Consider the following 112297-nt stretch of genomic DNA (forward strand, 5'->3'; position numbering starts at 1 on the left):
GCGTTATCCTGCTGGAAGTAGCCATCAGAAGATGGGTACACTGTGGTCATAAAGGGATGGACAAGGTCAGCTACAATACTCAGGTAGGCTGTGGTGTTTAAACCATGCTCAGTTGGTACTAAGGGGCCCAAAATGTGCCAAGAAAATATTCCCCACACCATTACACCACCAGCAGCCTGAACCGTTGATACAAGGCAGGATGGATCCATGCTTTCATGTTGTTTACGCCAAATTCTGACCCTACCATCTGAATGTGGCAGCAGAAATCCAGACTCATCAGACCAGGCAACGTTTTTCCAATCTTCTATTGTCCAGTTTTGGTGAGCCTGTGTGAACTGTAGCCTCAGTTTCCTGTTGTTAGCTGACAGGAGTGGCACCTGGTGTGGTCTTCTGCTGCTGTAGAACCATCTGCTTCAAGGTTGGACGTGTTGTTGGTTCAGAGATGGTCTTCTGCAGACCTTGGTTGTAACCAGTGGTTATTTGAGTTACTGTTGCCTTTCTATCATCTTGAACCAGTCTGGCCATTCTCCTCTGACCTCTGGCATCAACAAGGCATTTTCACCCAGAGAACTGCTGCTCACTGGATATTTTCTCTTTTTGGGACCATCCTCTGTAAACCCTAGAGATGGTTGTGTGTGAAAATCCCAGTAGATCAGCAGTTTCTGAAATACTCAGACCAGCGCGTCTGGCACCAACAACCATGCCACGTTCAAAGTCACTTAAATCACCTTTCTTCCCCATTCTGATGCTCAGTTTGAACTTCAGCAGGTCGTCTTGACCATGTCTACATGCCTAAATGCATTGAGTTGCTGCCATGTGATTGGCTGATTAGTTATTTGCATTTTCAAGCAGTTGAACAGGTGTTCCTAATAAAGTGAATGTAAATCCAATATTCACTTTCTTTTAGCTCTGTTTTTGATCTCTACCAACTCTGTCTCTTTAGCAGCTAATTGCACCACTGTGTTCATCTGCTAGTTTCTAACTGTGTCTGCCTTCTGTTTGGTGCTGAGAAGGTAGCGTACAGCGAGTGCTTAGAGCTTTCTAACTAAACACGGTCGTCTGCTGCTGCCATCATTTTTATATTGTCACTTGGTACCTAAAACAAATTCAAACAACTTCAAAGGTCCAGTGTGAATGATTTAGGGGTATCTATTGCAGAACCTGTACATAACACTCATAGCTGTTTTCATCAGTGTATAATCAGCTGAAAATAAGAACTGTGTGTTTCTGTTACCTTAGAATCAACCATTTATACCTTCATACAGAGCTGTTCCTCTTTCACAGAATCTGCCATGGTGTACTAGAGTTACCCCAGAACAGATCGGTGACACTGACTCCAAATAGGGGTAATTCGCATTTTCACTATTTGCCATTTTTGTAAAAGCCATCATAATTATCCTACACATTTGGCATAAGGAACGTTTCAGTTCTGTAACCTCACTGCTGGATTCCACTAAATCCTACATAATGGACCATTAAGATTGCAGACCTGGTTGATTTGGTAACACCCATGATTAATGTTTAAGTGCACAGGAATGGCGGACTCCGCCACCAACAATGAGAACTGCTATGAATAGTAAAAAGGCAATAAAAGGATGTAGATATGGATACATTTTAAGCTTTCTTAAAATAATAAATTATCGAGCTAGCTTCCCTGATATCTATAAGTAGTGTGCTTCACAGCTTTGGAACCTCCAATAAACCAGCGGCAGATGATCGCAGTGTTCTTGAAGGTGAAGAATTAACAAGGAAGATATCAACGTAGCTTGTTTCCAGCCCATGTAGGGCTTTGTATTTAAGGAGGAGGAGCTTAAAATCAATTCTAAATCTAACAGGAAGCCAGTGCAGAGCAGCTAAAGGCCCATTTATGCTCAACGTTAAATACGGATCCGGATACAGACGGAGTCTTCTGTCCGTGCTCTGCGTTCATTTCTTCCGTATTTCTGCACATTTCCATAAAGCTTACGGATACGGGCCAAACGGAGCAGTACCACCGGAAACCGTGGGGGCAGCGTTGCTGTCACTACCCCTTATGTAGCTCTAGTGAGACATGAAGAAGAAATAACAATGGCGGAACTTTTTCGCCTGGAATGCTGAAAATAAAATAAAAGAGGGAGACAGGTTTTCCCTATTTTATCTTATGTTGTTATATTTTTCCCTCTCCCCTCTCTGGGAGCGTCCGACCTCGTGCCGCCCGCTCCCATCTCAAACACGGAGGCCTCCCTCTCCGCAGAGCCCACCCCCCCAGCCCCGCACATACTCCCGAGGCTTGGGTCTCCCTCCCCGTGGAGCAGCCCGCCCTCCCGGCTCCGCTCCGCTCACAGTGCCAACCCTCACGCCCTCCAACTGGGGTCCCTCTGTTTTTGTCTTTTACGCAAGAGGTACATTATCAATGTCTCCTCCACAGTCACCATGTTTGTTGTCATAAACTTTTGGCTCTGGGCTACCCCCTGGTGGATATATTGGTTAACATCCATGCCAATGTAAAGGACGCATGGAAGTATGTGGGCAGTGACAGTAACATCGTTTGAAACGGACATATACATTTTCGTACGTAAAGGGAGCATAAATGGGCCTTTAGACTGGCCTGACGTACTCTCTCCTCTTGGTTCTGGTTAATAGCCGAGCTGCAGAGTTGTGAATAGGCAGAAGTTTCTCAGTGGTGTTTTTGGGAGGCCTGTAAAAAGTAAGTTACAGTAGTCGAGTCGGCTTGAAATAAAGGCATGAATCAGTTTCTCAGCATCTTTTTCATTTGGAAATGGTTGCACCTCAGCTATGTTTCTGAGGTGGAAAAACATTGTCACCTTGTTAATGTGGGACTTGACATTTAGGTTATTTAAGTGAAACATGTACAGCTATTTAACTTCTTAAAAATTAGCTGAAATTGTTTTTCTTGTTTGAACGTGGGTGGATTGATCCTTCGTCCTCCCTGCTTCTCTACACTTCCTGACTGAGGGCAAATTGTTGCTTAACTTCAAGCCAGTCGATGCCTTACTTAATGCCAGACAGAAGACAGGATTGCCTTTATCATCCTTTAATGTGATACTCTGTTGATTTTACCCTCGTGCACACAGTTTTTCAGACTGCATTAAATTTTGAATTTCAGTTTTTCTTGAATATCTGTGTTTGACCTTTTGTGGTACTTATTTCATAATTGGCCAAGTTTCGAGAATGGGTTCAACTGCAAATGCATCAATGTGAATATAGACAGTATCTAAATTTCACTTCTGTTTAATCGATTGTGATTTTTTAAAATTGTTTTAAGTCTAATTTTCTGATGACATGCCATCAGACTCCAGCCATCCTTGCTTGACTACAGCATGCGAACCAGGTCTGTTTATTTTTTCTTGAATGACGACGGCACCTGAACTTTTGTGATCCAGACATCAAAGCAGAGCTACAAGAGCTCCAGACATGAACTGCAGGTAGAATTACATGCTGTTCGACTTTCAAGCTTCCCGATTTATTTTCATTTTGATAAGACCTGTTTATTTATTTATCGGCCGAGCCTTCACTGTGAACTCACAAGCGCCTCTAGCACCAAGGTTGAACCCTTTGCACGCCTGATGTTCTATAATTATCTTTGCACGTCACAACCACTCAGGTTCATCATCACATCTTCTCCTCTCACGTGCCGTGCTTTTGTTTTGTAGTTGGTAACTAAATTAAAAATAGCCCCACTGAGACAGGGTTTTTGACAGTGAGAGAGCTTGTACTCCAGCTGATTCTCTCTTCATTTGGCTTTTTTTCTCCCAGCTCCCTCAGATGTCTCCTCTCTGCTGATGAGAGCAGTCTCCGCTTTCATCTCCACTTTACTTGTCCTTCCATCTTTTATTTTAAGAACGTGTGCAATGGATTAGTTCTCCCCCCTGAAAAGCCTATCGGATTAGGATGTGTGGAGGGCAACAGAATGGATGATGAAAAAAAAGAAGAAGAAGAAAGAGGAAGAGGAGAACATGATAAGGAAGAGAAGAAAGTAAGAGGAAGTGGTGTGAGAGGCAAAAGGGGGGCAGACACTGAAGGAGTCAAAAGAGGATAAGAGCATCATATTTGTGTGTGTGTGTGTGTGTGTGTGTTGGACTGCACATTGGTGAAATTTGACTCCTGTTGGTGTTTGGTATTCAACATCTGTGCAGCTTCATGTGCAACAGTTTGTGTTGTACGCCTTATCTGTAAGCTGTTACTGGTTGTTTATTATCCATCTGTCGGCTCCTTGGAAAAATACAAAATCCAACTCGCTGTTGCTATGCGACTGTTTACAACAGTTTCAAACCAGTTTGAAGCCCTGCAAATTTTTACTGGAACGCATGCTGAGCCTGAATGCTAAATGCATGAATACCACGCAGAGCTGTCAGGAGACTTTTACTTTCTGTTAGAAACAAAGGCTAAAAGAAGTTGCAAGTACAACGGGAACTCTGTGACCTGTCTGTAGGTCCGCTGATCTGTCACTCACACTCTGTTGGTGGGTACAGCACACTGTGACCCCATTTACACCTGGCTTTGAAATGCAAGTTTAATCTGGATACACTCGAAGATGGAGCTAAGAGCCTGCCGTTAGAGAGCGGAGAGATGCAATGGATCAAACGAATGTGTATGGCGGAGCACATGTTCAGACAGTCTCTCCAGGAAGGCATTCATGATGTTACACTTGGCTGCACGCACAAAAAGTGACCAACAGGGTTCCCACAGACTTTACAAATGAATTTCCATAACATTTCCATATTATTTTACCCCAATTCCATTACTTTATTTAAGTAATTCAAAATGGAGAGGCCTATGTGACGATAGCCGTACATTATTCCAGGACTGGTTAGCCATCTTTGACCTTTCGTAGGCTCAGTCACTGGTATTTGTTCATTTATAATACCATACTGGGTAAACTTCCTTCATACATTTGTACTTTGTTCTGTACATTTGTACATTTGTTTTATCTCGTAACAGCATTGTTTACATACGCCATGTACTTTGTCTGTTGTCCTGTGTTTTGTCCGAAATACAAAATATTATTATTATTATTATAGAGTCGTCTTCTCTTGGCTGCTTGCCATCTGCCTGCTGCTGTTTCACAATGACACAGACTTTCAAAATAAAAGCCTATGCTAAAGATGACGATATGGATCGATGTTTTCACGTTGCATCGATGATATTGTATCGTTGATCGATGGATCATTACACCCCAAACTGTCATCAGCATCATTTAGAGATCTACCACACTGACTCAGTTAAAGGGATAGTGCACCCAAAAATTAAAATTCAGCCATTATCTACTCACCCATATGCCAAGGGAGGCTCAGGTGAAGTTTTAGAGTCCTCACATCACTTGCGGAGATCCAAGGGGAGAGTGGGTAGCAACACAACTCCACCTAATGGAGGCTTACGGCGCCCCAGATTCAAACGTCCAAAAACGCATAATTGAAACCACAAAATATTTCCATACTGCTCGTCCATGATCCAAGTGTCCTGAAGCCCGGACATAAAAAGTTGTTTGGAAAAACGTCACTTAAACTCTGTTTTTAGCCTCATTGTAGCCTGTAGCTCTAACTGCCTCTCTGTGCGCCGTAAGCCTCCATTAGGTGGAGTTGTGTTGCTACCCCCTCTCCCCTGGAATCTCCGGAAGTGTTGTGAGGACTCTAAAACTTCACCTGAGCCTCCATCAGCATATGGGTGAGTAGATAATGGCTGAATTTTAATTTTTGGGTGCACTATCCCTTTAACCCTTTACAAAACAGCTGTTTAGCATTTACTTGTTTCTTTCCTGATGTGACAGTACATTTCTTTGCCCCAGTTGTGATGTGGCCTTGGTGATGATTCAGTGGTGATCTGTCTGTGTATTACGTGATGCCAGTGATGTCTTAACAGTCACAGAGCACAGCACTAGATTTTAAATTTGTAATACAGGAATGTATTTCTCATAACATCAGACGTGTTTTGGGATTTTTATGCCTCTGCACTGGTGATGGCCGTGAACAAAGCATGTTTTGGGGTTGTCCGTCCATCCGTCCCATTCTTGTGAAAGCAATATGTCAAGAATGCCTTGAGGGAATTTATCCATGATGGACTCTGTGATGACCTGATTCGATTTTGGTGGTCTAGAGTAAGTAAGTAAGTAAGTAAGTAAGTAAGTAAAATTTATTTGTATAGCACTTCTCACAGAGAGGACTCACAAAGTGCTTCACAGGATTAAAATACAAACAAGAATACATACATACAAACATACAGGTCACATACAGAGACACAAAAATGAAACAGTTGTTGCAAAACTAAATCACTTAAGACAAGTTAAAGAATGCCTGCCTATACAGATAGGTTTTAAGATGCTTCTTAAAGATATCAACCGATGCTGCGGCTCTCAAATTCTGTGGGAGGGCGTTCCACAATCTGGGCGCAATGGACTCAAAGGCCCAGTCACCTCTAGTTCTAAGCCTAGTGCGAGGAACTGCCAACAGGCCGTGATCAGCCGACCTAAGTGTCCTACTAGGAACATATACATGCAGCAGGTCAGACGGATACTCAGGTGCCTGATCATGAAGGGCTCTGAATGTTAAAACAAGGATTTTGAACTGGATCCTAAAGCTGACAGGTAGCCAGTGTAGGGAGGCCAGGACAGGAGTAATGTGGCAGTTTTTGGGTGATTTGGTGAACAGCCTGGCAGCGGCATTCTGCACCAGTTGGAGGCAATCTACATGAGTTTTACTGAGACACATGAAAAGAGAGTTGCAGTAATCCAGACGTGATGACACAAAGGCGTGAATGATCATTTCCAGTTCAGCATGTGATACAACAGATCTCAGTTTTGCAATGTTTTTAAGGTGGAAAAAGCATGTACAGGTCAACATGTGAATGTGTTTATCAAAGTGCATGGCCTGGTCAAAAATAAGAGTCAAAGGTCAACCATGTCCATGTCAAACTAATACATTCTTTACCTTGTCACCATGCAGCTAATATAAATTCAGTGTCTTTCTTGTTGTTTATGGCCATTAAAAGTGCTCAATCTTGTACTGTAGGATGCAAAAAATACAAATCTGTTTAACAGCACATCATCTCATAAAAATCTCTGGCTTTGTGTAGATGCTTGTATACTTCATGCTCTTAACTCTGATCCTACATCTATATTTAGACGGTGCAGGTGATGAAGGGGATTGTGTTGATATTCTATTTGGGTCACCTTTTAAGGTCACTCATGCACAACATAAAACAGCGAAAATCTGAGAGCTGATGTGGGAGTTTCTTTGCTGCCAAATCCAAAATACTTCTCAGCTCCATACTTAATATTTCTTAAGGTTTCATACACATTATTCTACTGAAGTTAGTGGTGATTTGACCGAGATTTCAACCTATAACATGATAAATTGACTTAAGTAACAACCTAATTAATTTGATGTACCGGAAATGATTAGGATGTTTTATAAATATTACGTCTTTGCCAAATGCTGCAAATATATATAAATATGTGCAGATACAGTAAGCAAAACAAACAAAAGCCATGTCATACAAATACAGTTTACTTTTAGTTTACTTTTACTTTTAGTTTACTTGAAAGGAACATCCCGTCAGTGTTCCAACATCTAACGCGGTTTAAAGAAAGGTATTGGCACCATGTTTCTGAGGTTGAGCTTACAAGAATTGTTGTTACTGTCCTTAAGAGTAATCAGCACTTGTCTGGTGTCTTGAGTGGGAGAGGGGTAATGGCTTCATCTGGGTCATCAGGTGGGCACCTTCCTTCATTGGTGGTTCATTGATAGGCACACAACACCTTTAATAATCTTTGGCTCTGATCACTTAGCAAGGAAATTACATCCCTTTATTGGTCCTCTGGCAACTAATATAAAATATACAGCAAGAACTTCCACCTAAGAAATGTTATCAAAATCAAATCAGCCGTGTCTTTTCCTGACCTAGAAAAGCTTATCCATGCTTTTGTATTCTCGCGCCTCGACTACTGCAATGCACTGTTTACATGCCTCATTAAATCTTGTTATGACCCAGGTATTGGTCTGCAGTGATCTGTCAGGTGTCCTCTCTCCTCCTCTCAGTGTAGGTGCAAGTTGTGACCTGAGATCATTAAACCTACCCTCACTAGTCATCCCTAGATCAAGGCTGGTAACTAGAGGTGACCGGGCTTTTGCCATCAAGGCCTCTGGAATCCTCTGCCTGAGGGGATTAGGCTGGCTAGCACATTTCCTGTTTTTAAATCATTGCTTGAAACAGGAAAGTTTCCCTTTTAATGCCTGATTTGCACTTTTGTGTTTTAGTTCCTTTGTATCGTTTTGTTGTCTTATTTCTCTGCACTTTGTGAAGCACTTTGTAGCCTTGTTTACATAAGTGCTATACAAATAAATAATTATTATTATATATTATTATTACCTCCAGAGGGCTCAACGGCGACACCTGGTGTCGTAGGTGTGCCACCCTCTGCTTTTACCCTTAATGTTGGACATCTTGCAGACCAGTTGGGATCCTTCCTCTTCTTCCAAAGCCGATTGCTCCTTCGCTCAACAGCCTCTGATAGTGACTTGGTGGCTTGTCGGAAGGTCTGTCCTCGAACCCTCATACTCTTCAGAGGCCTGGTTAATGATGTGGCTACAAATCCTCTACACAAAACCTCTACAGGGAGCACCTGAATACGCTAGTCGCGTTGTTCTGCGTCAGCTGCTAGGTCTGTCTACGTAAGGCTGTTGTGTTCATAACCTTCCCCAACTGGACGTGTGTGAGGTCTGGCCTGAGATTAGTTGTAACAATCCCTGGTGGAAAGCTGAGTTTCTAATTCAGGTCAACCTGCATTTTCCAGTAGTCGGCAGTGCTGGTTATTCTCCTTCCTTCCAGGATGATCGCCAGTTGATGTAGGACCTGATTGTGCCTCCATGTGTAGCGGCTGTGAGGCAGATTGGTTTTGCAGCCTTTAAGGATTTGCCTCTAAGTTGCTGGAGATTCTGAGACATACATATTTATATACCATATATAGTTGTTTACACATTAATGCATATGCGATAAGTGTGGCTGTGGTGAGTCTGAAGCTTTTTCCCTGCTGATAGTTTCGGCAACATAACGTGTAGCTGTTTATGTGTTGCATTTTTATGATATTGGAATATAAAAACAGGTGTTTGCTTTATCATTGGGCCCATGTTAAAGGAAACATTTTGCTTCCTTAGCACCTCATTTAAATCATTTTTTAAAATAAAATATTCAGCAGGAGAAACAGTTCTCCTCAGCTGAGAAGCATGAAATTAGATGGTACAGTACATAACCACGGAGGGCATTAACAGTTGGTGAAAAGAGCTGGCTAACGCAGGACTTCTGCTATTTATATCACAATCTGTAGTGAGAGTTTTGGGAGAAACTGGCTGAGCTAGTTATGCTCACACACTCAATGAGGACTTTGTGAGTGTGTTATTTATTCCAAAATGCTCAAATATACTGAAACAACGAAGGTGTTTCATTTTAAATGTTTCATAGTTTAATAGTTTAGACGTAGCAAGCGTTTTGTAAACATACAGTATGTGTTCCCTTTGGGTTGCATAACTACACTGAAAAATCACAGAAATTGGGTTTTGATATTGTGAGGAGTTGAATGAAAGCAAATGGCATCCGGAGGGAGAGAAATAACACGGTAGCTGATAACAGCATGTAAAAATCTATCTTCTTTGAGGTGGAGGGCATGCTGGAAATAAGCATTCCCTTTGGCAGAAATGATCCTTTCAGCAGAGTGAAGACGTACACTTTGGCCACCAGGCGAATCCACAAAAGCAACATTTCTCTTCCTTTCTCTCACTCACTCACTCACATACAGATCTCAGCATTTTCTGTACTCTCTTTTCCTGATTTTCTCCCATTTCTTTATTCTCTGCCCACTGCTGTTATCCCCCAACAGCAGTCTCAGTCAGATGACAGAGAACTGAAGGTCACGACTCCTTTTACCCCCCCTCCTAATTATATATTAGTACGTTATAGAACGTATATATTACTCTGAAGGCTCTCTTATTGCTGCTAAGGTGATGGAGATGACAGCTGTCTCAAGTGGCAATTGGAAATCTGGTGTGTGCGTATGTGTGTGTGTGTGTTCTAGGCATTTTGCATTCCTTTTAGTTTTTCGCTCAGAGGGATGCCGGCACAATGATGTATGCTGTCTCGTATTGGTGTGTCTGTCAGCTGGTGTGCAATAACGCAATAACAAATTGCAGCAATATAGAAACTGCGATGCTATTACACAGTTTGTCCTTGAAAATACCTAAATGACCAAATTTCCAAATTTAAGGTATTGTAATCTAAACTTTTTGGTGGTGTTAAGTGTTTATGTTGAATAAAAAAGAAGATATTGGCTGATACATTGTTATCTATGTCAGTGTTCTTATACTAACATCAGTATGGGCCTCAAGACTCCAGTTTCAGCCAGGCTCTGTAAACAACATGATTCATGCTCCAACGTGTCTATCACTGTCACTCTACAGACAGTTACCACGGGACAATGTGACTGAACATTCAAATCCACTCACTGTAATTATACCAAAGAAGATACACTGAAGACGTGGATATTTCCATGGAGACTGCTCAGGGAAAGTGTCTAAGTTTATCCCTGCCTGTTCAAAACGTGCCTGTTTGGAACAGGCTGATTGCTTGGCCTGCGGTCTTGCTGCTTACAGCTTTCGTGAGAACTTCAACAACTCAACACTACTTCCCTTGATCCTAAGGAGTACACCTCCATCGATCCACCCAATTTCATCCGCTTATCTGAGGCCAGGAGCAGGCTGAGCAAAGTACTCTAGGCATCCTTCTCCCCAGCAACGCTTTCCACCCTCTCCTGGGTATCTCATAGCGTTCCCAAGCCAGATGAGATATGTAATCCCTCCAGTGTGTTCTGGGTCTGCCCCAGGGCCTCCTACCAGTTGAACTAACCTGGAAAGTGTCTAACAGCAGGCATCCTGATCAGATGCCTGGACCACCTCAACTGGCCCCCAGTGACGCAAAGATGTGTGAGGTCCCCACAGTGTCTTTGAGGCTGAACCCAGCTATCCTCATGAGAAAACTCACTTTGGCCCTTTGTATTTGCGATCTTATTTTCTCGGTCATTACTGAAAGCTCATGACCGTAATTGAGAAACAGAACTTCAAACTACTAGTAAATCAAGAGCTTTGCCTTCCTGCTCAGCTCCTTCTTATCCACAATAGTCCTACGCAACTCCTGCATCACTGCTGATACCGCACCACATCGTCTATCCATCTCACGCTCCATTTTACCCTCACTCATGAACAAGAACTTGAGATATTTGCAGCAGTAACTCTCTTCCAACCCAGCTGCCATTACATAGTTGTGTCCCCAAGCAATGCTGGAGTATATGCGTCATTCATCAAAAGCTAACATTAACTTTTTAAGACCTCAGTGAAGACAAATCTTTGCTATTACTGGAAACAGAAGCATTTATTTCGAAAGTTACAGTGCTGATGCTTGAAATGTCTCCAGTCTGTCCGTTCTCTCTTTCTTCATCTGTTGTTAAATGTGCTGTAATGAGATAGGGAGAGCGAGCTGTACTCAGCATGCTGCATGGTGGTGAAACAGTTAATACATTCTCAATACACTTCACAGTATGTCCATAAAGCACTACTAATAAATTGGGACTTATGTCTCATACATCTCAAGAGCTCGCACTCAACTCCGCACTTCCTTGGGTCCTCAGCGACACACCCACCAAGAGTTGATTGGATGAATGGTTGTTGAGAAAATTAAAGGACATACAGACAGACATGTGATGTGAGCTCAACATTCTGTTTCACTCTCTGCATCAGCCTTGACTGGATGCCGCCAAATTACTTTTCAGAAATTGAAATCCAATCTGGGCCAATCAGGGATCTGTACTGGAGTTGACAACGTAAGAAGCCAATCAGGGACTATGTTGGAGTTTATGCCGTAAAATGCAGGCCGCAGCTTGCAGAACAGTAACGGCAGCTCCCAAAGCAACTAGCCTAACTCTAACGTTAATAAACACAGCAATAAGTGAAGTTATAGCAGAAATAGAGTCAAAGACAACAATTAAAGTATGCACTCGCTGAGTTTCTCTGAGGAAAAGACGTTTTCACTGTTCTCCTGAGTGGATTTGTCAAAAGCTTGATTTATGAACTGGCTCCACTGGTGATTCGGAAGATGTTCCTGGTGTTTTGTTACAGTGATTGGCTGAAGGAGTTTGTCAAAGCGAGTACTCCCGTCCACTGAAGATGTGTGGGGCAACATCAAGTCCAGACTGACAAAGAGAGTGAAACAAAATGTTGAGCTCACATTATCACGATGGCCTTTCCAGGCTAGGTCACACATACCAGGGCTCGAAATACTACGCAGTGCACGTAACTTGGTAAAGATTATATGTTGTGAAGGGCTGGCAACTCTCATGCACTGACCATCTCTCGCACCACGTCTATTTTCTCATGCAATGAAAAACAAATTTCTTACCAATAATGTTGCAATGCTTCGAAAGGACACTGGCAGCGCACAATAGAGCCATGACAGAGCAGCACAGCATAACAGCAGCACCACCGTGTCGTACACTGCGATCAAGCCAGCTGCTGCTTAGAGTTTGAAGTTTGTCTGTTCCTGCTGTTATGTACTTTGGAGCGGCTAAAAAGGACAAAGAGAGATTCATTAAAAAACATTGCCATATTAGGTTTGATGAATAGCTCAATGGATTTCTGCTCAAAGTGTTCTTATGACCACATACATTTTGAAGTACTGTACATAACTGTACAGTGAAAGTCAGCCCAAATGATTCTGTGAGATAGTGAAAATGTCCACTTTTAAACCTTCATAAGGAGGTTTGTTCAAATTTCCAATGCAGATCTGTTCAGGATGACCCTGACTATGACCATGTACATTCTGAAGTTCATTTCTTTAGAGTTTTTGAGGAAAAATATAGGGAAAGTTAGCTTAGAATACATTATAGCACATTGACAATTTTCTCATGTTTGAACTGTAATAAAAAGAAACCATTACAGTGGGTGATGTTGGATTTCTTTTGGTCGGATCCGGCCGTGGCCTTGGGGAAAGAAGAACAAATACACCAAATGGTGCAGTAAACAAAATAAAAAAATGGTGCATGTACACAGAAAATGAGCCCTGCATACGCGAACAGCAGGCACGTCTGCTTTGGCTGGTGCTGGAAAATAAGCACTTGAAATGGGTTGAGGAGCACCATATTGGTTTCTGTGTGCTTGTTGAGGGCAGAAAGCAGGTCAGCCATAAAATCTGTTGCACAGACCTGGTGTTGTAACGAGAGGTAGAGCAACCTGCCTCAACAACAGGGGAAACAATGGAGGTGAACGTTACATGCAGCTGAAAGTTAGAGTGATGGTGTCCTATCAAAGCCAGATGTGATGGAGATATTCTTTTTACTATTTATTTAGCTTCTATTAATTCCCCATGTCACTACTGCTGAGTTACTTTTCAGTGTGTACATCAGTCTTAAGTGATCAATAGATAGATTCGCCCTCAGTAAACACACACTGTAAGTGGCACATTGGGTTCGTAATTGGTGTATTGGTTGAAAACACGCAGCTCCACGTACGTCTGCGCGTGCGTCTGTTTGTACACATGCGTCGACATGCGCGCACACTGTCCATATCCATGCCCTTGCCTGCGTCGTGCAGCTCATTACGTTTTGATCCACGCGGGGCTCCTGCGCCTGCACTCGGCACTTGGCGGAGAGACGCGCAGGGCAGGCAGTGGTGTACTGCTGCTGCTGCTGCTGCTGATACCGCGGAGCTCACTTCATCACAGTCCTCCTCCAGTCACGCTGAAGCAGTCTGGGATTCCTTTAGTGCTCGGTCGGGGATGCGCATCTGGACCTGAGAGTGTCCCGGGGACAATTACGCGTCGAGGCGCTCCGCTGTACCTCTCCCTGCCCCCACAGAGGAAATAATCACACCGGGTTGAGGACAGTTTGGCTATTTTTCACAGAATGGCAGGCGCAGAGTGCCTTCTGAAAACGCCGAGGTGAGAAACTCTTATTATCCCGGGAATTGATATGAAAATATCGATGGGTATTTAGGCGCATATTCCCAAATGAAATCAACAAAATGTCTCCAGGCACTTCAATTGCGCGTCTGATTTTCAGTAGTAAACATCTACTTTATAGTTTTTTTTGTTGCATCTATATTGCCACGCGAGTATTCTCCTATATTTCACATATGATTTGCTGTGGCACCCTTTGGAAATATTTTAGATTTTTTTTATTTTTATTTTTTTTATTTTTTTATTTTTATTTTATTTTTTTACAAAAGCACTGGAATGAAATGTGTGTGATGTTTGATGTTGCACTGAATCAAAGCATTGGGATGTTCTGGCTGTTCAAAGTGTGTCAGTTTGTGTTTACTGTTGGAAAAAGCGCACCAAAATCCACGCAGAGTGTTGCAGTAAAGCCGCTTTCAGTCGACTGTCAGTGTTTGTGCAGTAAACAAGATGTTTCAGCATGCCTGCCCTGACTGATAGAAACGTGTGACAATGAAGTAAAGTGCACAGTAGCCGCCTTCAGAATATACATCTTTAATTCTCACACTTAGTCTTCTGTGTGATTTTCCTTTGAGCGAAAATGAAAGGTTTCTGCAACCCCTCCAGACCTAAATCTGCCCCATTTATTATTATGTGCGTCTAAAGTCTCTCCAAAGCGCTGAAATCCGAAGGTTGCCACCAAAAGTTGCACCATTAAATTGACCCGCTGGCCTCTAAAGTCTGGCGAAATCCTCAACCAACGCGAGCTTTCACAGTAAATTACAGCAGCGCACCGGGAGCAGTCCTTGAAAGCCAGACATTTCAGGGGTTAATTACGTCCCCCGCACCCGGCAGATGTCTGCTGGGTACCTGAAGGCCCCGGGAGTACGAGAGCGCACCATCCTGTCAATCATCAACGTGTCGTGATGGAGAGGTCGTTAAGCGCAAAGATTAGAAAGGAGGTCGTGCATGACGAATCAGTCCCGCTGGTCATCCTCAAATTTCTGCAGAGATCTTTCACCATTTACATGAACACAGACAGACCAGAATATGCTGATTTTCTACAGTGTTTTTCACCTCCATTTTTTTTTACAGTGTCCTTCGCTTCCAATTTTCTGCATACATCCAAGATATTCACTGCAGGATCACTGCCTGTGTGTGTGTGTGTGTGTGTGTGTGTGTGTGTGTGTGTGTTGCATGGAGTGTTTTGATGTGTGCCTCACAGATACAGCAGCCTATTTCAACCACATCATATCCACTTATCTCCAGTACATCATCTGTTTGTCTGGCCATTCACAGTAAACTCACTTTTCCTGTGACACAATTATTTACATCATTAACTGCAAATAGATACAGTTGTGCGATCCCTCGGGGGCTTTCAAAGTGAAATGCTTTTTAATTTGCTTTGAAATATGTGGATTACAGGAAAAAAAAACAGCTGCTCCTATTTAAATATGCATCCCCATCCTCTTTATTTTCCAAATTGATCCTCATTAATGCCATTCCAGATAAGCTTCGATTTGGCTTATCTCAGTGAAAGCATGCACGGAGGATAATGACGCCTTCCTGGGATTTTTGAGTTTGCTATGTTGTGTTTCAGCTCGCCGTACTCTGACAGACATTCATATCACTACAGATTGTTGAATAATTTTGTCTCATGCGCCAAATGAAGGTCACATGATGTTTTTCCCCCCCATTTGTTCCGCTATAATCCTCCGTCGCCAAACAGAATTTCATGATTTGGCCATTGACACTTTGATGCTTAGCTGCAGCCTGATAGCTTTCTGCAAGAAGCCATGATTCGCCCAAGGGGGCCCAACATGCAGAGGGCTTTGCATTTATGCTAGGGTCATGAGTGTGTTTATGCAGAGAGAGAAGACATCACAGAAATCCCCTAAGAAAGTTTTCAGCAGGTGAGGCTACAATGGCCTCATAAATAATAATGTGATACAAAGGTCTTGACATCCACAGAGCAACACCTAAACTCTTGGCACTCTTCACTAAATGATAGGAGGTGTCCTGTGGTTGAGCGTAGACTTGTACATTTTCCTAGAAAAGAGGCTGCCCTGCTGCTGTCTTGCTAGCATGGGAATAATAAAGCATTTGGCTCAGAGTATTGACATCATTCTCCTGTGGTGACAATAGCTGTCTGGTTGATTCATTGCAAAGGTGCCACTGCTGTACTGTATGAACAAATGTGACAGGCAACGGGCCGTTTCCTCTGATCCCAGGCTTTTTTTTTTAAAACCGAGAGGTGTTGAGCGCTTGACAAGAACTCGCTCTGACAAACTCCGTGCCCTTTTTGCCTTGCAGTAACTTCCAGTCGACTGCCATGTTTGAGGGCTCAGAGGCGGTCGAGGTGGAGGGAGGCAGCATGGAGAGCACCATGGGCTCGTCCATCAGCGCTTGCAAGAAGGTAAGAAAGGATGGAATCTGTCTACCTGTGTGTCCCTCTGTGTGTGTGTGTGTGTGTGTGTGTGTGTGTGTGTGTGTGTGTGCAGTGAGCACTTGTCACACCACTTCTGCTTTTTCTCTGTTCATGTGCCCGTGCACCTGTCCATCATATCTGCCTCCCACGTCAGTTTATCTGCAGTGCAAGAGATTTTCATTTCCTCCTCCAGGGGTGCCTGTGAAACCCAGGGGTGGTGCAATAAGAGGAACAGCTAGGCCCTCGGGTCAGCCCGGTAGATTTATCATCCCCCGGTGCCAGATAGACGAGGGGGAAGGGTAGCACAGATCAGTGGGCTGAGGTGGAGGCAAGATTGAATTTCCTTTCAAAGTGTGTGTAGGTCTATTTGTGTCCGTCCCATACTGTGTTTGTGTGTGTGTGTGCAGGTGGGCTCACTGGTGTGTCCCTAATTAGCCTACCGCTCATGATCTTAACTGACTTCCACTCAGGTGTCCTGTAGAGACACAAGGTGATGTCATTCATTTAACTGGGCCCTGGGCTCCGCTGACCCGTGCCAGCAGCCTTTGATACAATCGCTCTCGGCGAAATCAGCTGAGGCTACGTCACCTTTACCTGGCCGAGGGCCTGCACAGATGGTCTCTTCCTGAGGGTGTAGGCATGAGGGGGCATGATTTGTTACTAAAAATACACACAGGAAGAACACACACACATTATCTGTCATATGTCTAAGTAATTGCATAAGAATGATTTTATTTATAGCATGCCATTTTTTTATCTGCTGTACATCAGTGGTGCAGACTGTTTGAAATGTAGCCTCCTTCTTTTACAAATAAATAACTATAAATATACCAGATGGTCACTATATAGGCTCAAGGGAAACTTCAATTACACTCAAATCAATAGTTAATGACAAGTGAGTATGTCAGTCAGTAGGACAAAAACTCTCTTCTGTCATTGACAAAGCTCAGTGACTGTAGGTTTCATCCTGAAGGCTTCATTAAAATGGCCCCCAAGGGAGGAGACAGTAACTGTCATATACATACTGTGCAGTGTCTGGTCCGCTGACAGATTGTTGATCCTATGCCGCTGACACTTACCCTGAAATAAAGGTCCTAGAGAAAGGTCAATTGATCCCAACAACCAGAGGGGGAAACGCAGATGAAAGTGAATGTGTGACTCACACAGTGTGTGTGTGTGTGGAGTCATACGCTCCACTTGTGCTCCTGCGTGCTGTGATTTTTGGTGCTGCTGCACCTGAGCAAGTGGTTTATCTGTGTGCTGCAGGTGCTGTGCAGTAACAGTGTGCTGGACTCGTCGGAGTACTGGCTGAGGAATGAGAAGGCTCTGTGCAGACTGGGCCTGCTGGAGGACGACACCGAGGGCAGCTGCACCATGGTGAGTAACATACTGTGGCTGATGAAACACGCGCACCCTTTTGGCAACAAAATATGGACCAAGTCATCTGCAGTGTAGTGTCCCAGAGCTGCGGGAGGCGTGTTTGTGGCTTCAGATGACAGTGAGGTAATGGTTGGAATTTCAAGACAGAATTGATGTGACATCTGAAAACAGCACTTGCTTCGATCGGCTTCCTCTGAGTGGCTTCTGGCCATGAGGATGGTGAAAATGTTTTGCAGCAGGATGTCCCCTCGCTGCTGTTTAGTAAACAGTTCTTGTTTTTAAGGTTTGATGTGTCACTTCCTATCAATTGAGCTGAAAAGATGGATGCAATTTAGGCTAATACAATGGCTGTACTCAGATAACTAAGTCGTGCAGTTTTAAGATATTCTTCTTTATCTTTTCACAAAAACCTAACACTGTAGTGAGAATTTCACTCTATTAACACACAGTTTTTCCTGTTAAGAGATTTTTTATCCAAGTGATAATACTCCAGTGGCAATAGATAACCTAACCAACACTGCAGAAGTGAGAAAACAACAATTTGAGACAATAGTCTGTTAGACAATTTGTTGAAATGTGTGGTTTACCAATAGTTTCTCTTAAAGAAGTACACCCTTTTATCACTGGATAGCTAGTTACTGTTTGTAGACATACTCACCCATGAAATAGATAAATATATGAATATATATGATATGAAATAAATTAAAAGCCAACCCCAGATTCACTCTTGTTTGGAGTTTCATTTCGCTACATTGCGTTTTTAGCATTCTGTCTCTTGGATGTGTGCTGCTTACAGTCTGGTAGCTACCTTTTTATAAAGCTCCAAAGCACTGTGGGGGTACACGCCATAAACGTATCTAGGCAGTCTCAGCAGAAAAATACACCACCACACACTTCTAGTGGGTCATAAGTCATGACTGAGAGAGATTACCTCTGTATGCGTCTGTACATTTAGGAAAATCTTGCATTGTATATCTTTGATAAAACAATGTCAGCTTTTGTGAGGAGTTGCTGAGAGAGGTGGCGTTAATGATACGCGCAAATATTTCAATCAGGAGAGACAGAAGAATGAAGAAAGATGATATTTATTATGTAATATGAGTGTACAGATTGATGTGTACTGCTTGCAAAATGTGAGTGTACAGTGATGGAGGGACATCTGAGCGGCAGCAGGATAAATCCCTCCCATGGAGTCCAGACACTGGTGGTGGTGGTGGTGGTGGCTGCTGACTCAGAGGCTGATGAGTGCTGAGGCAGAGGAGGCTGATGAATCTGTAAGAAGTAGAAGCAGAAGTACAGCAGGGAGAGAACCATATTTACAATGAGGAGCAGTAACATGATAGGCTGACAGAGAAGGTGTGTCGCTGTGCTACTGGGTTATTGTGAATCAGCTGATGACTCAACTGACCTACCCAGACGATGACACCTAGAGAGAGTGAGTGAGCATATGTGCAAGGAGTGAAAGAAACTTACAGCCTGAGCATGAAAGGTGTTGTCTTCTGACTGAACTTTCGCTAGTGCTTCATACCTGACCAGCTGTGATAGACTTGAAACTTCAGAACCAATGGGAGCAGTGAACCACTGCTTTCTCAGCCTGGTTAGACTGAGTCTTTAAGTGCCTTGCTCACGGGTTTGATGGAAGGGGAATGCAGCCTCAATTAGCTATTAATTCACAAATGAAAAGTTCATAGATACTTCACATGTTATCCGCTGGTGCTGCATTTTATATAATTGTTCTTTTTGCTGAGAGACAGGTCGGTATTGTTGCCAGTTCTGTGAATGAATGGAGGATTTGCTTTGTGTTTTGTGTTCTTGAAAATGAGTTGGAAGATTACATTTACATAATATAATTTGTCCCAATCATTTTGCTGCTTGAAATAAACCAGAGGATTTTCTTGGAGTAGATGCTATAAAGTAGCAATTTCACTCTGCTGAAAGATTGTTAAAAGCTCAATTTGGTCTCAGCAGGCGACTTATTAAAAAATGTTTTTCCGCATTCCTGTAGTGTTGATTTTATCACAAATTTAAAAACTATCACTTCTGCTGTAGCACAAACTCTTGAAGATTTCCGTACTTTGACTCCCTCTTTTGATTGTGAGAACGACACACTTGCTGGACTTCAGTCCTCCGTCTGCTCCACTTACTGCTTTCTGGCCTCAGCATGACAGATGTGTCGACTCATCTTCACATGACCACAAAAAGTTAATGCTCCTGATTTGGGTTTGGCTGTTGACAGGAAAACTACACAGCTGTGCACATTTGCTGTTGTGGTTGTTAATGAGCCATTTTTAGGCTCTCCTTCTCTTCTGTTCAGTGCACGCTGGGATAGATTTAGCAGAGATAGAAATCTTGAAACACCGTGTCAAAATTATAATTGTTATTTGAGCTGACATGGAGGGGCCGACTCTTTCACATCCTGTGATCAGATTTTATCACTCTAACTACAGAGCTTATTTCTGTCACCATCACGTTGCTATTTATAATTTTTAATCATGGTGCTTTCAGTCGTTATCAACACTGATCTACAGAATTTGCCAAAAATCTATAAGCTTGCAGCATCAATTTGCATTTCAGTTCTTTACATGTTGTCATGTGTCACAGCAGTTAGTGAAGGACATGCAACATTTTGAGTCAAGAAGCAGCAAACGTCAATTAAAAGCCTAGTCCCAGTTTTATGCTCAATTAGATGCCTGGTCTGGTTGCCAAGCAGTTCATTTTCAAGTTCTTTGGATGTATAAAACCAAATTGTTGACTGCCCACTTGAGCTAACATTAGTTAGCTGTTTAGATCGCACGTACAAATATAAATGTTTAAACTTTTGTCAATATGGTGATGCTACACATTGTTAGCTTGGTTGATTTTATTTTACTGAAACCATGAGCACTAGAGAAGACCGCAAGTCAGTCAGATTTACCAGCATGATGAAAAAACAACTCCCTTCATCTGAAGCGGTGATAAAGTCAGAATATATGTCCATTCCTTGATCACCTGGTAAGTTATGTACATACCATAGGTCCATAAAGGTCAGCCAACCAAAAGAATCAAAAGTGTTTTTCATGAAAATTAATCAAAGTTACGAATATCGTTTTAACAAGATAAAGTGGTGTTGTGTCGGTATACTGGTTGTCATCCTGGGTGCCGTAAAACAAGTGTCTTAACATTAGGTATAATTGATATGTTATTCGCAGCCTAATTTTTAAACAGGTAATATTCATACTTCAAATAAACAATTTGATCGTGTTTCCCATCTTTGATGAGCAACAGTTTTGCGTGAAAGGAATTAAAGGTCTGTACCATATAAACGCCTGCCCCAAATATAAGCCTGTTTAACTCAGTGGTTTAAGCAAATAATATATAATAAGCCTGGGCTATCAGTCGAAGTTTTACGGTAACTGGCTTTTAAAGGTCCAGTGTGTAGGATATAGGGCAGAACTATTGGCAGAATAGACCCTTTTCATTAGTTTATAATCACCTGAAAATAAGAATCATTGTGTTTTTATCATGTTAGAATAAGCTGTATATATCTAGATAGGGAGTCTGCCATGTTTTTATAGAGTAGCCCTGAATGGACAAGATAGGGCCATTTGTGGTTTTGAATTTTTACGTTTTTGCATTGGCTACCATAGCTTACTTAGACGCTTGGCACACAGGAGAAGTTTCTCGAGGTAGCAATCTGTAACCTCACCAGTAGATGCCACTAAATCCCACACACTAGACCTTTAAAATTATACGAGATGCATTAGAAATAAAAAGAATGACAGTAATTGTCAACACGAAGCACTCATCTATATTTCTCCTGAACATTTTTGGTAGAATTTGATGTTTAGTGAGAATATTCTGGACCCAGTACGTGTTTGGATAACCAAGGACATTGTTGGTTGTTTAGGCAAGGACTTGGGACTTAAGAAAATACATCAAAAGAGAAAGCAAAAAAAAGAAAGGCTTTTAGTTGTAAAGTACACACATGCTTAGTCACCCAATTCTGACATGTCACCTTTGATCGCTCACTCATTGTTAATGGCAAGTTAAGCATGAATTGCATTCAGGATTTACATCTGTCAGTGGCTCAAAGGCAGGTTTTTGTTGGGAGGGACAGCAGCCGTTTGATTCTTAAAGTGTAGTAATTCAGTTTTAGAACAGGAATGGATTGATATAAACTGCATCATGCTAAATAACATATCGTGACACTGCATGAGGACCCAGGATTTTGTTTTATAGAAGATAAGATTTGGTTCAAGATCCAAAATGTAGGTGGGCCTCATTAAAGAAAGTGCCTGAAATACATAATCTGTTCTCTCTAATAACATCGTCTGAAATGTGGTTTCTCAAAATGAATGACATATTCACCCACGCTTCAGAGATGGCCTAATAATAAGTCTGTTTTTTTAATTCCCTCAGGGGTGTAATCAGTTTTCTCACCTTTAGCTGCAAAATATCTCCTTTGCTTCGCTCTTTGCCATTTCTTGGCTTTTTCTGAAATTACACCTCTAGACTGCGCGCTGTGCTATCTTTGACCTACACCTTACTGATCAGTGCCTCAGCTTAGCAATCCGGGTTTAATTGCAAGAGCAGTGGGGTCAGTCTCACAGATCTGGATGAATGTTGGCCTTAATGAAATCGTCCTACAGAGAGATGCTGAAACCAGTGGTCATAGTCTCTTTCTCTGCAGACTAAAAGGTGACTTTTAGCTTTAGGGGAGATAATTTCCCAACTACTACTGGATGGATAGTCATGAAATTTGTTACAAGCATTCATGGTCCACCCCCGAGATGAAATGTACTAACTCTGATGAGCCCTTAAACAAACAAGGGTGGGAGTTAGTGGCATCTAGTGGTGAGGATTGCAGATTGCAGCCAACTAAAACTTCTCCCGCTTCCTTCAGTGTTCATTGTTCTGGAGGTTTTTACAGGGAGCTGAATTATCCACAGAGGTCTCTATTTCTCCAAAACAAACAGGTGATTAAAACCAATAAAAACCCTGAATTCAAGCAGTTTCACGTTACAAATCAGTGTTTCTCGGACACTGTGCAGCTCATTGCACAATCAGCTAGCCCAGCACCTGCTAATGTGTGCTCACCTTTGTTCTTTGAAAACTTAAGATCCAGATGTTCAGGAGGTCTTCACTGGGGGCCAAATTATCTGTAGAGGTCTCCAAAACCCACAGACCAGGTGATTAAAACCAATAAAAACCCTGAACAAAGCAGTGTCATGTTAAAATCTGTGTTTTTCAGAGCCCCAGATAATGCGGTGACGTCACCAAACATGGAGACGACACATTGTAAAGGCAGGGATATTCATTATTATCCTGGGTCCAAACACAACACGCTCCCCGTGATCCTGTGGACGCCGCCATTGTTGTTGTTGCTTGCCGGCCGGCTTGTTAGTGTTGCCAGGTCTTGCGAGAGAAACAAGCATCCAGGGCTATGGGAACAAGCCCAAAAGAAGCAACTGCAGTCCGACATACCATCGTGCGTTTAAATAACTTATTAGACGGATATATATAAAGAAAGGTGACGTTTAGAGAGCAAGCCCAAATAAACAACTTCACTTTGGAAACAAGCCGCAGCTAATAAGCGGACCTGGCAAGTGGCAACCCTGCGGCTTGTCCTCCTCACATTTCTTCCTTCCTCCTGCGTACTGACATGGAACGTATCCCGCCTCTCATTGGCTGATGCTCTTTGTCAGTCGTGTCCAGTTTTCTAGAATGCCAGATATCCAGCCCCAGTCACAGACGAAGGGGTGACTTGCTCGTAGGCTTGCTCACACATGAGGACTCATCGTGGCAGACTATCTGCCGACTCACCTCCGACCCAAGGTGGCTCTCAAGATCCTCTGCGACGTCAAAGTCTCGGTGAAAATTGTGAAATGTGAACTAGGCTTTAGGCACAGCCGAAACTTAAACATGTAAATGGTTTGTGAGGCGAGGATAACTGAACCTGCTTCCCTTAATAACTTAAGGTGATGCCAGCATTACTGCAAGAGAGCCAGTGTTTGTCCATTCTGGGCTACTGTAGAAACATGGCAGTGCAACATGGCATACTCTGTGAACAAAGACTCGATCCCCATGTTGATATAAACGACTTATTCTAAGGTAATGAAAACACTAATTATGGTTCTTGTTTTCATGTGATTATTCACTAAAGAAAACATACTTATAATATCATACTCCATTTCTTCCAATAATCCCCCTAAATTCTACACGCTGGACCTTTAACTTTGAGAACAGAACTTTGTATTTAGTGCGAATTTGCAAATGCTAGTATGCTAACATGCTAAACATAGATGGTGAACATGATACAAAGAATACCTGCTACAAGTCAGCATGTGAGGATGTTAGCATTTAGCTCAAAGCATTGCTACGTCCACGTGCAGCTTCACAGAGCCGTCAGCATGGCTGTAGATGATAAGTCTTGTTTTACTGCAGCGTTTATTGGTCTCTCAGTGCATAACACAGTTAACATTTTAATAGGAGGTCAACATCAATAATTATAAATAACAGAAGGGTAATTAAACACAACCATAATGGAGTTCTGGAGTTATTTTCAGCCGTATCTAAATGATGCCATTAAAACTTCCCGCAGTTTGTCCTCAGCCACACTTTAGCAAGAGTTACTTTTATTTTTGGTTCCTCCGTCATGGACTGCAGCCGGTCTATATTATGCAGGATAAATGCCAGTAACACGCAAAGTGTTTTACATTTTTTTGCAAACTCCTCCCTAAAACATGTTTGATGATCATTACCAAGGTAACAGGAATAGCAGTAATTTAGCAGAGAGCACTGTTCTCACACACTCATGTCGCACTTTGTAAGTGTCAGCATTGAATGTTCCTGAAACCCCCGGACACCAGCTGTATTATCTAGGACAAGACGCACACAGGACTCAAACAACTGTGAGTTGTATCACAGATTTTATTTCTGAATTGTTTTACATCTGATCAGCTCCCAGGATATACTCATACAAGTTTTGGTATTACAGCACTCATTCATTAAAGCTTAGCAGAGTTTTAGAAGGCACATGGTCTGTGCATCAGCCCAACATGCCCCACTGATAATCAGGTACAGTCCTGTAAAGTAGATTTATGCATGTGCACCATGACTCTTTTCCTCCTTATCATTTTTTACTAGAAACGCAGCCTGTGACAGCTCCCCACTTGAACAACAAAGAGACTTGAAAACATTACTCCTTGTCTCCTTGCTGCCTCCCAACTCCTACCTGAGTTTTGGATTATGTAAGCGTTTTATCTTCATTGTTCTTTTGTGAAATGCAGAAGCAAAGGAGCCTCATCCTCACAGTTTGTATTTCGACGAGACAATGGTCGTTTGCTTTTTGACTTTGTGCATATTTTTTTATGACTCAGATAGAAGTTTAATGCGAGCGCGAACAGATGTGGCCCGTCCTCCTACAGCATCGCTCTCGGACTCTGACGTGACAGATCACTCCGCTGACTCTCAATTTTCTGTTAGGCTTTTTTGCGGCCAATCAATCAAACGGGACCATGCGATGGATGACACTGTGTGAGAAATAAATTTCTCTGTCCCGGCCTGAATTGTACAGGGAGGCAGGAAGGAGGCAGAGGAGGGGAAAAAGTGATAGAGGGTGAGGTAATGAACGAGAGGAGTAGCCACAGAAGTGCACACAAACATTGTAAAGTCTGTCAGTGGAGAGTAACACAGAAAGACACAGACCATAGCGTTAGTTTTCCATTTGCTGACTTTGCCTTTTTCAGCTTTAATGGACCAAAGCAATTATAGTATTGAATAGAGTTTGGTAGGTTTGGTTAAAGGTTAAAAACAGCACACTCAGGTTTCATTGGACGCTCACTATAAAACTGAATATTCAAATTAACCCAGGTAAGTCCATTAGGGTACGCTGTGTGTATGAGGGTGAAACAAAATAAGTGTTTATGTATTCAGGGACAGAAATAGTCCAAAATAGTGAAAAAACTGTGAGCTAAATAAAAGATAAAAGCTTTGGATTTCCTGCGTTTCGCTCCATCACCCACCTCTGGCTGCATCATGTTGTCACCTTTGATCACTCACTCATGTTTTAATGCATGAAGTCACAGAGAAATGTCATGCTGCTGTGATAGTCACACTGAATTTCATCACACCCCTGAGAGATTTAACAGGGTGAGCATTTTGAGGAGGAGGACGGCACTTTATATTTTTTCATCGCGAGGCAAATACTTATATAATTGCTCTGCATCTGATTTACATTCATCATTTCCTGTTGTTGATCGGTGTTTTTAACTTATGTGACACAACAGCAGCAGGTGTTTTGTAAAAATATGCTCCAGATTTTTCAAATGGAGAAAATCTGGTCCAGTGAGCCCGCATTATCCCTCCTTGACACTGTCCATTCCTCTGGTTATCTGTCTTCCTGCTTTGAACCTGGAGTCCCTGGAAGAGAGTGATCCATTCATCACCTGCATTCAAACACTTCACACTCGGGTAGTGTGTAGTGTCCTGACCTGTCCTCTCCTGACCCGGAGAGAGGGAGAGCAGAATAAATATGCCATGAGCCGCGGCAGGAGCGCTGACTTACAGCAGGATCAGAGCAGGAAGACGAACCTCTTTTCTTCTTCCTTTTACTTTAGACTGTCTATCTGACACGGTGAGAAACTGCAGCCTTTGGTGCAGGGTTGTGCTCTAAAAATGAGATCTACTCGCTTAAAAGTAGTGGCCCTCATCTAAAGACCTGCGCAACATTAATTATTCTGTGTTATTAAAGGTGAGTATCTGTTACTAGGAGCAAAATATGCAAAAATGGGAAGTCTGTAGATGAGTAACTGGTCCTGGTGTAAAAATATGCAAGCATGAGCTGTGGGCCAAGTGCACTGGAACATACAGGTGCATCTCAAAAAATTTCATATCATAAAAAAGTTCAATATTTCTTGTCAGTTATTTCAGACAGTGAAAAATGTATATATTCTGGACTCACACAGTCCTGAGAAGAGCTCTAATCAGCTAATTAACTCAAAACATCCACAAATGTTTCCTGAGCCTTTAATCTCCCAGTCTGGTTCAGTTCACACAACCACGTCATGGGGAAGACTTCTGACCTAAAAGTTGTCCAGAAGACACTCATTAACACGCTCCACAAGGAGGGTAACCCACAGAAGGTCATTACTGAAAGGGCTGGCTGTTCACAGTGGTCTCAGTGGTCCAAAGTTCTCTTTTTCACTCGAAAGTACATTTTGCATTTCATTTGGAAATCAAGGTCCCAGAGTCTGGAGGAACAGCGTTGAGGCACAGAATACAAGTTACTTGAAGTCCAGTGATGATTTAGGGTGCCATGTTATCTGCTGGTGTTGGTCCACTGTGATTTAGCAAGTCCAAAGTCAACACAACAATCTACCAGGAGATTTTTAGAGCACTTCATGCTGATTTCCTTTTCCAGCAGGACTTGGCACCTGCCCACAGTGCCAGAACTACTAGTAACTGGTTTGCTGACCATGGTGTTACTGTGCTTGAACTCGCCTGACCTGACCTGAACCCCATTGTGAATCTATGGGGTATTGTCAAGAGGAAGATGAGAGACACCAGACCCAACAATACAGATGAGCTGAAGGCTGCTATCAAAGCAACCTGGGCTTCCATAACACCTCAGCTGTGCCACAGGCTGATCGCCACCATGCCACGCTGCATTGCGGCAGTAATTCATGCAAAAGGATCCCTTACCAAGTATTGAGTGCATAAATAAACCTACTTTTTAGAAGGTCTGCATAAATTCGTTTTTTAATTGGTCTTATGTACTATTCTAATATTTGGAGATAGTGGATTTTTGATTTTCATGAGCTGTAAATCGTAATCATCAAAATTAAAATAAGAAAGGCTTGAAATATTTCACTTTTTGAATTCAATTAAGGGAAAAAAATGAACTTTTTCATGATATTCAAATGTTTTAGATGTACCTTTATTTTTGATGAGGGGTCCTTCATGTGTAAATGTGCACGCATGGCTATGTATGTGTATGTGCTAACAAGGTCTACACGAAAACTGCTCAGATGTACTTACATCTAGGGCTGCACCGATTAGTCGACTAATCGATGACTAATCGACTATAAAAATAATCGGTGACTATTTTAGTAGTGGACTAATCGGTTTGAGTCATTTTACATAGAAAAGTACTGTAAAAGTACCCCAAAATACTCTTACTGCAGCTTCTTACGTTCAAATATTGGCAGCTTTACACACTCCCTTGACGGTGAACTAAAACCCTTTGGCGTGAGTATGAAACAAGACATTAGATGATATAATTTTGGAGTTTGGGAGAGACAGACACTTCCTGGGCAATTTTCTGGTCTGTCTCAGCCTTATTGATCAGCTCCCACTACTGCAAATCTCCCCCCAAGTTAAGCTGACCCATGATGGCCCCTGACCCTTGTACTTTGACCTGACGTGATGACACTGTTATGTCACATTGTCACTTGTCATGCAGCGACGGAATGGATCAGAGAACAGTTGGAAGGTTTTAATGTCAAATCCAGTCGCTCTATCTGTATGAAAGAGCAACTTAGCACCCTGTTGTAGCTTAAACACACCTTTCATAGATAAAAATGATGCGGTCTGAACCCTGACACACACATACACACAAAACAGTGCTCAGAGCTGTTTGACCTACTAGTTTAAAGGGTAACTTTGGTAGTTTTCAATCTGGACCTGTTTTCCCACGTTTGTGTCTCAGTGACTGATGGGAGCAACGATATTTGAAGCTGGTCCAGTATTGAACAAGATGGTTGCAGCCGGCAGCAGTGAAACAGACCGCAATGTAATCACGTGGGGCAATTGTGCCCTCGATATATGTCCACTAGAAAGTGTTTGTTTTTGCCACTGACAGGTTCAGATTATTATTATTATAAGTGTCTAACATCATTACAGAAAGGATCCTTACAGAGACAGACCTTTGTGTTAAAGAGTAAGACCCTTTTGTTTGACAGGAAACAGCCCTGAAATGACCATCACCAAACCCACCAGACTCCCTTTAAATAAGCAGTAATTGCAGTGTGTATAGAGCCGGCATATTTTCACATCTAACTGGGGGAATTAAGGGTTTATTTCAACCAAACCAGAGTTGGTGATTGCTGGAATGGTTGAAAGATGAACCAAGACAGCTAATATGATTTTCTTCATTTTTGTGGAGTTTGAATGAAATGTGTTTTACTGTAATAAAATTACTTTTTATTTAAATGGAATCTGGTGGCTTTGGTGATGGTGATTTTGTGGCTTTTTTTTGGGTTGAAAAAAGATCTTACTCTCTAACAAAAAGGTTTATCTTTGTAGGAATCCTTTCCATAATGTTGACACTTTGAATAACAATCTGAGCCGGTCAGTGGCAAAAACAAGCATTTTAAGTGGACGTAATTAATGATAATGATGCACAAATGCCCCTAGTGGTTTCATTGCAGCCCGTTTCACTGCTGCCAGCTGTAGTGGTCTCACTCAATACTGGATCAGTTTCAAAAACTGTTGTTGCCATTTGTCATTTGGATACACAAACATGAGCAAATGGTGTCCAGGTTGAAAAATACTGAAGTTACCCTTTAACATTAACCTCCTCAATACAGTAGATTAGGTAGTATTACAACTACTGCAGAAGTATGTTGACTACTGCTGTTATCAGTTGAATGCATAAAATCTTAAAATGTGACATTTGGGGGTGTCCCGGGGTACATCACTGATTTTTCACAGGATTTTTGGTGGTACTAGTGAACAGATTTACAGAATCTTGGCTGGAAAGGGGCAAAATAACATCTGTTACAATGAACAATATAAAAGGGGACCAGGGTCAATGGATAGCGTGATTAAGTGCTGGTGCCTGCACCTTACTATCACAAAAATATCAATTTAGTGTTAGATGTTTTTGTTCATATGCACTTTCCTCTGAAGATTAAACAAAACAATGTTGCCATGATAATGACCAGCATTAATAAGGCTGTGATGAAAACACATCTTAGCACTTCTCCAAATGTGAAAACACATGAAAATTCATGCATTTCAACCACACAGAAGCTGCTCGGCATTGACTGCTGCTGCTAGCCAATTTCATCATGGCCCCGTAGTGTTTTTTGTTCTCTCAGATGAACCTATTAACATATTTCTGTCCGTATTTACTGATAACTTGATGTTCCCTTTGTGAATGTATGTATCCGTTGATCCACTTGGGAATGCATGCATTCCCATATCCCCTGTTTTAACATTTTCCATAACATATCCATATTATTCATGTCATGAGGAGAAGCAGAACAGCATCCAGTTCTTGATGTTCTCTTTAGCCGGGGGCTCCAAGCTGAGCAACTCACAGCCATTCACTAATTGTGTGTGTGCACACACATTTGATATTCACTACTAGTAACGCTGCATATATCCTGTTTCTGTCAGCAGTAGAAAGGCACAGTCATTGGATCAAGTACACACTGTATAGCCTGGACAACCTCAATGTGTAGCATGTGATTTCATCATATGGAACTTCCCGTTCTGCTCCGTGAACAGCTGATGTTGTGCATTTTATCAGCACGCATTTAAATGTCTGAACACAAACAAGGCTGTTCACAGTCACCAGTACGTGAGATCAGCATGCCTGTCTGCTTTCTACACCAGCACTGTGTAGCGTGTGGGTCGCCTCCCAAAATTAATATGGCAGAGTCACTGAGCCTTAATGTCGTCACCCCCCCACCAAACTTCATTTGAATTAGATTAAACTTAAAATGGATTATAATTAAAGTTGCCAGCCACAGAGATAAGTCACAACACTTTACAGTGGAGGGTGCTATGTTTAGTTTTGTGACCTCAGAGTGAGAATCAATGAACCCATATTTTTGTTGCAGCATCAGGGTTATTTTCCATAGAGCTTCACAGGGGCGGCAAGGACTGCCAGTTTAACCAAAATTTGTTTAAGTAGCCGTATTTTATTGTTGCTTTTTGGAATAAAGGCCACACACACAAAACAATCCTGCCGTGTATAAAGGACTAAATGTGCAGTATAACAAAAAAAGACCGTGTTTCAAGTCATGAAAAGGAGCAAAAAGGAGCCACAGTTTAAGAAAAAAAAAGGGAGACAGAAGGACCAAGAGCAGCAGCTGTGTGTGGGAGGATCAGAGTAGTGAGCAGAGAGGGAGGGCTGCTGAGGAGGAGGGAAGCTTTGATGGACAAAGGAGACTAACATGTTTGTAATGGTTTGCTGTATTGACCATCACAGTATTGTGTTGAAACTGTGTGTGTGTGTGTGTGTGTGTGTGTGTCAGCCTCCGACAATAAAAAAGTGACGTCTTTTTTGCTGCAGTGAAATAGCTGAATACTTTCATTTAATTTTTTTTTTTTAAGTTAATACAAAGTCTACAGTGTTCGGATTTATCTGCACTCCGTCTCTGCATCAATATTGGATGATTTTACAAAGGACAGTGAACAATCAAATACTCATTCCAAATTCTGAGCGTCAAACACTTCATTTCCTGCACTCTGTTCAAGTTTTATGCAGCAATTTATTGTAGAAATGTTTTTATTTATATAAAGAAAAACACAAAATTCAGGTGATGACTCAGAGTAACCCACTCAGTAAGTCTCCAAGGCATTCTGTATACCTTCCAAATATTTATGCTCCTATAGAGCAGTAGTTCCCAACTGGTGCAGCCACGGGGTCCAGATTTATCCTTAGTCATTAGTTCAAGGTCCACACAGTTTAATATATTCAGCATCATACTTGAGTTTGGCCATGTCATCGAGCTAGTTTGCTGTCTCTGTCAAGTAGCTGTCCGTCAGTCACTCACTCTACAGCAGGAAAGAGCACTTCAAAATAAAACCTCTGTGCCAGAAATTCACTGCACTTCAAAATAAAGTGTTTTTTGCAAACTTGACACATTTGCGAGTCACTTGTCGTCCATCCAGAATGGACCAGTGACCCACTTGATCCACCAGTTGGGAACCACTGCTCTAAATCTTCTCCTTTAATGTTGTCCCTGTTGAGTTAACACAACTGAGGGCAGGATTTAGTCTTCAGTCCTCCTTTGTGTCTTTTGTTTGGGGAAGTAACCCCTTTAAATGTGCACGTAGCATTTATTCACATCAATGATTCATTCATTTTGTTCAGTTCATAAACACCTGGATTTTCAAGAATGAAGTTATATTGTGATTAAAAAGTTGGGTAACACTTTACCTGAAGGTATCTACGTAAGGGTGACATGACACTATCATAACTATGACATGACACTGTCATGAACTTGTCATAAACATTATGAACATGTCATAAACATTTATGACAAGTTGACATGAATCAAAGTGACAATACCAGAAGTTGTCTTTGTCATGACAAGTTTACATTAAATTTGTTTGGGATGTCCTTATTATGACAACTTGACATTAACCAGGATGACATTACCAGTTTGTCATAACAGTAATAATCATTATGTCAACTTGTCATAAACACAAAAAGAGGTGCATTTCCTGTTAATGTCAAGTTTTTATGACAAAGATATCTTCTGGTAATGTCACTTTGGTTAATGTCAAGTTGTCATAATAAGGACATCCCAAACAATAATCAGGACAACCCAAACAATGTCAACTTGTCATTACACAAAACTAAATGACACTTTTACGTTTATGACATGTACATAATGTTCATGACAGGTTCATGACCGTGTCATGTCATAGTTATGACAGGGCCATGTCACTTTTATGTCGATACCTTCAAGTAAAGTGTTAGGGAAAAGTTGCAGTATTATAAAAATAAACTTGTAATTTAATAAGAACAAAGTCATAATGTTTCAAGAGAAAAAATCTACTTGGCCTATAGTGTGCCTGACGTTATTGCCAGACGTTATGGTAGTTCCCCCTTCAGACCCCTATGTGGGACTCTCTCTGGAGGAGACTATGTTCGAGCAGCTGTGCGCTGCTCTTCATTAGAGGTGGAATACTAACACTACCTGAAAACACTTTTGATCAGACATAATACTAGTTGTCCTATATTAAAAGATAAAATGCAATTTCCCTTACTGAATCAGTAGCCCTTTTTAAATAGGAATTGTGCAAATTTGCAGGAAAGCCCAATCAGTCTTCTTTCAGCATTGCAGTATAAAAACAAAATCGGGGAGTGCAGCGAAATGCCGCCTGCCTACTTACATACAGAATGTGCCTTTTTCGGGGCAGTGGTGGGTGTGAGCAAGTAACAAAACATGGGAGGGAAGCTGCAGTTGGTCAGTCCTTTGGCGACTCTCTCGTAAGTTGGCCCGTCCTTCACCGTCCCCGTCATTTGGTGGTTAATGGCCTCTTCGTTTGCGAGGGCAAGGAGGGCGCGTAATTCCTTGTCTCCCCAGTTGCTCATCTTTACAGTGTCTGTCAGGTTTGCGTTTCCCTCTTGCTACTAGCTGCTTATTCCTGCTATCAGCTGTTTCCTGTTAGTCCACTGCCATTGGGTCGCACATGCAGCATCATCAACAGCTTCTCTCACAAGTCATCAACAGCCCCTCCCGTGGCAGAAGGGCACCTCGTTCTTTTTAAACCAAAAAGGTTCCGCCAATATGTCTACCCTACGAGGCGGAAAATTGGGCACCTCGAATCAACTTGCCAATCTGGCTCAGTGTCTTAACTTTTGCAGCTTGCCAAAAAAAAAGGCCCAACATTCACCGAAAATCTGGCAGTGTAAAAGGGGCTTATATGAGAAGCATTTTGTCCGTGTATTTGTGCACACTACTGTCAGAATGAGGCAAATGCAAATTAGTTCACTCACACATTGGTAGGGACCATTCTGTCCTCCCAAAATATTGGAAGGTGTGGCAGTTATACAGGAATCTATATTGGGGGCATGTTTCAGTATCTTGGAGGCATGTCCTTCTGTCTGTTGGGGGGAAGTTTCCTGTATTGGTGAATCTGTTTTATGGAGGGCAATCTCCTTTATGAATGCAGCTGTTGGTTGTAAATTGGGGTCAGAGTTTTAGTATGTTATAAAAGTCTGTACATTATGAGGGCTGACAGAGAACACTTGGGTCTTCTGGTCATGCTGCAAGTATTAAAGACACTAGATTCCTCACATGGAGGATTTCTGGTCGCTGGGTATTCTTAAATTAATGTGAATTTTGTCTGTCAGTAACACCTACAACCCTCCATCTTTTAATAAAACAAACAAAAACTACAAACTACAAAAATACATTTAAGGGTCCAGAAAAGTTCGTAAGAAGACCTTTGTGTTTGATTGTTCAAGGCCAAGTATGAAGTCTCCAAGTTTAATCATAGTCAGCAATAACATTGAAAGGACACAACTGCAGTAATTATCCTCCTTGTTATATTGTTTAGGGAACAAAAACACTAAGGCAACTAACCATAGTAGTTTTAATTCCCTTTAAGGACAAGTCAAGATGCCCTCTGTGTTACCTTGCAGACATGTTTAAACTAAAACATGCTCTATTCCTCTACTGCCAGTTGCCCCTGAGGCTGCTTCCAGATTTCCCTCCTGTAACGGTTATTACTGTCCAGTTTGGTCTTAGCGGTCCGTCAGCACAGGTGGTCGGAGTCACCCTGAGTTTCTCTTTGGTTGGATGGGTGATGTTGAGCACAGCTGTAGAGCTGCATGGGTTGGGAAACTAGTGAAGTGAGGAGATATGGAGAGACACCCAGATTTCTACTTCAGCCAGTGGTGACACATGTAAAGCTGTGTGTATTGCGCTGGTTGTTTGAATTTCTTAAAATAATACATACTAGTCCATACCCATTGGTAGCTTTGTCACCTTCTACCTATGCCAATCCTCAATGCCTATGTGCAGTTTCACATAGATTGACCACGTCAGTGAGTAGAAAAACGTGGGACAGACAGAATGACTGACTGACAGAATGACACACTGACAGTTTCCGTGATTATGTACAGCATACCATACCATGACTTAGTCATACCAAAAATTAGAAAAAAAAGAAAACATTGGGCCACAGGGGGAGCCACAGCAATCGGTCGCATTTTAGCCATTTTTAAGCATTTTTCTGTTGTTATAGCGCCACCCAGTTGCCAATTAGAGTTAAATTTCTCCAGTCACCTTGAGGCGTCCTGTTCTACATATCTACCAAGTTTAGTAAAAATCGATAGGGCGGTTAGGCCTAGATAAGAAATTAGCTCTCTAGCGCCCCCATTTTGTTTGATGGGGTCAATAATGGAGGGGTCCCCTCAGATTATGTGTGGTCATATGCCTACAAAGTTGCGTGGTGATCGGTGAAACCCTTGAGATGTTATACAACTTTATGTGATGAGCCACGCCCTCCGCAATATTCAATGCCTTATAGAAGCTCAGTTTTAGTAAGTTTTCCAACTTTTGCCAAGAGGGAACTTTAGATATTGGTCCTTAGATTATGTTCACCGTGTTTCATGCAGATCGGTCAAACGTCCTAGGAAGAAATCGATTTTAAGTGTTTTTCAAAAAATTCAAAATGGCGGAAAATCTATATAACCGGAAGTTATGGGTTCTTGAGGCAAATTTGTTCCTCATGAGGAGAGGCATGTCTGTGCAAAGTTTCATGTCTCTACGACATACAGGGCATGAGATATGCCCATTCAAAGTTTGCAATTTCAGTCGGTTGCTATAGTGCTCCCCTTTTGGCCAATTGATGTAATATTGCTTCATTCGCATCCTCCCATGACCCTCTACCACTGTGCTAAATTTCACATGGACTGACCAAGTCAGTGAGGAGAAAAACGTGGAACAGAGACACAGATAGAGTTTTCGTCATTATATAGTAAGATGATATATATTATTAGCGTCATTATTAGCGAAGCATCATGATCTTGTACTGCTGTAATAAAATTATAATGAGGATATTTGGCTTTGACCCCGACTACAGTCCTTAATCTTAAAGGGGACCTGTTATGCTTTTCTTTAATGTGATCTGAGTTTTAAATAATGAGGTAAATGTATGTAAAAGTAATCTCTGTGAGCAAAATGAAACAACATTGTCATTCCTTAAGTTGCAGGAGAATCTGAAAAACTCTGAAACTTCGACAAACACCACATCCCTGTGCATTCAACAATAGTAGCACACTGAGACAGAAGCTTGGTCCACCCTAAGGACAAAACACCCAAGCATAAGCAGTGTTTGCAGGTCAGTGCAGTCAGGAATGCACAGATTTGTACTTTGGGGAAGCAAAACAACCAGCACAGGAGAGCCAGCTCCTCAGGTCAAGATTCTGTTTCCAATGTTTTTTCTACTTTGGATGCAAGCGGACGTCAGCTTGGGACGAATTTCTTTATAAAGCCATATGCTGCAGGCATTACTACAGATTTACACTGATGTATGTAGCTACATGCTAACATCAAGGAAACGTTCTCCCTGATTTTGTGTAATATTCCTGCTGGGATATGTCAGGCTGTGAAGATTTTGGTTTGAGAACCGCAAATGCTGACCAATTAGAGCAGGCGCTAAAACAGAGCATCTCAGGCAGAGGCTGAATACAGGTGTGCCAGCACAAACAATATGAAGAAAATACTGTAATGTGTTTTTTGAACATTAAAGCATGTAAACATGTTCTAGTAGTAACCCAAAATACAACTATGAACCTGAAAATTAGCATACTGGGTCCCCTTAAATGATAGTATAATCAGTACTTTACAGTGGATCACATGATTACTTTTATGTGAAAGGTGTAGTTCGTAACGATGTATCCAGGACTCTGCAAGCTTTACAATATCTTGAAGTTCATCGTTTTGGTTTTTGAGCCTGCAACTTAGCTGTTATGGTTCAGTCTTATCACTCCCATAGCGAGCGTTGTTTCCAGTTGCAGCTGTTTTGGCAATTAAGCTCTAAAGAACAACGATGTGCTACCTGCTGAGCACCACACAGCAAACAGACAAAGTTAGTGACTATAGCTGGTGAACACAGTGGAACATTTAGCAGCTAACAAGCCAGATATTTCTCTCGAGTGTGGTGGAGACCAAACCAGGAGTTAAAGAAGTTCGAATATTTATCATACATTTATCAAGTGGACAGAGACATGACTCCAATTACGCCCTGTATCTGCTGCAACTGTTGGCTAACAGTTCACAGCTTGTTTCTGCTGCCCCCAAGTGGTCAAACAATCAGTTATTGCAGGTGTAACTGTGTTGCTTTAGTTGTCTAAACTTTAAACGAAAAAGATCAGTGATGAGTCAACCCTACTCCTCCTGACAGTGTTAAGACCAGCTGTCTCTCTCCTCTGGAGCACTATTCACGCCCTTCAGTGTATCACCACACTTCCATGGTATCAATTTATCCACACACACATCGAACTATTATTTTCACCCTCTCTGTCTCTGTATTTGTTTTTCTCTCGCCCTCTTTGTATTTCTCAACTATTGTTTACATGGTCAGTCCTTCGAAGACAGGCTGATGCACAAGCGCTCGTCGTTCTTGTATGTCTGATAGAATCAGAGCGTGTCCCTGGGCTCGTCTCACATATGGCCCCATAGATGACTAGACGGTCCTCTGCCGTCCCAAATTTAGAACAACTGCCTCTCGGCTCTTACCGTCTGATGGGGTTAAATTACTTCAACCCTTCTCAAGGTCAAAATCGTGGATCATTCGCCTCGCTTTTCCTCAAACTGTGTGTTATCTGCAGGCGATGTGTTGGCAGGCGGGGGAAGGTGTCTTTGCAGTTTTTTCTGGGATGATTTCCAATATTGGTGCGAGCGAATACTGCCGAGGTGCTCCTGAGCAAGGGCGCCAAACCTCTTATTTATATTTTGTGGTGTTTATAGAAAAGTAAAATTTTGTTAAATACCAAATTAGAACTCTGTAGGCTGGTGCTTGTTCATGCTTTCTAGTGTAGAAGAGAAGCCATGAGGGGATTCTTTGCTTTAGCACATTAGCATTTAGATAAAGGGCAGATATCTGCATCCAGATACAGAACAAAATAAAATTCAAAATTATTATTCCGTGCTGTCAAAAACACAAACAATAGCATGTACGAACTCTTGAATTATTAAAAAACAGAATTTAAAGGCCATATTTTTATCAACTGAGGTCAGCAAGTGGCAAAATCAGGCTATTGTCTTTGGCTTCAATAAATGATGTAGAATAATCTCATGTCCTGTGTGTATGCAGTTGACATTTAACAGCTATTCTGGCAAAAAGGTCCTCATCACACTCGGTAAAGTGATCTGAACAACAGACAAGCAAATGAACAAACTGTTTTGGTGTGTTGGAGCTTCTGGTATTCAGGTAAATGTTATAGGTGACACATGCCATCCATGAAGGGCAAAGGAGATGAAAAAAATGTATGGTTTGATCAGGGTGAGACAGGGAAACCTTTTCAAATATTCTGTCGTTGTCAGCTGTGATTGACATCCCATTTTTTATACTCGACTGACTGGTTGGAGGTGAGGGGGACATTGGCTTGTTTTGAATGTGCCGCATTACCACTTTAGCTGAAGGACATTTTGTTGCTCCCTTGTATCGTACCCTCCTAATCTGAGCTCTTACTTTCATAGAGGACGCCCAGATTATCTTCTAAAGGAAGGGAAATATGCAAAGTGCAGAATTATGGTTTAATTTTGAAATATAAATTCTTTAGTATTTTCAAGGGTGCAGGTTTCATTTCAACTTAGGGGGACACATTGGAATTGGGGGCTTTAGGGTCCTCTGCCAAAAAATTTTGAGTGTCAAACCCTTCATTCACCTGCATTCTGGTGAATTTTTGTGCAAAAATGTATGGTTTAAATGTTCAGTTAAGTCAAAACAAAAGTCCACTGCTGTTTATGTTTTTATTGGGGAGAACAAATGCATATGTTCTAAATACCAAGGTGGATGTGTCCCCTGCATTTCTCCTAAAATCTACACCAGTGAGTATATTGACCTATTTGTTCACTTTCAAATCTGCAGCAAGAGAGCAGACAGACATGACATGGTTTTAAAAGAAGAAGTAGTAAAGAGCACACAATGCACAGATACTGACACTAGATCTATTGTGGCGTCTATACCTTGACATGACTTTCTGGATATGAATCTTGTTGAGTAGAACACAGATGAAAGAAGAAAAAGATGAAAATCATGGAAAATATATGCTATCTCACAAGCGCTGAGGCTGTTTAGAAGCCTAGCTCGATGAAAGAAGCACGCCTCAGGTAGATCAAGGGAAATTATTTCAAACAACGATGTGTGTCAAGATGTGATTATTTGAAACTATATATATTTTTCGCAGGTCTAGAGAGGGAAAAAAGGGGGAAGATAGCAGCAGGCAGAGCAGATATGGAGGTGGTAGAGGTAAAAGAGAGACAGCGGGATTCCACCTGTGCGTGTTTCGCATTGAAAAGATTGAGACTGCTTCACTGACTCACATCAGGTTTGATTAGCAACGACAAGCATGGTAGCATTCAGTTAGACATATAGCAAAATTTATGTGATCGTGACTGAGACTCAAATATGCCACTTCTCCCAAAGCACACAGACGTGCTGCTGGTGACGTGCTTTATCCATTTAGCCACACAAGGCTAACTTGGCTCTGCCAACTCAGATGAGAGGCTGTTCGCTGCAGAGTCAAACAGCAGCCAGCGGACAGTCCCAGACTCCCAGCACTGACAAGAGGACTCCATCACACACCATAAAACCTGCAGCCAGAGGCAAAGGTGGGTGAGATGGGAGGAGAAGGAGGCAGAGGGTGTGACAGCAGCACAGTGAAGGAGTGGAGACAAAGGAAGAGGAAAGCGGAAAGAGAGAGACAGAGACGGAAAGCAAATCATTGCTGATGTACACCCGCTGTTAGCAGCCCATGAGAGACAAGACACTACAAAGGGCTCTGCCAATAAGGGACAGTGTCTTACAGTGGTTATTCAGGCGCAACAGACGGCTGCTGTAGTTGAGTCATGAGGAAAGCTATCATTCTGTCTGGTTTGTAGGGTTTGTGCATTGGGAAAGACAAAGCAGTAACTTCTTCTTTGCAGCACTCTCACATCAGACATCTGGGACACTTTGTACCCTACTCCTGCTCAGCTTCTGTGGCATAATCACCCCTATTCACACTGTCACTTTAATGTCTTGTCCTCCTTTTGTCCCTCTCAGATCTGTTTTGTAAATCTGGACGCTCAGAAAACGGACTATCGAGATGACAAAAGCATCAAGGTGAGAATGATTCTTTCCCTCCTCCAGCCCTTTATATTTCCCAGCCACTTTTCATCTCCCAGTAACCCTACTCTCTGTATTTGACATATAATCATATAATCATTGGCTCAGTTGCCATGGATTCAAAATCATTACCCAGAATTAGAGGGTTGATTTGTTTAAATAATATGGAGCCTTTTGCAGCTGGTGGTGGCAGTGGTGAGCGATCAATAAGCATCCCACATCGCTCAAGACTTCTCACAGGAAGAGTTTCATGTGTCTCTGAGTTGGAACCACAGGGAACACATTAGGCCCACTTTTGAAATCCGTAGAAGAAAAGCTTTTTGTTTTTTGAATTTGACCATCTAGCATTGTCTCTGTGCTCGGCATGTCTCCACAGAAATTGGCATCGGTGTCTCCAGACCTGCCAAAGCTCGTCGAATTGCTGAATGTCCACCAGCCGAAAGAAAATGAGATCCTACTGCTCGGTGGCCTAGAAGCCCCAGATACTTGCCAAACCCACCCACTCTCCCCCTCTCAGGTAAGTTTGCGGTGATGCCTTCAAATCCTTGCAAGTATTTTCAGCCTTTGAATTTGATGTCCAGGAGTGCGAGGCAGAGAGTGCAAGCTGTTCCTCTGTACAGCAATTTTGTGTGATTAGATTTGAACCTTTTGTGCTGGGAAAAATCCACCGGTGGAACCTCATTCATTTTATCTAGTAATTTTCTTCCCGTTCACTCCAATGAAAACATTTCATCCTCTGCAGCATAGAACCACATTTCGAGCCAACAACAATGGATGACTTGCATGAAAACCATTTTACATTTTTTATTCAACTTTTTGAAGCTCAACAAATACATCATTATATAAAACCACTTTGGCCACTTTCATGCACTCTGGTTATGTTCACCCGTCCAGCACTTCTGGTCTACAGTCACCCAAAAACTCTCCTCCATTTTGGACTGCAGGATACCATTATCTCCCAACCTGTGCTTAATTGGTGACCTGATGACAATTGACCTCCCAAACAGCCACTGCAACTCTCTTCTTGTAGCTCTCGCCATCGCCAAGAAAACAATCCTAGTCAACTGGAAAGATAAACAGACCCTCAACATCAACCATTGGCTGAATCTCCTTGTAGAACATATTTCGCTGGAGAAAATATCTGCTGGCCACAGAAACCAATTAACATACTTTACAGAAAAATGGTCACCATTTATTCACTCACTAAACGTGTCTGTATAGTGCCACTCAGCCTGTGAGCATATGCCACCTGTACATATAAATATTACAACTTAAGAAAGACTGTTGTGTAATATGTAACGTGTCTCTGTTAATGATGTAACCCCTAATCCCTCTATCTCTCTCACCACAATACACCACAGCGGTTCATCAGAACTCAAGGTCTTAAGCATGTGTTAGGTGCACCTTCTTCCCCTTGAATCCGGGCCTGCTCCCTGGCTCTGTGGGGGATTGCGGGGCCGGGCGGTTTCCCCTGGGGGCGGGTGCGTCTGGACTGCTCGCCCTGTGTGCCTGGGCGGGGCGGGGTCTCCTCGTGCTCCCTGGGCCTGGGGCGGTGTGGCCGGTCCCCCCTGGGGGGCTGTTTCCACCCCTGGTGGTGCGGGGTGGGTGGGCTCCTCCCCCGGGGGGGGCCTGGCGTGGGGGCTGGGTGCTGCCCGCGGGGGGTGTTCTGGTGCTGCACAGTGTGGGCCTGCCTGTTGGTGTGCGGCCACCGGTAGGGGGCGGGTCGGATGGGCTGGGGATCCGGCTTTGGGTCTGTGGCGGTCTGGGGGGGTACTGGCGGGGTTGCGGGTTGGTCTGTGCTCCTGCGCGTCGGGGTTCGGGGGGGCTGGGTGGGGCCCGTCGTCCGTGCACCCTGGTGGCGCGCCTTGTCCTTCTTCTGGGGGCTGATTTGCTGCGGGCGGTGTGGCCCAGGTCGGGACCACTGCGGGGGCCTGACGCTGCAGTTGCCAGGGGGGCGGGGTTAGGTAGGGGCCTGTTGGGTTTCCTTGGGGCCCGCCTGGCCCGCTGTCCATGTGCGCTGGGGGCCTCGCGGCGCCGGGGTCTGGTTGGCGCCACCTCCTAACCCCTCCCATCCATCCCTCCAGCCCTCGAGCCGGGCCTACACTGGCCTGGCCTCCTAAACCACATTTAGTTCACTCACCACACATTGCACAGTTTTAATGCACCACATACACTCACTCTTCGAGGTGCAGACCACGGATGGATTGGGGGGCTTCATAATGGGGCAGGCTATGGGACAGTGGTGTCCGGTAGCCCTCCATGCTGCCCCCCGGCCCATCCTTATCTGTTCTCCAATTTTAAAGCACCACATACACCTACATCTTGGGGGACAGATGGGAACAGGTTCCAGGTGCCTTATGGCTGCACGGGCTGCAGGACAGCAGTGTGCTGTAGCCATCAGCCTTGCCCCCACCTGTCTCCTATGTCCCTCAATTTTAATGCACCACATCACACTTATGGGCACTCACATTCACATTCATGGTGTAGGGTTAATGTTTCTCCATCAGGGATCGGAGAATCATAGTAAGAGGGGGGGTGGTGGGTTTACACACACTGTAGATACGCATGGCGTGGCTAGTGGGGCCCGGCCCTCCTGGGCTGAGGGTTGGAGCCAGGGAGCCCATTTACATCATGGTGGTGTGGCTGGGTTCCCGGTGTCTGGGGGGTCCCGTGGCCCTGTGGCGGGTGGGCCGGGTGGCGCCCTGGGGACTCTGTGGGTTCCTGCCGGGGTTCTGCCTCCTGACTGGCTGTGGTTTATGGGCCCTCTGCTATGGGGTCCCGATGGGCGATTGACTGCTCGTGGCGGTCCGCTCTCTCCTGTGTGTTGGTGGGGGCCCGTCCTGGGGGGTTCGGGCGGGTGGCCCTTCGCGGTCCCCTGGTTCCCGATGCGCCGGGGACATATGCCTTGCAGTATCACCGCCTCCTTGCCTCCCTCGTCCGCCCGGGCCAGGGTGGGCTCTCATTACTGTCCGGTCCGGCGTCTGCTGGTGGCCGGCGCCTGGTGCGGGCCCGTCCGGTGCGGTGCTGGTTCTCTCCCCGGGGGCGGTGCCGGGCCTCCGCGCCTGGCTCCTTGGGTTGGGGGCGGTCCCTGGGTGCGTCCGTGGGTGGGGGCGGGCGGGTGGTCAGGGGCGGGTGGTGGTTGGGGGGGGGTGGGGGCGGTCCACGTTGGGCAGTGGGTGGGCGGGCCCTCCTGCCCCGCCTGTCTGGGGTGTGTCTCTGGCTCTCTGGGGGTGCCGGCCTTCGCTGCCCTGGGTCCTTGGGCCTGGGTGGTGTCCTGCGGCCTCTGCGGCTCCCTGGTCTTGGGATCTGGGCGCTCCTGCGGTCTTGGGGTGCCATACCGCCCCCCTTCCCCCGCAGGGCTGGCCCTGGACCCTGGTGATGGTTTTCATAAACACATTGGGAGGGTTCAAATACACACATGCATGTTCGATACTTCAGCTCCGTGACGCATCGCAAAGAACCGATGGGATCACTCCAAAGGGGCCCACTTGCTTCTCAAACCTACCACACCGCGCTGGCAACTCTTCTCTGCAATTGGGCTTTCCCCCTCCACCAAGACTCTCACATTTTTGGTGTTCAGTATAGACTTCTCTTTTGTTTTTGTTTTTCAGTACAGTATAGTAGACATGTATATGTTTATTTTCGATAATCTGCATGGAGCACAACCACCTCAAGGTCACAATACATCAGCTACACTGCCTGTTTCTCCCCTGTTTTTTTTTTTCGTTTGTTTGTTTATTTGTTTGTTTTTCCTCCTTCTTCTCCGCATGCACTGTCACTATATAACTCAGGACTTAAGCACCTGCCCCCTCCCCCTTGCTTGTTTCCTTACTTTCCCCCTGACACACTTTGGTGTATCACGGCCCTCTCTGACTCATATTAGGAAGTTTTTCCAATAAAGGCTGATAGGCTAGTCTCCAGGTAGGGTGGGTGACGGTCACAACCACGCATTATGGGTATTAAATACTTGACTGCAAGATTAACAGTGCATCAATCTTCACAAGAAGCTTACACCCTTTAGTGGCGCTAAGCTATGAAGACCAATGCAGACAAGTATTAAAAACAAAACAAAACAAAAAAAAAAAAACACTGTTTGAATCAATAAATGGCCCGAGGAGCCTGCACAGACAATTAAACTTGCATGAGCAGATTCAATGAGTTATTGAAGAAAAGGAAAGGAAAAGAAAACAGGCATGAGAGCAACATAAATTCACTGAGTCCAAAGGTTTAAGATTTTTATAATATATCTTATATTTTGTGACTGTATCTACAGTCAAGTGGTGTATGCATGTAGAACTTTATGATGTGTATGTATGTATGTATGTGTCTCTGTGTGCACATGCATAAAAGGTATCTGTACATGTTCCATTCAGGGCGGGCAGCAGCAGCAGAGAAGTACAGGTGTGTGCCTGGTTCAGTGTTCAGGGCAGAGACGCTCCACCCAACCTGGCAACATCATCTTTGAGATCAACAAGTTCCTGATTGGTCTCCAGTGGGGGAAGGAACGACAGCTTCAGCAGGGCCGAGCAGCCAGGCAGCGGCTTGATGACGACACCAATCGCTCCATCTCGTCCATAGAAGAAGACTTCCTGACTGCCTCAGAACACCTTGGGGATGACAGCGAGGACGACGGTTTCAGAAATGGTGAGCTTTATTACCTCCACCATAGAGGTTTTTCTTTTCAGCCACGTTTGTTGGTCGGGTATTTCAACTCCTGTGTAGCAAAAAAACCTCACAGTGTTCCTGTGATACATTTGCATTCACTTGCAGCTTGAGTCAGCATGCTGTCCATTCAAAACCTGACAGAAAATTTTAACCACATACTGTGCAACATGAAGTGGCTGTTCCAAAACATGTTTTGATCTTTCTTGAGCAACTAAGAAAAATGAGAACCTAAAAGTTTGATCCTGATTTTAAAGTCACCACCATCATCCCCATTCATAACAATAGAGCTTTATTCTAATAACAGCTGTGTTTACAATGTTTGTAGTGTTGAGGCATGATTGGCTCATTGTTTGTTAGGTCTTAGCCTATCAGATGATATAAAAGTGGAAGTGATAGTCCTATTAAATCACTCCTCACACATAGACACTGTAGAATTTAAAGGCCAGCAATATACTTTTAGTGCAAAGTAAGATGAAAGGTGAAAAGTAACATTGACAAAGTTAAAAAATATGTTGAGTACTCTGACATTATTGCTGACATTGAACTAAAACTCAGTATGTTATATTGCATTTGTCTTTATTGATCAGACATCAAGTTTAAAAAAGAAATATTAAATTGAATTAATCCTTCATTTCCTCCTGGATTTGCAGCAACATTACAGAGGCAGTTGTGCAGCAAGCACTGGAAGATTTCTATACCCATTGAAAATGTATAACACAAGAAAGAATGTATTTATTGCTTTTGTGTTTCCCCAGTGATGAATGAAATGTTAGATGGAAATAATTCTCTTGACTTTTGTCCAAGGGGAAATTGAATGGAACAAACAAGACATAACTCGGCTCCACTATTCAGTGAGGGGTAAAACAGGGTAATGTCCTACTCTTGCTGCGACACTTAGGAAACTGATGGAGCTGCTTTCTAATCAGTGCGAACATGTTTCACTCCCTGTCTCTCTCTGTTTTTCTCTGTCTCTTCACAGAACCAGAGAGTGGTGACCTGGCAGAGAGCTTGGCGGAGGTTGCACAGAAACACTGTGTCAGACTTGCCTGTCAGAGGGGACAGCTGGCCCATCATCAGAGCAGGGAGGATGGTGAGGTGAAAAGGGAAGGGCATCGGCAGGCAAGCCTCCATACTAAGGAATCAGCTGGTCACTATGCCACAAATCTGGCCGAGTCTGTACTGCAAGATGCCTTCATACGCCTCTCTCAAGACGAAACCTCTTTTGTCTCTGAGGCTGCTGTCAGTGTGTCCCTGTCTAGTCGTCCTTCCAGCGCTACTGGTCCTTCAAAGACCAAACAGCCTTCCCAGCAGCGCACCTGCTCTTTTGAACTCCCCAAGATTGTCATTGTTCAAAGCCCAGACAGTTCTGATGGGGCTGCAGAATGGCCAGAGACCCACGTGTCTCATGTGCCTGACCAGGATATCACTGCCAAAGCCAGAGAGATGCCAGAGAATGGGACACAGGCTCACGTCCCCCACCACAATGGTGGATACCCGTCTAAACACGTAGAGGTGGCTTTGGCCTGTGCAGCCAGTGTCATTGGCACCATTACCAACCCACAGCTGACAGAGCAGCTTGCCATGGATTCAGCCTCAGAGGAAGACACGGAGGAGGACCTGCAGGAACCAGAGGAGAGAAGTGACTACTCCTTCTCTTCAGCTATATGTGGCATGGCTCAGGTAGCTGGTGCTGTAGCCGCTGTGGAGCTAACAGAGGAGTCAGGGGAGTGTGCCGATTCTGATGCCGATTCTGCTGAAGCCTACACAGCGTCCTGTGGTCTGATGTCTGCTGCCGAAGCCTCTGCAGCCATCACGCTGCACTGCAGTGTGGCAGAAGGTACCAGTGTTGAAGCATTTCGTGCCAACATTGCAGAGGTGCTACACAGGGAAGCAGCTGAGGTGCTGACTCAGCCGCAAGGCTACAGGAGTGTAGCCCACCTGCTGGAGGCAACGCATAACAAGATAGTAGATGGCATTACTTGTCCAAAAAAGTCCTACATGGATGAAAGAGAGGTGGATGACCTAATAAATGAGGTGGCAGACAGCCTATTCAAGCATGCTTTAGAGAAAGCAAAAAAGAAAAAAGAACTGGAGGGTACTGGAAAAGATACTCCAGGACTTCAAGTGTTTCTGCAGGACAGTGTTAACACTTTGCTGTTTGATATCCTTTGTCTGACACAAAAGAAAATCAGTCACATCTCTCAGTGTGACCAAGGGTCATTTGAGACTCAAGAGGGTGATACTTGTGCTAGGGAGCCTGCTACCACCAAGGAGAGCAAGGATCCATTAAGTCAGTTACAGTGCTTAGTCGGCCATGGTCAGTCCACTAATAGTGAGAGCCACAGCGGCATACTACACTGCACTAATAAGCTTACCATGGCTCCTGGGCTGAAGGAGAAATATGCGCTTGAGGAAAGTGATCTCATTGCATCTTCCTCCACAGCACACAGCAGAGAGCAAAGACAAAGTCAGTCTAAATCCACCTCCTTGCCTGCCAAAGACTACTCTGACCACCAGCAGATCCAGCAGGGCAGTGGTGCCATCAGAGAACCCTTGAGTGAAATCCAAGTTCATAGCACAGACAGGAGGGGGCGATTAGTGACCGGCAGTGACAGCAGACAGGCCTCCCTCACACCCCAGTCCTCCCTAAACTCATGCAGTTCTCTGCTTTCTTGGAGAATGGATTCAGAGTCCAGGACACCGATTACTTGCTATGCTGACGATTTGGCTGCTACAGTGGTATCTATGGCCACAGAATTGGCAGCTATCTGCCTGGAAAACAACACTGGGAAACAACCCTGGTTCTGTTCCCTAAAAGGGACGTCTGCTGAAGGGCCAGAAGCCTACTTGCTCCCTGCTTGCCGCACAGTCCTCAGGAGGAAAGAGGCTCAGGCCAGCAGTGCTGCCTCTAAGAAACACCGTGCCCCACGCCTCAGTGAGATTAAGAGGAAAACTGAGGAGCAACCAGAATTGATGGAGCGGCTGGTGAACCGGGTGGTGGACGAATCTGTAAACCTAGATGAGCCGCAGGACCCATTTGCCCTTTTTGCCTCTGAAGTCACGGCCAGGATCATGAACTGCCCTGAGCTTAATGTGGTGGATACCTCCAAAACAGGCCAACCACGAAGCAGGTTGCAGTGTGAGAGGTGGAGCCGTGGGAAAGCATCTAGTTATGAGAGCATTCCAGAAGAAGATCCAGACCCCTCAGGCACACCCAACACACTGGGCCTCGGCAGTCGGTTAGGTCAGAACTTGAGCCGTGGTAGCTCAATCTCTAAGCAGTCCAGCTGTGAGAGCATCACAGACGAGTTCTCACGGTTCATGGTAAACCAGATGGAGACAGAGGGCAGGGGCTTTGACCTTCTGCTAGACTACTACGCAGGAAAAAATGCCAGCAGCATTCTGACTGCAGCTGTACAACAGGCTGCATCAAAGAAGAATGGTCACCTTAATGTCAGGGCCTCATCCTGCTTGTCCAAACAGTCTAGTACGGAGAGCATCACAGAGGAGTTCTACAGGTTTATGCTTCAGGACATGGACAAGGAAAACAGAGAGTATGGCATCGCCAAGACTAAAGAGTGGAGCAACAGCCTGTTCCCCCCTTCTCCAAGAACACCCTTCTGTATACGACAGTCCTCTGTCCCAGACCGGCGCTCCTCAGACTCTCGACTGACTGTCAACTCACCCATTAAAGCCAACTCTTTTGACGGATTTGCCCGCAATGTGCATGGAGACACGCTGAATATCTTCCCCACCAACTCAGTGTCAGCCACAGGACTGTGTAAGTCAGACTCCTGTCTCTATCAAAGAGGCAAGACTGACCAAATTACTGATATGCTGATTCATGAGACCTGGTCAAGCTCCATTGAGTCTTTGATGAGAAAGAACAAGATCATTGCCGATCCAGAGGACAGTATTGAGCTGGAGGCTGCAGGAGACTCCCAGCCCCATGTGCAGCAGTTTGCCAATCGTCTGGCAGCTGACATTGTAGATATTGGCAAGTCTGCTTTGGGGGGCCAGCAAGATGTAACTGGGGGTGCATCTGGGTCGCTCCCACAGCCGCACATGCCTGTTGGTGAAAGAAGGAGGGGGTTCAAGCAATCACATCTAAGCTGTAGTCGGAGTAGGTCGAGCCAGGAGCAAACTGGTATTGGAATAGGGTCTGGTGACAGCAGTGCACCCTGCATGAGGGGCCCCAGAGATGTGCCACTGATCCACATCGAGGGAGATCAGAGAGAAGAAGAGACTCATTTAAGGACAGGAGGAGGACCTCAGGAAACAACCCCAGAAATGTCAGCTACCAAGCGTACAGAGAGAACTACAGCCAACTGCAGCAGGTAGTACAATCTTCTCAGTTGTTCTGTGTGAGAGTCAGACCTCTCCTTTAGGCAGAAACTTTTTTATAGCCCAGCACTAGAAAAATACTGTAGATGAAAAGTAGAGATTAATCTGTCTGACAAGAGTAAGAGTGAGGAATGAGAAATCACATGGTTATTCTTGAGGTAAACATTAAAGGCTGTCTAAGAAAATTATAAACAAATGAAGTCCAGGCCCTCCAACTGTCCAAGCTGTTTTTAGAGATTTTCTGATCAAAGAGTGGCAGGTACACAGACGATCTATTCACTGTGAAAAGTGATCTATTTTAGCGGTGTGTGAGGTTTGACAAACCTTTGGCTAGACTGTGACTCACGCTGTCTGGGTGATGAACTGTGTGTGCAGAAAGCTTTTAGTGGCTTCATCTTTTATCTACTGCGGGGCTGTTTGACTCACCTTGATCAGTACAAGCTGCACTCACACTTGGCTTACCCACTAAAACCACAAGACACTCAATGGGTGTTTAGATTACATCGACACAACTTAAATACCAAAGAATTTGTGTGTCACTTCAGATTAAAGCTTGCTTGAGGGAAGTAGTTTGGCAGCAGGTTAGCTGAAGAACAGTGTTTATATGGAGTCAGTTCATTTGGAATACCATACCATATTACACATGTTTGGTCTTACGTATCTAATTTAAAGTGGACTGACATTTTAGCAAGACAGGCAAGGTGGCAAAAATCACTCTAATTCCAAAGACTCAAAGTGGCCTTTTGGAGAGAGCAGGAGAGCGTAGACTCTCCCAGAAGACATTTTAGTGGATATTCTGGGGGTAATGAAGACTGGAGCGGTTCATAGTGTGTCTCAGGCTGGAACCAAATGAACCAGCTGAAAATGTATAAGTGGAAAGAGCTGCTAATGTTCAAGATAGGTACACAGAGGGAAGTGAAAATATAATATCCATATACAGGAAATCAGCTGGTCCTTTACGGAGTGTTTGAAAGACATTCAGACCCTCAAAATAAGACTTGTTTAATAGTGAATGAGAGGAAAACAGCTGAAAGGCTCCCGGGCCTCAGGAGAGTCACAAGACACGCTCCTCTACACTTTACAATACATGTAATCCAGGAACAAGTGGAGTGCATCTGTTTGTCCCTTGTGTGAGAGTGGAACTCAATCACTCGCCTAGTCAATAAAACCTGATTTCCCTCTGGAATTGTCGAGGATGGCAGCCCTCAATCATCTGATTATGACTTAATTTAATCAGTTTCCTGAGAAACACTGAAAATCCAACCGTGTCGCTAGGGAGTGCAGTTTGCGGATGCATTAAAGATATTGAAATGAATTAGCTGTCTTCTATGTGGTGCGTAGTTATTTTAAAGTCCAAAGGCTTGTCATTTGTTTGAAGTTACTGTACTGTATTGTATGTATGTATCATTTTTTAGAGCCGCAACTGTCCCGATAGTGCCTTCACTTCTTAAAATGCATTTTAGAAAACTCAAGTGTTGACATGAATGGTGAACAGAGGAATGACACTGGGAAAACAGCCAAAGCAACCACACATTGCAGCAGACATTGTGCACAACTATTCGATGGGCATTCCCACCATCTTGCGATTTGCTCTCCCCAGCAGTGAGAGGGACAGGCCAGCTGTGGCGGTGGCTGCAGTAGTGAAGAGCGACAAGCGTTCTATGAGTGCTAGCAGTGAAGAGAGCATGGGGAGCTGGTCCCATATAACCCCCGAGGATGACCCCCACGAGGAGACCAGTAGTTTTATCCAGCTGAGCGAGGGGTCAGTAACCGTTGCTCCTTGATACTGCTCCAAACGCTGCTGCTCCCACCCTCACCCCACTCTCATTGGCCCATTGCTACTGACACTTGTGCTCTCTTGTGCCAATGCCAATGTACTCCCTGCTGCTGCAATATCCACGCCTGCTGAGGCGGTGTATGGCAGAGAGCTCACTCCACAAAGCCCTCTCCATAGCTCGCACACAGGGCTAGACCCTGCCTGCACCCCCACACACAACTACCTGCAGTAGTAGGCTGCAGTGGTATGAGACTGTGACCTCTTACATCAAAAGCCTCTAGTTCAAAACATTTGCTACACCATTTTCTGCTTCATCAAATTCTCATTCGTTTGAGCCAACCACACCAACTTTTTCAACTTTGAGTCACTGCTCTGTGCTTACAATAAGCTAACAGTAGAAATGGCCCTGCTTTAATTTGCCTTAAAACAATGTAAATGCTATGATTATGGATCCATGATATTTTAAACACCAATGTAAGCATTATTAACCTGCATATTAAAATGCATTTATGTCTAAAGACACTGATATGTGTGGATAAGAGAGGAAAGGGGAAGCTCTTCACTGTGGCAGTGATGTAGGATACTTGCCCTCTGCTTAATTAACTGCAGTAGTAGTTGTCTGCACCACCATAACACTCGCTGCTCCTCGCAACCTTTCCATCTACCTGCTTACTTTAACTTCACCTCATTCCCCGATCCATGTTGTGACACGAGGGCACGGCTGCCTGCCCTGCCTGTCCACCCCTACCCGCCTAAACTGCCTCCAGATCTCCTCATCTTCATATCCAGACAGGCTTGCTGCTGGACAAAAAATCACCAGCTCTCCCGCCTTGAGCGTCCGACTCCGCTGCAGCTGCTATTTATATGTTAATCACCAGCTAATGAACAACATGACCTGCATCGCTGCGCCTGGTTATTGTTCTCTTCACAAGTCAACGATCATGTTGGATGTCTCGAGACAACATGTGAATGACGCTATCTGTTGTGTTTTTTATTGGTTAACAGGAACGGAACCAGCAGCGCATCCAGCGTAGGCCTGGCAGACCTGGATGCTTTTTCTGACATGCCCACTCAGAGCACAGTAATCAGGTAACTGTCACTGTCATAGGTGCTGAAATATTTCTCATTAATATGTCTCTCTGATACCCATAATGACATTTTTTTCTAATAAGACAGAAAATCAGTGGATGGGAAATTGCTTTTTCTTATTTTCTCACCTACACAGCAATCCGGTGTCGTGTGACCATGACAGGCTGCTGGACTAATTCTCATGCAAATAACTTGTGATTGATGGTATAGCTAATTACATACTTGTCATTCTAGCACACATAATAATGTGCAGTTTAATAGACATAAAATCTGCTCCAGTCTGCTGCATTTCATCTCTTCTATCTAGATATCCATCTCAACTGTAACATATAAAACACCACAGGTTAGCAGTGTATTATATATGCTTACATTAAAGGAACAGTGCGGCATTTTTGGGAACATGCTCATTACGCTTGCGTATTATCTTTTTTTTTTGTATATCTTCATGTCTTCCTGAGATTTCACAGGGGTATACCCTATATGACAGTATTTGTGTGCGATGCCTCATACCTGCACACCCTTCAACCATCCAACCACCCACCCCTGACCGGCAATTTTGCTGTGTTCCAAAAGCTCTCAGTAGCCCTTTTTAAATAGGAATTGTGCAAATTTGCAGGAAAGCCCAATCAGTCTTCGTTGAGCATTGGCAGTATAAAAACAAAATCGGGGAGTGCAGCAAAATGCGCCTTTTTCAGGGCAATGGGGGGCGTGAGCAAGTAACAAAACGTGTAGCTCAGTGTGTGACGTAAACAGTTTCGTACTCCGAGGGAAGCCGCGGCTGGTCAGTCCTTCGGCGATTCTCATAAGTTGGCCCGTCCTTCACCGTTCTTGTCATCTGACAGTTAATGGCCTCTTCCTTTGCAAGGGCAAGGAGGGTGCGCAATTCCTTGTCTCCCCAGTTGCTCATCTTTACAGTGTCTGTCAGGTTTGTGTTTCCCTCTTGCTACTAGCTGCTCATTCCTGCTATCAGCTGTTTCCTGTTAGTCCACCGCCAGTGGGTCGCACATGCGGCGTCATCAGCAGCTCCTCCCACAAGTCATCAACAGCCCCTCCCGTGGCGGAAGGGCACCTCGTTATGTCTACCCTACGAGGCGGAAAATTGGGTACCTCGGATCAACTCGGCAATCTCTGTGCGTCTGAATGCCCGCAGCTTGCCTGCAAAACAGCCCAACATTCGCCAAAAATCTGTTAGTGTAAAAGGGGCTGTAGCTTTTTCAGTCTAATAAATAAAAAGAAATGCCATAAAAGGAAAGATTCTTACACCTATTTATCTGAATAAACAGAGAAATACAACACCTTTTGAACTTTCTGTCATCAAACTGAAGCCCTGTTTCCACCAAACACTGTCAGTATTGTACCTTTGGAACCAGAAGTAACTCTTCAGACATTGCACCTAGACTCTAGCGTTTCCACCACAAAGAGTACCCTTAAATGTGGGTGGTGGTGTTGTCACTCACTGCTCCATCCAGCACTCACTGTATTTCCTCATCACTGTAGAACGTCTGTACTTTGTTTATCGTCCGCAGAACGAGGCTGCACGCCAACATTTTCAGAACAAAACAGAACAGTCTGCAGTGAGAGACACTCTCCATGGGATATTTCTACATTTAGTACTTCTCATGCAAGCGCAGCCGGCTGCACCCCCTGAAGTAGTACACTGCTCTAACAATCACCAGCTATGATTTGTTCGCAATAAACCCTTAATTCACCAGGTTAGATGTAAAAAATATGTTGTTTGCCCGGTGCTTTCTCTGCCATTGTGGGTTCTTTACAGTCCTGTAACGTTATCCCCACCACTCATATTAGCCACGTTTTTCAGCTCAGCTGGTTGGTCCACCTGTAGAGATAACCTCTGGTCGTATGTTGTGTGCACTACATACAATACATTCTCAATACAGCCTTTCCATATGAGTTTAATAGAAAGATGAGCATCTATATTTTTGTCGGTATTGAAAATTGTTCATGGCGGCATGGTGGTGTGGTGGTTAGCACTGTCGCCTCACAGCAAGAAGATTTCTGGTTCGATCCCTGGTGCGGGAGCCCTTCTGTGTGGAGTTTGCATGTTCTCCCCCTGTCAGCGAGGGTTTTCTCCGGGTACTCCGGCTTCCTCCCACAGTCCAAAGACATGCAGGTTAATTGGTGACTCTAAATTGTCCGTAGGTGTGAATGTGAGTGTGAATGGTTGTCTGTCTCTATGCGTCAGCCCTGTGATAATCTGGTGACCTGTCCAGGGTGTACCCTGCCTCTCACCCAATGTCAGCTGGGATAGACTCCAGCCCCTCCACGACCCTCAAGAGGATACGCGGTTAGAAAATGGATGGATGAAAATTATTCTGTCCGGGACTTCTGTTTCCAGTTTATGCTAAGCTAAGCTAAGCTAACTAACTGTTGGTTTCTTATTCACAATGCAGACATAAAAGTGGCGCTGATTTTTTCATCTAGCTGTTGGCAAAAAAGTGAATAAGCTCCCAAGATGTTGAATGACTCCTTGAAGTGACATTATGTATTACTGTAACCTACAATTGGTACTGTTTTCTCTCACAGTGAGGAGACAGAAAAAGAGCATCAAGCAGGAACAAAGGAAAATGTCTTCGGTAAGTGTCGTGATGGATTCTCATGTCATCTCAGTGTTATCAACTCCTAAATTATTCACCTTATTCGTCAGCTTTAACATCTCTACTAACCAAAAGCTGTTGAGTGACTCAACCTACAGTATGTGCTGGGTCTGTGATTAATCCCTCAAATGGATGTGCTTGAATGGAGGCGATTCTCCTCTCTGAATTAAAGATGTTCATCAATAATTGAAAAGGGCCCATCGTTCCAGAAGTGTCTCAACACAAAGTTCATATTTGTTTAATGACTTGCACTTCAACAAAGATTATCTTAAGCAAAACTGAGCCCAGGATGTTTCTGTTTTATGAAACTGCAAAGGTTTGGCACGTTGCATTAATACAGTGCTTTAATGGTGCAGACAGCATGGTTAACATTTAAGGTGTGTTATGTGGGAACAAAGAATTCAGTTGTAGTCACACTTGATGCTTCACAAGAAAAACAAAGCAAAAGCAGTAGTGCATTCCTGTCACCTTTGATTTTTCAGAGAGCAGTTCGGCAAGGACGGCAGGTGGCAGTAGCAACCTCAGGGTGCTGTTGGTGGTCAACTGTGACCTTGAGCCTGAGTGTGTGGACTCAGAGCTGAGAGTGGCCCTGCAGTGGATCGCTGCCTCCGAGCTGGGGCTTCCTGCGCTCTACTTCAGGAAGTCCAAAGAGAAGAGGATTGCAAAGGTAGGCACAGCTGTCCAATCAAAAAAATGAAAATGGGGACTCATTTTTCTCTCAGATTGTTGCTGATTGTATGGTTTTCTGTGCTAATTATATCTCAGTTGCAGGGCTGATTTTAGAGATACTGAGGTTATGAGTCCCCCCAAATGCACACACAAAAAGATGATACGCTTTATGTAAAGTGTATGATTTGACCTTTTAGATAATATTTTAGCAATTGTTACAGGGTCTTCAAAATATTAAAGTTGATAAACATTTTAGCAGCAATTAAGGCCCTTGAAAAGTATTTAAGGGCCTTAAAGCTTTTTTCAGTATTTGCTTGAGTTTGCATACATTTCACCGTTGTGTTGGTGTGTGATGGAATTCATTTTAGTTTATTTATGAAGTCTTGCTAGATTTGAACCAAGAATAGAGCCAATCTCTGGAAATAACCATGAGGCGTAATGTTACTGCTCTGTGTTGGAAGGAAATAAGTGTAGCCTCGATGAGGAGGCTCCACCTCTCATTAGACCTGTCAATAAGAAGAACAGCAAAGAAAAATTTAATTTCAATGACTGTGTTGCATCATTAAGGGTTCCTCAACAACACTAATACCGCTGTGATTGTGAAACTGCTACACTCAGCTGTGGCTATTCATAGCATCCATACCACTAATTCATCACATGTACCTGTAAAGTTTATTTTAATGTTCATTTTTATGACATACTATACAATGACTTTTTCATGACATTGTAATGACATACTATATTATGACTCTTTTTCAGATAATATATTATGACATTTTTTTATAACATACTATATTCTGACTTTTTTTTAACATACTGTACTGTGACCATTTTTCTGATTTTTGTGACATACTATACTGACTTTTTTATTTTCATGACATACTATACCATCACTTACTGTACTATAACTTTTTTTTTTAACAAACTATACTGTGACCATTTTTCTTATTTTTTTGACATACTCTACTATGACTTTTTGTTAGCACACTATACGCATACTATACATAGTATGTAGAATAGTATATTACATGTATATATACATGTAATATACTATTCTACATACTATGTAGAATAGTATATTACATGTATATATATATATATATATATATGCAGTACAGGCCAAAAGTTTGGACGCACCTTCTGATTCAATGCGTTTTCTTTATTTTCATGACTATTTACATTGTAGATTCTCACTGAAGGCATCAAAACTATGAATGAACACATGTGGAGTTATGTACTTAACAAAAAAAGGTGAAATAACTGAAAACATGTTTTATATTCTAGTTTCTTCAAAATAGCCACCCTTTGCTCTGATTACTGCTTTGCACACTCTTGGCATTCTCTCGATGAGCTTCAAGAGGTAGTCACCTGAAATGGTTTTCCAACAGTCTTGAAGGAGTTCCCAGAGATGTTTAGCACTTGTTGGCCCCTTTGCCTTCACTCTGCGGTCCAGCTCACCCCAAACCATCTCGATTGGGTTCAGGTCATCTGCCGCAGCACTCCATCACTCTCCTTCTTGGTCAAATAGCCCTTACACAGCCTGGAGGTGTGTTTGGGGTCATTGACCTGTTGAAAAATAAATGATCATCCAACTAAACGCAAACCGGATGGAATGGCATGTCGCTGCAGGATGCTGTGGTAGCCATGCTGGTTCAGTGTGCCTTCAATTTTGAATAAATCCCCAACAGTGTCACCAGCAAAACACCCCCACACCGTCACACCTCCTCCTCCATGCTTCACAGTGGGAACCAGGCATGTGGAATCCATCCGTTCACCTTTTCTGCGTCTCACAAAGACACGGCGGTTGGAACCAAAGATCTCAAATTTGGACTCATCAGACCAAAGCACAAATTTCCACTGGTCTAATGTCCATTCCTTGTGTTTCTTGGCCCAAACAAATCTCTTCTGCTTGTTGCCTCTCCTTAGCAGTGGTTTCCTAGCAGCTATTTGACCATGAAGGCCTGATTCGCGCAGTCTCCTCTTAACAGTTGTTCTAGAGATGGGTCTGCTGCTAGAACTCTGTGTGGCATTCATCTGGTCTCTGATCTGAGCTGAACTTGCGATTTCTGAGGCTGGTGACTCGGATGAACTTATCCTCAGAAGCAGAGGTGACTTTTGGTCTTCCTTTCCTGGGTCGGTCCTCATGTGTGCCAGTTTCGTTGTAGCGCTTGATGGTTTTTGCGACTCCACTTGGGGACACATTTAAAGTTTTTGCAATTTTCCGGACTGACTGACCTTCGTTTCTTAAAGTAATGATGGCCACTCGTTTTTCTTTAGTTAGCTGATTGGTTCTTGCCATAATATGAATTTTAACAGTTGTCCAATAGGGCTGTCGGCTGTGTATTAACCTGACTTCTGCACAACACAACTGATGGTCCCAACCCCATTGATAAAGCAAGAAATTCCACTAATTAACCCTGATAAGGCACACCTGTGCAGTGGAAACCATTTCAGGTGACTACCTCTTGAAGCTCATCGAGAGAATGCCAAGAGTGTGCAAAGCAGTAATCAGAGCAAAGGGTGGCTATTTCGAAGAAACTAGAATATAAAACATGTTTTCAGTTATTTCACCTTTTTTTGTTAAGTACATAACTCCACATGTGTTCATTCATAGTTTTGATGCCTTCAGTGAGAATCTACAATGTAAATAGTCATGAAAACAAAGAAAACGCATTGAATGAGGAGGTGTGTCCAAACTTTTGGCCTGTACTGTATATATATATATATATATATACACACAAAGTTGGAAAACTTACTAAAACTGAGCTTCTATAAGGCAATGAATATTGCGGAGGGCGTGGCTCATCACATAAAGGTGTATAACATCTCAAGGGTTTCACCGATCACCACACAACTTTGTAGGCATATGACCACACATAATCTGAGGGGACCCCTCCATTATTGACCCCATCAAACAAAATGGGGGTGCTAGAGAGCTAATTTCTTATCTAGGCCTAACCACCATATCGATTTTTATTAAACTTGGTAGATATGTTGAACAGGACGCCTCAAGGTGACTGGAGAAATTTAACTCTAATTGGCAACTGGGTGGCGATGTAACAACAGAAAAATGCTTAAAAATGGCTAAAATCGCTGTGGCTCCTCCTGTGGCCCAGTGTTTTGTTTTTATTTTGTTTTTTCTAATTTTTGGTATGACTAAGTCATGGTATGGTATGCTGTACATATGCACAGAAACTGTCAGTGTGTCATTCTGTCAGTCATTCTGTCTGTCCCACGTTTTTCTACTCACTGACGTGGTCAATCTATGTGAAACTGCACATAGGCATTGAGGATTGGCATAGGTAGAAGGTGACAAAGCTACCAATGGGTATGGACTAGTGTATACAATTATAGTATATAGTATAGACATTATACTATGACTTGTTTATTTTATTGGCATAGTAAAGTAAGACTTTTTTTTTTTAACTTATGACTTTTTTTATAAAAGTGATAGTATAGTATGTTAAAAAAAGTCATAGTATAGTATGTTAAAAAAAAGTCAAGTATAGTATGTTGAAAAAAGTCAAGTATAATATGTTAAAAAGTCATAGTATGTTAAAAAGTCATAGTATAGTATGTTAAAAAAGTCATAGTATGTTAAAAAAAAGTCATAGTATAATATGTTAAAAAAGTCAAGTATAGTATGTTAAAAAGTCATAGTATAGTATGTTAAAAAAGTCATAGTATAATATGTTAAAAAAGTCAAGTATAATATGTTAAAAAGTCATAGTATGTTAAAAAGTCATAGTATAGTATGTTTAAAAAAGTCATAGTATAGTATGTTAAAAAAGTCATAGTATAGTATGTTAAAAAGTCATAGTATAGTATGTTTAAAAAAGTCATAGTATAGTATGTTAAAAAGTCATAGTATAGTATGTTAAAAAAGTCATAGTATAATATGTTAAAAAAGTCAAGTATAGTATGTTAAAAAAGTCATAGTATAGTATGTTAAAAAAGTCATAGTATGTTAAAAAAAGTCATAGTATAATATGTTAAAAAAGTCAAGTATAGTATGTTAAAAAGTCATAGTATAGTATGTTTAAAAAAGTCAAGTATAGTATGTTAAAAAGTCATAGTATAGTATGTTTAAAAAAGTCATAGTATAGTATGTTAAAAAAGTCAAGTATAGTATGTTAAAAAAGTCATAGTATAATATGTTAAAAAAGTCAAGTATAGTATGTTAAAAAAGTCATAGTATAGTATGTTTAAAAAAGTCAAGTATAGTATGTTAAAAAGTCATAGTATAGTATGTTTAAAAAAGTCATAGTATAGTATGTTAAAAAAGTCATAGTATAGTATGTTAAAAAGTCATAGTATAGTATGTTTAAAAAAGTCATAGTATAGTATGTTAAAAAGTCATAGTATAGTATGTTAAAAAAGTCATAGTATAATATGTTAAAAAAGTCAAGTATAGTATGTTAAAAAAGTCATAGTATAGTATGTTAAAAAAGTCATAGTATGTTAAAAAAAGTCATAGTATAATATGTTAAAAAAGTCAAGTATAGTATGTTAAAAAGTCATAGTATAGTATGTTTAAAAAAGTCAAGTATAGTATGTTAAAAAGTCATAGTATAGTATGTTTAAAAAAGTCATAGTATAGTATGTTAAAAAAGTCAAGTATAGTATGTTAAAAAAGTCATAGTATAATATGTTAAAAAAGTCAAGTATAGTATGTTAAAAAAGTCATAGTATAGTATGTTTAAAAAAGTCAAGTATAGTATGTTAAAAAGTCATAGTATAGTATGTTTAAAAAAGTCATAGTATAGTATGTTAAAAAAGTCATAGTATAGTATGTTAAAAAGTCATAGTATAGTATGTTTAAAAAAGTCATAGTATAGTATGTTAAAAAGTCATAGTATAGTATGTTAAAAAAGTCAAGTATAGTATGTTAAAGTCACAGTATAGTATGTTAAAAAAAAGTCATTGTACAGTATGTTAAAAAAGTCATAGTATAATATGGTAAAAAAAAGTCTTAGTATAGTATGGTTAAAAAAAAAAGTCATAGTATAGTACATTAAAAAAAAAGTCAGTATAGTACGGTAGAAAAAGTCACAGTATGGTATGTTTAAAAAAAAAACATAGTATAGCATGTCATAAAAATGAAAAAAAGTCAGAGCATAGTATGGTAAAAATAAAAAAAAGTCGTTGTATAGTGTGTTAAAAAAAGTCATGTTATATTATGTCATAAAAATGAAAATAAAAGTCAAAGCATGGTTCGTTAAAAAAATCATAGTATTGTATGTTTAAAAAAAGTCATAGTATAGTATTTTTTTTAAAAAAAGTCATAGATACTATGGTGTTACGGCTGTGTATGTGTTCTGTGCTGCTGTCCCTTCTCCCTCCCTTGTAGAACTGAGCAGGTGTGCTGCATTAGTTAACGAGGTGCAGCGCACCTGGCATGGAGGAGGTGGTATAAAGAGTCGTGCCAGCAGCAAAGGACAGAGGCTCTGGTGTGGAGACTGCTGGTCCTGCTGCCTCTCACCGTGGGATTTTTGTTGTTTTGTTGCTTGTTTTAATTCTAATAAATCCCATGGACTTGAGTGTTTTAAAGGTGTTCATGTGATTATTTTGGGTCAGTGTTGGAGTTTTGTTCGCCCCTTTTTCATATTTATTGCATACTTTTTCATGAGAATTCAAAGTGGTGATGAAGTCTTAAACTTTATTAAAATGGTCTTAATAGGTAGGAAATATATCTTCAGGATTTCAGCTATTTATTGGGATCCTGTAGGAGACAGTAATTCATACTGTACATTTTACCGTGAGGAAAAAAGTGGTGAGGTTGATGACCATGTGTATATATAGTTGCATTCATTACATGTGTGTCTTCTCTCAGTTCCAGAGGGTGGTCCACCTGATGTCTCAGAAGGCGTGGCGGATTGCAGACTTGTTCAGCGCTGTGGTCCAGTTCTGTAAGCTTCATGAGAAAGAGGAAGAGGAGGGCCGCTCTCTGTCCAGCCTGTTCGATTGGCTGCTGGAGACCCTGTAGGGCCCTGTAGCCTCCTCATATTGCAAACAAAAAGACACTCCTCACTCTGTCACACTTCTAACATGTTCCTGTTTGCCTGATCTTGTCTCATCACACCAAGTGTCTCCTACTGCAAGCTGAGAGCACAATGCGATCAGCATACTTGAGAATTTCATACACCTCAGTCTGTCCATGGACGTTGTGTTTGTCTGCTCACAGCCATGAATGGACCAGTCTCCCTTTAATAAAAGCATGTTTTTGTTTTCAGATTCACGTCTCTAGTGAGACACAAACACAGAGCTAGACATTCCTGATGGGAATGAACTAGCCTTCAAGAGATTATAGTCGGCAGGTTTTAACTGCTCCAGAATATATAATTATACATATATATATTTACAGAATCTCACAAAGAAATAATGTGTTTATTTATTTATTTTAAATGAATACATGTGAAGCAAAGAACCAATAGAAGATAGGAAAATCAGGTTAAATCCTTCCCACAACTCAACATGCTCAGAACTTTTGTATCAAAACTATCTTGTAAAAGAGGCTGTTGAAACTGAAGCCCAGAAAAAAACTCTTTCACTTTCTTCTGATAGCCACTTAGAAGTGCACATTTGCTTAAGGTAAGCAAAGCGCCCATCTCTTTGTTGTGTTCATCGGCCAACATACCACCTCTGTCGTGACCTTGAAATTCAGTTTTAAATACGTATGTTATCTCGTTCATGTTACTTGAGAACTGATTATTTTGGATAGCTGTACTGTATATACTGTAGATTTGGAACTGCTGCACCTTGGAGTAGTGGACTGCTCTCTTTAGCTTTTACTATGTCAGGAAGACAGAGTAAGGTTTGTAATGTTGAATTTGTACGTGAATTTGGTCTGTTTATTTCTATACTTAGTGGTACTCTAGTGTTACATCAGCATTGGGAAAAAAAAGCACACGATTCAGCTGTAAACTCTGTCACAATAGAACTGAATGTATTTATCTTTTGACATCAATAAATTTCTGTGATGTGAAATACAAGGACTCTTGATCATTAGTCACATTCAGCAGACAAGACACATTTATCCACATCAGCATTACATCCTGTTGCCTGGTTTCCCCAAAAGCTTGTCACAGATGCAGTGAGAATATAATCCAAAGCTACTGAATAAACATTCAATATTTTATTGTGCTTTCAGATAATACTGCTAAGTAAACATCACAGAAACGTACAAAGGCAGTGGGAACAAAAGTAAAGATTACCTTTTGTTAGGTAGGATGAAACATGGGCAAACATTTCTGGTAATGCCCATGTATGAATATGAGTTAACATAACATTTGGTATGTTTACAGCTCAGACAGCCAAGTCTAGCTCACAGTTACTAAAAGAGCTAGTCGACATTTTGGGAAATATGCTTCCTTATTGTCTTGCCAAGCGTTATAAAAGAAGCATGAGACCACTCTTATGTCTGTGTATTAACTAGGAAGCTACTGCCAGAAGATAATCATCTTAATCTCACATAAAAACTCAAGGCAGGGGGACACAGCTACTGTAGCCTGGCTTTGTCTTAAGTTTAAAAATCCACGTAGCTGATTTTGTTTAATTCTCAACACAAACAGAAGTGTAAAAACAACAAGTTGTGGTCAAATTGGGAGTTATGTACTGTCAATATCTGGCGTGTTAATAACTTTAGAGGGGCTGGAGGGCATATTTTTGATCCAGTCTTTATGCTAAACTAAGCCAAGCGCCTCCTGGCTTTGTCCAAGCAAATGTCCCAAATTGTCAAACTGCTCCAAAAGTTGAAAAGTTCCAATTACTTCATGACATTTTTATGAGCAAAATTCTCATGCTGTTAACGCCACAGTAAATACAAGGGTAGGTCTACTGGTACAACCCAGTACAAATTTAATACAGTCAGGGAACAAGTTACAGCAGGAACATCAGAGAGACAATTACATAATCAAGTGACTGAATTGCAATGGCACTTTGACCTTACACAGATGTCGTGAATTCAGTGGGTATTCCACAATTACAAAGATTAACAGTGGGTCAAACTGATTGCTGTGAGCATGCATCTGACAGTCTGAGCCTGTTCAGGGTCAAGGGAGGGGTCAGTGCCAGATCCGGCATGTGTTATCCTTGCTTCCTGCAGGAGAGCACAAACAAAAACAGGTGGCTGCACAGAAGGACACAGCTGCACACTTTTCATCTATAATGTGCAATTAAGCATTTGTGACGTTTGGCGAGGAGCAGCTCGTTCGCTGCCCGAGGCTATGTTTTAACAGTGCGTGGCTGTCAGATGTACGTGGTTGTCAGATGTGGGACGTGTGAGTGTGTGTGTGAGTGCGTACCTGTAATGATAGTGTCACCCTCATAGTTGAAGACGCAGGAGAAGATCTCGTCGGTGTGCCCCTCTAGGACTTGTAGGCAGACTCCAGACTTAACATCCCACAGACGAGCTGTCTTGTCTGAGCTGGCAGTCAGGACCCTGCTGCCCTGTGGGCTGAAACAGATCTACCAAGAGAGGCAGCAGAGTTAGTGTTATTCAGAGGAGCGTGTGTGTGTGTGTGTGTGTGTGTGTGTGTGTGTGGGGTGGTGTGTGCTACATGAGTGATAGAGTAAGCAAGAGAGTGCTGAATAAGAGATTATGCCAGACGAGGTTGAAATGACAAAGAGGGAGAGGAAAATGAGTGAGCTCAGAACACGTTTACCACATCAGCAACAATACTCCACAGAGGTCATTCAACTTTAAATACTTAAGGAGGATAAAGGCACCAGTGGCGCTACTTAGCGAGGAGTTTTTCCAGTAGTGTATTATAAAAATCATGTCTGAGGCTGATTGTGTTAAAGCCCGGGTTTATCGTTCCCTGAATGGTTTCCTATCCCCATTGTGAGGTGAAGGAAGCGATGATTAAATGAAGCTGGCTCAAGATGGCCATGAAAGTAAAGTGTGTTTTTATTAAACTCCAAACTGAGCACCAAGGAGTGACCCCAGACAGGAAATAGAAACTGACGAGAGAAGAAGCTGACAAAGATAAAAGACCGGAGGAAGAAGATGAAAGTGGAAGCTATGATGGGAACAGACATGGAAAGGAAACAGTTTAAAATGGACAGACACGAGAGAAGAAATCAGGAAATAGGAAATGACAGGAAAGAGGTATAAATAAACAAGACTAAAGCTGTGCCGCAATTCCATATAACATACTAATTCTAACCTCATTTCCTGCAGAAGTTACAAAATCATGTACACTCAAAAGTCAAAACAGTGAAACTGATTTTTAAATGTGATGTTGATGGATGCTATGCAAACTAAGGTACCATGATCTTTGGCACAACCGCCTTGAGGAGTCATTATCCTTTTAAAAAGATGACCAGTTGATCTCCCCTCTTTTCTTTTGTAGAATCTGCGTTGGCTTCAATGCAGAGTTAGAGACATTTGACGCATCTTCTGAATCAAAGCTATAAATTAAAACTTAAATTGCATTAAAATGGCCTCATGACACCTCATGACTGCACAAATAACTTCCTATAAGGTCATACACTTACTCAGCCATCTTGTACAGTACTGTAAATGTGCTCAAACAGTTTGACTACAATGTGGCATTTGGACTAAGAAAAATCCTCTATGCAGACTTGACATTTTGGTCTGAGTTAAGTGCAAGAAGAAAGCTATGGTGTGTGTTTTAAATATGAAGAATTCTCCCAGCAGGGATGAAATATTTGAAAACAAAATGTTTTATAAAATTCCTGACATGAAATGCTATTTTTAGAATCAGTATCCACCTTATTCCTGAGGGCACTACTGTAGAAATTATTATGGGTGCAACTTCCAGTGAGATAGTGGAAGTATCAGTAAGCTAGTTAGTCCCATAGACTGTCTGTGTTCAGTCCCAGTGGCTACGCTTGGTGGCTAACTTCCAACACTGGTTCTTTTCAAAAGTAATTTGCCTTCAGCTCAGCAAATACTGATTTATTTTTTAACAAATATTTAACTAATGTTAACTTAGCATTTTCTAAAATGTCTTTGCGGAGCTTTGGTACCTGTTACACTGTCTGTGTCTGTAACAGCCAATCTAAGCTAAATTTTTGTCTTCAGCAACTGAGTGTTGAGAACAAAAAGGGATTGTTCCTGTTGCCAAAGGTAATATTGATATGAGAAATAAAACCACAAGAGTTTCACGAGACATAGAGGAAAAAGTATTGGATCAGAATTTGCAGAAGAGAATGACATGTAGACTGACAGGTCCGTCACTCACCGTCAGTACATGATATCACCGTCTTTCCCTGTCTGACTTCATTCTCAACCTACATTAGAAAATTGCTTGTTGTAAAATAAACTCAGCAACATACCTTGAAATATGTATTTAGTCATTAGGGCTGAGAATGTGTTACTGATTTACTGTACTTCCTTTATATCATATAAAAAAATGAATGCTAAAAGTTATTTCTTTTACTCCTACTTTATATTACTATTACTGAAGCGTGCTGCTAAATTCAGCACCATGCTTTGCTCAGAACAGTTTTTAATAAATCAGAAGTTAACAAAATGTGTAAACTGTCATTAACGCAGATGAGTGGAGGATTAGCTGGGAAACATCACATTTATTCACTTTACATGGAGCTACAGTTAATACTGAATTATGTCAAATGTTTGCCGAATGTGTTAGCATCTTTTAATAAGTCATCATAAATCATCTTTAGAAGGAGCAGATGTTTACCTTAAGATAGCTCGGGCCATGTTAAATTCAACAATATTTTAATGGAGCAAGGCAAGCTAATTGCTAGCGTGCTCAGTTGCTTTGAGATGGCTGTCAGAGATGGCAGAGGTATGATCACATAATCCAGTTTGAGCTATAACAGAGGGTGTGTTCCACGTTTTATTTCCAAATTGCTCTTGGAAAGAAGAATAGAGTACTCTAAACAAACTGTTACCACTGGAAATCGCCGGTTTTGGTTCAACCCCAGAAGCTGCACCCATAATTCATGCAAGGTATCATGGGAGCTAGGAATAAAGTGGACAGAAACTCGAATCCAGGAATTTAGAGTCAGTCAATCAATAAACAGTCCATCATTTATTTTTCCTAGGAAAAGGCAGCAAGGTGAATTAACAAGAGGAGGACCTAAGATATAATGAGAGAATAAAAGTAAAAGCATACAAAGCAAGACGCTGAAATAGAGGGATAGACCAATGAAAACAAAACCTGGTCATGGTTAAGAGGCATGGAGGGGAGGGGGAGAGGTGCCCTGTTAGAGAGAGATTAGTGTCATAATCCTCTGAAATGATCCTCCATCCAGCCTACTTATTACTGACTGCCTGATGTTTCTGTAAACAGAGGTAACTTCTAAGCCCCTCATGCATGGAGACCCTCTGAGCCAGAACCTGCAGGACACACACACACACACACACACACACACTCACGCAGAACAAGGAACCTGGAAAGTGGTAAGCAGGTAAAATCATTCCCATTTAAATACAAGGTCAATGCAGAGTTAGAACACAACTTCTGCCTGCGCATGTGTTTGTTGGACTCAGCTAATACCAGATAATGTTATACCTGTGCACATTCTGTTTGAGGATGTGTGATTACATGTGATGGCATGGGTGCAACAATTGGTGCTGAGTTCAAAGGCTAACAACACCAACTTATGGTCAGGGATGACAGGTATTTGTAATTTCCCACTGAGCTCTACCATAAAAACATCTCTTTTAAAAGCTTGAGAGTAATTAGCCAGATTAATAGAAGCATCACTACAGTCCTGTGTCCTACTTGCAGAGTTAGTTTACCATGTGACACAGTGAGCACAAAACAGCCTGAAGCCTGAACTCCTGTCCCTCTACTTCAGCATCATGCTTTATCCCATGTTAACAAGGCAAGGAGAGGCAAATATCCTATTTACAGCACTGGCCAGGAGAGCTGTAGCTAGACACTGAGAGTTAATTTATTCATTCATTTTCTGTAACTGCTTATCCTGTTGGGGTGCATGGTGTGCTGGAGCCTATCCCAGCTGACACTGGGCGAGAGACAGGGTACATTCTGAACAGGTCACCAGACTATCACAGGGCTGACACATAGAGACAGACAACCATTCATGCTCACATTCACACCTACAGTTTAGAGTCACCAGTTAACCTGCATGTCTTTGGACTGTGGGAAGAAGCTGGAGTACAGGTGGAGAAAACCCACAGTGACATGGGTAGAAAATGCAAACTCTGCACAGAAGGGCTCCCCCACCCTGGGGTTCAAACCAGTAACCCTCTTGCTGTGAAGCAACAATGCTAACCACTCTACCACCGTGCCACCCTGAGAGTTATTGTTAAAACAAAATCACAAGCTCATTTACACATGCAAGGTGCCGGGTGGTGCATCTGCAAACTACTGGTTGTGCCCAGTGGCCAGTTATAAAAATATTCCCAAACAAGTCTGTGAGATAACGGTGTAATATTTTAATGGGTCAAATTTTATTTCCTGTTGCCATGTTTGTTGATATCAAATGTTCACAGGAAGTAAATGTGCTGTTTCCTTGCCATAATCACAATTCTGATTAAAGTATATAAAGAGCCTAGACGCTACTCTGCTCCACCATGAAAAGCTAAAACATTAGGAAAGGTGTTTTTTTAACCATACAACTTTTACTTTATGGCTTTTGATAGCCTCAGAGGGACACACTTACTGCTTTATGATCCTATGGCATATATTCATAGTTGCAGAATATTAAAAAGAGATAGAATAAAAAACCCCTCAAAACAACAGCTAACCTGCAAATGAGATGAAACTTTGGCTTTCCATGGTGACATGAAATGACTTTACATGGGCAATGGCAAAGAAGCCATTATGGGTCCAGTGGCTTACCTTAGAGATCTCTCCATCATGGCCCTCTAGAGTCACAAGACACTGATCTGTGGTTACACTGAACAGTCGCGCTGTACCTGACAGAGACAGTGACAGGCAGTGTTGTTAGTGTACATGTACAGAACTTTTTTTACATGTCAAAATGTGGAATTTGTTGCATTTGGGCCTCGGGAAACCAGAATATACACAACAGGTAAAAAATATGGAGGATGTATGATGATGAAATCCATATCTGAATATTATTTCAACTTGACGTCTGAAAACTTAAATAACCCTTCTAAATTCTGGAAAACTATTAAGTCGCTTAATCCTACTGCCCCTGCTTTGCTCCCCCAACAAATTATTCATTGTTCTCAGCCAATAACTGAGAAGCAATCTATTGTTGATCTTTTTAATGAACACTTTGTTTCTGCTGGATATTTGTTCGATCGCTTGTTTCCCGATTTGAAATCCAGTGTCTTGTCCAGCCCTCCCACTGCTGAAGAGACTCCAGGTTCTTATGGTTTTGCTTTTGAACATGTTTCTACTGCTTCTGTCCTTAAAGCTTTAAAAGCAAGTGACCCTAAGAAGTCTCCAGGCCCAGATGGCCTGGATCCCTATTTATTAAGACTCTCAGCAAAACTTATAGCTGAACCTCTGGCTAATATTTTCAACTTATCCCTGTCCACTAATTCTATCCCTAAATCTTGGAAGGAGGCATATGTTTTGCCCATCTTTAAAGGGGGGGATCCCTCTGACCTGAACAACTATCGGCCTATTTCAAAACTCTCAGTGGTTGCTAAAATTGTGGAATCCCTGGTGAATGACCAGCTAAAGGAGTTGTTATTAGAAAGCGGTCAGCTTAGCTCTGTTCAGTCTGGTTTTAGATCAGGTCATAGCACTTTAACTGCTGCCTCCAAGGTGCTGAATGACATAATTCAGGGTCTTGATAATAATAAACACTGCGCTGCAGTGTTTATTGATTTATCTAAGGCATTTGACACTGTGGACCACACCATCTTAATCAATAGACTCCATAATATTGGCTTGAGTGTAAACTCTGTTAGTTGGTTTGCAAATTATCTTACTGACAGGTCACAGACAGTCCTTGCCGATGGTCAGAGGTCATCTTCCAAGTCAATTGCCCGGGGCGTGCCCCAGGGGTCTATTCTGGGGCCTATCTTGTTTACGATTTATATAAACAACATTGGCACAGATATACAAAATTGTGATAAATCTAACTTTCATCTGTATGCAGATGATACAATTGTTTATTCTTGTGCCTCCTCTCTGTCCTGCGCTTTTCAGCACCTCCAAAAATCGTTTAGCTCGATTCAGGCTGATTTTAAAAATCTTAAACTGGTTTTAAATGTTAGTAAAACAAAAGTCATGTATTTCTCTAGATCCCACTCCCAGCCTCCTGTTCCTCACGTTTTCACCACTGATGGAAAGTGCATAGAACAGGTGGCTTCCTATAAATATCTTGGAGTCTGGCTTGATTCTAAACTTACTTTTTCTATTCATTTGGATAATCTTGCCAAAAAACTCAGGATTAAACTAGGATTTTACTTTAGAAACAAGCATTGTTTTAATCTCACTGCCAAAAAGAGACTTGTCATGGCTACCTTTCTTCCCATGATTGATTATGGTGATGTTCTTTATATGCATGCCTCTGCTGCATCCCTTAAGGCTATAGACACAGTCTATCATGGTGCCTTGCGCTTCATTTTGAATGCCAAATCTCTCACCCATCATTGTTTCTTATATGAAGGGTCTGGTCTGACATCACTAAACTATCGCAGATGGCGCCACTGGCATATTTTTATCTACAAAGCCATCTTAGGGCTACTCCCTGGCTATTTGAACCGCCTACTCAATCACTCTACTAGTGGGTACAGCCTGCACTCTCAGGACTTCTTGTTGTTTTCGGTCCCTCGCGCCTTCACTGAATTTGGGAAGACCGCTTTTAGTTATTATGCCCCTTGGTCCTGGAATCAGCTCCAGAAAACGCTAAAATTGGCTGACCTTGTTTCCTTGGGTGATTTTAAATGTTTGTTACAGTCTGTAAAAACAGAGCTCTGCAACTGCTTTCTTTGAATTTGATGTGTACTGTATGTACTTTATGTATCTATGTACTGCTGTGTTTATGTTTTTTGTTGTTGTATTGTTGTAACATTGGTTTGCTGCCTTCTTGGCCAGGGCTCCCTTGTAAAAGAGATGTCAATCTCAATGGGACTCACCTGGTTAAATAAAGGATAAATAAAAATAAAATAAATAAATGTATGGCAGTCTTTTTTTTGGCAATCTTAAAGTAAACCTCAGACATGTAATCAAAAACAAGAGAGTGAGGAAAAAGTGGAAATGTGTAAAAATATGAAATTCTGAATAAAAAAATGAACTTAAAGGTACTATACTAGTACCTTTAAGTTCATTTTCTTGCCCAACATCAGCTAGGATAAGCGGTTGTGGAAAATGAATGATTGAATGAAGGTGCTATACTAGCACGTGTAGTATTTATACTAGTATAAATACTTTACTAGTAATGTTAAGTTTCAGCAAATTAATCTCACCATCAGCAGAGGCAGAAGCAATGAGCTGACCACTTAAATCAAAACACACATCCAGCACCTCTTCTTTGTGTCCAATTAGAGTGGCCACACACCTCCCACTGACTGCTTCCCACAACTGCAAACACATACACACAACACAAAACCCTGAGTGGCACAACAGATGAAAGACACAGGCAGGAAAGCACATTAAGTTCAAAAACTAGGACACATACATGTGAAGAAACACGTACACAGTCTCATAAAATGTACTTGCACGCAGCTGTAGCTGTATTAAGTGGCTTTACTTTAACTATCTCCCCTGGAGGAATGCAGTGAGGTGGATAATTCTTCAGAGTATGACTCATCTTGGCATAATTAAGATATTAGGATTCAATTTTTCTGCTTTAAATGATGGAGACCTTAGAGACAGGAGGTAGGGAGAGACGGGGAGTGGGAAATGGAGGAGGGTGATTATGAATGACAAGAGCCATCCATCTCACACATTGATTGGAAATTGTTAGAGATGTTAAATGAATAACAAACTATTGATAATATAATTTCAGTCTGTATTTTGGCAAAAAAAGCATTTTATTAGAGTTAAATAAAACACACACACACTCGCAGGTTTGGGGCTGATGTTAGTTTACCTTGCAAGTTTTGTCCATGGAGCCTGTGACTATGAGGGAGCCGTCCCAGCTGAACTGAACGTTACTGATTTCCCCCCTGTGACCTATTAGAGTGTGGACACGTCTGAGAAAAACAGAAAGAGCAGGAATGAGGCACCTGTGCACTCATGTATGCACTGTACAGAATAAATTATGACACGCATGCAGAGATTGATGCATGCATTACAATACTGACCTTCCTGACCCAACGTCCCATATAGCAGCAGTGTGGTCAAAGGAGCCTGTGACAAGCTGATTTCCCACTGAGTTAAAACACAGAGAGAGGACCTCTGCAGTGTGACCCTGGATGAATAGAAAAAGAGAGCATTATTCCTCACTGTTGAATTTCTTTTGTCTTATAAACTCCCGCTCTTTCTCTACGCCTATAAATGAAAATGCACATCAGACACAATAACACACAGACTTCAGTCTCAAAGGAGTACTTTACCTACAAAATGATCGTCTGTGTATTAAATACTCACCCTCTTTTATGCTGAATTCATGAAGAAAACTTTCTTTTTCTCACATGCCTCCACAGTGAACAGACTCAAAAAACTTGGAGATTCTTGATGAATTGAAGGAAAATGGGTTTTCCGTTTCACAACAACAAAACTATATCAAAACCTCCATTAATAAACTCATGCAGTATAATCCACGTCTTACTTCCTCAGTCTTATGCTCAGTACTTCCCAGACATGCATTTTCACACCTTACTATTTAAAACACATCCGTTTACAAGTCTTACGCACGGAGGAGTAGTGCACCTGAGCAAGAGCATGCATTTGAACTTTGCTCATTGGAATGCACCAGCAGAGCTCAAATGCAAGCGCTTGCCCAGGTGTGCTACTCATATCCTTAAGAGTTTTAAATCATAAGATTTCAGTGAAAATGCGTTTTGTTGTGTTTGTTTTGGAAGTACTTAACCCATGACTTGGATTAAACTGCATGGGTTGTGTGAGAGTTTATTAACAGAGGTTTTGATATAGTTTGTTGTTGTTAAACGCTGCCCCCTTTTACTCTAGTTCACTCACAAAATGATCATTTGCATACCAGTTAGTCACCTCGTGTTACCCTGAATTCATGAAGAAAACTTTGTTTTTCTCGCATGACTCCACTATTGACGAAGAATCCAAAAACAGAATATTTTTGATGAAGTATTCCTTTAAAAGTAGCTTCTTCAATTCTTGAAAACAATAATAATAATGAGCATGTGTTTAAGATTCTACGCTCAATTGACTGCTGTCAGCATGATTGATTCTTCCTGGTGTGAAGCAATGACAGAACAGAGAGCTACAGAGAGTTGCTTCTTACTGAGACAGAGCCAGCCAACCAACCAGTCACACCATGGACCCACGTGCAGTCTGCACATCAAAGAGAGCTCACTACTCCCCGCAGAATGGGTTATCTGCGGCTTTATTAAAGAGTTACAGTTTCATTCGCCATCAGATCATGGGCAGATATGTGGGGCAGAGAAGGTGCTGACCATCAGCAGGGTCAACAACACTCAGTCCAGGAATAATTGCTCTTAGAAGTGAATGAAAAGTGAATCAATGCATTATTCATGAAGAGAAAAAAAGAGCAAGCGAGGCATTGGGATATAGTGAGTAAAGAGAAGATTACTCACAGTCAATGTGTGCACCTCCTCCCCAGTCTCCACATCCCACAGCTTGGCAGTGGCATCCATGCTGCCTGTAGCCACCAGTGTACTCTGGGGGTTGAACGCCAGGCACATCTACACAAAACAGAACTCTCTTTTACAGTTACTAGTGCTAGATTCTGCTACAGAGCCAAAAAGGATTTAGCCAACCTATTTTTCATCTAAGCACAAGAGCATAATACCAGTACAAGCATTAAAATACACAATTTACCTTGTCCTGCAGCATAGAAATGTGCATAAATACTGACTATGCACAGTAGCCTATAGCATATAAAGCAAAAATTTACTACACACAGACAGTACTCCAATCATTTTCAGTTAAAACACATTGTCATACATACTATTTCTGCCATGTGTCCGCGAAAGGTATGAAAACATTTGCCCGTCTCTGCACACCACAGTTTGCAGGTCTTATCAAAAGAGCCGGTGGCAACCTTGTCTCTAAGTTTCAGCAAGATAAAAATAAACAAAATAAACTGAGAGTCCAATACAGCAATGTGCTCAGATGCTATTAAAGTTTTGCTGAAACAGCTCATTACCCATATGGGTTGTTGAATGCAACTGCAAACACCACGTTTCTGTGACCCTCCAGCTTGTGTAGCTCTGTGCCTGAGGCTGTGTCCCAAACTCTGCATGTCCTGTCGTAGCTCGCAGTTATAAACCTGCACAGAAACATGGGGAAGAGTAAAGAAAAACACAACAATGGAGAATGAAACTCCAAATTGGCAGACTTGTGCGTGGTGCAGATAACCTACCTCGACCCTGATTTGTCAAAGGCAATGTTTGTCAGCGGCAGTATGTGTGGCTTAAGCTCCTGCAAATAAGACCAGAGAAAGATTAGAAAATATACCCTCATAGGCAATATTGTTATTTACTTCATTCATCTTTAAGATTACCCATTTAATACCCACATATAACTACTCTGCATTGATGTAATTGGAAGACCTCCCACTCCCAGCCCACCAGTGGTGAAAGGATTTTCTGTACTTATGCAGAACAGCAGAGTCTCTCACCAGTTTAAGACAGAAAGCATCCATATCCTCAGACCTCCAGCCACATAACCAACCCTGATCTCATACCAATTACATCTTGTGTATTCTTAAGCACAATGAGACACTCATGAAGAATCTGTTGTCAATATGTTATCAGACTCTTGGCTGCTTACTTGGCCTCTCATTTTAGGACGTAGTAACCTAACCACTGCTGCTCTCTAGTGCCTATTGGGAGTACTGGCTGATTTTACTCAAACTCTGAACTTTCCACATAAGTAAATAACATTCACAAAAAGCAAATATCAGGGAACTAATATATTGCTGTAATTAGCTGAGGTTGCCAAAAAAGGTCATTATCCATTTCAACTGCCTGTGTAATATACTATAACAGCTTTACAATAAACAAAATCACCAATGTTCCCTTTAGTCCATCAACCTGACCAAAAAAAAAAAAAAAAAAAAAAAAAAAAAAAAAACCTTCCAAAAATGTTTGTACTGATACAAAAGACAAAGAGTGCTCTACACTAGATTTTACAACCTGCCCTAGGACCCTGAATATCAAAACAGTGTAATAAAAAATCTATGAATGCATAAATGTCACTGTGTTGACCTATTTATTATTTATCAGTAATGTATGTATGAGTCCAGTGTCTAACCTTGAAGAGACAGAACCTGTGGTCCTCCCGCTGGCCCTGTTTCTGCTGCAGTCGAAGGATCAGCTGTTTGACCTGATTGGCCTGGGACTCTGACCTGATCAGAGGCTCCAACTGCCTAATTTCTGCCAACATTTCATCTGGGTCTGTCCTGCAGGGTTGAAAAATGCAATTTTCTTTTCACAAGTTTACACTTCAGATGACCTGATAACAGTAATTTGAAAATACTAATCATTCAGCAAATCTTAGAGGTCCAAATGTTAGGTACAAACATGCATGAATGAGACACTGTTGGTGAAATGCTCACTCGGCCTTCGACCCAAATATAAGCAAAGAAGAAGAATTACCTACCTACCTATCTATTACTCTTCTTGTTCATCAGAGTTTATTCATGAGTGCCAATATGAGATGAACTGAACTGATTAACTTTATCCTCAAGGTAAAACTGATTTTAGTGTGTTACCCTAAACAGCTTTATCATTTAAAATAAGGTCACACGTGCATCAGACACATAAAAAAAACACATAAACCAGACTGATGGTAGATCACATTAGAAATAGCATCCCTCCTTCCTGCTGCTGTCAGACTATACAACCAGCACTGCTCCCAGTAGACCACACATATGAAAACTATGGACAACCAATCATCACTCATGTGCAACATCTATATCTGTATATTCTAACTGCGGAATATCTACACTTGATTCATGCAGTAATGTTAATTCGGCCACTCAGCCTGTCTGTTTAATATTATATCTTGCTTTCATTTTTTACTGCTCACAATCACTGACTCAAGTGCAATATCAGTATGTCCATAAGTCAGTCATCAGTCATTCAATGTTTCTCTTTATTATGTTCTGCTTCCTTATTATATTGCTTTGTGTTTTTATACTGTTTGCTTATTGTACTGGTCTTTCTTATTGTACAGTTTACTTACTTTATGTATTCATATATTGCTTTGTATTTTATTGTTTTCTGCTGATGCTTCCTGTTTTCACTATCCCTTTGCTGCTGTGATGTTGCAAATGTCCCCAATGTGGGACGAATATGGATCATCTCATCTCATCTTGTCTATCTTTACCCTACATACAAAAGGGTTCAGGCAGTTTGGTCATAAATCCTGACCTCACTGACCTCATACAGTGCTCTGAGGTCACAGACAGGGCTATATGGACATGTGTCTGACTAGCTTGGTGATAAAATGACATTATTTGTGAGAGATGAACACTCCTATATGAGGATATTATGACATCAAAGAGTAATCAGCTAAGCATAGTGCTGTTAGCTAACGTTAGGTAACCGTTTATGTAATTGTGTAGGGTACAACTCACTCACTCTGGGGTCAGATCCAACAGGTCGATTGATTTGGTCTTCAAATATCCTCCTTTCTCGTATTCCAAGGCTATACCTGAAAGTAGAAACATTAATTTAACCCGGGAAGTCCACTTATGCTGGCTGAAATGAATAGAGCAGCGGTTAGATACGCTAGCATAATGCTAACTTAGCTAACGAACAATATGGTTTTGGGGTGGAAAGTTACAGCGAAGTAAGGCTACAGAAAGTTGTCAGAGTTGAAAACGGAACTAACGTTACAGTTAGTACGACTTAAAATATCCGTATTACCTGGCGGATAGTACCTGAGAAGGAAGCGCTTGAGTTTCATTTTGCCATGTATTCAACCCACTTTACTCCACCATTCAACAAACCGTTGCTATGGCGACAAACTCGCAGCACATGCCCGCGTGCACTCACTACGCATGCGTACTACGAACATAAACAGAGCATCTCCAGAACTTGAAGTCAGTTAAAACAAATATCCAAGCTAGGATACTAGTTACTGCTCCTTTATTTTCACATCCTGGGGGCACTGAGAAGGAGAAATGTTAGTCCTCGCATCATTTCGGCTGTTGACTGAATTTCTGAGACTTTTGTGAGTAGTCAGTGATGTATTTTAGGCCTTGTAAGTGAGGAATAAGCAGCAATGCCAGGAATTTTGCATGTTATATAGCCTTCTGTTTTGTACAGCTGTTAACTCTTCAATACAGTAAGAGAATGGGTTAATCATTTTTTATAATGACTCACTATTAATTAATATATTTGCCTGTATGGTGCAGAGGGGGAGTCATTGTATTCCCAGGTGCAATTTGCCTGCCTCTGCCTAACAGTAGAAGTTTAATTTATCTCTGTTAAATTGTCTCCTGTGTTGTTAAAAAAAAAGTATCACAGGCTTAATGTTTGCACTCATAACAAAACTGAAGGAAGTATACTTTCGTCACCTCTTTGTCCCTCTGCTACCTACCAGGTTGAAGTCTACTGCTCATAAACTCTGACAAAGGTACACTCAGATCATAAAGATCATGTGTGTATATTCGAGCTACTATGAGCACTGATAACTTCAAAAGCGGTCATTGAACTGAGGGATAGTCCAGGTAGTCAAGACTTCAGATACAGACCAGCGTGCTCAGGCAGAGCTCCTGGAAATAAAAACATAAGAGGAGAAGAGAAGGGAAATTCTGCTGAGGTAAAAGCATGGGCAGATGGGCCAAGCTGAAGTCCTCCAGCTGGACTTATCCTACCGCAGTTCTGTCACTCTATGGGTTTTTTGCCAACTGCAGAGTAGCAGAGCCCTTCCTCACACCATACCTAATTGGACCACACAAGAACATCTCTGAAGAAGTGGTAAGCGTGGCAGACACATACATGTTTGCATGTGTTTACATAGACACACACAAGTTTTGTATAGGAGCTCTTATCTGAGACCAACTGGTCTTCTGTATGTATTGACAATGAGATAAAAATGCTGTGGACAAGAGGCAAAACAGTGTGCCTGGATCAGGATTGCTGTTTCCCCACAGGTGACCAACTACCTGTTCCCTATCTGGACGTACTCCTACCTCGCCTTCCTTTTCCCAGTCTTCCTCCTGACTGACTTCCTGAGATACAAGCCCCTCATTGTCATACAGGGGCTCTTCCTGGTCACCAACTACATCCTGCTTTGCTTTGTGCCCGGTCTGCCTGCTATGGTCTTCCTTCAGGTCCACTGAAAAATTAATAAATCAAAGTTACATCACCTATATGTCCTGTCAAACACGTTTATTTAAAATATCTTTTTAGATATTGCATAAGACTATAATTCTGCTGTTAACGGACATATGGTATTGCTGTACTGTTGCATATTACTCAAGAGGAACATCTAGTGATAGAATGCATTATGTTTTGCATTAAGGTTGCAGTCTCTTTCAAACTGTTTCATCCCACCAACAGGTCAACTATGCTGTCGTGACCTCCACAGAGGTGGCCTATTTCTCCTACATTTACAGCGTGATTCCAGTTGAGCATTACCAAAGAGCCACTGGTTACCTGCGCAGTGCCATGCTGGCTGGATATACACTTGGTGCCAGCCTAGGCCAAGTGCTGATCTCCCTGGCAGGTAGAGCTTCTCAGCCTATATACACAGAAGAGAATTAGATAGTAATGTTTAGCTGTATTTTCTCCACATATATCTCCTATTACAAAATGTCTTGAGCAATTTGAGCAAGCACTGATTAAGTATGAACTCTAATAAACAGGAGTGGACTACTTCTACATCAATACTATCACTCTGGGGATTGTAAGCATGGCTTTTCTCGTCTCCTTCTGGTTGCCCATGCCCCAGAGGAGTCTGTTCTTCAAAGGGAAAGAGGCTGCAGCTGTGGGCTCACAGTCCCAGCAGGAGGGGGCTCTGGGAGTGGATGGCATTGAGGAACCGGTGAGGGATAAGGATGAGGTTGGCTCAGTGAAAGAGAAGATGGAGCATAATGGCAGTGCTGGCTGGTGCAGCAGGAAAAGTGCAGCCAATGCAGGCCGTCTACTTTGGCAAAGCTTCAGGGAGTCATATTCTTCCAGGCATTTTCCTTTTTTTGATTATTTGTCAATACACATCACACTTTGAGTGCAGATCTGCTGAGCATACACCTTTAGCACATCTTGCCAGTATTACAGTTTAATGTATTTTCCTTTCTTTTAGTCTCTATAATGTATTCATATAGTAGCACTCTGTGAACCCTCTAATTACACTCATGATTATAATCTGTGTTAATGATTAACACCACGCAGGAACTTGATCTACTGGTCCCTATGGTGGGCTCTGGCCACAGCTGGCTACGTGCAGGTTTTCAACTACATCCAGCTTATGTGGGACCATATAGAGCCATCTGCCACATCATCCATCTATAACGGAGGTGTTGAGGCTGCCTGCTCCCTTGTAGGTAAGACTGGTTGTAAATGTGTGTGAGCAAGAAAGAAAAACATACATAAATAACAAGAAAAAATGCATTTTGTGGTTCCCTTGTACGTACCTTAAAAAACTTAAGAAATCAAATATGAAAATAACATATGTACAGTCTGTAAATACGTATCGTCACTGTGCTGAGGCTGTAAGTGTGAAAATCTACCTACAATATATACATTTGAGAAACAAATAAATGCAGTAGAAATAGCCAGCTTTTTCCAACTCCGCACCATTTCCAAAGTCAAGCCATTTCTCTCCCTCAAAGACGTGCAGATAGTCACCCACGCTCTCATCTCCTCCCGTTTAGACTACTCTAACTCTCTGTACACTGGTATCAATCCGTCCTTTCTGTCCCACCTCCAGCTGGTTCAAAACGCCGCTGCTAGGCTCCTCACAGGTTCCCAGAGGAGACACCACATCACACCTGTTTTGGCCTCTCTCCACTGGCTGACAGTAAAGTTCAGAATTGACTTTAAGGTTCTCCTGTTTGTGTACAAGGCCCTTAACGTCCTAGCCCCATCCTACACCTCAGACCTTCTAACCTCTTATTCTACGCCCAGGTCCCTCAGGTCAGCTGGCCAGGTGCTCCTGGCTGTCTCCTGTCCAGACTTAAGCTCAGGTGTGATCGTTCCTTTGCTGTGTCTGCCTCCAAACTGTGGAACAGCATCACCATCCCAATCAGATCTGCCCCCACCAATGAATCATTTAAGTCCAGGCTCAAAACCTACCTTTATTCATTAGCGTTTGAGTCCCCCTGATGTGGTTCTTCCTGACCCGTGCCTGTGTGTGTTGTGTCTCTACGTACATGTGTGAGCTGTGTACCTCACAGTTATGTTGCCCATATCTATGCGTGTTTTAGCATTTTATTCCTTTTGTACAGCACTTTGGTCAACATAGGTTGTTTTTAAATGTGCTTTATAAGTAAATTTGAGTTGAGTTGAGTCAGTAGAATAGAACAACAATAGAATTAGAGTAAACATAAAAAATATGTACAGTTATGTGCATTGTATGTTGAATTAAAGATATTTTTGGGGGCATTTTTGCCTTTAATTGATAGGAAAGTGAAGCGTGAAGGGGGGAGAGAGGGAATGACATGCAGCAAAGGGCCACATGTTGGAGTCGAACCCGTGCCGCTGCGGCAACAGCCTTGTACATGCGGCGCCTGCTCTATCCACTAAGCCAACGACGCCCCCACTGTAGTTTATTTTAAGGTGATCACACACCATCTTGCTATCCTAAATAGCCTACTCACTACTCCCTCCTAAAAGCAGTTTTTAATCCTATTTAAGTAATATTTGTCAAAATGTTTTATGAAATTAATAATGTGTTCATCACCCACAGCTTGGGGCTGAGGGCCACAGGGTAGGGAAAGTATTGAAAGATGGACATACAGATAGTTTTTTTTTTTTTTTTGACAATAAAAGACATATAGAACAAAACCTGCTTCGAATAAATATTGCCTCAAAAACATCAAAGTAGAAACAAACCACTTATGAACTACAGATTTGAGTTTTCTAAGAATAGTGTGCACAAAAGCACAGTTAATGAAGGAGTGAAAAGTTGCTTTTGGATGCTGGTATCTCACAGAGGAGCTGGAGTTTCACAGAAGCAGGAGGATGACTGATTGAACCAGGAGTTCAATTAACCCAGGGGAGGGCAGCACGACCACATTATATAGAGCAAAATAAAAATTTAACAATGTTATTAAAAGTTTCCATGTCTGATGGCACACAGACCTATAAAACTTGCAATTAAAAGAAAACAACCATGCTGTTCCAGGTTATATGGGATACCTGATTAAATGGAAAATGTGTATTGATTTTGAAAGGGGATAGCAGCACCATGGTCCGCTTGGCTTACGCTCAACCTGGCTCAGCATGAGAAGAAGAGTAATTGCTTCAATTAAGGAGTTAGAGTTAGGCGGTAATCGATTCTCTGATTATTGCTGATAGTTGATTCCAAGAGCCGGCTGAAAGAGGTTCATCATAATAGGCAGGTGATGTGATGACCAGCAAAGGTGTGTGTGTGTGTGTGTGTGTGTGTGTGTGTGTGTGTCTGTGTGTGTGTGCGCATAGAAGCCACATTGCCATTTGTACCATCATTCAAAGGAAGAGATACTGTTGTTACGGTTATTTAATGAATCATAACAAGGATGCACAGGCACAGTGGAGGTGTTGTCCACTAGAATGACAGATTTATCACATCATCCTTCTCTTCCATGGTCCAGGTGCCGCAGCTGCCTTCTCCGTGGGCTACATCAAGGTGACCTGGGCCATGTGGGGAGAGCTGGCGTTAGGGTTGTTCTCAGCTGTAGGAACGGGTGCTGTGTTTCTGATGGCGTTCACCAGCAGTATCTGGACATGCTATGCTGGTTATGTGATCTTCAAGTCCTGCTACATGCTTCTGATCACCATCACAACGTAATTTTCAGTATAACATCTTCCATTCTTTAATCTGCAGTGTTATTGTGGGTTTTTCAAAAGTAGAGGGAGGAACAGAATATCACTACTTTATAGCAGTAAAGTGACCTAATCTTTTTAACTTATCAGACTGTCCTATTAATTGTCTTTTACACACTTAGTCATTGTATCCACCTTACTGAAGTTTATTTGTCAAAAATCTCATTGTGCAAATATTTTGTGAAAGCACCAATAGTCAATGTTACAGTATCGTCTCAATATTAATATCTAGGTATCTAATCAAAAATATTGTGGTATTTGATTTTCTCTATATCCTCCTGAGACCCAAACCTTTATTTGGTATGCCTTTTGATCTCTCCTAGCTATTTGGGATCAGTAGGACCGGATAAGTATAAAAAACTAAACAGTGTCAATGATAAATTAAGTCCCAATGTCCTCAAATGAGATAATATTTAAGTCCCGATGTCCTTAATTGGGACAATAATTAAGTCCCAGTGTCTTCAAACGAGTACTTCCTTTAACAGTGTCTTAATCACTGTCGCTAAAATTGGTTAAATATGTTGCCATATCAAACTACAAACATTATTATTCATAAATAAACAAGTTTCAACCATTAAATGTGATCAGGTTTTGGACCTTAACCACTTTTGCGTCTGGATCGGTTGCAGACTGACTTAGCAGAGATGGCTGCCATCTTGTTTTTACGTGGATTAGTGTACTGTGCTCTTACTGCCACTAGATGGCACAAAAAGTGTCCACGGACAAGGACAACAGGTCTAAATTAAGTAGTATGAGGTTTAAGGTCAAGTAAACCCAAAATGTGATGTCCTCATTTGAGGACACAGGGTCTCAGGAGGTTATCGCCCATTCCTAAGTGTTTTTTTTTGTTTGTTTGTTTGTTTTTTGTAAAACAAGCTTTACAGACAAAGAAGGGTAGTTTTGGATTAGGAATGCAATTACAGATTAGGGGGGGGGGGGGGGGGGGGGGTTGACAAAAATTCCTTTTGTTCCTCCTTTTGTTTGACAAAAAATCCATAACCTTAAGATGTTAAATTTGCAATGATAAACAAAGAAAAGTAGAACACACTGATTAAAGAAGAAATGTTTGGCATTTTTACTCTAAACGTTACCCAAACTATCTATTGACCATCAAAACAGTAAATGCCTTTTCTGTTGCTCGACTAATTGTTTCAGCTCTATTTTGCATTGCTTATAAATACAGTATCTATGACTAAGCATATACCATACTTCTCTCAGAGTAACTATACCCACTTTTAGATTTCAGATCGCATCCAACCTCTCCATGGAGTGCTACGCCTTGACATTCGGCATCAACACTTTTGTAGCCCTTTCACTGCAGACCATTATAACGGGCATAGTTGTTGATGAAGCCGCACTGGGACTAGACATTGTGACACAGGTATGTGCATGCACAGTATTAATTTATTAGGGTTTTTTTATTAAATGGCAGAGCACAGGGAACTTAACACTGACAATCTGTGGGTGAGCTCACTCTGAATCAAGAATGTAAGCAGTGTAAGTCCTCTGTTAGATGACAAACACTAAAATGTGAGGAGAGAGCAGCACCTTGTGGTAACCATTCACTGTTGCATGCAGACAGGCTTGATGAAGATGAATCCATAGCATGACTAAACTAATGTTGATGATAATGACTGAGGTCTTTCTCTGCAGTTCATCATCTACGGCAGCTACTACGCTGTCATCTCAGTGCTCTTTCTGATTCGAGGGACCTACACCGCGTATGTGAATCAACGCAATCCTGAGCACACGGGAACCAAAGATCAGCAGTCGAGTGTGGAGGTGATCTCTTCCGAGCATTTCTGACGAAGGTCAATAAACTGTTATTGTCTTGATAATACTGAATAAGTAGGAGACTGTTCCATTTGATGATAAGGAATAGCAGTGTTACTGCTCTCTAATGAGTTTAAAACATCCTATTGCCTGATACAACAATGGCCCTTAGTCACCAAAAGGAGGCTGAGCATCAGAGTGGCTTAATATAGGTATGCCATTTGTAGTGGAAACTTGAATCATCCAATAACCAAACGTTATATGGAAGCTCAACATTTTAGTGATATAATCCCAAGAGTGTTAGGTGTTGAAGTCATCAGTTCTGATGCCAGGGGCGGAGATACAACCAAACGCCTCAATCAAAGAGAGTCATATTGGATCCATGCCCTTAAAGGCACCATGCACCCTGGTCTAAATGAGCACTTTGACTTCTCATCTTTTTTTACAGTCATTTTCTTCATCCTAAAATATAGTTACACTTTGTTTGATTAGATTGGTATTATGTGACTGACAGCCTGTGAGAGGACCTTTTTTACATTTACTTACTGTGTTGCTGTTGGCCCCTAGAGGCCTAAAAGAATGTTGCATACTCTCACCTGTGCACACTTGAGGTGAACACAACTATAATTACTCTGTTTGTTTCTGTGTCACTGTACCCTCAGGAAAGCGCAAGCTGGTGCGCATTGGTGTATTTGTCATGTTTCTAGCCTGTTGAAATAAAGGCCTTTTATATTTTTCAAACCATCTCAAGTGCCTGGACCTGGATCATTTATAGCTCTTTTTTTTGGCAGTAAGTCTTCCTCTCTTTGAGCACCATTGGTTTGAGGGACACCAGTAGCGCTCCTGCTACCCTTTTTTTTCCAACGGACCTTATTTGCTGACTAAACTTCATGGGCGTTTTCCATATCACCTCATTTTGTTATCTCTACATTAATCTACTGAGGACACCTAACAGCACAATAAAGCTGTAACTATTACCGATTAGTGAAGCGTATTAAAGATAAAGTCTTGAGATTTTTCTGGCTGCCTGTTTATCTCGGCTTGAGTTGGACCATCACCAAGGTAGTGTTGCTCTTTGACCGGGTTGTTGATTGACCAAACAAGCTCGACACTTTGACAGCCTTAAGTGTTTCCCACAAGGAGGCAAGACGGACAGAGCGAAGGAACGTATGCACACACCTGAGACCGGTAGAATAACAGCAGAAGATGGAGGTAGTGAGGAGGTGGAGGGCAAACTGGAAGTATCCCACTACTCTGCTGTGCATTTATGGATTCTTTAGCACAGTCAAACCCCTGGAGCCTTTCCTCATCCCATACTTGACGGGACCGGACAAGAATCTGACGGCAGAACAGGTACAAAAACAAAGGCAAATGACTTGAAGGTGATCTATGCATATTTACAAGAGTCATACATTTTCTTCCTATGGTCTAAGACAGTCCAAAAATGTAAGTAAACATGAACAACTCTCACAAATCAAGTGCTAACACTCACATTTGTGATGTCATCAAGTATTAAGTCTAGAGCTGCTTGACAGACTATGAATTAGGACGTTATAGATGACACTGAGAGCACCCAGGGGACCGTTCAGAGTATATGGGTACATTTTCTGTTTCAGCACTGAGAACACTGCAATAGAATTAAGTTCATCTTACTATATAATGACGAAAACTCTCGTCTGTGTGTCTGTTCCACGTTTTTCTCCTCACTGACTTGGTCAATCCATGTGAAATTGGCCAAAGGGGGGCGCTATAGCAACCGATTGAAATTGCAAACTTTGAATGGGCATATCTCATGCCCTGTATGTCGTAGACAAGAAAATTTGCACAGAGATGCCTCTCCTCATGAGGAACAAATTTGCCTCAAGAACCCATAACTTCCGGTTATATAGATTTTCCACCATTTTGAATTTTTTTAAAAACACTTAAAGTCGATCTCTTCCTAGGAAGTTTGACCGATCTGCATGAAACACGATGAACATAATCTAGGGACCAATATCTAAAGTTCCCTCTTGGCAAAAGTTGCAAAACTTACTAAAACTGAGCTTCTATAAGGCAATGAATATTGCGGAGGGCGTGGCTCATCACATAAAGGTGTATAACATCTCAAGGGTTTCACCGATCACCACGCACCTTTGTAGGCATATGACCACACATAATCTGAGGGGACCCCTCCATTATTGACCCCATCAAACAAAATGGGGGCGCTAGAGAGCTAATTTCTTATCTAGGCCTAACCACCACATTGATTTTTACTAAACTAAACTAGAACAGGACGCCTCAAGGTGACTGGAAAAATTTAACTCTAATTGGCAACTGGGTGGCGCTATAACAACAGAAAAATGCTTAAAAATGGCTAAAATGCGACCGATCGCTGTAGCTCCCCCTGTGGCCCAATGTTGTTGTTTTTGTTTTCTAATTTTTGGTATGACTAAGTCATGGTATGGTATGCTGTACATAATCACGGAAACTGTCAGTGTGTCATTCTGTCAGTCAGTCATTCTGTCTGTCCCATGTTTTTCTACTCACTGACGTGGTCAATCTATGTGAAACTGCACATAGGCATTGAGGACTGGCATAGGTAGAAGGTGACAAAGCTACCAATGGGTATGGACTAGTTTGGGTATAAAAGGAGAAAACAAACACTGTGGGTCCACAAAATCAGGCTCCCATTCATTGTCAATGGGGCAGCTCCTGACTTTACACCCTATGACATCACAAGTTTGAGATTTACTTCTCTGGTTCTGGCCTTGAAAGAGAGTAGCTCATGGTCACATTGATCTTTCTTAGGCCATGGGAATAACATAAGTGGTGTTCCACTTTAACCAAATCACAAACCAAAAAAATGCAACAAGTTAAATCAGGCAGTCAAAAGAGCAACCATAGCTCAACACTGTTTCAGTTTGCCTCGTCAGTTTTGTGGCGTTGACACCAAATCCTAAAACATATAATGTACTTATTTGTTTGTGTTTGCAGAGGTGACATTCACGTTTAATCTCTACAAAACAACCAAGTTGGTGAATCACAGTAAATGGTTAAATGCAATCTATACGACTTGAGTGATAAAACTCCAATCATAAAACCTTTGATTTATGGATATGACATAATACAGTGCCTGTCTTAAGTGCAATAGCTCTTTAACGTTTGCTTATTGATCTGTTGTTGTTTCCTCTTCAGGTGGTCAATCAAATTTTACCAGTATGGACTTACTCTTACCTGGCAATGCTGGTGCCAGTGTTCCTGCTGACTGACTGGCTGCGTTACAAGCCTGTGATGGTGTTCCAGTGCGTCACCCTCTTCATCACCACAGGGATGATACTGTGGCTGAAAAGTGTACCAGCCATGCAGGCCATGGAGTTCTTCTACGGGGTGGTGACAGCCAGCGAGGTGGCCTACTTCTCCTACATTTACAGGTGACGTACTGTAACTCAAAGGGCAGAGCAAAGGACCAGTGATACCAGGTGTCAGGGGGTTGAGTTTTACACACATTTTGAATGTTGTTTATTGCAGCATGGTGGATCTTAAGAGGTACCGGAAGGTCACGTCTTACTGCCGCAGTGTCCAGCTCCTTGGGTACACAGTGGGCTCTGTGCTGGGCCAGCTGCTCGTCAGCTTCGACCTTATGTCCTACAACTACATCCTGGTGCTTACTCTAGTTTTCACCGCCATCGCTCTCCTCACTTCCTGCCTACTGCCAATGCCACAGCAGAGCATGTTCTTTCACCGTAAACATACTGGAGAGAATATGGTGACAGAGGGAACAAAGAGGGATGCAGATGGGACAGGGGATGCAACAGAACACACAAGCGGAGCAAAGGCATCCCTGGAAGAAATAAAAGATGAGAAGGTGGAGAAAGGAGAAACTGAGAATGAAGCAGGAGTAGGAATGGATGAAAAAGCTGCAAAGGGCGAGGACCCTGTGGAGTCTGTCGACACACAGAGCTGCGGCCAAGTCCTACTCCAGCTGTGGAGGGACTTCAAACAGTGCTATTCCTCCAGACAGCTGCTGTACTGGTCAGTGTGGTGGGCGATGGCCTCCTGTGGCTATTACCAGACCATCAACTACGTGCAGGTCAGTCAAGTAAAGAACTACACACCTGCTTTGTTTTGACATATTCATCAAGTCATTGCAGTAACTTGAGTGTGACGAGTACCTCTGTATCAGCTAAATGATCGCTGCAATGTACCCCGCAGATGCTGTGGGAGCATGTGCAGCCTTCTCAGGATTTCAGCATCTACAACGGAGGCGTGGAGGCAGTGTCATACCTGTTGAGTAAGCAATATCATATAAAGGTTTCCAGAGAAGGATACAGATAAGGAGACACAAAAGTACATTCAAACTAGGGCTGGCCGATACGCCCTGAAAATGATATCGCAATATTTTAGGCTGTATCTCGATACAACATATATATCGCGATATATATATATATTTTTTTAAAAATCTCCTCAAAAGCACTTCATTAATGTTAGGACTGGGAGGCAAAATCGAACATAGTATTTCTGACCAAATACCCTCTCTGATGCAAAAGTTACTTCACTTAAATGCAATGCAGCCTTTAAAATAAGGGAAAAAAACACCATTTATATCCAAAATGTAAGACGATATATAGTCTCATATCTTGACAATGACATTATATCATCATATTGCCCAGCCCTATATCAAACCCATTTCTCAGTGCTTATTAAATCGTCATCTCCACTACAATAATCCTAAGTTTAAGTGTTCTGCAGGTGCAGCAACAGCCTACGGTATAGGCTTCATCGAGGTGAGATGGGACCTGTGGGGAGAGCTGGCCCTGGGTGGTTTCTCCGGACTCGGGGCATCAGCACTATTCCTCATAACCTTCATCGGCAACATCTGGGTCTGCTACGCTGGTTACATTATTTTCAAGTGCCTGTACATGCTGCTGATAACGATAGCAATGTAAGAGTGTTATACGATAAAGGGGGGTGTTTTTACTCATGATTCAGACTGGTTTTTATTGCAGGCATAACAGGAAACAAAACATCTAAATAAACAATCCTAATCAGGTACCAGATTGCAGCTGACCTGTCAATGGAAAGATACGCTCTAGTCTTTGGAGCAAACAACTTTGGAGCGCTGGCTCTCCAGACGATCCTCACTTCTGTTGTGGTTGACAGCAGAGGGCTGGGCCTGAGCATCATCCCTCAGGTGAGCAGTCTGATCGGGAAATGTCAATCGGGTCTTCTGTAGATGTAGCAGAAGCGTTTTTAAGTCCACTCACTGTTGTGATTTTTTTTTTTTTTTTTTTGCAGTTCACCATCTATGCCAGCTACCACCTGCTCATCGCTGTGGTTTTTTCTCTTCGGGGACTGTTTACCATTTGGAGAGAGAAGCAGAGGCGCAACAAAGAGTCCGACGCTCCAGTCAAAAACGAACCTCCAGACTCCGAAGAGCAGAGATTCTGACACCACCAGCTGAGACAATCACTTGTGCTTTTGGTCCCCACTGTGTCCAAGTGACCACGTGCCAATTTAAAAAGCATAAAAGCTTCAAATTACTGACTGCAACACCATGAATATAAATCTTTTCTTTTTTTTATACAAAACAAATATACAAGATTTCCATACATCAGTATAAATGAATGGTTTGGTCATTTCTTCTTACTTAAAATTCATTTTAATATATATACTGTATATATTTACACATTAACTTAAAATTCTCTAATACCCAGTGTAAGTGGTTTCCAGCTCATCAGCCTTTACCCACTTATGGACTGAGTGTAGTTCAGAAGCTTTGTGACCTGGGCCTCTGTCAGCAGGACAGCGGATGGCAGAGAAAGGAGTCTTCTGCCCATCCCTGATTCGACGGTCACTCCTTTCACCTCTCGCCAACTGAATAGGCTTTCTTTTTTCTTTAGTGAGAACAGTTTACCTAAAAGGAACCTGCACAAATAAACAGTTTGGTTCTTCACAAATACAGTAAGTGGCAGTACCCATTAGCTTTTTCCAAGCAACAGTTCTGTCTTAACAAATCCTGTGAGCTAGATACAAATACTGATATGCACAAAGCGCTAATTTCCTAAAAGAAAATTAATATGTACAGAATTGCAGCATAATGAATGGGATGTACTGTACGCAATAACTTAGTTTTCAGCCAGTTTGATTATACATTGTGGTTCAGCAGAGGCCAGGCCAGTTCACAGGTTAAATAGAGAGGAGGGGATCAGCCTCTCCCTCTGCACACACCATCACTTTGTTTTGTAGCCACAGACAGTGTCAGCATGATCGTCTCTCATATTGTTCCATTTGTGACAAAAAATGCAATAGAAAATACAAATCCTTACAAACATCGTGTTTAAAGCTACTTGTGAAACAAAACAGTGCAATAGGTGCAAGCGCGCCAGTTGACCCTGTAGCGGAGCTGATTGGATGGATCGCTATAAGAAGGGATTCGTTGAGGAGCCTCCTGCTGGATACTGTGCGGATGGACCTGCACCCTGGAAGAAAAAAGGGGACACACAAACACGCGATCAGAAAACGTACTGTTTACTACAACGCCATCTCCAAAAAAGTTGGGACACTGTGTAAAACATATACAGAATACAATTATTTGCAAATCATCTTACATATATTCAACTGAATACACTGGTAGTACTACTACTACTACTATACACCGAATTTGATGCCTGCAACACGTTCAAATGTCATGAATTGGGGTTGTACTTAGCATTGAAAGGAGGGCTGTTTTCTTATTAGAAATGACACAACAATGACAATGTAGTCATGTAGGTTTGTTCATCAACTAGAAAGGTGGACTACGTTGGATAATTAACAAGCCATGTTGCCCTCTTACTTACCAGGAAAGGGTTGCTAGAGACCATGGGTCCAGCCATCACTTGCCCAAAAGGAGTCACAACAGGCTTGGCCTGGCCAAAAGCTGGAAATCCTCCACCTGGAAGACATGTACACTGTCATTTAGAGGATGTGATGAAACACCCTCCCATAAATTATAGCAACAACAAACCAAGGGGGACGCTCATATTGAAGTGATCAAACCTCGTCAATCTGAAGCATGACTCCAAAGTGCCATTTTTAAGGGATGTTAGTGCATTACTGTGAGAACCACTCAGTCAGATGCACAGGCAAGCTTGAATTCCAGTAGTTAGTTACACAGATACATCTATATCTACATGATCTACATGATCTACATGATCTACACACAGACACACACCGTTTGGTTGCTGGGGATACGCAGGAGGCTGAGGGAAGGGAGTCTGGCCAGGAAAGGGTTGCTGGAAGGTTCCACTAAAGCTGGTGGGGAGATTGAAGGCTGCAGCATTCCCAAATCCAGCAGGCATACTCATGGACCCTGTGCCAAATGATGCTGCAACACAGCAGGACAGCCATTGGTTAAAGAAGGAAACACAGGACATCTACAGGCTTACAACTAAATACCAGGTCTAAAAAAGGGTTTGCTTCATTTTGCTATGACAAGATTCTACAGCACACGCACATACTTTCATTTAAAATCTGACATTACACAGGAGCTGGCACACAACAGCAGAAAAACAAACACAAATGCAAAAACTAAAATGTTATCAATATCAGACTTTACATTATGTATTTAACTGACACTTTAATCCAAAGCTGTACAACCCAAAAAGTGCAAGAGTCATGCAAGAACATCAACTTCATCAAATATTCTGATCTACTTTTAGACATCAGTTTGTTAGAAAGCAGTAAACTGGAAGTAAACTTAAATGAGAGGATGAACTAGGGATTACAGACAGTCAAAGAGAAAACACAAAGAGACATATCCGTACAACAAATTAAGAATAGAAATATGTCCAGTCCACTGTGCAGTAGGTTTGATCAGCACCCCTTTAGCAGCTGACTAACTGCACAGGTCAGTCTGTAATCCATAGTGTGGCTCCCAGCGCCAGAACTGTCCATTCAACTCTGAGATCCTCTGAATCTCACAGTCCATGTGTTTGTAAAGTTGAAACACATGCAAATTAAGATTAAGGTTGTCTCCAGACAAGCCTTAGGGGAAAGGTCTTAACAGGAGTCACACATGAGGCTTTAACACTTGCAGTGTAGCAACAGTGTCTGACCACACAGTAGCACAACATTCCCACAGTGCAACATGTGCGATCAAACTGCGGTTAGTAAGACAGCCAGCTAGCAACTGAGCAATCTGACATCTGGTAGAAATGCTACATCCAATGCCCATTAAACAAATTTTACAATTTGAGTTACAATTGATTTAATTGGAAAGCAAATCCAACAAGGTTACTGCTTGAGTCTTCAAGACATGATAGTTTTCAGTGTTTCACTGGGTTTACTCATTGAATTGAGCATTTTGTGACACTACCAAGTTAATGAATGTCTAGATGATTATTTGTTAAAATTATGGTGCAGTGTTAATTTTAATCATTTAATGTCCTCAGAAAAGCAGAACAGATTTTGTGCCTCCTGCTAACTGACAGAAGGAAGATGTTGAGGAAGAGATAATTAATGATTTCATAGGAAACCAACAGAGGGTGTGAGGTCACTACCCTTAGATAGATACACTCACACATTTCTAATCATTAATTAATTATATTGCTCTAATTACTCTCTATATTGACATAGTTATTGTTGCTTAATCAATAATTACAGCACTCATTTATTCTCGCCTAGTTACTGTAGATTTCATCAAACCCCTTTATCTCCATGTTGTGATTATTTTTACCTCCACAACATTTTCCTGACATATTTGCGTAAGAAACAAGAAGGCACTGTAAAAGCAAGGCACAGGAGAGCAAAAGGGAAGCAGAGAGCACAAGGGAACCTACCAAAGGCGGGAGGATAACCCTGCCCATGAAGAGCCCTCATCAAGCCTGTCCAGCATGGCAAGAGCAATCAGACAGACAGCTGAATCTCAGTTTCTGCTCCTTGTTGTTTCTGTCATCTCTCTTGTGTACAGCAGTAAGTGGCAACACTAGTCCTGCTGCCCATTGCCACGGCGAACAAAACTGGTATTCACCACTTTTGTACTTTATCCCTCCTAATGGCTGCCTCTGTGTTTGGCAGTTTGCTCTGTGGCACATTAATTGCTGAGGCAGTCTGGGCAAAGGTTACCACTTTGAGTATGCAAGGAAATCTAACAGATAATACACTAACTGCAATAATGTACCAGACCTACATTTATTCCATATTAAAGAATTTTAATCTGCACTACTGAATAATAATAATAATAATGATAACAATAATACCAGCAGATTAAGTTGACTGTGAATGTGTAGCACCATCTAGTATACCACCCTTATACACACAGACATGCACACACCTGCTGCTGCTGCCGCCGCGGCTGCCATGTTTGCTGTCCTGCCGTTGCTCTGGAATGGGTTGGTGGGAGCTGCTGCTGGGGCAACTCCAGCAGCTACAAACGGATTAGTTGACGGAGCTGTTAAAGAGAGGTTTCAAGTCACCAACAAACCAGAGTGTGAAACAGCAGAATCAGTCAAATAAAGCACACAAGCTTAACACGCCAAAAACAAAATTACTGTATACTTTTTATATCATTACTGATTTTAATTTGGGAAAACAATCAGTACAAATCATCAGAAAACAGCTTGAAGGTTCGCTCACCTCCAAAACCTTGAGCCATGCCAGGCAGGGCCTGCTGTGCTTGTGCAGTTGACACCCCAGTCTCTGAGCCAAACACACCCCTGCAGTGAAACAAAGTCAACACATGAGCTTAGCAGGGAAAGAGTGGGAGGATGGCCACTGTATGATTGTAGAAGTCACTTTGTTACTGGAAACTGCCAGATAGTTGTTTATGTATTCTGACACACTGTTTCAGATCCTTCAACTACCACACCCACGTGAAGTTTTAACAATCATGTGAATAGTTTGGCAGTTAAACAATTTTACCACACTAACTTATTACAAGATTGTGAATTACAATTAAGAGAATAAAACTCAATAAACATTTCTATAGCACCTAAAAACAGTAATTTTGTCTTGAATTAAATGCATTAAATTACATCAATAAATTATAAAAATAAACTGTATTTTTAATTGTGGATTTAGACATTTGGTTCCCACAACAGCAGGGGGCTTATGCTGCATTCACATGGAATCAGGCAGATGGAAAACACCTTCTGGGTGGCACGGTAAACACAAACACACAGTCCGACAGAATGACAGGATGGTAAAACAAAACATGCATGACGATATGTTGTGATGGTGGTGCAGTATTGTTTACAAAACATGAATAAAATATATTAAATACATTAAATGTGCGTAGTAATTACGGCAATTGTAAATTTAACCCAAGTTTTTTCTTTGTGTGAGGGAACTGTGCAACATCTGGATGCAAATTTCTTTGTGAATGAAGGCAAAAAAATAAAATATTTTACTCTGAATGGCAATGTTGTCTCTAATTACTGCTGCAAGTATTCTCTGCCTGTCTTCTAATTTTACCATCTTGATCACTAAAATGATATCTGATTTGTCATCTACCATCTGCTTGATTCCATGGAACGCAGCATTACTGTGGTGTGTCTCACCCCTGTGAGGTGCTGGTGGTGCTGTAAACGCTGGTGGCAGGGACTGCGGGGCTGAAGACAGTGTCAAGCTCAGCCAGAGCAGCATAGCGGTCCCCTCCTGCAGACACTGCCTGCTGCTTCTGAGGCAAACCAGCTACTCCCGCTGCTGTGGAGCTCACCCCACCAGAAATACCAGCTCCTGGAACAGAAGCACAAGACAGCAGATCCTGTTTGAATCCACCACAACTCAATTAACGAGGATGAAAAATCAAATCTCAAAGACAAATAATTATACATTACAAAAAAAAAACAAAACCAAAAAAAAAAAAAAAACAGAAAAAAAAAAGATGTCCGGAGATAGCTGCCATATTGAACCTATTAAAATGATGGGGAATAAACGTTCAGTCAATAGGAAATTTGCATTTCCTAGCACAGGCATACATTTTGTAAAATGAACAAAATAAACTAGTACCAGCCCAGTGCAATTCACAGATGCTCGAGTGCCAGAATTCTGACCATGTGACAGTAAAAATGTCCAATGAAACCAATATAGCATTCATGAAAGCAAGGCGCTTCCACCATGCGCAGTGGCCTGTTGATTTAATACAGGCTGGTTCAGCAGCACTGAGGCCAAGGGGCTGATTCTGTTTAAAAACTAATAAGACCATCTCAACATACATCCGAGTTACGGCTGAGCCAAAAAAATGGGACAGAGAATTACTTTCTGCTAGTTCTAGAAAATGTAACTCAGCCCTGTTTTGAAAGAGAGTATGTCTGTGCCTGAACTGGAAGGAAGAGACTTTAACCCATGTGTGATTTCATAATATTTTTAGTTTTCTCAACTTCTCTTTTTCGGTCTGCCTCTATCCCTACTATTGCGATCTATGAAACAGGCTAGGCAGGAGAAGTTTACCTTGCTCTGTTTTGGCAGAGCTAAACACGTTATCCAGGTCAGCCAGGGCTGCGTATCTATCAGCAGGGAGGCTAGTACTCTGTACAGCATCTCTGCCAGCTCCTGTGGAGTTACTCTGGGAGGAGGAACTGAAGGATCCAAAGTCAGCACTACACGATTTGGGGAAGTTGTCAAAATTTGCAAAATTGGCATTTGCTAGTCCCCCTGAGGCACTACCTGCATGAAAGAGAGAGATTAAAAAGTCATAAAGGGGGACCATGACTGTTGGTTGAGTAACAGCATTAACAGGGTGCAGGAGGAGAGAAGAAGCTGCAAGGAGGGTAGAGTTGGGGTGGAGTCTGGCTGGGGCTGGGTTACCTTTGTTATCTATGGGATAGATAGCAACACTTTTAAAGCATGTCCTCTGCAACACTGCACTATGCTGTCTCTTCATTGGCTTATGCACCTAAGATAAAATTTGCATTTATTTGTGTTAGAGGCACACAATGTGCAGAACAGCACCTTTATAATGCCTTGGTTTCATCTGAGTTTGGCACCACACTGTGGATCAAGGGAGTTACAGACAAAACCAACTCAAACTGTAGTAACAGTGACACGAAAAAATCAACTTGACTGTTGAATGGAATAGATTTAGTCTGCCAACCAGCCTGTAGGCATTACTGGACTCTGTAATGAGTAGACTGTCACTTGTACACAGATCTGACACTGTTACTAGGGAAACAAACAACAATTACAGATTAGTCGCTGCTTATTTAGAGCTAAAAAACAAAAAGTGTACAACTTTTTTTCTGTAAATAATCTTATAAATCCTATTTAATACTTACTACTGTAAAATACCTACATGTGTCATTTATTTCACACTATATGTTAATGTTTGACAACCATGCTATTTCAGGCACATCCACCACCCTTTAGTGTCTCTAATAACTCTTGAAAATGAAATTTAATTTTTGTTTCAGAGACGATATTCTCAGCAATTTCAGGCCAACTTCATGAACTTCTCTATCACACTCAGACCTCGGTGAGAACTGGTGTGTTTGTAATGCAATAACAGGATTGATGCATCAAAATATTTAATGCTTTCAAACTCTTGTTTGTGACCCTGAAAGGCGTTTGTTTTTTAGAACTGACACTGATTATCACTTCAGTTCAATCTCAAGGAATGGTTTAATTGCACCTATGGAATAATGTTCGTACAACTACCTTTAGCTCAGGGAAAAGGAAGACTGAAAACAATCTGTTAAGAGCACAGGTCCTGGTACAACCTTGCATGCATCTGACGAATCTCTGTTGAGAGAAGGTTCATATCTGCTAATGGAAAATAATTTATAAAGAATGCCTACCTACTAAATAGTGGGAGATCCAACAAGTAAATACGGGGAGTCACTCCCTCTGACGCATTGGCCATTAGCAGATACAAACCATCTCTGAACAGTAGTCTAAAAGCCTCTGAGGAACTTCAGGTATTTACATGCAATTGGGAGCCTTGAGATTTACAAGGCTGATTTGATATTCATTAGCATAACACCTGAACATGCTCCTGATGATGCTTTTAAAAAGGAAACCCAAAAGCCTGTATCATTTTCTGGGGTAACTTCTTAGAGGACTCTTGGGTATCATGTTTCTCTTTTTATCATCATTTCTTACATAACATCCTGGATTACAGAGAATGTACTGTGTTACTTATCATTAATAAGTGATGGCACAGACATCAGTGACACATTGTTCTTGTGTTACCTAATTATTCCTACAGGGAAAGGATATGTTAGAAACAGTACAGTGACTGTCTGTTTTCTTTTAGTCTCTTTTTAATCCTTTATTTTGCCCTGTAACACTCATGTTCTTCCATTTGGTCTATTCTCCGCAGTGGTTCACAGTAATGACAGCAACGATCAAAGCTGATTATCCCAGTGACATTGTTCCCAGTGATTCAGCGTTACAGGCACAAAAAGAGCTACATGCTGAGACACACATCACATGTGGAGAGAGGAGGATCAGAGCCACTACACATTAGAGACGGTGGAAAGGGTTAAAGCTGTTAAGAGGGCAAGCCCAGAGAGCAAGACACTTACTCTGTGCAACCTGGAGAGGCAGAGCAGTGGCAAACTCACCCATACTGCGGCTGGATGAGAGCACAGTGAATGCTGGCAGCCAAAAATCAAAGAGGGAGGGAGAAATGGGGCAATGAGCAATGTAAGCTAGGGCGTAAAAAACAAAAGAAAGACATCAACTGAACCAGAGGTAAAAAAAAATAAAAAAAATAAAAACATAAAAAGCATGAAGTCAAAGCAAAACTGCTGCTGAAGCAAAGGGTGAAAAACACATGAGACAGAATGGACAGCTTAGGCCAGATAGCACAGTGAGTCAGTGTCTGTGAGAAAGGGATTATCTTACAAAGCCACGAGAGAGAGGGGAGCTTTATCCATCAAGCAATAGGCATACTAAAGAGATCAGTGTGCAGCTCCACATGAAGATGGTTATCAATGTATACCTCCAGCAGAGGGCACTGTAGCACACATCATTTTCCTAAAACTAGGGGGAGGAGGCTCAAGAGTGTGTTAGAGAGTCACTAATTGTGTATTAGCATGTAAGAGAGAAGCCAAAGTGCTCAGGTAAAAAGCCAGTCAGCCTGTTACTGCTGAACAAATACGTGAGATGCGCAGTACTGCATGAAGGGCTCAGAGGGAAATATGAATCAGAATGACAAACACAGGTAAGACAAGGACAACAGTATGTCAGTATGTGGGTGTGTATTTTAAGACCGAAATATACCTAATTAAAATACCAGCTTCAGGGCACGAGCATAGATTAAATAAATAACTGCAAAATCCACAGCTGCACTGTCACTTTGATCATACGCCTAATGAGCGCACAGTGGTCTTTACCTGTTTTACATTCGATCTCGTAAAAACAAAATAATATGTATATGTGAACACTCAATTTTTAAGTTTAGTAAGTGTACACTACTCTGGTGTACACACAAGTGGGAAACCTGTATGAACCTTGTAGTTATCAATATAAAATTAAGCTTTCAGAGTAGGTCAAAACAGCGATATGCTACATGTGACGCTGAGAGTGAATGCGTCTAATGTCTGCACTGGTGTGCACAGTCCTTCATGCACTGTGACCTCTGAGTTTTTGGCCAAAGGCACATACCACGTAGACATAACATCATGTGTTCAACTGCAGCCAAGGACAACTTGTTGTTTCAGAAAATATGTTTTTGCATTTTTATTTGCCTCGAGTTATTTGTATTTATAAACTAAACTTTTGCTTCATTTGTTGGTTATGAAACCTTGTTTGGACGACTGAAAGTACTGCGAATGTCTTTATGTGTTGGTGATTTTGGATGTGTGTCACTTGTCCAGTGAAGGGAGCTTGCTCTACCTGTATTTGGGGGTTGGAATGAGGCTTGAGGTGCGGAAGGGAAACCACCTGACGACCCAGGAGTGCTCCCGAATGCATCAAAATTAGCAAAGTCTGCACTTGTGTTGGCATTCTGTGCTGCTGAAGGTGGTGTTGGGATGAGGTTGAGACAGACAAATGAAGACAAAAAAAACACAATGAGAGGAAAAACAAAGGATGAGATAATAATAGAATGGATTTATATGTATGACAAAAGGCATGGATAACAGACTGCAAAACAAATACAATGGATTATGTGCTAAATATGACAGATAATCATAGAGTGGTGTCACATGACAATAAAATACACAGCGGCTTTGAGGGCAGGCGCCATAGTCTGATCACCCTCTCCCATGAGATACTGCCTTGACTCCTTGCAGAGCACACAGCATTTAAGACTATGTGTGTGTGAGTGTAGCACTACACACATCATTAGAAACTCAGGGATGTACATTTGTGCTTGTGTTTAGTAAGCAGAGATGTGTGGATGCCACTTTAGTCACTGCATTGAGAGTGAGTCTTGATGGCTCTGAGGGGGAAATGAGTACATTATCCTCATTAGTAACCATGGAGATGTGTCTGACCGTATCACCTCTGGTACTATTCCATAATATATGCATGTTTTACGATCATGTAGGTCGTGGCTGCTGACATCTAACAGATTCTGCATGATCTCAAACATTTGGCACAGTTTATAAAAGCTGATAATTTGAATGCAACATCAATCAGCATTTAACTGTTGATTTAAACACCTCAAGCATTTTAAATAAAATGAACGGAACTATCTGATGTGAATGAATTTGTCACACTGATCTCATTTTTTTTCCCCCTCCAAAAATTGAGGTAATTTCATAATTAGACGAGATCGAAACTGGTGAATGAAAACATACATGCACTCAGCCCTCTGGCCTATGACGTGGTGCTCCTGGTTACAGCGTGTTAAATAATGTGACAGAGACAACTTTCACATTTAAAAAGGACAATCCCATCGTGAATGAGTTACTGCTCAATTCCAGCAATCCCTTACGACTTCATGTTAGCTATTTAATTAGTTAGTTGTCTGTTCCTTACTTGTGTGACTGTTGAAATGTGCAAAGTTAGCAAAACTGGAGCTGGCGCCTGCAGCCATGTTGGGCGGGGCAGCAAAGATGTCTCCACCCAAGTCGCTGAGAAGGTCGAACCTCTTGTCATGGAGCTGCTGACTGGCTTGTCCACGGCTCACCACTGGAGACTGGTGGAGAGAGGAGATGGAGTTGGAAAAAACAAAGGGTAGGTATGTGTTGGTCAGTATGCAGAAATGTGTGCACATTAGCCTGGTAAGACCATCCTGATGACGTGAGCTCAACAATTTTGTTTCGCTCTCTGTATCAGTCTGGATTTGGCGCCCTAAATGCTTTCAGTGGGCGGGAATACTTGACAGGCAAACTCATTCAGCCAATCAGTGTAACAAAAAACACTGGGGAACATCTTCTTCATCACCAACGGATCTAGTTTATAAATCCAGCTTTGGCCAAATCCAGTCAGAGGTAAAGCAAAAACGTCTTTTCCTCCGAGAAACTCCACAAGTGCATACTCTTGATCTTGGTTTTTATCGACTATTTCTGCAATAACTTCACTTATTGCTGTGTTTACTCAACAAACATTAGAGTTAGAGTTTATTGCTTTAGGAGCTGCCGTAACTGTTTTGCAAGCTGTGGCCCACGTTGTACGTCAACACAGTCCCTGAGTGGCTGCTTACATAGTCAACTATGATGTGGATCCCTGATTGGCCCAGACTGCATTTTAATTTGTGGATATGAGGTGAAGTGGCATCGAGTCCAGACTGATACAGGAAGCAAAACAGCATGCTGAGCTCACGTCATCAGGATAGTTTTACAAGGCTATGCATATATGTCCTTGAACAACCTTCTTGAAAGACAAAGAAAGAAAAAGACTAGGCCTTTTGACAGGCAGTGCATCTGTCTTCTTTCATATAAAACATTTGTAAGGGAAGTGGGCAAATTTTTTCATTGATAACAAAAAACCATTAAAATTTGAAGGGTCAAGAGTGTTTTTAGCGTGTTCTTTGTTAAACCTTACCAGCCCTTCATTTGTGAGCCAAAGTTTCTGATAACAAATACAAATTTATCATGTGTACACCTATGGGTACAACATTAATCTCACCTGATTGGGTGGGGTGTTCTTGTTGAGGTGTAGGGAGGGGGCTGACTCCCCCAGCAGGGACTTGAGTGGTCTAACCTCTGGGGTGCTGCTGGTGCTGCTGTTTGAGGAGCCAGAGATGGAAGCATGGACGGATGCCACTACCTTGGCCTGCTCAGGAGGTACATACCTAGGAAACAGTTCACATTACAGCCATTACAATACATTATATGCTACTGGCTAATAGGCTAATAGAATAATACAGGTATTTCAAAGGTATATTATGAAGGATTGTCGGTTACTGTCTGTAAACACGTTCGCCACTGCAAGTGAGAGTAAAAGCCAGTCCTGGAGTCACTCACGTTTTGTGTTTTCCTCACTATATTGGGTCTCTTGAATGCCTGCTGTTCACGGTCTAGCACCTTATTCCTACCTCTGTATCAAGCTCCGACCTCACCTGAACACTGTGAAGGTACATGCCCATAAATGCAAGAGCACAGAAAATAAAAAATACAGGCATTACTTCTGTATAGGTCTATAGATTGTTTTTTTTTTAAGGAAAGTCCTGCATAGTAAATCTTTACCATAAACTGACATAATACAGGGTTTTCAAAATATTAATATTGCATCCTTTCGGCAAAACAACCCTCATGCAAATCCAAATGTGATTAGAGGAAATGTTAATTTGGGTGCAAATGCGATTCACAGTCAACAGACAGGCCATGAGCTACAGGAGAATGGCTTATGTGTGTGAAAATGCCTGTCTGCAGTAAATGGTGGCATGCTGGAACATGTGCAGCTCATCGCTCAGAGACCAAACACTAAGAGATGACAGAAGCACAACTACCCAAACTAATAGGCTGCTACTAAATGAACATCCAGAAAAAAAATTGTGTTGATGACACATCTCAGTTTTGTTTGGTAACACCAACTGTATATACAAATTCTCACTAAATTAATATTTACATCTGATGACCAATCCCTGATTTGCAAGTATTAATATGACAGGCACTAGTCTGCCATTAGTTTTATTAGTCTGAAACAATCATCCCGTTGAGTCATCACACTCAACAGGTCACAACACACCAGTAACTACTACGCTAAACCGCATACATATTTGAACAAAGTATAACATACAGCTTCATGGAACATCTATCATTGCACATAAAGCAGCTTCACTGTAATGACCTACATTGTGTGCACTTAAAGAAGGGTATCTGGCAGCTTGCTCGAAGCTAACTCCAACGAGCTGCCTGTGAGACATTCCAAGCCAGAGAGAAGAAAAAACACAAAGAAAAGCTACATGTCTGCGCAACGCACACTGCCAGAGGATTGTTCATATCTTGCTCTGCCAGCTTGTGAAACCGACTTACCATCTCTTCTTCTCATATTTCTCTTGAAGGAACTCCTTCACCTTCTGCGGTTCTCTGAAATCTGGTATTGAGGAGGTTCTGTCATCATAAAGGCCAAGCCAGATCTGTTTACATACCTGGGACACACAGCGGAACAGAACAAGTGATTTTTGGAAGAATATTTCTGCAGCATACACAGCTACAAATGAGTGCAAGCCTGTCAACCTTCAGAATTAGCCATTAAACTGATATGCCTAAGTGAAATAAGGGCACAAGGATATAGAACATAAGCCACAAGTATACAGTGATGATCACCTTAATCATTAAGGTTTGGTTAAGTCAATAAAGCATTTACTGATGTTTGGAAAGTGTAACCATGTACAAATTAGACCAGGCCTATTGCCGACAGTGCACCGCACGGACGAACATCTTGGCCACGTCTGGTACAGAGTCAAACATGAGTTGGCCTCGTGTCAGGAAACACAGTTTGAACACAGTTGCTTGGTGAAAAATCAGTCTCACCTTTCTCTGGCCTTGGGTTTTGGATAGCATTCCTAAAGTATTTACCTAATCCTGTAGAGAGAGCTTTATAGGCTGCATGCGTGTGCACCCTCAGTATAGGGTGCTGCATTGTAGATAAAGCAATGGTGCAGCAAAAGGCAGCCTGGCTCTTATGTTCTATATAAGCTTCTGCTGCCCTTATTTCTTTAGCTGGGTTTTGAGCACATGCACAGAGTCACAGCACATGCAAGCTCACTTTTATTTGTAATCAGTAAGATTTTGAAACTGTATCTGCTGACAATATTTAGCTCTGTGTCAAGTGCTCTCCGTGGAAAGACAGAAAGCAACTTGAGGGAAGTAGTATTTACAGAGTATAGCAACCTTGAAGGATGTATGCATCAGCTACAACCTTGAGTATCCTGCATGTCTGCCTGCCCTGCCACTTTGCTACAGCTTTTAATAAGGCTGCGCTTCCCAGGTGGCATTGCTCTATTTCATATTCCGTTTACCAGAAATGGCTCGCGAATTATGATGCACTTTGATTCCTCCATGCAGTACAAATATTCGGTGCTACTTTATGTGATTATCTAAATAGGTGAAAGCTGCAGAATTTGAAAGACAGACATTTCATCAGGACTCTCACCTCTAACCATTTATATAATTATATGTATATAGTCATTCTATTAACAAAATATAGATTGTTTGCACTATTTACAACAAAGTACGTATTAATATAAAGCTAATGCATGACATGTCTGGGTTAAATAGTAACGTAGGTCATTGAAATGTACTCCATCTTTTAATGGGGAGTTACCAAACAATTGTCTACTCGCAAATCCAAGAGACACAGAGCAACATTATGATCCTAGTGAAGTCTGTCTGGCCGCCTGCTGTTTTGTGATGGGCAGGTAGTGTACAATGTTCACTAGAGTTGAAGTGCTTAAACAGGTGCCTGATGCAAAATACAAGGCTGATGAGCACTGTGAAATTCAACCAAGTAGTTGTAAAACCAAAGCAGAAACCTAAGGCAGTTAGAATGCTGAGTGGAGCTGCAGGGCTGCATTATAATTGACTGTAGGGATTACACAGTCATTAGATTCAATGATAACACAAAACATTGATTAATACAGCGCACATCTTTGTTAGATTAGCACAGTTATTGTTTTCTATCCAAATAGGATAGACAAATAAAACAATGAATAAAATAGCAATATTTATAATATTGTGATATTTTAAAATTGCTCAGTATACCCAAAATAGCACTATAACATTGCTTTTAATATTAATTGACCAAGTATTTTGACTAAAATTTGAAATATTTCTCCTTGTTTTCTTCTCTGGTGCCAAGTTGTCGCTTGCAGTCTTGCTTGTAAACGGCCGAAATACTTGCATGATGAATTACAATGATGTGCAGATTCTCACAAAGCGACAAAGCAGCGGGAAACCTGACCTCAACCTTAACAACTGTGACAGGACAGCCAGTCGCCATGCTTACCTCATTGCCATGTTTCTGTAGGTACTCGATTTCCTGTTGCGTGAAGGTTGTCATGGAGATGGACTTGACTCTGTGGGGTGGATTCAGCCCTCGTCTGTGGGTGGAGAAATGGAAACAGGGATAGATTTAATTTAAAGACGCTACATGACGACCTCATCTGGACATACTCCAGATCCCACCTCCTAGGACGGGGTCATTTAATTAGCAACCGGCTGACTGGATGGTGTGTGTAACTGTGGCGAGGACGACCGCATTATAGCGAGAAATGACAGAGGCAAATACTGACAGAGAAAGAAAAGGAATAGAGCAGAACAAAGGGAGTGGGTGAAATGCTCTCCTAACTGCCATTGACTGAACGGAGGTTGTCAGTACAATGAAAGAACGAGTGATGTCCCTTAATATAGAAACTTCCATTATGGAGTAACACCCATTAGCCTACACAAGCCTTGCTCATTTTCCTGAGAAGGTCACAGCTCAAGCTACAACGGCCCAAATTAAAAATGCCTGGTAACTGTAATACTTGAAAAGAGCCATCATTAGGCTGTTATATTAAGCTCCAGGACTGCTTGCAGAGTAGTTTTCCAGGACCTTGTAGTAAGTGAGCACTAATGTAGTGCTGGCTTCAATGTCACTACTTGTTTTGTCTGTGAAGGTGACCAATCAGCATTTTGCAAGCAAGCAGAACGTTAAAACTGCAGCTAGTGTTATTACTGAGCACCACATTCACCAATACAAGGAAAAAAAGACACCCTATTGCTGTAAACACTAATATACAACTGTATCTGAGAGCTTCCCAACTTTTTGTTGCTTAACAGTATTACAGTCAGCCTAAAAAACTGTCTTTCACCATTAACCAACCAAAACCACAACTGTCCAAAATCAACTGGGTCACAAAGTGCCTCGAGGAATGTGACAAAGAGGAAGTCCACAAAGGAGATTTACTTAAAAAGCATTTTAAGCCTTAGTTGTCAGTTAACCTTTAAGGTTAACACAAAGCAAACAACTGAGCAATGTCAGCAATGAAAGGTGCGGAGGTGGAGGAGCTGGAGGTGTTCAAGGTGCAAAACCAAAAGACATAATGCCAGATGGGTGCCAGAAAACCCAAGTCTAAGATAATACAATACGGCAATGTAAAAATGAGAATGTCTCACATTTTTTAAATCTTAACATAGCTCTACATCAGATGTTCCCATTACATTAGAATGGTTATGACACAGATAAGTTATCATATGAATAGTCACCAAATACCTTCAACCACCTGCTCCATCCTCCCAAATCCAATCCCCCACCAACACTGATAAGAGGAGCAATTTAAGAATGCAAATTTTTGCTAGCAAAAAGTAGCCAGTGAAAGACAGACACATAACAAAATGTGTGCTTATGAGTGCAAGGGGTCAGAGTTCCTGAACCCTTATGATCAGTATCCAAAGGTGGTAGCCACCAATTGAAAAAGCTGGAATTGACAGGTGCTAACCAGAGTAGCACGCCCAATGGTTCCTCTAAAACAGTCGTTTCCAACTTGCAGCCACAGGGTCCAGATTTCTCCTTGGTCATTAGTTCAAAGTCCACACTGTTTATTATATCTAGTGTCATAACTGCAATTGGCCATGTCGTCGAGCTAATTTGCTGTCTCTGTTAAGCAGGAAATGGGACTGCTTGAGTGTGTTTTTTACAAACTTAACATGTTTGTGAGTCACTTGCAGTCCATTCAGAATGGACCCGCGACTCACTTTTGGACCGTGGCCTACCAGTTGGGAACCAGTGCTCTAAAATGAAGGCTCACTATCCAAACGAATTATCCCAAGACGCACATACAAAAGAGGAATCCTAGCTACATGAACAAAGCTCACACAAACAAAATCAAACAAAGCATGAGCTGTAGCACTTACTACCAAAGCTGCCAAGTTGCAGACACAACAACATCTACAGCAACAACTCTCACTAACTACCTACATTCTAGTTCCTGTGCTGTGGAGGTGTCAGTGATCAAAAAGGACTCAGCTGTCAGATATCATCAAGATAACTTAAGTGTCTTATTACACCTTGTCCACACCGGCATGTCAGCAGCACAACAGCAGCTCTGTTGCTTTTTTTTTTTTTTTTTTTTAAAAAAACAAGGTCTTCTGGCTAGACCAATACTGGATTTTGAGGCTAGTATTCTTATTTGAGAAAATCAGATGATGACTGGCCTTTTTTTTTTTTTTTTTAACTTAAACAAAAAACATAGACAGTCTTGTTACAGATCCCTTAGATTGTTTTATTTTTGAATTGTGACCAAGTTACATACCAGGATACACACTAAGCTGTACCCTAAGTATTGGCCTGGCCAGTGTATCAATGTATCTCTATAATTCAGTACTAACAAGTAGAAAACTAAGGATTTGGACTCAGGTCTTGTATGACAGCAATCACCCCAGTATTAAACCTGTCTTTATAATTGACATGGGTTCATCTTGTGCTTTGAATGATTTGAGTTTAAGAGTAGTTCAGAGTGAGGTGTTGTTAGGGCCTTTTTCTACCTTTAATTCTCTTTGTTTTCTGCACTGGCTTTGCCTGAACTCTCCAAGAATGTGGTAGGGTTGCAGGCCAGAAATAGTCAAAAGAAATGGCCAAAATTGCTTTCTCTCACAGCCACTATTTTTCTAAATGCTGAGCTCCTGAAAGCTGCAAAGTGTGTTAGTGTTACCATCTCAAACAGCAATGTCATAGCTGCAGCTCATCTGCATATTGAACAGAGTTTTTTAATACAGTGGTTTTGATAATCACTGATTTTATCCTGTTTTGATATTTTCAAAAGCATAAAAGTTTATGGAAATGTTGCAGGTTTTTTTTTTTATTGTGGTTGATCTTGCAGCACCCTTGGCCTGTCTGCAGCATCCACCTTGGTAACCACTGCTCTAGGAAATTAGATCCACCGTGTCACAATTACAAACACAATGTTATACACATAAAGGAGTCAGATCGTAAGGCAGTGAAACACGAGACAAAAGTGCTAAATTATTCACTGATGTTACCCCCTTACAGAACAAGTCCTCATCTCCAGCCCTTCTTTACACATCCACCAATCAGCTGACTGTTACAAACAGCTGTGTCAATTCACATTAAAAAACAGAAAACAGATATGACAAGAGCCACCATGCTTCTGTTAGAGAGCAGCTCGAATTTCCCTGGGAACTACTGGGGCTATTTCTAGGGGCAAGACTTTATCAACTTCTGCCCAGTTATGTCATGCTGGTCCCATTTTCAGAGAGGACAGCTAAGGCCGAAAGAATGCTGCAAACCTAATAGAAAACACCTCAACACAACTGCTATAGTTCAACATTTACAGGATCTGCCATGGGAATTAAAACAATTCACTGTTTCCATTGTTAGTTGCACCTTAGTCTTTCTTATAATAAACTGGAGAATTTGGGTTTTTACGACCATTGTTCAGACAAAATAGGCAACACATCACTTAGGGTTCTTAAGATTAATCCAATACATTAAAAAATATCTTAAAATATTTACTACTTGCAGCCCTAGCTGACTTATAGCAAAGTTCTGGCTGTATTCAGACAAAACAGTCAGAAGCAAATTTATCAAAAGCAAGAATCCATAAGGAAATGTATCTGTAGAAAAACAAATGATAGAGTATCTGCGTGTGTGAGTGAGAGTCTATGTGTATTTGAGCTTTAATGTGTTTTTCCAGCACCCTGAGGTGAGTGTGTGATCAGATCCTGGTCTCATGAAGATGAAAGTAGGACAGAGAGCTCCATAGCCCTTAAGGTCTAAACATGATGACGGCATCTCTACCTCGTTGTTTAATTAAGTAATTATGATACTGGTTATTTTGTCTTTGTTAATTTTACTGTATGTTATTTAGCCTAAATGTGACAATGCATGTCAAATACATATCATATCTCCCTACATTGTTTCATTCAAAATGTTCTTCAACTTTGAAATGTCATATCCATAAGCAGGTGTTGCAAAAGGGAGAATGTTACTATCATCAGTCATCTTACATCCACAGACTGGTGTACAATATGACTGGTAGGTGATTAATGTGTTCTGGGTTACAGCAACACAAGGTTATGGCCCCACAGTCCCACCCACCGACACCCCCACCCCCCAGCCCCATTTCGGCAGGAAAAAAGTAGCCACACAGTTGTGACAGTGTTCAGTGACAGCAGGATTACATTTGTGGGGCAAATTAAATGAAAGCAGTGACTATAAATGAGGTAAAATAAAGTATTAATAAATTGCTTCTTACATGACAATACTGTGCACATTGACAATGTTTGAAACAAACAAAGATTAATGATTTAATCAAACCACTGCCCTAGTTGTTACTTATTTTCAGATCGTGTCTAGTGGGTTATATCAGAGAATAGTATCACATATTGCACAGTAAAATAATTATGACCTAGCTGCTACTGTACATCAGACCAGCTCAGCCGGGAAAACTCAGCTCATTTGCATACTGCAACAGCTTCAGGGTGCGAGAAACTGGCAATGTTAAGTCTCAAAAGAGAGGAGAGGCTGTGCATCATCCTTCACTTTGCTGCTTGAAGTCACCGACAAAAATTATCTCTGTTAAATGACTATCGAATCAGCATTTATGGGAAGTGAAACCATCTTCAATTTGTCATCCAACTGTGCTTCAAACATTGCACTTTTTTAAGAGATCAGAGATCAGTTGTCAGGGGGAAGGGAAAACCACGCATGCTCCGTTTTTAAAGTTCAGATCTGTTAACCTGCCACTGGTAAATACTATGAAGTATATTTGGTGTCAGTGACACCTCCCAACCTCTGGCACATGACTGCTTACTCAGGAACACACAGGCCAAGTGGGGTTACTTCCTGCCATGGGCACTCCAGAAAGAGACATTGTGAGTGGTGTTCCTCCTGGGAAGGCCTCCACCTTCATCAGGAATGTGTTTACATAGCAGATTCCAACTCCACCCATTTAACAACCACAACTATGGGGGGAGAAGGTAGTCATGCCCCTGCTATCACCCCTAAACAGTCAAACAGTGTTGCTGCCAAACTGCAAATGAAAGAAGGGAAGGGCAAACTACTTCCTTAAATTAAAAATCGCTACTGTGATTTCCTCAGCAACGTCTCAACAAGCCAAATGTGCTGTTTCAGACTTAAAAGACTATGTTTGATCCAGCATTATAATTTTTCCTGGTAAATGCAGAACGTATAGGCTACAGGAGGTGGGTACCTGTGTTGAGGGGGTTTGTGCTCATTTTGTTGTCGAGGGCAACATAAGGCAAACACTACATTTATTCACACAACAGTGATAGAGGGTAGTCAAGACAGTTCCCAAAACAATGGATCAAGTCTGAGCATGAATACTGAGGTGCTCTCTCATAATGCCTAAATCTTTGCCTCTCTAGAATTAAGAGGAAAGAGAGAGGCAGACAATGACCTCTCTGCCACTTCCTGTGGCACACAGAATAGCACATGCTGCTGATGTAGCAGCATGGTGGGGCCATACCACTTCCTGAGCCTACAATCACATGAGGCTTCCTGCATACATCAGACAGACAGCAATCCTTTTAAACCCACACTCTTCGGCTGAGAGGATTGTCGTCACTGAAATTCCACACAGCATGTTTTGTCTTCATAAAAAGCGAATGAGAAGCAGGAGGAGGGAAAGAGGAGGTATTGTGATCTCAAGCTATTAAAGAACTCAATTAACGCACATTACAGACTTTAATACTACAGGGTGAGCAGATGGGAAATTCACAGTGGAGTCCCCACAGACACATCGGTAAAGTGAAATGGAGGGCAAACTGCGCCCATCAGCAAACACACAATTAATCTTATTCTTTTCAATGCTACAGTAAATAACCTTCACGTTCAGTGAGGACAGGAAACAGTTTGCACAGATTAAGGTCATGAACCACAAAAGGCTGTATCTCAGGCAAAATCTGAGAGACAAACCGCTTAGTAATGTATCAATGAAGTCATCTGTTCCCCTGTCAACTAATAAAACTAAAAGGTCATCAGTGGGGAATTACTGGGCAACAAATGCTTCCCCTTTCCCCAGCATCATTATTAGAAAAACCATTATTCACAAATGGAGATTGGCCAGGTTATTTCCATAAAGCATTAAGGACCAGTACAAGCTGCTGCCTGTGTGAATGAGCAGAAGAACAAGATGGGCGGATGAACAGCTTATTGAGTTACCTGCTAAGGGCTCACAGCCAATTAACTCTGCGCAAATGTTTTCACTTACAAAGGCTTGTGAAAAGTAAACACTCGTACGTTTACAAGAAAACAGGTAAAGTATTTGTGAGCAAAGATGTGACTTGGCGGCAAAGAGAGGACCAGAGGTCTCACTTATAAATGTTACATATGCACAAAAGGAGGCCTGAAAGAGGTGTACACCACTTCCCACGCAAAAGTTGTGATCTAAACAGCTTTGATGGGAGAAACTTTGACCCATGCCTACAAACATTTTGGAGACTGGAAATTGGTAATGCAGATGGTGAGGTGGAAGCCAGATTGTAGAAACTGTCAAATATTTTTTGGTGTCGCTATTTTTGGCTTTTGCCTGTACGTACATTTTTAGTATGGATCCTACGCACTGTTTTATAAATGAAACCCCAGAATTTCATGATGCTATGTTTGCTAAAGTCCTTGCAAGAATGGTGTACAGGTGGAAAATTTACGCTGTATGGTTTTTAGCACTTGATGTATGTGGGCAAAATTTGGTTTTCAGTGAACCAAATGTCAATGCACTCAAAAGAGGAAACAGCATAATCCTCGAATGCCTTCAGATGAGAGTGATTATGTCCAGATAATCACAATGTCACGCAATATAGATAATATAAGCCAAACATTCTCTCCATGCTGAATGTCATCGTGTCATTAGCTGTGCAGTAGCTGAGTCATGCAAAAAATTATCATTACTATATCACACAACTTTATATTTCTTTCCAAATGTGATCAGCATCACATACACACAAAAAAAACATTTTAACATCAAGCACAATTTGACAGCTTTATTGAAGTGGGATATCTTTAGCTGAATAAGAAGAAATGGAATGCTTCGCTAATCCCAAATCCCAAGCTACAGATGCTTGGTTACACAACTGCACAGCAAAGCTTTAAGTCAGGGAGACGCTATCTAAAGTCACCCAGCTACACTCAAACTATCAATGCTGTGGTGTTGTAGGAGGTAAACTACTGACGGGTGAATTGGCACAAATTGTTTTGGGGTCAGCCAGTTGTTAAGAGTAAAAGTCCTGCTGGTATTTTCATCAGTGTGCATCTTGTAGAGAATGAGTAGTGTGATACGTCTAAATGACTGGTCCATGTGCAGAATGAGTGAGTGGTGTGATACCTCTAAATGACTAGTCCAAATGCAGAATGAGTGAGTGGTGTGATACCTCTAAATGACTGGTCCATATGCAGAATGAGTGAGTGGTGTGATACATCTAAATGACTGGTTCAAATGCAAAATGACTGAGTAGTGTGATACCTCTAAATAACTGGTCCATATGCAAAATGATTGAGTGGTGTGATACATCTAAATGACTGGTCCATATGCAAAAAGATTGAGTGGTGTGATACCTCTAAATGACTGGTCCAAATGCAAAATGATGGCAACAAATGTGTCGCATCCCAGAATGTGGCATTCTCAATAAAAACCCTTTATTGAGATCAAATAAATAATTCTCATCACCTTTTTAACAATTCTAGTAAGCGACATAAGTTAATACAAAATTCGTGATAGAAATAAATGGACCTCGCCCAACAGAATGATGTATTCCTGTGTCTTTGAATGTGGGGTGTATCCCATGAACAGGTCAATTAGCTCAGTTACAAGGTGGTGCCTCCAAACGCTGTCAGCAACTGGTAGCAGCAGCTGGCTCCTGGCTTATCTGTAGACCTAGCTTGCAAGTGTCAGATAAGTTCACTGGCTAGCACTGGAAGCTAAAGTTAGCTAGCACCTAGCTTGCTACGCCGAACACTGACACCTCTGCTAAACAGCCACCCCGCCCAACACAGCAAAGAAAGACAATGTCAAAGCAGCCAACACTCCCACTGACACCGCCGAATAACGTTACCTATCAACCGTTAGCTAGCGCCGGTTGGTTAACTGGCTTCGGGAGCTGTTAGTAGCCGAAGCGTTCCAAAACGTTACATCGTGAGCGCCATGTCTAAGCTAAGGTCACTCCGCAACTTCAAACTTACAGGATGCCAGAGCAGGAGGTGCACACGAAGGAGCCCACAGTCATATTGGCATAGGTTGGGCCCCGCTGGTCGCAGTCAAAGCACTTTCTGTTGGGAGACAAACTCGTCATTTCTCTCAGCATCTTCAGGTGTTTCTCCTCTTGTTTTCGTTTCGCACTCGCCGCCATGGTGAGGGATATACAGCAGGATTAATAAAAACCAGGGGGGACACTGGAGGGTCCGCTACAGCTAAAACGAAAGGTCTGTGCTTTTTAACGCTTGTCGACCCGTGCTAAGGACAGAGAGGGAATGGGTAGATGGCTCTGTTGTGGAGGGGGGCCTTGCTTCTCCTCGAACAAGGAGTTTGAGGCGTTGGAGCAGCTAGACTGACGGAACAAGATGATTCCTGCCACCAACTTCCGGCTTCGCTTAAATCCTGCTACGCAGACTGCGCCGTTACTTTTTGGGTCAGGGTCAAATATGGGCGTACTATATTTGTTACGCTCCAACATAGTTCCAGCACATTTTCTCATAGTCTGGTCTGTAATGCCACTTATATTTAATGAACCTTTATTACCACGCAATGGTCTACGACAATAATGCCGCTCTTGTCCTATGCATGCACTGCGTTTTTGCCCGGCGTCGATGACGAAAATGTACTTTTATTCTTGCGTCTAAGAATTACCGCACTTAATTTCATCTGCAGTTATTAGATCATCAGTTATGTGGAAAACATTGGTGTAAATAAGGTTTTAATGGCAGAGGATTTTCACGTGCAGCACAGTGGATTCCGAAGGTTACAAGAGGACATGAACTATCTTGTCTCTTAAATGCCATCTCTTTGGTTGTTCTCATGACAGTGCACAGAGCACTCCTAGTCTGTCTTTAACACATTAGCGCCACTGTGTGGATTAGCATTGTCACTGCAACACTATTGAGGGTGGTCTAACCATAAGGGACTGTGTTGGTGCGTTTCTTCTAATGCAATGCGTCATTTTACATTTATAAATATCACAGAACAAAACATGTAA

At 42.0% G+C, this 112297-nt stretch overlaps 5 protein-coding genes across 15 annotated transcripts; 3 read left to right on the forward strand and 2 right to left on the reverse strand.

Moving 5' to 3' along the window:
* The first annotated feature begins 13614 nt into the window (after positions 1 to 13614).
* sphkap (SPHK1 interactor, AKAP domain containing) lies at positions 13615 to 61984 on the forward strand. 2 transcript variants are annotated; one of them, XM_033631300.2, is made up of 12 exons: positions 13615 to 13971; positions 16279 to 16381; positions 17660 to 17770; positions 39776 to 39835; positions 40215 to 40355; positions 44212 to 44482; positions 45483 to 48840; positions 50448 to 50609; positions 51630 to 51713; positions 54258 to 54307; positions 54811 to 54995; positions 60831 to 61984. In XM_033631300.2, the coding sequence occupies exons 1-12, from the start codon at positions 13937 to 13939 to the stop codon at positions 60981 to 60983; spliced, it is 4713 nt and encodes a 1570-aa protein (XP_033487191.1). In that variant the 5' UTR covers positions 13615 to 13936; the 3' UTR covers positions 60984 to 61984. The 2 variants fall into 2 exon arrangements, with proteins under 2 accessions (XP_033487191.1, XP_033487192.1); XM_033631301.2 differs by lacking the exon at positions 50448 to 50609.
* Positions 60836 to 76025, reverse strand: daw1 (dynein assembly factor with WDR repeat domains 1). 4 transcript variants are annotated; one of them, XM_033631302.2, is made up of 13 exons: positions 75918 to 76025; positions 75630 to 75702; positions 74299 to 74446; positions 73406 to 73464; positions 73190 to 73312; positions 72992 to 73091; positions 72618 to 72725; positions 71190 to 71296; positions 70976 to 71078; positions 70350 to 70464; positions 67801 to 67877; positions 63301 to 63463; positions 60836 to 63095 (listed from the first exon to the last, which is right to left on the reverse strand). In XM_033631302.2, the coding sequence occupies exons 1-13, from the start codon at positions 75955 to 75957 to the stop codon at positions 63061 to 63063; spliced, it is 1251 nt and encodes a 416-aa protein (XP_033487193.1). In that variant the 5' UTR covers positions 75958 to 76025; the 3' UTR covers positions 60836 to 63060. The 4 variants fall into 4 exon arrangements, with proteins under 4 accessions (XP_033487193.1, XP_033487194.1, XP_033487195.1 ...); XM_033631303.2 differs by having other exon boundaries at positions 75932 to 76016; XM_033631304.2 differs by having other exon boundaries at positions 75626 to 75702; positions 75932 to 76016.
* A 630-nt stretch (positions 76026 to 76655) lies between these two features.
* On the forward strand, positions 76656 to 83540 carry slc19a3b (solute carrier family 19 member 3b). Its single transcript, XM_033630899.2, has 8 exons — positions 76656 to 76973; positions 77150 to 77329; positions 77559 to 77724; positions 77864 to 78179; positions 78390 to 78541; positions 80792 to 80984; positions 82263 to 82404; positions 82677 to 83540. The coding sequence occupies exons 1-8, from the start codon at positions 76824 to 76826 to the stop codon at positions 82827 to 82829; spliced, it is 1452 nt and encodes a 483-aa protein (XP_033486790.2). The 5' UTR covers positions 76656 to 76823; the 3' UTR covers positions 82830 to 83540.
* Positions 83541 to 83843: 303 nt separating this feature from the next.
* On the forward strand, positions 83844 to 88223 carry slc19a3a (solute carrier family 19 member 3a). The gene is made up of 7 exons (XM_033631398.2): positions 83844 to 84149; positions 85971 to 86206; positions 86304 to 86865; positions 86988 to 87066; positions 87525 to 87717; positions 87825 to 87966; positions 88071 to 88223. Exons 1-7 carry the CDS (start codon positions 84003 to 84005, stop codon positions 88221 to 88223), a joined length of 1512 nt encoding a protein of 503 aa, XP_033487289.1. The 5' UTR covers positions 83844 to 84002.
* On the reverse strand, positions 87745 to 111657 carry agfg1a (ArfGAP with FG repeats 1a). Of its 7 annotated transcripts, XM_078167163.1 has the most exons (14): positions 111288 to 111657; positions 103098 to 103191; positions 101123 to 101238; positions 99774 to 99939; positions 98682 to 98841; positions 97593 to 97712; positions 94206 to 94421; positions 93314 to 93491; positions 92391 to 92470; positions 92089 to 92205; positions 91595 to 91639; positions 89989 to 90141; positions 89615 to 89709; positions 87745 to 89254 (listed from the first exon to the last, which is right to left on the reverse strand). In XM_078167163.1, the coding sequence occupies exons 1-14, from the start codon at positions 111452 to 111454 to the stop codon at positions 89195 to 89197; spliced, it is 1767 nt and encodes a 588-aa protein (XP_078023289.1). In that variant the 5' UTR covers positions 111455 to 111657; the 3' UTR covers positions 87745 to 89194. The 7 variants fall into 7 exon arrangements, with proteins under 7 accessions (XP_078023289.1, XP_033487284.1, XP_033487283.1 ...); XM_033631393.2 differs by lacking the exon at positions 91595 to 91639 and having other exon boundaries at positions 97593 to 97709; positions 111288 to 111656; XM_033631392.2 differs by lacking the exon at positions 91595 to 91639 and having other exon boundaries at positions 111288 to 111656.
* Positions 111658 to 112297: the final 640 nt, after the last annotated feature.

This window comes from Epinephelus lanceolatus, chromosome 4, assembly GCF_041903045.1.
Source record: "Epinephelus lanceolatus isolate andai-2023 chromosome 4, ASM4190304v1, whole genome shotgun sequence".
In the NCBI taxonomy this organism is placed as follows: domain Eukaryota; kingdom Metazoa; phylum Chordata; class Actinopteri; order Perciformes; family Serranidae; genus Epinephelus; species Epinephelus lanceolatus.

Bases quoted from the DNA above. Each gene is read 5' to 3' on its own strand.
- sphkap (XM_033631300.2), top strand. From the start codon at position 13,937: ATGGCAGGCGCAGAGTGCCTTCTGAAAACGCCGAG. The intron at 17,771-39,775 runs GTGAGTAACATA...TGTCCCTCTCAG, and splicing joins CCGAGGGCAGCTGCACCATG to ATCTGTTTTGTAAATCTGGA. The intron at 51,714-54,257 runs GTAACTGTCACT...TTTCTCTCACAG, and splicing joins ACTCAGAGCACAGTAATCAG to TGAGGAGACAGAAAAAGAGC.
- daw1 (XM_033631302.2), bottom strand. From the start codon at position 75,957: ATGAAACTCAAGCGCTTCCTTCTCAGGTACTATCCGCCAG. The intron at 67,878-70,349 runs GTGAGATTAATT...TGTCTCTGTCAG, and splicing joins TGCTTCTGCCTCTGCTGATG to GTACAGCGCGACTGTTCAGT. The intron at 63,096-63,300 runs GTACGCACTCAC...GCTCTCCTGCAG, and splicing joins GGGTGACACTATCATTACAG to GAAGCAAGGATAACACATGC.
- slc19a3b (XM_033630899.2), top strand. From the start codon at position 76,824: ATGGGCAGATGGGCCAAGCTGAAGTCCTCCAGCTGGACTTATCCTACC. The intron at 78,180-78,389 runs GCATTTTCCTTT...AACACCACGCAG, and splicing joins AGGGAGTCATATTCTTCCAG to GAACTTGATCTACTGGTCCC. The intron at 80,985-82,262 runs GTAATTTTCAGT...ACCCACTTTTAG, and splicing joins CTTCTGATCACCATCACAAC to ATTTCAGATCGCATCCAACC.
- slc19a3a (XM_033631398.2), top strand. From the start codon at position 84,003: ATGGAGGTAGTGAGGAGGTGGAGGGCAAACTGGAAGTATCCCACTACT. The intron at 86,866-86,987 runs GTCAGTCAAGTA...TGTACCCCGCAG, and splicing joins AGACCATCAACTACGTGCAG to ATGCTGTGGGAGCATGTGCA. The intron at 87,067-87,524 runs GTAAGCAATATC...AGTGTTCTGCAG, and splicing joins GGCAGTGTCATACCTGTTGA to GTGCAGCAACAGCCTACGGT.
- agfg1a (XM_078167163.1), bottom strand. From the start codon at position 111,454: ATGGCGGCGAGTGCGAAACGAAAACAAGAGGAGAAACACCTGAAGATG. The intron at 103,192-111,287 runs GTAAGTTTGAAG...CTCCACCCACAG, and splicing joins ACCTCCTGCTCTGGCATCCT to ACGAGGGCTGAATCCACCCC. The intron at 97,713-98,681 runs GTAAGGAACAGA...CACCACCTTCAG, and splicing joins ACATTTCAACAGTCACACAA to CAGCACAGAATGCCAACACA.